At 33.2% G+C, this 121,915-nt stretch overlaps 12 protein-coding genes and 1 long non-coding RNA gene across 29 annotated transcripts; 8 read left to right on the top strand and 5 right to left on the bottom strand.

The window, feature by feature from the left end:
• Positions 1-6,677: 6,677 nt before the first annotated feature.
• On the top strand, positions 6,678-10,321 carry LOC109818043 (histidine-containing phosphotransfer protein 4). Its single transcript, XM_020383436.3, has 6 exons — positions 6,678-6,838; positions 7,846-7,976; positions 8,053-8,121; positions 8,339-8,410; positions 8,616-8,688; positions 8,917-10,321. The coding sequence occupies exons 1-6, from the start codon at positions 6,779-6,781 to the stop codon at positions 8,935-8,937; spliced, it is 426 nt and encodes a 141-aa protein (XP_020239025.1). The 5' UTR covers positions 6,678-6,778; the 3' UTR covers positions 8,938-10,321.
• Positions 10,322-10,913: 592 nt separating this feature from the next.
• LOC114914957 (uncharacterized) lies at positions 10,914-12,476 on the bottom strand. Of its 2 annotated transcripts, XR_003802797.2 has the most exons (3): positions 12,358-12,476; positions 11,790-12,022; positions 10,914-11,030 (listed from the first exon to the last, which is right to left on the bottom strand). It is a non-coding gene; the product is annotated as an uncharacterized LOC114914957 (long non-coding RNA). The 2 variants fall into 2 exon arrangements; XR_014434714.1 differs by lacking the exon at positions 10,914-11,030 and having other exon boundaries at positions 11,608-12,022.
• Positions 12,477-13,748: 1,272 nt separating this feature from the next.
• LOC109796747 (amino acid permease 8) lies at positions 13,749-19,218 on the top strand. Of its 3 annotated transcripts, none has more exons than XM_083077167.1 (8): positions 13,749-13,896; positions 13,957-14,068; positions 16,306-16,539; positions 16,634-16,727; positions 16,805-17,022; positions 17,130-17,269; positions 17,358-17,585; positions 18,398-19,218. In XM_083077167.1, the coding sequence occupies exons 2-8, from the start codon at positions 13,987-13,989 to the stop codon at positions 18,818-18,820; spliced, it is 1,419 nt and encodes a 472-aa protein (XP_082933293.1). In that variant the 5' UTR covers positions 13,749-13,896; positions 13,957-13,986; the 3' UTR covers positions 18,821-19,218. The 3 variants fall into 3 exon arrangements, 2 of the variants coding, with proteins under 2 accessions (XP_082933293.1, XP_082933294.1); XM_083077168.1 differs by having other exon boundaries at positions 13,774-13,896; positions 13,977-14,068; XR_014434713.1 differs by lacking the exon at positions 13,749-13,896 and having other exon boundaries at positions 13,903-14,068; positions 17,358-17,668; positions 18,398-18,536.
• Positions 19,219-23,902: 4,684 nt separating this feature from the next.
• Positions 23,903-30,269, top strand: LOC109796905 (amino acid permease 8). 2 transcript variants are annotated; one of them, XM_020356755.3, is made up of 8 exons: positions 23,903-24,012; positions 24,111-24,259; positions 27,702-27,935; positions 28,046-28,139; positions 28,453-28,670; positions 28,883-29,022; positions 29,127-29,354; positions 29,509-30,269. In XM_020356755.3, exons 2-8 carry the CDS (start codon positions 24,175-24,177, stop codon positions 29,929-29,931), a joined length of 1,422 nt encoding a protein of 473 aa, XP_020212344.1. In that variant the 5' UTR covers positions 23,903-24,012; positions 24,111-24,174; the 3' UTR covers positions 29,932-30,269. The 2 variants fall into 2 exon arrangements, with proteins under 2 accessions (XP_020212344.1, XP_020212343.1); XM_020356754.3 differs by having other exon boundaries at positions 23,963-24,022.
• Positions 30,270-37,929: 7,660 nt separating this feature from the next.
• LOC109795674 (uncharacterized) lies at positions 37,930-41,615 on the top strand. Its single transcript, XM_020355163.3, has 2 exons — positions 37,930-40,834; positions 40,929-41,615. Exons 1-2 carry the CDS (start codon positions 38,224-38,226, stop codon positions 41,354-41,356), a joined length of 3,039 nt encoding a protein of 1,012 aa, XP_020210752.1. The 5' UTR covers positions 37,930-38,223; the 3' UTR covers positions 41,357-41,615.
• Positions 41,616-41,743: 128 nt separating this feature from the next.
• NPAP (nuclear poly(a) polymerase) lies at positions 41,744-48,213 on the bottom strand. 8 transcript variants are annotated; one of them, XR_002239725.3, is made up of 14 exons: positions 47,833-48,212; positions 47,683-47,760; positions 47,282-47,389; positions 46,448-46,510; positions 46,200-46,361; positions 45,408-45,521; positions 45,244-45,306; positions 44,808-45,137; positions 44,571-44,735; positions 43,564-44,277; positions 43,274-43,477; positions 43,078-43,172; positions 42,464-42,510; positions 41,744-42,363 (listed from the first exon to the last, which is right to left on the bottom strand). XR_002239725.3 is itself a non-coding variant. In XM_020357884.3 (13 exons), exons 1-12 carry the CDS (start codon positions 47,968-47,970, stop codon positions 42,481-42,483), a joined length of 2,169 nt encoding a protein of 722 aa, XP_020213473.1. In that variant the 5' UTR covers positions 47,971-48,212; the 3' UTR covers positions 41,744-42,363; positions 42,464-42,480. The 8 variants fall into 8 exon arrangements, 4 of the variants coding, with proteins under 4 accessions (XP_020213473.1, XP_020213470.1, XP_020213469.1 ...); XR_002239726.3 differs by having other exon boundaries at positions 42,464-42,506; XR_002239724.3 differs by having other exon boundaries at positions 42,464-43,172.
• Positions 48,214-52,278: 4,065 nt separating this feature from the next.
• Positions 52,279-59,031, top strand: LOC109796204 (ATP-dependent 6-phosphofructokinase 6). The gene is made up of 13 exons (XM_020355883.3): positions 52,279-52,739; positions 52,840-52,886; positions 52,987-53,026; positions 53,378-53,440; positions 53,542-53,679; positions 54,556-54,714; positions 54,883-54,936; positions 55,719-55,787; positions 55,919-56,048; positions 56,451-56,716; positions 57,561-57,609; positions 57,771-57,925; positions 58,358-59,031. The coding sequence occupies exons 1-13, from the start codon at positions 52,635-52,637 to the stop codon at positions 58,637-58,639; spliced, it is 1,557 nt and encodes a 518-aa protein (XP_020211472.1). The 5' UTR covers positions 52,279-52,634; the 3' UTR covers positions 58,640-59,031.
• Positions 59,032-62,173: 3,142 nt separating this feature from the next.
• LOC109797388 (serine/threonine-protein kinase Aurora-1) lies at positions 62,174-66,158 on the bottom strand. Of its 2 annotated transcripts, none has more exons than XM_083077166.1 (9): positions 65,964-66,158; positions 65,599-65,712; positions 64,311-64,457; positions 64,133-64,228; positions 63,256-63,351; positions 63,069-63,165; positions 62,869-62,986; positions 62,561-62,633; positions 62,174-62,448 (listed from the first exon to the last, which is right to left on the bottom strand). In XM_083077166.1, exons 1-9 carry the CDS (start codon positions 66,066-66,068, stop codon positions 62,347-62,349), a joined length of 948 nt encoding a protein of 315 aa, XP_082933292.1. In that variant the 5' UTR covers positions 66,069-66,158; the 3' UTR covers positions 62,174-62,346. The 2 variants fall into 2 exon arrangements, with proteins under 2 accessions (XP_082933292.1, XP_020213003.1); XM_020357414.2 differs by having other exon boundaries at positions 65,834-65,971.
• A 749-nt stretch (positions 66,159-66,907) lies between these two features.
• On the bottom strand, positions 66,908-69,851 carry LOC109796980 (serine/threonine-protein kinase Aurora-2). Its single transcript, XM_020356859.3, has 9 exons — positions 69,694-69,851; positions 69,478-69,600; positions 68,649-68,795; positions 68,473-68,568; positions 68,147-68,242; positions 67,949-68,045; positions 67,725-67,842; positions 67,391-67,463; positions 66,908-67,270 (listed from the first exon to the last, which is right to left on the bottom strand). The coding sequence occupies exons 1-9, from the start codon at positions 69,736-69,738 to the stop codon at positions 67,169-67,171; spliced, it is 897 nt and encodes a 298-aa protein (XP_020212448.1). The 5' UTR covers positions 69,739-69,851; the 3' UTR covers positions 66,908-67,168.
• Positions 69,852-75,232: 5,381 nt separating this feature from the next.
• LOC109796286 (uncharacterized) lies at positions 75,233-77,761 on the top strand. The gene has a single exon (XM_083076240.1). The coding sequence runs from the start codon at positions 75,233-75,235 to the stop codon at positions 77,759-77,761; it is 2,529 nt and encodes an 842-aa protein (XP_082932366.1).
• A 1,064-nt stretch (positions 77,762-78,825) lies between these two features.
• LOC109788225 (uncharacterized) lies at positions 78,826-87,441 on the top strand. Its single transcript, XM_083077165.1, has 3 exons — positions 78,826-79,012; positions 79,902-81,700; positions 86,540-87,441. Exons 2-3 carry the CDS (start codon positions 80,659-80,661, stop codon positions 86,575-86,577), a joined length of 1,080 nt encoding a protein of 359 aa, XP_082933291.1. The 5' UTR covers positions 78,826-79,012; positions 79,902-80,658; the 3' UTR covers positions 86,578-87,441.
• A 4,836-nt stretch (positions 87,442-92,277) lies between these two features.
• LOC109797025 (Tetratricopeptide repeat (TPR)-like superfamily protein) lies at positions 92,278-105,919 on the top strand. 5 transcript variants are annotated; one of them, XM_020356908.3, is made up of 19 exons: positions 92,279-92,610; positions 92,753-92,827; positions 93,047-93,166; positions 93,250-93,290; positions 93,963-94,174; positions 95,820-97,666; positions 99,124-99,330; positions 99,438-100,067; positions 100,175-100,410; positions 100,565-100,775; positions 100,909-101,064; positions 101,523-101,680; positions 101,759-101,951; positions 102,172-102,554; positions 102,909-103,089; positions 103,801-104,030; positions 104,171-104,834; positions 105,148-105,217; positions 105,323-105,919. In XM_020356908.3, exons 1-19 carry the CDS (start codon positions 92,608-92,610, stop codon positions 105,562-105,564), a joined length of 5,859 nt encoding a protein of 1,952 aa, XP_020212497.2. In that variant the 5' UTR covers positions 92,279-92,607; the 3' UTR covers positions 105,565-105,919. The 5 variants fall into 5 exon arrangements, with proteins under 5 accessions (XP_020212498.2, XP_020212497.2, XP_020212496.2 ...); XM_020356907.3 differs by having other exon boundaries at positions 95,820-97,690; XM_029270892.2 differs by having other exon boundaries at positions 95,820-97,708.
• A 1,542-nt stretch (positions 105,920-107,461) lies between these two features.
• On the bottom strand, positions 107,462-120,992 carry LOC109797100 (uncharacterized). Its single transcript, XM_020357016.3, has 22 exons — positions 119,485-120,992; positions 118,688-118,803; positions 118,243-118,451; positions 117,030-117,149; positions 116,693-116,821; positions 116,491-116,616; positions 115,618-115,673; positions 115,435-115,534; positions 115,228-115,345; positions 114,925-115,137; positions 114,470-114,806; positions 112,915-113,008; positions 111,569-111,677; positions 111,046-111,317; positions 110,781-110,908; positions 110,404-110,638; positions 109,405-109,593; positions 108,999-109,285; positions 108,627-108,837; positions 108,267-108,509; positions 108,048-108,136; positions 107,462-107,965 (listed from the first exon to the last, which is right to left on the bottom strand). The coding sequence occupies exons 1-22, from the start codon at positions 120,309-120,311 to the stop codon at positions 107,818-107,820; spliced, it is 4,356 nt and encodes a 1,451-aa protein (XP_020212605.2). The 5' UTR covers positions 120,312-120,992; the 3' UTR covers positions 107,462-107,817.
• Positions 120,993-121,915: the final 923 nt, after the last annotated feature.

The raw sequence follows: 121,915 nt of genomic DNA, 5'->3' as shown, positions 1-121,915 counted from the left end.
CAATGAAAGTATGAAATTAATATGTATTTTAATTTATTTTATTCTAAACTTGGTTGATAATATTTGAAAAATATAATATTAGTAGAAAAGACTATATAATCTGAAAAAAATTTAAACTAGAAAATATAACTAAAATAATTGATTTACACATAAAAATTACAAGAGTTTAAAATTAATTAAGAAAACTAAAATTATCATTATCTCAATACATTTTTATCAATAAAATATAAAATATCCATATAATTTTATAAATTATGCTATATTTATCAGTCACTTCATCAAATAATGATTTTATTAAACAAATATTCAAAAACCCAATTTAACAGTTTTCAAAGTACCTACTTTCTACTGTTAACAAACCTTCAACATTCAACTAACTTTCTAGTTTTTAACTAGCTTTTCAACTATTTCTACCAAAACGTACGAGATAACCTGTTATGCTATGCACACACATTAAATAAATTTTGATGTGCAATTAGACTCAGAATTTATAGCTTATTTAAAACTGAAATTGATGGAACAGCATGATTGTATCAGTGCCAATGTGTAATCTTGCGGATTTACGATGATGGATATTTATTGTATCTGAATTATTCACCTTATTTCCCCATCTCACCAGATCTATTCTTTGAATAGAACAGAGCAAGGTGCTCTCCATCTTTAGAGAAAAAACAGCTCATAAAGTTCTATTGTGTGTATTCGTGTCATCTTTAGATTAAACAGATAGATAATGCTTCTACAGAAAATGACACAATGCATGACTGTTCGATCGTGTTCTTTTAAAGAAAACAATTTGGTGTAAAAATATGTTTTTAAAACTAACAATAATTAGACAAATTTTCGTTCAAGAAAAACAAAAACTTAAAAGTAAGTGATTTTAATAATTTAAAAAATAAAGAATAAAATGTTCTTAAAAATGTCATTAAAGTTGTTTTTTTTTGTTTTTCAAAAATAATCCAAAGGTGTGGTAAAAAGATTGGATATATTATACAAAGAGTTAATCACCTATATACTGACAACCAATTAGATCTTTTAATTGTGCTATGTCACTGTTAAAAATAAATATGTTTATAGTGACATGACACAATTAAAAAATTAATTAGTTATCAGTATAAATTTATTTTACATTAACAGTATATAGATAATTAACTCTTATACAAATACAAATTGCCGTTCTTGCAATATAATTCTTCCCTGCAAATAAATTTGGAATCATGCTAGAGGAGGATTTCATATGACAGATTATTTGAAATGGAAAGTAAATACATAAATCAACAAGATTGGGGACGGGTGTCGCTGTTTGGATTTTTTAAATAAAAATAAAAATAATATAAAGATAAAAATGATAATAATATGAATCAAATATAAAAATAAAACTAATATGCAATTTCTATTTAATTTAAATACAATACCAAAATCGAATCAAATAAATTTACATATAGCAATCAATTTGATTTGTTTTGGTGGGTCTTTTATTTATTTTTTCATAAATTACATGATTTTAAAATGATTTTTAATTTAATAATCAATAAAATAAAGCAACATTTATTAATAATTTGAGTTAGGATTAGTTCTTAAAAATGATAATTTGCATAATTAAAAGTAAGGATGAAAATATTGTAACCACAGATATTTGCGAATTAATGTTGCAACATAAATAATTAAATGAGTATATATATATATATTAATTTATATTTATATATAAAGAGAATTATCTATTTTTTTGTGTATATTTTATTTGAGACAATTTTAATCTTTTAAATAAAAATAAAAAATTGTTAAATGGAAGTTTTAAAAAGTTACATCAGTTTTGTAGTTTATAATAACGGTACATTATTCTATTGATATGAATAATTAAATGGAGGCATGAAATGTTTTTTCACTCACTAGTTACAATAACAATAATATGGCTAAAATTTATGACTATGTATGTATTAATTCAAACATGAAATTAAAGTATATAATAAACAATTCTTCCTTCAATACTTATTAAATATTCGTTATAATAAGTTACTTAAATGTCTTTATAGTATTATCTGAATACACGTAAAATTTTGTTTATTAATATTTTTTATCCATCAAAATTACAATAACAATATCAAAATTTAAATTTAAAATCTTATACATATTGTTCCAACCTCTCACCGGTTGATCGATCCAAATGAGTCACTTTTGTTTAGACCTATGAAATAAAATTATTGTGTGTATGTTTATTGAATTTTATTTAGACTTATGAAATTAAAATATTTTCTAACTTAAAGTATCTTGATTAGTATAGTTATGTAAAATACTGAATAATTTTACTCTATACTTCTAAACATTTTTTTTACTCGTCAGACTTTGAATTGTTCTCATGTCTAATGGAAAATACAAAATATTAATGAACAAAAAAAATTATTTTTTAAATGTCAAAATAAATAAAAACTATTGTTAAAGTGGTCTAAAGATGCTTTTATTAAATATTTACGGCTATCCACAAGTACTTTTAATATGGATACTTATTTAAAGAGTACTCAGACAAGCACAAGATAAACGTGAAACAAATATTGTCGGTCTCGTGAATGTATAGAAAATGTGTTTGAGAACAATGAGAAGGGAAACTCTCTAAAAATAGATAGTTTGATTATCGATAAAATTATTGGTTAAAAAAAATACGAAATCACATATTATCATTATTGAAAGATCAAAATACTACTATATAGTTGAACAAATCAATACAAGTATAATTTGATAGATTGACAAAGTTGTTAATTTGTATGAAAACAATATATATAAATCTTTTAGACTAATGATATTTACAGTACCGCGCGAGTGATAACCGTGATTGGAAAAATAATCACTCCAAAGATTGAATTGAAAAAAAAGAAGAAAAACCTCCTAAGCTTGAGTGCGTGGGTCAACTACTCTACATTAAATTCTGTTAAATAATTTTGAATTAAAATAATTTTTATTCTTAAAATCACAATTTTTGTTTATAAAAAAATAAGTAAATATTGTATACATTGGTTGTGTTAAGAATTTTTACAGAATCACCGATTACAAACCATCATATGTGATAAATTTGTTGATATGTGATTTCTTGAAAACCAAAGTTAAACTCATAAATATTTGTCATTTTTTTTTATATCACAGTGCCCTGTGAAACTTGATGAAATGACTCAAATTCATAAATTAGGAATTTGAGATATAAAAGAATTTTTAATATATGAAAAATTATGTTAGATTTGCAGGCAAAACTGGAAATGCCATCGTACGTTCGACATGTGAGATAACAAAAAGAAACATAAAACAGTGGGCGCCATCTTCATCCTTTCTTTTATATATTCTTATCAAATGAAAGTGAAGAAGTAAAATATCTCATTTTATATTCTGTACTTAGATTCCACCCTCCCCCCGATTTTTACGACCATATGAAATTGTTGAGATACATGATTTTCATACCAATACAACTGAGGGTGTTAATAAACAGATTGTTAGTTTCGGTAATATGTTTTGTTGGGATTCATCCCAAGTTCCACATCTGTAAAATGAAGGAATATTGACTAGTTTATAAGGGTGTCCACCATTCCATATAGTATGAGGCCTTTTGGGAAGGAGTCCAAAAACAAAATCGCGGTTCGGTTGTGGTGTTCAAGCGGCCTTTATAAGGGTGTGGGCCTAGCCCAAAGCGGACAATATCATACTATGGTGGAGGAACAGGTGGACTATCGGGTCCTACATGTTTTTATTTTTTCTTTGGTATGATAACACGGTTAATTTTATAAATGACTTAAAAGAAGGAAAAAAATTGGATAATAAAGGAAAATGAAAAAATGAAAAATGAGGAACTCTCCCTCTCAATTTATCTCATCACATATTTATCTAAGCATATAGATGAAGTCAATCCAACTCAACTCATTAACTTATTAAAATTTGGATTGGAGTAAAAATCTTAACTCATTTATCACTAAATTTTTTATAAATTATATCTATTTATCTGTCTTAATTTTTTTCTTCAAATTTTATAATTAAATATAATTAAAAAAGAGAAAAAAAAAATATTTTAAATCTAGTAATGAATTAAATGTTTGATGAAACATGTACTTAATATAGTCTAACAACAATATTAAAATAAGTACACAATATAATTACAAATAAGTTTTAATAGGCAAATGAATTACAAATAAAATAAATTAAGTAATGTTAATAAGTAAAAATCAAGAGGAAAATGGATCAACCCAATGACTAACCCAATAGATCAACCAAACCAACTCATCATTAAATCGTTGAATTGGTAGGTTATAGGAGTTGAAAAGTACAACTCAACCTAATATGTTGGGATGGATTATGCGAATTAACTCATTGAGTTGAATCTATTTTGACATTCTTACACCTAACAATTCTCCCTAATTAATATATATATATATATATATATATATATATATATATATATATATATATATAAAAGTAGTTGTTGATTATCTAATTGTCAATAGTTCAAGTGGTTAATTGTCAATAGTTCAAGTGGTTGATGATTGTATTCTTTAATTAAGGATTATGACTTGATTTTTGACTTGAGTATCAAGTTGAGATCAGAAATACTACTTTATTTTTATAGGAACTAATTAATCAAGTGAGAAAGAATTATACATCTTCTTTAGACCAAAAATCACTGTAAACCATAAAAATAATATTAAAAAGAACTCAAGCAATTATGGGCTTGGTCAATCTGTTAATTAAACATACTTAAATTTATTAAGTATATGTCAACATAAGATTGAATTAGTCATTTTACATTACAGTACACCAGAATTGAAATATGACATTTCTTTGTATAATTAACAAATTTGGGTTTAAATTTCAATAGAATTTTGAGTGCTCAAAATATTGAGCTAATGCTAATAATATTACTAAAATTATCCTTTGTTAATAGATAGTTAAATGTATTAAGATCTAAAAAAAATATAAAAGTATTAACCATTATCGACTTTATTAGTAGAGTTATTGTTAGTATACATAAATAGTATGCTGTATTATAATTTATATTAACATTTAATGTATTGATAATATGATAAATTTATACATATATACCAACACAACTAATCTGTTAGCATAATTTATGTTACTTGACAGTTTAGTTTTTGTTATTTTTTGGCAGAAATTTAACTTTTATTAGTTTTTTTTTACAATCAATTTTTGTTAAAGACTACAACAAAAGAAAATTATTAATCCAACAGTATGGAGTATTTTGTACTATAATTACACTTATTTTTCTTACGGGTCGTAATTAATTTATCCCACATATTATAAACACAATTTGGCTAGGTACTTAGACTTTTGTAGCATGGGTCTGGTATATTTAAGACATAGAGAGTATTTTACTGTGTGTTTATAGAGAGGAAATAAATAGGTAAGAAATAGAGAAGAGAGAAATAGGTAAGTGAAAATAGGTAAAAAATAAATAGAGTGCAAATTTGATTGTTTGGTTGAAAGAGAAATAGATAAAAAAATATAGATGAGAAATAATATTATGTATGTTAAGTAAGATATAAAAAAAATAGGTGAAAAATAAAGTATATAAAAAGATAAGAGAAAAATAAATAAGTAAGAGTAAAAAATAAATAAATAAGTTTAAAATTAATTTTTTATTAATTAATTTTTTAATCATTTAAATAAAAAGTTATATAACTAAATAAATCTATTTTGAAATAAAATAAATAAATAACTAAAAGTAAGTAAATAATTGTACAACAATTTTTTGGATTAAAAATTAATTAAAATAATAAAATTTAATTAAGTAAATAAAATAAAAATTTTAAAAAAATAAATAAATAAAATTCTAAACTTTCGTTCAATTCTGCTCGAATGAAAATTATCTTTTCTTTAACAAATTTGAATAATTTTTTTATTTATTCAAATAAATAAAATCTTTTTTTTCGTTTTGAGAGAAAACATATTCAAATGAAAGTTACGTTTTCTTTAACGTGATTGAATAAATTTTTTTATTTATTTAAATAAATAAATAATTCATATTTCAAAAGAAAATATATCTAAATAAAAACTTTTCTCGTAATAAAAGTGTTATTCAAATATGAATATGATTTATTCAAACTAGAGGGATCGATACATTTTGTACTGTTAAATGTAAATAAAAAAAATTATAAGTAATTATTTAAATAGAATGTAAAAAAATTATATTTAAAAAGTATAATGGTCCATTAAAATATAGAAACTAAAAGTGGTCACAATATTATTCAGTATTCCATCTATGTGTTTTGGAAAGAAATAAAAAATGTGCGACAAATCTTTTTTCTTTATTGAAAAATCTCTTTAATATCAAATGATTTTCTTTTTCTTTGCCATTTCTTCACTTTTTAGCCTCTTTCTTCGCTATTTCGTATTAACCAAAGTTAGACAAATTAATTTATATAAAGTGTAAACTGTTGGATGATGATAGGTTGATAGAGTATTATTCCTTGTAATTGCATGTTGCCATCTTGTACTTTGGAGCAGTCAATTTATAAGAGCACAGAAATGAATAAGTAGTTGCTTTCAAAGAGATGAAAGGATGAATGAGAATGATTAGTGAATAACATTCTCTGATTTTTTTGGATTCTTCCCAATGATCAGATATTAGATGTAGTGTACTTGATACTATTACTATCCCATTCCCAATGCTATAAATATTACTTGCCACATCCTCCTAGTTATCCGTCACAACAACTGATATTCAACAAAACATACACTTCTTTACTTCTTTCATTTGATTTTGTGTCCAAACTTTCAAGAAAAAGGAGACATGGACAAGACTAGGTTCAAACAACAGGCACTCTTCATGCGAACTTCACTCTTTGATGAGGTCTTCTATTTCCACTTCTTTTTCTCCTTTCAATTTATTCTTTCTCTTTCTCTTTCTCCTTTTAAATTTGGTAAAGCCAGCAGCTATTTTTTTATTGATTAACTAAACAGAAAAATGGTGTAAAAATAAAACTATACAGAAAAAATAAGTGTAACTTCTGTTCAATAATTTGTTGATAATAATTCGATGATCTTTTTGTTAATAACACTAAATTTAGCCACTTCTTAAATTCTTTCTCTTAAGAAGATAGGAAAAGTTAATACTAGACAGAATAAATAATCACTCTTTTATTAATTTTTGCATATCTCTCATAATTTATAAATTAAAATAAATATATTGAACAAGTGTTTTTAATTTAGTTTTTTTTATAGCGATAATGGTTTCAAGAATTTCTTTTAACTCTTTCTTTCTTTCTTTTAATTTACCGTTCTCATTTTTATTTTTAAATTAAATTTTAGAATTTAAAAATATAATTGTTAAAATTTAAAAATAATCATGTGTTAAGTAATAAATGAACTTTATATTATCCATCAATAAGAAATTGTTATATATAATAAATTTTATAAAATTTATAATAATCACTTAAAAAGATTTTTCTAACGTAATTTTTTATTCACTACTTATGTAAAATAGTTTACATTAACTGTACTTAAATTAATATTACATGCAAACTTAAGTACTGCAAAAATACATTTTTTTTCAAACGAACCGAATGTCGCGTACTGAAAATAGACATGAAAAGGTTTATACAAACCGTACAATAACAGCTTGTATATTTTTTATGCCCTTTGCTTTTAAAAGAGATTTTTTTTTTCCATAAAAAGATATCACTCGTTTTTATTAGGCCAGTTTGTAAGAATAAAATAGAATCTTCAATTTCAACTCTATATTTAAGATAAAAATTAAATTTCAATTTTTTAAATAAAGAACAAAAGTGTCGAATTATTTAAATTAATGATTATTTATTTTCAAAGAGAATTTACCTTTATTAATGGTAATTGTTGTAGGGGTTTCTTGACGAGCAATTCGTTCAGTTAGAGGAATTGCAAGATGATGTTAATCCCAATTTTGTGGAAGAAATTGTGACCCTTTTCTACACTGACTCTGTTAGACTCATCTACAACATAGAACGAGCACTGTAAGTGGAAATCACTAGCAATTATATTACTTTTCTCTTACACATGTTCTCCTACAGACTCTAATGTGTTGCACAGGATGAGTAATCCTCCCAATTTCACCAAGCTAGATGATTACATGCATCAATTCAAGGGTAGTTGCTCAAGGTAAATACCCATGATTAATGATAAATTAATAAATTAATTATGTGAACTATATATATTAATGAAAAAAAATTAAGAATATGTATAATTCTTGTTTTTCCTAAATGAGATTTTCTTAATTAACATAGTGTTTCACTTATTGTTATCACTATTAATTTTTTTTATTAATGGCAATGCGAAAGTTAAGTCACTTACTCAAATGTTTTTAATTTATTGACAGCATCGGAGCAAAGAAGGTGAAAATCGAGTGCACCAAATTCAGTGAATATTGTGCAGCAGAAAACTTTGAGGGGTAACTCATATTTTTACCTCCTGGCTTGAGTTAATTTTATTTACATACTATTGTTTTACATTATTATTGTATTTTTTTAATAATAAAATACACTTATTTGTTTATTGAAATAAAATATAAATATTATATAAAGATATTAACAAATTTGCTCAAACTTCTCTCATAGTTTTGGATTTAACTAATGTAGTAAGATTACCCTTTTCAGATGCTTCAGGACTTTCCAACAAATCAATCTAGAGTATACGACTTTGAAGAAGAAGCTTGAGACCTACTTTCAGGTATCACATGTTTAGTGTCATTTTCTGCTTACAATTGATGATGCTATTGCTATACATGCCTTTCTGTCATGTGTACAACTTATTGTCATATACAAAGCCATTATTCTAGTTATCATTATTATGGTTCGTTTATTTTTGATATCATTTGATGGAATCAATGAACTGATATTATGTTTATTTCCAAGTTTTTAATTATTTGCCCTGTTTCTGTGTCTTAATGTTATTCAGTTAATAAAGGGAAGCTACTGATGAAATGAAAGGATATTCATAATGGGTGCTGATATCCTTTTTGAGGTCGTTCCACCAGACTTAAATATTGGATCATTCAAGCAGAACTATGTGTTATATATATAATGTCAGTAACAAAATAATGAATGATATTTAGACATCATTTTTCTACACCATTATTGCACAATTTTCTTTGAATAAAAAAATACGCATTACATTAAAAAAAAGAGTCATGTTTCAATAGACAAAAATGGTAATTATTAGACTTGTTCTTGTTAATATTATATTTTTATAATACAAATTATTTGTTATTATAAATATTTTAAATTTATATATTAATAATATATATAATGCATTGATTTCTTTTTGTTGAAGAGAAACGACGACAATACAAACTATGCATAAAATTTTTATTCCAATAAAACTATTCATTAATAAAGTATATATATTTTTTCTGTTAATATATAAAATATATGTCTATATCCTTATAATATTATCATATTTGGCATATAATACAATATTTATATTAACATTATATTTTGTATGACGAAAATTATATTAACGGCGGAACAAGTCTAAGTACTATCATATTTTGCCTGTTAAGTAAGACATGGAATTAATTTTTTTAAAATATTTTTTATGGTGTTCTAATGCAACTTTTATCTTAAACAAAGTGTAATGGTGTAATTTATTTTGATGTCCGAATGTCATTTCTCACAATAGAAATTAGAATATGTAAGAGAGTCTAGTCCCTCGTGCTCGTGTCTGTATATGGCTTAGCCGCGCAACTATTGTCTGTTGGTATAACTGGCAAATGTTTATCAGCTTTTTTAATCTATTAGTGTTGATTAAAATAATTGCATCTATTTTTAATTAGGTTTGCTATTGTAACAATGTGGTGATCACATTGAAATATAAACTTTGTATCATGACTTATCAATCTATGAAAATAAACATTTTGTCTTAAAACATTTAGTAATTTTTATTTATCAGAAATTCTCTCAACTATAATTACCAATTAATTTGGTATCTGTTGCTAGTTCTTGATCCAAACCTATGGTCTCAGACTCCAATAACTTCTCCATGAGCACTCACACTCGAGGTTAATTTCTTCAGTCTTTGTCTTCCTTCTGTACCACTAGCTAAGACCATGCAAAGTTGGTATTCGGATTCTCGTGTTTCACATCATGCATGTAAGCTAGATGATGTTCTCAACATTCAAGATCCACATACATATGAATACCTTTGTAGATCATCTCTTAATTAACTGAAACCAGCCAAGGCCCAAGGTATGCTAATCAATGCCACTTATCTTTTCATCCATTAATCCTTTTACTAATTAATCTCATCCTCCATAATCTTCCATTTCTTCAAGTTCCATACATACATATCTTGAGCAAACCCATTCTGAAAGCCTTATTTACATATTACTATCCTTCTCATTAAATTAGAATCAACTTTTATTAATCCAGCTTTGGCAATCCCTTGTGACATTCTGCTATAAATGCAATCTGAATATGAGGTTCTAATAAAAAAAATAAAAATGAATCCATGCTTCAATAAATACAAAAATTGTCTTGGCTAAAGTGTTTCACCATCAACCCGGTTTTGACTATATAGAGCTTTAGCTCCATGATCAAATTAGTTACAGCTCGTACCATTCTGACTTTGGATCTTTCACAAGGCTACTCAGCTTTGGATTTGTCGTAGCAAATGTGATGCCATTTTTAAATATATATCATCTTCTATTAATATATATATATATATATATATATATATATATATATATTATTTTGGTTAACGATGATATTGTTCTCACACTTATTTCTTATTTTAATTCAGCAACTAATCACTCAACTAACTCAGTATTTGTCCCAAAATAGCTTTACAACCTTGATTATTTCTTAGGCATTGAAATAAAGTAACTTCCTAATGGATCTCCACATTTGTACAGTAAATATACTTGTAATCTTCTAGCCAAATCCAATATATATGATCAATGCTAAATAGTATCTCGTCTTTGATGATAAGTGGTTGCAAACTTGGTATATATGTGAATTATGTTTCTGATCTTACGTTGTATCACTTGCTAGTTGACGCCTTACTATATGTAACTGTCACAAAATTAACCAGAAATTAGTTATTCTCTGTTAACAAAGTATGTCGATTTGTGTCTGAACCTTTTGAATCACCCGAGAAGGTAGTTAAAATTAAGGAACATTCATCACATCAAAGTATGTCCTTACATTTCCAATCTACACATACACGCTTCTCTCCAAATTCAGTGTTAATGTGATGCTGATTAGACACTTCTACTTTATTTATTTATTTTTGAAAAAGATAAAGATTTACTAGAACTAAATCGATGGCGAGATATCCCAAGTAGTGACCTCCATCCAAACAACAAATATATAAGTTCATGATTACAATAAAAAATCAACGCAATTTGTTACCAAATTCAATATATAAGATCTGAATTTGATATCAGAAAGCAAAAAATACTTTGAAATCTACTTCAAGTCTTCCATACATAACATAGGCCACACTTATCGGTGGTAAAATATTAGATTTGTGTCTTTAACTTTAGAATTGATCCAATTTCATGAAATAAAAATTGTATTCTCTACAATATTTTCTGCACAAGGGGTTTTATTATTAAATATGCATTAATTTCTTCACGGCCACACTGAATAAACAATAATATAATGCATCATATAATCATGTTCAATTCATGCATTTTTCTATTTTTCATGATTCCCAAAAGTTGAAAGAAATGGGAAGTACAATCACAATCAGTAGGTAAATATAGCTGCACACCTAACCAATAGTAGCATTTTTGCCAAACACGATAAAGACAAATAGAAGATGCTCACACAATCGGTAGTTAAAGGTCACTTCTGCTTTATGAGAACCACAACATTGTTGCCCTTTCTCACAACCATGTGCTAAGCTTCATGCTCACACAAAACACATAGAGGTTGCTAGACCTTTAATTTCATTGTTTGTGAGAAAGTTTTTAACAAATCCCTTCAATTCCAACTCAGATTGCAAATATTATGATCAAGCCTCTATCTCCTATACGCTTGCATTCATTTTTTGTACAACTCTGTTGAATGGTGAAACAGTACAATTATTTAAATCCTTGCTTGAGACATTTTTACAAGTACATAATCATGAAATTAGGATAATAAATAAACTTATTTATCTATCATTTATCCGATTCATATATAAATAAATCTATTCAACTCAGTTATTATAATAAAAATAAATAATAAATCAGATCTAATTCATTTACTCTACCATTTGTGATGCTAGTCACCATCTATATAATATATGTTAAACCGTGTAAAATGAAGTAAAAGAAATAGAAAAGTTTAAAACACATCCACATATCGACATTCCACAGAAGGTGAAAGGTGGATTGTTGGATTTATTTGTTACCTTATGTCGTATGTATGACAATTGACAAACAAAAATGGCCGTTTGGCGCAAGAAGAGTCGGTGTTGATAGGGTGGATTATTGAACATTTTCATTCAACCTTATTAATTATGATCACGACAAAAGGAATCAACGTGATAAACATTCCCACCACCACTACACACCGCATAAATTGCTCCACAAACATCTCAATAATGTTTCTGTCTTTGACCCTGTCAAATAGGTAACTTTTTTTTTTTAAAAGAAAAAATCAGAATGGAGAAGTTGTATTTGTGAAAAATTAAAGTCGTGTTTCACGAATATTACTTTTTATTTTTACAAGCTGGGTTCAATAAAATGACTTTTGCATATTTTTCTTATTAGATTTTTTTAAATGGCTAAGTCGTTAAATTTTTCTCAATAAAAAAAAACGTCGTTAATTTTAAACACTTGTCTTTGTATTATTATTATTTTTTATGTTGAAAACGTATTTTTATATAGAATTAGAAGGAAACAAATCATACTTTAAAACACGGCTTATTTTTCTTTTTTTTTCAAAGTAGAAGTTGTATTTATAAAAGTGGAAATTGTGTTCGACAAACACGACCCATATATTGCAAAAAAAAAAAGTTACCCACGTGGTAAATAGATAAAAAAAACAGCCCCTAATAATAATGTTCCTTCACCTCTACTATAATATATAAATTATACCATTTTTCCATTTGTATGAATGGTGTGAAATGATTGATAAAAAATTATATCTTTAAGTATATGATCCAACATTTGACTTTCAGATTTATATATATAAAACAATATCTTTTGAAATGGATCTATCCTTAAAATAAATTTTAATAAAATGAGAAATTATTCTCTAGCATTAATAAAAAAGTATCGTGTCTAGAAAAAAATATCATACTAATGAAGAGAGTTCAAATAAAAAATAACTTACTACAACATTTTTTAAAAGTGCTCTCGATAAAAATAAAAAAAATCATCTAAATAGATACTACTCGAAGTTAACAAAGGAGAAGTCTAAACAAACTCGTGGAGACTGTTAAATTATGGGCAAGTAGGTTTAATCTTTCAAAAATCAATTGAGTTTGGCAAAAGTAAGAGTTTAATTGAATTACCATGGTAGACGAATGATTCTACCATCATAAAATATTCTTACTTTTAAAAGTAAAAAAGAGAAAGCCCAAATCAAATAAACCGCTTTACTTGCTTTTTATATACATCGTTCTTTCTCACCCCGAATCTTAGTTCTTATTAAGCCAAAACATAAATTGTAATGCGAAATAAGTCACACTTGGAACAGAGTATAGGATAAGAGGAATCATTAGGAGAGAACAGAGACGAGACAAGAAGTGTACGACATTGCCGCGTAGCATTCTTATTTGTAGAAAGAAACTTATTATATATATATATATATATATATATATGTATTAAAAAAATGAATGAGAATAAAAATAATGGCGCAGGGAAGGGCTTAGTTGGCACAAACCTTAACCTTAGGGATAAGAAACAGTGGAATGTGAGAGAGAAGATAAGAAGGTTAAAAACAGGTTTGTATCAATTGAGAGCTCAAAATTTTCGCAGCTTTCTTTACTCTGATGGATGTTTAGGTTGTGACTTGCAAAAGCAGGGATCCCTTGATGGACACTGAAGATAGTAAGAGTGTTTCTAGAAGAGACTCGAGTGTGGAACTGGATGATGATGGCAGAATCAAAAGAACTGGTATGCTTTCATTATCTATAATATATTAATATATCCCTCTCCAACACAATGTTTCCTATGACTTGTGCTGTTTGTGCATAATATACATATTAGAGTGTTTATTTTTATTTGGCTAAGGTTCAAATGTTATGAAATTTTTTTAAGCAAATGCTCCTTATTAGACTTATGGGTCACATATCATGGCTGATGTGTCCGACGAAATCATGTCGTTTGAAAGAATTTTTCTTATTGGAAAGAAAATGAGAACTTGTAAAGTTTTCGGAGAAGACGAAGTCTGATTTCAATTTCTTGAATTTTGTTGAATTTTTAAATTCAATGAAAAGTTGAAAACAACTTTGTTTTTCTGTGACAAATATTGTCACAACATTTTCGAAACATAGGCATGTGATTTATCCGAAGGGCACGGTGGTTTAGGTACCGCTACCGCCTAGGTCATGTCAGAGTGTCTTAAATCCATTGAAAAGGTTTGAAAAGGTGGCCACTAAACATTCAGAGTGAGGATACACGTTTGAAAACCACGTTAACATTATCTCGGACGAACGTAATTAAATGTATGAAAACGTATTTTCAAACACACTATCAACCTTCTTGTGGTGGGTTTTTTTTATAAATTTTTTATTTATAAAAAAGATTACGGAAACCACGATGAATCATTTTAATGTATTGAAATCAATGAATAGAAGAAAAAGAAAATTTAAAGATGAAAAATAATAGATAAAGAAAGTGATAGACCGTATATATGAAAGGAAAATCTTCACCAAAAAAAAATATATATATACGAAAGGAAAATAGGATACATAATAAGAAAATATAGTAAAAATGATATAAAAGAAATAATTGAGTGTACTTTTACAAAAAAATTGCATTTTTTTTATTACATACCAGTATTATATATTTCATCCCACTTATAATAATTACATTTTTAGTATTTAAAAATCGTCTTAAAATAAATAATATTCTCATTTTTAATGTGATATTAATTATTTTTTTTATCTAATTTATTCTTTCATAAATTATTCTACCATCATAATCAAAAGTAGTATATTTATTAAAAAGAAGATTCCTTTAATAAAATTATATCAAAAGGTAATATATTTGTTATTGTACTTAATTGATATATAATAATCTTAAATTATAATCATTGTAATATGAAGGAAATATCCTTGACATTCAATTTTTATTTATTTATTTAAATGTGTAAGTACAAGAATAATAAAAATAAATAAATATATGATTTAAATATGTTTTTAATTTATATAAAATGAATAAATTTTTATTTTTATTTTGCAAAAAAAAAATCTTTATTTTCATCTCTTTAAAATTTGAAACTACTATTTTTATAGTCTCTATCATATGGTTTTTTTAAAATTATTTGTTATCCTTAAATATAAAATAAATTGTTTGAAGGAAAATATTTACTTTTGTGTATTCTTAGTTCTCGACAAAGATTAACCACTGTTTGCTTGTAATACCCAAAATAATAATAATAAAAAATTAAGTGATTACTTCATGTACAACATACCATATCATCAACATGTGACATTTCTATTTTTTTTTTATTATAAATTTTTAAAATAAATATTATTTGTCTGCTATAAAATAAATGTTATAGATAAAAAATAATGATTTTAGATTTTTAAAAGATGAAAAATTAAGAAAAAAGAAATAAAACATTAAAAATTTAACAAAAATAAGAACACGTTATTTTATAGGAACTAAAATTATATTAAATATAAATATATGTATAAAACAACAATTAAATAAATCATGGCATCAGTCAAACTACTCAAATAGTATTAGAATTAGAATAGTCATAGATTCTTGTCATTATAATTTTTACCTATATATATATATATATATATATAATAAAAATAAAAAAAACTGCTCAAACAAATTTCCGAAACCTACAAGGTAGAATTGGAACAAAAATTTGAGTTACATCTTCTACTAAATTTGGCGACATTAATTCAAAATAAACTAGTACATGTGAATCCATATTTCAGTTTGAAATCAATAAACACAGGCTTAATTCCAAAACCATCACTTAAATATGTTAAAAGTGTGTTTAAATAAATAAATAAAAAGTGATAAGAATGAAATTTAAACTCAATCTTAACACTGCGTTTCAGTCAAATGTGTCTTGCACCATTTCTAGCAAGGGAGAATAACAATTGAATAATTTTTTGTTCAAGTAACCACATTGTATTGTACTAACATTTTGTGTGGGTTGGTTGCAGGGAACGTGATGACGGCGACCACGCACATAGTAACGGTGGTGGTGGGCGCCGGAGTGTTGGCTCTGGCTTGGGCCATGGCCCAACTAGGATGGCTAGCTGGCATAACCATCATGATCATCTTTGCATGCATTTCCATTTACACTTACAATCTCATTGCCGACTGCTACAGATACCCTCATCCACTCAATGGCAAGAGAAACTACACTTACATGCAAGCCGTGCATGCATATCTTGGTACTTTGTACAAACTAACTTATTTAATATATTACTAAAGGATTAATATCAAAATTTTACACTCACCATCAATCAAAATTAATTCATCTACAAGGTGGAGCAATGCACGTGTTTTGCGGATTGGTTCAATATGGGAAGCTCGCGGGGATTACAGTGGGCTACACCATAACTACATCTACAAGCTTGGTGTACGTTGTTTTAATAGTGTTGGTCATTGTGTATAATATGTGGAGGGAGAGACTCTGAATTCCTCTTATTGTGACAGGGCTATAAAGAAGGCCATTTGCTTCCACAAGAGAGGTCACGGAGCTTATTGCAAGTTTTCAAATAACCCCTTTATGATAGGTTTTGGGATCTTGCAAATTTTATTGTCTCAAATCCCAAATTTCCACAAGTTAACGTGGCTTTCAACCATTGCTGCTATTACTTCTTTTGGATATGCATTCATTGGAAGTGGCCTTTCTCTGGCAGTGGTGGTCTCAGGTATAGATTTTGGTGGTTTTGGTTTGTACCAATTTCCTTTTAGGAGGTTTCCCCTGAATGGATTTCTTGTGTATTGCTTATTATGGAGGCGTTTTGGGTGTGAACAGGTAAAGGAAAAACAACTCGTATATTTGGAACCAAAGTAGGGCCAGAAGTATCTGAAGCAGATAAAGTTTGGAGGGTTTTCAGTGCTTTGGGAAACATTGCACTTGCTTGCTCTTATGCTACTGTTGTTTATGATATAATGGTAAAAACACATTATTATCTAATTAACTAACCATTGTTGTATTAGTAAGTTATTCAATTCAATTTGATTATGTGCGTGCGTTGTTAAGGACACGTTGAAGTCATATCCACCAGAATGCAAACAGATGAAAAAGGCCAACTTGTTAGGAATCACAGCAATGACAATACTTTTTCTGCTATGTGGTGGCCTTGGCTATGCTGCTTTCGGAGATCACACACCGGGGAACATCCTCACTGGCTTTGGATTTTACGAGCCATTCTGGTTGGTCGCTCTTGGGAATGTTTTCATTGTAACCCACATGGTGGGAGCATATCAGGTTCCAACCTCTTGTTTATGAACTTTAATGCTGGATCCACTTATGTTGTGCTATCTATCTACATACAAGTATTTATGGGTCAGGTAATTCTTCCAGGATTGAGGATCTCCTTTAGAATATCTAACGACTGTTTCTATCCAAAAAAATTCAAAAGAGTAATTTATTACATCTTAACTCTAAACCCCAATTATCTACGCGTGCTAAGCGAATCCATATTGTGGATCTTGCGGCAATAGGTCCCAGAAATTTTGGAATAATAGAATTAATTCCCCCACTTATTATAAATGACCATTGGCTAGTGTTTAACAAGCCACTCAGGGTCAACTAAGTAATTAGTATGTGATCTGCTAATAAAGTCACCGATCAATCTCGTCTATATTAGATAATTATCTTCTAATCTAAGTGAGCTTAATCCAATCAATCTTAGTAAAATCGGTTACAAATTTAGATGTGATACATTGTCTTTAAGAATCAAGCACTAAAATGTGGGGAGTTTTAAAATCTGCGTAACCAATCAACGTTGTCTAGTCATTGAGATGAAGTCGACCTCTCCTAATTGATTTGGAAAAGGTTAGTCACAAGCTCAGTCATTTCAATAATTACTTTTAAAGATTTAAAAGAATTATGAATAATTTTTTTATTAAGTTAGATATTGCACTTTCAATCTATGTTCCTTGTTGTGTTGATATTTCATTATACAAGTAATAATATATTATACATAGATGTTATCAACTCTTGCCTAATATATTTCTTGCGTGTATATGTTAAATTATAATATCTAATGTGAAATATCATTAATATGCATGGGACAGGTGCTTGCTCAACCACTGTTTCGTATAATTGAGATGGGTGCTAACATGGTGTGGCCACGTTCAGATTTCATCAACAGGGAATACCCAACCAAATTGGGTTCCTTAACATTCAGTTTCAATTTGTTTAGGCTAATTTGGAGGACAATATACGTGGTAGTGGCCACAATCATTGCCATGGCGATGCCGTTTTTCAACGAGTTTCTTGCCCTGCTTGGAGCAATCGGGTTTTGGCCTCTCATCGTCTTTTTCCCTATACAAATGCACATTGCACAGAAACAGATCAAAAGATTTTCATTGAAATGGTGTCTGCTCCAGCTATTGAGCTTTGTGTGCTTTCTTGTTTCAGTAGTTGCGGCAGTTGGTTCCATTCGTGGAATTAGTAAGAATATCAAAAAATATAAACTTTTCATGTATAAACAATAGGCTATATTGCGCAATACAAGTTACTCAATTACAAGCTGTGAAGCTCAAAGGAGAGACTGATCACGATCTCGTGTCCTTCAATGGTAGCCTGCCAAGTTTCACAATTATGGAGTGTATCTGGCTGATTTCCACATTAGTTACTAGTGATGACAAGAAGTCATTGGACCCTTAATGTAGCTGAGAAATGGACTCCCCACTTTGCTACAGTTTTGAATACAAGAAATCTAAAGGATTGAAAATGTGTGTACATTAGTCTTGAATGATGTGTCCTTACCGGGTGAGATATTCCAGATTCATGTTCCTAAAAGTGAATAGGTTCCTCCAAATCTCAATAATTGATTACTTGAACACTTTCTTGTTTTCCACAATGTTATTTTTATGATATAGTTGATTTCTGACTTGTGTGCACGTACGTTGAAAGAATCTGTGGTTCACAGCTCCCAAACAATATAGTATATGAGATACGCTTCTTCACGTCTTCGACATCTTCCGAGGAGTAACAACAGTCAACAGTATTCTCCACATGATTGAAGTTAATTAATAACTTGCGGGGACCCACGTGTGAATTCGCTAAAAGCCAAATGCTCCACCTCCAGGTAATAAGAATCCAATAACAAAAAGTTCACAACACATTCGTTTAAACATTGTTGTGACTTTAATTGATGATGAGGTCTAAAGTATTTGGTCGGCAACTTTTCTTTCTGGCACGGCTGAATGTTGTGGACAGAGAGATTGGTATTCTACGTATAACACATGTCACACTTTCTTTTAATGGACAGTCCCACATTAGATCAAAGCCTACGACAAGAATTAATTTGCATTTATAAGATATAATTTCTGTTATTAAATATTATTTTAATATTATCATAAATAAAACCTAAGACATGTCACACACTTCTAATTATTGGATGTCTAATTAAAAAGAATAAAAAAAACTGCACTAATTTTGAAAATATTTTAAGTTCTTTTTTTAGTATTATAATATATTAAATATCTTGATTTTATTTTTAAAAACGAATATATTGCAAGAAGTGCAAACAAAAGATATTTATACTCCACTAAAGATACTAATTCGTATGAAAATAGTACATTCTATCCATTACTTCAAAAATTAGAGTTGACAATACTTGTAATTATTATTGTTGTTGAAAATGTTCATACAATTAAAATTACTCAAATATTAATTAATATTAACTATCTAAAAGATAAATTGGATTAATATGTTATTTTATATTAGGAGTAAAATATTATAAATGCTTAATTATAAAATTTTGATTAATAGAGATGTTTATACAGAAGAGAACTTACTAGCGTGAGACTAACAAGTATTAGTTTTTCTCTAATCACTCTTATTCCATTTGTAGCACATCAATATAAAAAACTAATCATGTTAACATGTTTCACGAGGACAAGCAAAACCCTAAATTAAACATCTATGACAAAAAAAAAGGAAAAGAAAATACTAGCAGCATCATCATTAGCAAATACGAATATTATTTGTTGGTAACAAGCAATTAACCAATTTACTTATTTTCTCAAGCACATAATAATAATAATAATTTTTATTTTTTTTTATAAAAAAAAGGGTCATCGATCGAATGGGACACTGGAATGTAGGAGTCATTGTCCCCGCCAATTTAATTAGTTTGTGCTTCGTTGGTGTTGTTTTATTCGAATCCTTCTCCCACTAATGCAGTTCACAAAATTGTGTGTCAATGAACAAATGTTTCATATGCACCGTTCAAATTGCACGAACATGTTAACATCTCGCGCATTTGCTTCTTCTCTCTACTAATTAATGTTCCTCTGTTCATGCACCATAATATCCATATGAGTGGTCAACGGATTTTCTGTCATGCAAAATTTTGTGTGTTTAAGTAGTTACCAAAACCCAACTTATTGGATCAAGATCAAATGGTTTAAATTTTAAAGGAATGTTTTAATCTTTTCTTTTAATTGAAATATGTCCAATTATGTGATATGTGTGAATGAATATATGAACTACTGAGTGTAGCAAATCTAGATTCCCATTGTTAATTTAATGCCACCACTTGCTACAAATATAATCATTGGATACCGCTCCACTGTGTAAGCTTTAATATTTTAAATTACAAACATAAATATCTAGCTATATCATAATAAATGTTGATAATTCAATAATTTTTCAATAAATTATACAAGATATTGTGTGGACCTTTTAAATTTAATATTTATAACAATACATTGTGATAATATCTTATAACATATACTTCAAATAATCACTTAAAAATTGTAACCGAATTATTCAAAAGCAAATATTTAATTAACTAAATTTTACTAAATAAATCATGATCAAAACATACTAATAATATTATAAAATATTATAGAAGGGTTCATATTTAAAACTTAATAATAATATGACTTAATATTGTGTCCTTTGTATGTATATAATTCATGTTAATTGAATATTTTAAGAAATTGGAAATATTTATCATTATTATTCTTTTTTTATCATTTTTAAATAAAATTTCTAACAAAATTTATAAATTTCGATAACTTTGGGGTTATCCTCTTCCCCCTTTATTTATTATTTGGTCAACAGTTTTTTCATAGGCTGTCTTATTGTGTTTCATTAACTTCAAACTCCGGAGTTCTACAATAAATTGAATTCCTAATCCTCTTCTCTAATATTTAAGGAATATTAAGAGAGATAGTGGTTTCCCTTTCAGAATGATATGTTTCGAGTGAAACGTTATTACAATAAAATTTATTATTAGTGATAATTATTTAACAATAATAAATTAATTATTTTTATTTTATTATTTAATAAATATTAATGACTAATATATAATAGTCATTAAAAATATATATGTATTACACCAAAATTTACTATTAACGATAATTATTTATTGTGAAAAATTTAAGTCCCACATTGACTAAAAATAAAATAATTAAAGAGTATATAAATAGATGTTAACTCTCACCTTACAAGTTTGTTTTATAGAATTTAGTTGGACTATTATTCACCATTACCAAACTCAATAATCCCCAAACTTAAGAGGATGTATTGAGAAAAATTCAAATTTCACATCAATTATTGATAAAATAATTAATTAGGAGATAAAATAATTACAAAAATAAGGAAATTAAAGAATATATAAGTAGAAGACAACCATCATCTTATAAGTCTCACATCGACTAGAGATAAAATAATTAAAGAGTATTTGTACTCATCTTATAAGTCTCATATCGACTAGAAAGTAAAAAATGCCTCAAAAAATTATACATTTTTTTTATTATTATAAGAATTTTTACCAGCATTCAAAATAATTTTTGCTATATGTTTTAGCAACACCGTATACAATGATTATTGTGAAAATGTCGATAAAAGATTTTGTAATCATTTTTATTACCATTAAAAGTTATTAAATATAACTAAAAGTCTATTTTGTTGTAGCTCTATTTTGAAATTGATTATGTTTTTTTTCTATTTAGCGTTAGTGTTAGAGTAGGGTAAATGTAACCCTAAATCCATCTATTATTTCAAAAGTGCAGTCTTAGATTATATATATATATATATAGATAGATTTTATAACTAATAAATAAATAGAATTATCAAATTAACTTCATTATTAATTTTTTTTATAGAGTGATGTAATACAGTAGTAATATTTTTAAAAATTTCATTAAAAGTATAAATAGAAATAAGTGATTAACATTTTATTGAATGACTAGAATAATATTTATTTAAGGACTTATTTTTTTATATGACAGTTATTACGGGATAGAAAGAGTAAAGTTTCTATGTTTAGTTAAACATTAAAGATAATTAGTGTTGACTAAATCAAAAAAGGAAAATAGATAATAAACTTGTGGCTAACAAACATATCCTAAATAAGCTTATTACACTAAAGACTCAGTCACTCAACACAAGTTCACAACAATAAATAAGACATAAACAATTAGTCATTAGAAGATCAAACATGAGTCTAAAGATGACAATGAATAAAATATTATAGTACTCATCTTTATACTTATGTTCATAAAAAAATATGTATACTCATAACATTAATATTTATGCAAGTAACATCTTTAATATCGATAATAATTAATAAGACATTAAATACATCGAATCAACGATCATAGTAATTAATTGCATGATATTCTCTATCAATATTTTACTTCGAAACAATCACAATTCATACATTTATGACAATGAGTTACCCCCTTGCGATGCACATTTCGTTTTCTTATGTAAATGTACACCGAAGGGTATAGAGGAGTTTTAGGTGCAAACCGAAAAATAAGAAAGGTTAAATGCACATCTTATATTTCTATCTGTCTTAAAATATCATTACTAATCACAATTTGAATTTAAATTTTAAGTTTTAAACCTAGACAAATTTCATCAACTTAATAGTATAGAAATAATTTGCCTAAATTTAAGTAATTTATTTTTATAAAATTTTCCTCACTTTAAAGGTTGTTTCTTTATAAATAATAAAAAAAAAGTTTCTTTTTTAACTTATCCCTATATAATGAAATCAAATATTAATTAATAATAATAAAGACATCTTGCATTGTTTTTATCTTTTTTTATAAGACTCAAATCAAAAGAATTATATTTTAATTATGTTATTGGTGTGAAATGTCAATCAATTTTTTGCTGATTAATTTATTTTGAATAATCTCTTAAAAGTATTATTTGATTAAGTATTATTTAATTTTTTTTTAAGAATTAAACTAAAATATTTCTTAAATTAATTTTTTTTACAATAAATGTTTCTAATTAAAGTCATTTCTCTTAACTTAGTAAGTGGTTGTTAGCGTAACTGTCGAGACAGGATCAAAAGTAGTTGGAAAAGAAAAAAAAAATAAATATAAATTAATAAAAAAAATTATTTAATGTTATCAACTTTGACTTTTTAAATCTAAATACTCATGCAATTGAATCTATATTTTTTTTTTATTAATAAAAATCATAATAAACTTAAAAGTTTCTACTATTACTTTACATTGTACTGGTTCAAGTAATAGACAAGAAGTAGTTAGTTAACAATGAGAATTAAAATTTTAAATTTAAAAATATTATTAATTAATTAAAAAAAGAAGTATAAATAGCATTGAGTTCGGAGATGAGCATCTGCAACAGGATATATATTGGATAAGTAGGAAGCAATACTGTAATGTGCATGGAAAACACCTCTCTACAGGTTCGTTTATGTAATCTTCTATTCCTCAATCCTCATCACTGTTTTACTTTCACAGATTCCTATTCTCACACGACTCTGCTCTGTTCACTCTTATTTAGGTGCTGCCGCTATTCTAAGTTCTAAGCTCTAAGTTCTAAGTTCTAAGCAGATATATACAGATCCATGGAGACTGAAGCCGCTAACAAGACTCTTCCAGTAAGAGATCCAGCTACCGAACTCGATGATGATGGCAGAGCCAAAAGAACCGGTACTCTTCCTCCGTTACATCTCATCTTTTCAATTCACACTATTTCTTCATATATACCTGCTGCATCTTTTATCTTCATACATCAATTGCATGTCTCGCATCAAATCGATTCAAAACTCCGCGTTTCATGTTTTAGATCCACTGTATTTTGTGTTTTTAATTAATGATACTGTCGATCACCACATGAGTGGTGATTTGGAGAATTTATCGATCGTTATTTGAGATTCTTAAAATTGAAGGTGATAGATGAGTTTGAAATTAACGCGCCGATTCGAGATTCAGGATAATGCCACTGGTATAGTACTGAGTTGAGCGCAGTTAAATTAGAAGAAGCAGAGAGACTCTGATCTAGTATCATCACTCTTTTGCCTCTCTTACTTTCAGTTATTTTTGTTAGTTAGTTATTTCTCCGAAATATCCGCTAACTTCCTTATTATTCGAATCTGTCCAATTTTTTTAACTAACTTTTCTCCTTCCTACAAGGACTCGGTATTTCTTCCGCTCATTGCTCATCTCTTCTATTCTTCTATTCTAATATTCTAATAATGGCACAACACAATCCTTCTCTCAATAATTCCTCTTCTGCCATTACATATTCAATCATTTTATCTCACCACCTTCATCGTATATCACTCTTGCGCTAAATTTTAAAAAACACTCTAACCCTACACGCGGATCTAAAATTTTGGAATCAAATTTCTTTCTTTTTCTCTCTCTCTTCGTGCTTTTTTTTTTCCATTTAATTAAATAACAACAACATAGCAAAAACTATTAATACCCGAGAGATATCACCTTGTGTGTGAATCAATTACTCCCACTTAATATCAATAGTCATGAGTTTTTTCATAGTATATAACTACATTAAATACTTACGAAAAAGTTTTGTAATATATAATAAAAACTTGAATAAAATTACTTACAATTTCATTAAATTATTTAACTGAGAAAATGGAATAATAATAATAATAGTAATTTATATCTATAACTATAATAATATATTATTTGGTGTTTCAAATATATGAAAAAATAAATTATTTTTCTAAGTCTTAGATATAAGTAAATCTAAATTAGCTTTTCTCTACTTCTTTTGTTAGTCGAAATTACAATGACAATATTATTTTTCAAGTCCAAGACTTCGTACATATTATTTCAACTCTTCTGACTATTAGATAAATTTTAGTAGAATGTAGCTTTACAATTAACACAAATCAAATTATTATTTCTCCTATTAAGTCTACTTTATTTAATGATAATGATATTAATATAAAAAAATACTTTTTATTTAATTGAGATTTCTAATGACTTTTTTCTATCTTTGATATCAAATTTCAATAAAAAATAATTTAGGGAAAATATTATTTTTAACAAAATTAAAAATTAAATTATTTTAATTAATATAAATTATTTTTTTATTTATATTTGAGATTGAAATTTTGGGTTATGGAGCAAATGTATGTGTACTACCAGAATTCGTTAGCATGTTGTTTGGCATTTGTATTTTTAATTATAGATCTAGTTCAATCTTTAAATTAGACATAAAATTATAATTAAATATATTAATTTAACTCTGTAGAGACGGATCTTTATTCTCCTTGTTGAAAAAAAATTGCGTATACGTACTTGGATGCCAACATCCCGATCAGCAAAATAGATTTATTATTTTATTTCAATGATAACTTCATTTAATACAGATACCCTTGCAACTATAAACAGGTGTAAAAAATAACGTGAATAAATACACCTAGAAAAGACAAATAAAATAAAAAAAATTTGTATGCGTGCGATTGGATTTCACTTTTGCGAATTCGGTCTAAGGAATCGTATCAAATCATCTGTATTTGGCAAGCTGGTCCAAGGAGGCAACTAGGTTTCCAACCAACCACGTGCTATGTTTTACCCTTTAGACACCGCAGAGACACTTTTAGCAAAAGGAAGAAAATCTCATGGCCATGAAATTCCGCCTCACACCCACCTTTTCAACTATTCACATGTTTTTTTTTTGTTTTTTTTTAACAGCAAATAGTTAAAACTATTCACATGTTAGAGGCTTGGATTAAGCAATTCCAGCACACTCTTTAGGGAGGCAAATTCATGTGTTAATCTCAACAATTTTCTGTACCTTTAATGCTTCTCCTACCTCTATTCCCTCTGCTTTGTTCACAGATGCTATAGGGCTTGCGGTTGTTAGGCTCTAGTCCTTTTCCTAACCTTCATATTGATCCATAAAAATGTCAAAACAAAAGAAAAATATTTTGGATTATCCTATGAAACATTTAAGTTAAATCATTAATTAAATCTTTTAAAACAAGTATATCACGTTTATAAATTTTAAAGCAAATAAATTAAGTGATTTTAAGGATTGTATTCGGTGTTTACTTTAACACGTAAAAAATAATGGAGTTAGATGTCTGACTGAACCGAAAATTGCTAAACTCTTCATCAAATATTACATCTATTACACTCAAAAAGTTGATTGCATAAATAATTAGTCAAAAATTGTTTAAAACTAGTTTGAAGTGACTTTATTAATAAATTTTTTATATTATATTGTTTTTATTTTTATAAGGCTAGACGATGTCATTTTAAATATTGTTTCATTTTATATTATCAGTACTTTGACTGTGATTCGACTACTAATAAACTAATGAATGTGAATAAATACTTTAAACAATAGAAAGGCCAGTTTAATTTTAAAACAATCACCTTTAAAAGAGACATATCGTTGTCAAGATCTTTGGCAGTCTTATTAATCCAACTCGAATGACAAAACAAAGCCACAAGAAGCCGAAAATTATTCTTTTTACCTGTATATTATGCAATTATTATCCTCTCTTTTTTTTTTTTTTTTTTTTTATAATCGGTGACTCTTTGGAGCTGTTTGATTATTTTTTTTGTAGTATTTTTTTTCTTCCCAAAACAAAATTATTAAATTATTTTCAAAAATATTTTGAAAGTAAATAAAAAAATTCTGCTTAATATAATACTAAAAATTATCCTTATTTTTCAAAAAAAATAATTAGATAACAATTATTTTATTTTTTAATTTAGAATAATTAATAAAAATACATCATTAATATCAACAAAAGTGTGACAAATGGATTAAAAAAAAAAAGATGTAACATGTATGATAGGTAATATTATCTCTTAAATATATGTTTGAATTTGATCCTGATTAGTGTAAATGAAGAAAAATAATATTAAAAGAGATTAAATCAATATTAGTACCTTGAGATTAAATTTTAACTTTAAGTTAAGAAATATCTTTTGAATATCTCCGTCAAAATATGATTTGACAGCATATGAGTGTGCACTTTTGAAAAGTAGCTTAATTAAACAATCAAGTTTCTTTCTTGAAATATTGGTAATAGTTATAATTATTTTTAGATTTCACTAGCACCACAATAAACTGAACATTTTGGTGGATTGGGATGATTGTTTGCAGGGAACGTGTTCACGGCCACAACGCACATAATAACGGTGGTGGTAGGAGCAGGAGTGCTGGCCCTGGCATGGGCCATGGCTCAGCTTGGATGGATAGCTGGCCTTGCTGTTATGATCATTTTTGCATCCATTTCCATGTACACTTACAATCTCATTGCTGATTGCTACAGATATCCTGACCCTGTCAGTGGCAAGAGGAACTACACTTACATGCAAGCCGTCAATGTATACCTTGGTTCGTATCATAAGTTTGTTAAGTCTACTTCCCTACCTATTCTTGTGCACATTTTTTAACACTCTTATTCAAATGTTTGATTAGTTTCATATTTCCATTTAATAAATTAGGTGGAACTATGCACGTGTTTTGCGGAGCGGTCCTATATGGGAAGCTCGCTGGGGTTACAATTGGCTACACTATAACTAGTTCAATAAGCTTGGTGTACGTTATTTTATTACATCATAAACTAACTATGTTGCTGATTGTTTATTTGCATGAGAGAAATGGCAGCATATTCTCTCTAATTGCTATTATTCGATATATTTAAAAATCAAAATTTTAGTAAGATTAAATCATAAGAGACTTATAAAATTTGTAACTTATTATAAATTATGGCCAAACAACGTTAAAGAGAGTGTTAGAAAAAGAGGGTGGATATATAACATTCCTCTTTACATACTAATAAATGATAATGAGATGATGGACTTTGATGAATTTATATTCTTTTGCATAATAATAAATCTGATTGTGTCAGGGCTATAAAGAAAGCCATTTGCTTCCACCAAAAAGGTCATGATGCTTATTGCAAGTTTTCAAATAACCCCTACATGATCGGGTTTGGGATTGGGCAAGTTTTACTGTCTCAAATCCCAAATTTCCATAAGTTAACGTGGCTTTCAACCATTGCTGCCGCTACCTCTTTCGGTTATGCTTTCATTGGAAGTGGGCTTTCTCTAGCAACAGTGATCGCAGGTATAACTTCATTTAACCTATATTTTTTCAGCATTAATTCCGAAATTTTAATGCTACATACTTCCGGAAAATGTCGCTAGCTTGTTAGAGGTTTGCATCAATTTCTTGTTTGAAGGTTAATTTCCCCTTAGAAGGGTGTTTTATAAATAGATTCGTTGACAGTTTTTTCCAACCGTGTGTTGCTTATATGGAGGTATTTCGGGTGTGGACAGGTAAAGGACAACCAACCAGTCTATATGGAAACAAAATAGGGCCTGACCTATCTGAATCAGATAAAGTTTGGAAGGTTTTCAGTGCTTTGGGAAACATTGCGCTTGCTTCCTCTTTTGCTACTGTTATTTATGATATAATGGTAAGTACCAAGTAAGAACACATTGTTATTAAAATAATTATACCAAGAAAATAGAAAGAAGGCATTCCATTAAATTTGATTATATTTGTGCGTGCATTGTTTAGGACACATTGAAGTCATATCCACCAGAATGCAAACAGATGAAAAAGGCGAATGTGTTAGGAATCACGTTAATGACAATACTTTTTCTACTATGTGGTGGCCTTGGCTATGCTGCTTTTGGACATAACACACCGGGGAATATCCTCACTGGCTTTGGATTTTACGAGCCATTCTGGTTGGTGGCCCTTGGGAATGTTTTCATTGTAGTCCACATGGTGGGAGCATATCAGGTTCGATCTTCTAATTTATGAATTTTCCCTCTCCTTCTCCCACCTCACTCTCTCTAGAAGAGAATGTACTTTTACTACTATGAGCGTGACCATTATAAAAAACATATATGCATAATATCTATTATGTAATTTGAGATATAACATTATGTGACAGGTGATGGCTCAACCATTATTTCGTGTAATTGAGATGGGTGCAAACATGGCGTGGCCGCGTTCAGATTTCATAAACAAGGGATACCCACTAAAAATTGGGTCCTTAACATGTAACATCAACTTTTTTAGGCTAATTTGGAGGACAATATATGTGGTAGTGGCCACAGTTATTGCCATGGCGATGCCATTTTTCAACGAGTTTCTTGCCTTGCTTGGAGCTGTTGGGTTTTGGCCACTCATTGTCTTCTTCCCTGTACAAATGCACATTGAACAGAAACAGATTAAGAAAACGTCATTGAAGTGGTTTGTGCTCCAAATATTGAGTTTCGCGTGCTTCCTAGTTACAGTTACCGCTGCAGTTGGATCCGTTCGTGGAATTAGCAAGAATATCAACAAGTACAAAATTTTCATGTATAAACAATAGAGCATTTGGTTGCACATACTCGTGTCTCACATACGAGATATGTGAACGTAGCGATAGCCAGGAAGAAAAAGAAGTGAGACAGACTGAAAATAATTCGATTGTAAAGTTATCTGAGAGAAATATTATCCTAACTCAGGGTGTGTTTCTTTCATGTGACAAGGGCATTTCAAATGTCTATGATTTAAAGGATTTTTTTTTCTTTCGCAAAATGATTGTATCAGATAGTTCCTTGCTACTAGTGAAACTAGATTGAGATCTCAAAATAAGTTCTTAGTTCAAACCTTATAGATAAAATCTTTCCAACAAATGATACTCAATCAATTGATTTTTTTTTTTTCTCTGTGGAAGGCTAAGCCAAAAAGAAAAAGAGAAAACAAAATATACTCTCAAATCTCAATACAATACAAGAGAAGAAATCCCCAACACATCCATGAGAAGCAAGTGAGAACACTTGGAAGGAAATGATAATTAACAAATGAAGATTTATAGTAAGTCATAAAGCTGTACGTTATTTAGTGTGAAAGAGATAATTTATAAATAGTTTTTTCTTTAATTAACACCTAAAGTGTGTTTTAACGATAAATATTGTAGACAGGTATTGATCCAACTATTTTATCGTATAGTAGAAATATTGGCTTGCCCAAGAAGACCAAGCTCAAGTTTTGTAACAGGGGAGAACAAAACCATGCTAGTGACTTGTGAGCATTGTTGACATCTAGATATAGACCGCGTGTTCCGCGATTTATCCAAATTTATAATTTATGTTTTATATTTTAATATATATTTATATCAAAATTTAGTAATATTGTAAATATTATTTTTTAAAATTTTAATTTTTAAGTTTATTAGTTAACTAATTTAAATTACTTCTAAATATCATTTAATTGATATTAAAGTATTTCTATTTGTTGGTGGATTTTTGTTAATTATGAAAAAAAAATATTCTAAAAGCATTTATTTGATGTTTTTGTCCTTAATAACCTTATTTTAGCTAAATTATTTTTCTTTTCTTATTTAAAACATGATCAATTTTTTTGTCATAATCACATATTGGAAGATACGTGGTGAAATATAAATAATTAACATTTGAAGTCTTGATTTAAATCACAGATTTTTATAATCCAAGTTAATAAGGAACCAATAAGAGGTTTAGTTTTGATCTCAGTTAAAATTTATCTCCTTCACCATGGAAGGAGTTTTATGCATGATCTTTTAAATTCTACTCTCCCGAAATGCACTTTGAATGTAAATTTTGTATGTTAATAATTTTTTACAAGCATGTTAAAATAATTCTATAATCAACCTTTTAACAAATTTTTTTGATCAAATCAAACTAATATCAAAGTATTTAAACTAATAACAAATTATTATAAAGAAAGGTTAACAAATGAGTCATTGATTTTACTAAAAAGTATTACAAATATTATTTCAATATTTGATTATTTATTAGTATCATTTGTTAGAACTATTATAGTTAAAATTTCTACTATTTTATATAAAGTATATATAAAATTATAGCCTTATTTGAATCAAATTTTTATAATATATAATTATGATATTATAGTTTACTCTTAGAGCATCAATTAAATTATATTACTATTTTATCTAATGCACAATTAAATTATGTTACTATTTTATATAAATCACATATAAAATTATAGTTTTATTTTAATCAAATTTTTATAAAATATAATTATGATATTGTAATTTATTACAATTCATATTAAGAAATTGATAATGTGATTTTATAATACTTACATATCCTAAACACTATATTAATTCGTAATCAAGAAACATAATTTTTATAAAATATAATTATGATATTATAGTTTATTACAATTCATATTTAGAAAGTGGTAATTTGATTTTATATTTAGTTAATACTTACATTCCTAAACAAAATATTAATTCATAATTAAGAAATATAATTTAATTAAAATAATAATTATAGAAAATAATAAATGATATGAAATTATTATTTATTGATTTGTTATGAAATATAAAGGTGAATATACAATAATAATAACAACTTTTTCCACATGAGTTAAGAATCCCTCTAATAGATGTTATTAGAGTGACTCTTTTTCTTTGTTTTAAAAAAATACAAATAATTAGTATAAAAAATATATTATATAATTATTTAAGTTAGATAATATTAAAATTTATCATAATCAAGTAGCATTAATTATCAATTTAATATCAATTAAAATATATAACTGTCAATTTTGTAATTAATTTTAATAAAGTGTGATTTTATATTTGAAGATGAAGAAAATAGTTAGAATTCGTAGAGAATAGGTAAAATAACAAATTAAGGTAATAAAAAAAGTTATAATTCTAACATACATTTATTACTTTCAATTTCTAATAAAAATTGTCAAAAATTGTGGATATGTACTTAGTGATCTACATGAAAGTTCAATTGTAAAATAATGTTGAATCGAAAATTTTGTGATTAAATAAAAATTCAACACAAAATAGAATGAAACTAAAACAAAACATATTAAATGTTTAAATTAATCCTACCTAAGAAGACTACAATCCCCATTCCAGTATCTTTCTATATATATTGGAGAGTCATCTTCGAGTATTATTGACATTAGAATAGATATAAAAATTTAATATGCTAAAGTGATGGTGAGGATCAATATGAAATTCATTGTATCTAAATTCATATGAATAATCCAATAAAGAGATTCAATTTAGCTAATTTCAATTTGTTATGTTAGTGAATTTTAAATCTTAACTAAAAAGTATTTATTAGAAGAAACCAAACCTACCTCTTTTTTGTGACAATGCCTGCTATACATTGGCTATGAAATGATAGAAGAGATGAGTCATCATAGGTGGAAAAGAACGATAGTTATGGAGCTCCTTAATCCAAATATTTAGGATTTGTAGATATAGATATATAGAATTTGTAATTATGAAGATATATATTAAAATAAAAGAAATAATATAATATGACACATAAACATTTTTATTCACATAACATTTTAAAGATATTTTAAACTAATATAGTTAGTGAATTTTATATCTTAACTAAAAGAGTATTTATTAGAAGAAACCAAACCTACCTCTTTTTGTGACAATGCCTACTATACATTAGCTATGAAATGATGAGTTTTTTACTCAAATAATACTATTTTAAAAAATATTTACCCAAATAGCAACTGTGTAAATTTATTTCCCAAACTAGCATTATTTACTGTTCACGTTCTAGAACGGGCCGTTCTGATTCCAGAATGGGTCGTTCCAGATTAAAAAATAACACATGACGAATGGATCAGAACGGGCCATTCCGGATTCAAAAAATGCACATAAAAAGTGGAACCAGAACGGGTCATTCTGGCCTACAGATTCAGGCTTTTTTTTCTCGATTTTCACTTATCAATTACCAAAACTCAGAGACTACTATCAAGTGATTAAATTTATTGAATATTAACATTATAAATATAACTAAATAAATTTATTAAAATTCATTACAACAATAAAGATCAATGGTGACGTGACTAGGAGTGTGACAATATGAACAATTTTTTACACGATTATGTTATTCTCTAATGTCCATCTCTGCTCTAATCCTGCAGGACTTTGGCCGACTCTTGAAAGTTCTTTTGCGTTCTAGATTTGGCCACAAAGTTGGAAGAAACGCAACATCCGAGATAAGTTTGACCCGCTGAGAAATTTACAATAAGGCTAAATGAAATGTGGTATGATTGCAGCAAGTTTCAGAAAGTTCATATCTCTTGCTCGCATGACTCGCTGGGAGATTTACAGTAAGGTGTGACCAGGAGTGTAACAATAGGAACAATTTTTTACACGATTATGTTATTCTCTAATGTCCATCTCTGTTCTAATCCTGCTGGACTTTGACCGACCCTTGAAAGTTCTTTTACGTTCTAGATTTGGCCACAAAGTTAAAAGAAACGCAACATCCGAGAAAAGTTTGACCCGCTGAGAAATTTACAATAAGGCTAAATGAAATGTGGTATGATTGCAGCAAGTTTCAGAAAGTTCATATCCCTTGCTCGCATGACTTGCTGGGAGATTTACAGTATGGCTAAATGTAATGTGGTGTGATTGCGGCAAGTTCCAAAAAGTTCATATCCCTTGCTCGCATGTACTCGCTTCATGCTTACATGCACATCACGACTATCAAACTTACGTATCTCTCATATATACCTTACAATAAGTTGCAAAAGTATACAAATGACAGTTTGGAGAGCTTCGACATGAAGATTATTGGTCTACTTACACTGGTCCAACTTTGTGGCCAAATCCATAATTCAAGAGAACTTTCAAGGGTGGCCAAAGTCCAGCAGGATTAAAACAGATATGGACATTACAGAACAACATAATCAATTTTTGTCACCATTGATCTTTATTGTTGTATTGAATTTTAATAAATTTATTTAGTTATATTTATAATGTTAATATTCAATAAATTTAATCACTTGATGGTAGTCTCTGAGTTTTGGTAATTGATAAGTGAAAATCGACAACAAAAAAAAGCCTGAATCTGTAGGCTAAAATGGCCCGTTCTGGAACGTGAACAGTAAAAAGTGCTAACTGAGGAAATAAATTTGCACGGTTGCTATTTGGGTAAATATTTTTTAAAATAGTATTATTTGAGTAAAAAACTCATGAAATGAAAGAAGAGATAAGTCATCATAGTTGAAAAAGAACGATAATTATGGAACTCCTTAATCCAAATATTTAAGATTTGTAGATATAGATATATAAAATTTATAATTATGAAGATATATATTAAAATAAAAAATAATATAAAATGACACATAAATATTTTTATTGATATAATATTTTAAAAATATTTTAAACTAATATAATATAGAGTAACTCAACTTTTATATTATAAATAGATGTATTATAAATAGATAGATATGAAATTCAACATTAATTTCTTTAATTTGGAGGTTCATATTCGTGGTGATGGTGACTGTATTGCCCATGGACCAATAACTATGGCTGTCACTTCTTAATGACATGATCTAGTGGAGATGTTCACTGTCAACCAGAAAGCGATCACTTTGATGGTTTGGACTTCAAACTTTGAATTTATGCCAGCCATTCATGGGTTGGGCCATGCTCTTGGGAAAAGCAAGTCCACTAATTGTCTAATAGTATGCAAACAATATTGAATATAGGTTTTCTTATGTTTTATATTTTTCAATGTAAATTTGTATTAAAGATGAGTTAGACAATTTATAATTTTATAGAGAATTTTAAAGAAATTGATTATTAACTATGATTTTGTACAAATAATGTCTTATCTTAATTTAAACATCTTATAAAATAAAAATAAAATAAAAAGTCTTACGTCATTAGAATTGTAGATTGTTATAGTCAGTTTAAGCAATCGATTTTTTCCAGTGTATGTCTTTAGCTGGTTAATTCCACTTGTAATTTGTAAATAAGTCTTAGACAAAGAAAATATCAATATTCATGTCATATGCAGAAGAAACATTCATTCAAGACCGAGACTACTAGTGTGTTTGCTTCCGCGTCAATAACGTGATTTTTCACGTCAAATCAGAAGCAAATAGTTTTTACTTCCGCGTTTCAGGTAGAATGGACGTGAAAATTTGTTGGAAAACGCTAAAACAAACATGTTTGGAAAACCCTAAACCCTAAACCCTAAACTCTAAACCCTAAAACAAACATGCTATACGTAATGGAGTGGAATTGAACAAATTTGGTTTTGCTGTTTCACTTGACTGCAGACATGTTCCAACTTATAACTTTCTACTAATATTGTAATATAGTTGATAGATAATTATGGGATTAGAAATTTGATCCTTGAGTCCTTGTATAGGTATGAAAATATATATGTCGGTAAAAGCCAATTCTTTAAATAATTTTTCATACTTCGAGATTAGTTTCTAAGTCTAAGTTGTAATATATCCTATAAAAAAAATGGCACTGTCTTGACTTATAAGTTGTATGTACGTACTATATAACATAAGAAAAAATTTAAATCACAGTACACCTTCCTACACTTTTCAAATTCGTCTTTGTTTATGTTTATAGTAACATTGCAAAGTATGTTTCCACCGAGTATGGTATGGGTCATTTTCAGTGAAATGTTTTCAAGACTCTTGTTTTTAGTGACAAATCAGCCAATTAATAGTCTGCTTTGGTCTAAGAAATTATATTACATATTATTTCCTAATTTTGTCGTCTAACTTCTTTCCACATACTTAACACTGCATTGTACATAACCACACAAATCGATTGCAGAAATTGTTTGTAATCATGTGCATATATATTTGCATCCTATTGTGTTATGTCTAATTCTAAGTCTAACCTCAGTTGCTTACAATCATGAGGGTATATATGCTCGGTAAATAGAATAAGTTGATTTGCTACTTGCTAGAGGACACAACTAATGAATTCATGAGTTCACCGGGCTTTCTTTGGCTTTAGCAACTATTGGAAATGTATGTTGCTCTGCATTAAACATTAGACTAACTTGAGTGTGTTTGTGTGCATTGCACTTGAATATAAAATATCTACAACTTGCGCCAAGTCATAGGGTTATTTTCCTTCTACATTTTGGAGCACAAATTCTAGTCTGTGACAAGTTGCTACTAAACAAATGAAGCAATTTAGCATCCTCTAAGATAAACATTATTCTAAGAAACAAATAATGAAGTGGGGTTGGTTGGTAATATCAAACCGATCAATGTCAAAATATCTCATCACTTGTGGGGTTTGTATGGTAAGATCAAATCAAATTGTTAAAATGTCAGTCTGACTAGTGACTAGTTAAGATTCATAAGTAATAGAGGTAAATTTAAAATGCAAACCCTCATTGACTTACAATAGTACTTTCAATTTTATTTTATTTTTTGTTCTCTTTTAGCTTAGTAAATATCACAAATTGTAGCGTTCAAATGTAAATTTAATGAATATAATCTCCAATCTCAAAGGCGTAATACACAGTGTAATACACCACAAGGTTGGTTGAAGATCACATTTGAATTTTTATGATGAGTTTTTGATCTTCAGGACTTTCCTCAAAAATCTGCATTTGCAAGAGCACGGATCACAAGTATTTTACCACTTTAAAATGATGGAGGCTTTTGAAAATTTGAGTAAGCAACACCTACTGCTAAGAAAAACGCCAACACTTGGAATATTATACTAATGAAATGGGAACTTTCCTAACCAAACCACTTGTTGACATTTCCATTGTTACTAATTAATCTCAATTAATTTCATGGTTGCCTCGTGATAATTGACCACCGGGAGCGAACTTGGAGATACAAAGTTTGAGTTTGATCCCCAAATTTCACGACACAATCCTATATTAATTTGGTGAATAGTTACTTTAGTACCTTAGCATTGGGCCATATGAGCCCACGGGAATTCGTGGCAGCAATTTGTTTTGATCACACCTCGTATTTACACAACGGTAAGGAAAACCTCGTATTTACACACCTATGGAGATTTTCTTTCTTTTTCGCTTAGAACTAAGAATGTCTCTATTCATAAATGTAAGACAACGTGTGCTGCCACTTTTTTGTTAGCGGAAAAAAAAAAAAAAAGACTGGGTGCATGTGTAGTTGAAATTATATTTGAATAAAAAAATCAAGTATCATAAGTGTTATGTTATTATATGGGTTAGAAAAATAAATGTAATATTAATAAGAGAAAAACGTCAAATATATATGATATTGCGTATAAATTCTGTCCCATCTTCTATAAAATAAAAAAAAGATCGATTATGCTAGAAAGTATAAGGTAGCGTGCTTGAGACTAGCAACAAAAAGATATTCACTTGGGTTTACTAGTTGTCTATTTTTCTCCATACTTTATGACCCAAATCCCCTTAGGAAACCAATGAAACACTTCAAACAAAATCGACTATCCAGAGAATCAACGTGGATGGTGGACGACATAACAAAAATAAAATAAAATAAAAAGAACAATGATGGCATGTCTTACTCCTAACAATTGTGTAGTTTTAACTAACCAAAGATATTATCCACTGCAAAGGCCAAATAGGCATCACAATATCCTCACTAGTCGTGTTTGAACCAAACTCTTCACAAGGAACATAATTTTGTAATGCTTTGCTTCCATCGTTTTCAACCTCACCCGTGCAGTTCAATTTCATTGTTTTGTTTCCTGTGATCATATTCAATATATAATAAACTCACTTCACGAATAGCGCAGACAAACATAGCCCAAACAAAGACACGCTAGACATGTTCGAAATTTAACCCCTCACATTTTCCCGGCAAAATCCCTAACTGAAACGTTGAAATGACCAAAGTACCCCTATTCATGATGAAATTTCCCTTATATTTGTTTCTCTTACTCAGCATCACACTACCCTCTCAAGTAATTTCACAAACCGAACAAACAATCCTACTCAGCCTCAAACGGGAACTGGGGGACCCACCCTCGCTCCAATCATGGAAACCGTCGCCGTCGGCGCCGTGCGACTGGCCGGAGATTCGCTGCGCCGGCGGCGCCGTCACGAAGCTCCTCCTCTCCGGAAAAGGCATCACCGCGCAGAACCTCCCCGCCGCCAGAATCTGCAACCTGAAGCACCTCACCATGCTCGACCTCTCCGACAACTCCATCGCCGGCGAGTTGCCGACGACTTTGTACAACTGCTCCAACCTGCGGCACCTTGACCTGTCGCAGAACTACCTCGCCGGAACAATCCCCGCCGACGTGGACCGCCTCAAAACCCTAACTCACCTCAACCTCGGCGGCAACTCCTTCTCCGGCGAGATTCCGGCGGCGATCGGAAACCTGCCGGAGCTTCAGACACTGCAGCTTTTCACTAACCCCTTCAACGGAACAATCCCAAGGGAAATCGGTAGCTTGTCCAATCTCGAATATTTAGGTTTGGCTTATAACGTTAAACTCTCTCCGGCGAAAATCCCGTTGGAGTTTGCTAAGTTAAGAAAATTGAGGGTTATGTGGATGACGAAGTGTAACTTAATCGGAGAGATTCCGGAATCTTTCGGGAATCTCACGAATCTGGAACGGTTGGATTTGTCGGTAAACAATTTAACAGGGAGAATTCCTAGGAGTTTGTTCTCGCTTAGAAAGTTGAAGTTTTTATACCTGTTTCTTAATGGGTTGTCGGGTGTGATACCTAGTACGATGCAGTGTTTGGATTTAATAGATGTTGATTTGGCTAGGAACAATTTAACAGGTTTTATACCACGAGAGTTTGGGAAGTTGAAGAGTTTGAGCACCTTGCACTTGTATTCGAATCAGTTATCTGGTGAGATTCCCATTAGTATAAGCCTAATTCCTAGTCTTAAGTATTTCAGGGTTTATGGGAATAACTTGAGTGGAACACTGCCTCCGGAGCTAGGCTTGCATTCGAGGCTTATTGCGTTTGAATTTTCTGAGAATCAAATCAGTGGTGGGTTACCGGAACATTTATGTGACGGCGGTGTTCTTATGGGTGTGGTTGCTTTTTCGAACAATCTTAGTGGGGTTTTGCCTGAATGGCTTGGGAATTGTCCTTCTCTGGCTACGGTTCAGGTTTTTGATAACAAGTTTTGGGGGGAGGTTCCTTTGGGCTTGTGGACTTCCAGGAACCTTTCTTCTTTGATTCTGAGCAATAACTCGTTTTCTGGCGAACTTCCGAGGAAACTGTTTCGGAATCTGACGAGGCTTGAGATCGGGAACAACAGGTTTTCGGGAAGGATATCTGTTGGGATTACTTCAGCTTCGAATCTGGTGTTTTTTGATGCAAGAAACAACATGCTCTCGGGTGAAATTCCGAGGGAATTGACGCGTCTTTCTCGGCTTAGTACTCTCAAGCTTGATGGTAATCAACTTTCTGGTGCAATTCCTTCTGAGATTGTTTCGTGGCAATCACTGAGTACTATGACACTCTCCGGAAACAAACTATCTGGAAAGATTCCAACAGCTATGGCTGCTCTTTCTAGCTTGGCTTATTTGGACTTGTCTCAGAATGACTTATCGGGTGAAATCCCACCTCGGTTTGAACAATTGAAGCTTGTTTTTCTCAACTTGTCATCCAACCAACTATCAGGGAGCATACCTGATGAGTTTAATAACCTGGCATTTGAAAACAGTTTCTTGAACAATCCTCATCTGTGTGCTTACAACCCAAATCTCAACCTTCCTAACTGCTTCACCAAAACCGAGCCAGACGCCCGCAAATTGTCTTTCAAGTCACTTGCTCTGATTCTGGTTGGAACCATCGTTGTGTTGTTGTTGGTCACAGCCTCCTTGGTCTTGTATAAGAAGCAATGGCGCAAAAAGCAGTGCGCGCGTAAGGTTTCAACGTGGAGGCTGACCTCTTTCCAGAAGCTTGATCTCGGGGAAATGAACCTCTTCTCAAGTTTGACAGAGAATAACCTCATAGGAAGTGGAGGGTTTGGGAAAGTTTACCGGGTTGCTTCAAACCGTCCCGGGGAATATGTTGCGGTGAAAAAGATTTGGAATCGCAGAGATGTGGATGACAAGTTGATGAAAGAGTTCATGGCCGAGGTTGAGATCTTAGGCAATATTCGGCACTCGAATATAGTGAAGCTTTTGTGCTGTTATTCAAGTGAGAACTCAAAAGTTCTTGTTTATGAATACATGGAAAATCAGAGCCTGGACAAATGGCTTCATGGGAAGTTGAAAACATCACCTAATGGGTTGAGTTGGCCAACGAGGTTGAATATTGCCATTGGGGCTGCACAAGGTCTTTGCTACATGCACCATGAATTCTCACCCCCCATCATTCACCGAGATGTCAAATCTAGCAATATACTGTTGGACTCAGAGTTCAGAGCTAAAATAGCAGATTTTGGTCTGGCCAAGATGTTGACAAAGCCCGGGGAGCCACACACCATGTCTACTTTAGCAGGCTCTTTTGGCTATATTCCACCGGGTAAGTGATGCCAAATTGCCACGTGCAAAACTTGTTTATATTATGCTGGTCCTCTGGCTAAGTAATCTGATTATATGCTTCACTTGCATTGCAGAATATGCGTATTCAACTAAGATTAACGAGAAAGTTGACGTATACAGCTTTGGGGTTGTGCTCTTAGAGCTTGTGACGGGAAAAAAGCCTAATAAAGGAGGCGAGCCTGCATGCAGCCTAGTTGATTGGGCGTGGGATCATTTTAGTGAAGGGAAGAGCCTTGCTGATGCATTCTATGAGGATATCAAAGATCCACGTTACGAGGAAGAGATGGCTAGTGTCTTCAAATTGGGCCTCCTTTGCACAAGAACATTGCCTTCAACTAGGCCTTCCACGAAGGATATTTTGAAAGTTCTTCGTCATTGTCATTCAGGTTCTACACGTACAAGAGTGGGACACGAGTTTGATATTAATCCTCTTCTTAGTGATACAAGGTACATTTATAGTTACAAGGAGAGCAATGCTGCAAGCAATAACTCATCTTGGTGATACAAGTTACTTCTCTAGTTACAAGAAGAGTATGCTGCAAGTAGAATTTAATAAAGCAGCTTGTACGGTTTGTGAAAAGTGTTATTTTGAAAAGGATAAACCTACCTTCACTTTAGTTTTTTTTTTTTTATAACAATTCTTGTGAGATAAGAAAAAAAAATCTAGACAAATAAAATAAGTAATGAAAAAAAAATTATGTAAGTACCACTGTTTTACCATCTTCATTGGTTATATGATTAACAACGAAATTTATTAATTATGTTTTACGCATTACAGCTTTATTTAACCAATACGATTGTCCAAGTGACCAGGGTAATTCAGTATAATCCCTGCTTCATTATGTTTATAACCCATACTCTGAAGCAAAATAAATGAAGTACGCAAGCATAAAAGAAAACCACGAGAACACTTTAAGACAGAAACCATTTTCACATGATAAGTATTCACTAAATTGAAAGACCAACGAAACTCCATGGACAGAATGATCCTCCCCACCGCAAATTCCAGAGTAAGGAAGGCTACCCTATTCTGCCGCCAAAATATTTTGGTTATACCGTTTTCTCTTCTAAATCACCTAGCCGAAATAGCTATTTGCTTACATTTACATAATGTATCGATCACATCCACGTCACAAGCAAACAACAAAGTTCCAACTCCTTTAAAATCCAAGATAAGTAAATATGTTAAGGTTTACGAGACAATTCACAGCTCTGAAGATGAGATGAGCCCATGTTTCACACACAACAGGACCTGACCACATTTTTAAGCGTCTCCATCATGCGGTTCATCTATGTACAGAAACGATCATCGCAACGCCATACCCCAAACCCCAACCTCTTTCATTGCCATCATTTGTAACAGCTCCTCACTGTTCAATTATAGCATTAGTCCCACTCACAGGATCTCAGCACAGCAACAGCCACAACGTAGCACAGTGTAGCAGCGTGAGCAGCAATTTCAACCATTCACCTCCCAAATATCATGTGATTCACTCCAAACTCATCCTCCTACAAGACAAAAGCCAAAATCAAAGAGCACAGTATAAAAATTCTGACCTAGCCAAGAGATGAAAATCATGCTTTTCACAAGCTCCGCAAAGATTCTGACCTAGCCCCGTCTTCAATTTATACGACACTTCTTTGTCTGACGTCTGGCTATACACAATACAGAAAATGGAAAGAATAATAATTAGGAAAAAAATATTAAACAAAAAATTGTAAAATGAAACAAAAGGAAGGTCTGGTCTCTGAGCCTCTCTATACACAAAACAAGTTAGGTTCTTAAGCACAGTTACTGGAAACATAGCACGTATAAGTGGTGCAGGACCTGCGACCACATATTCACCAGTCAGAAAACTCACTCAGAAATTCAATTACCATGAAAACTAATAATCAAATTATCTTGAAAGAAACAGAAAAATATACAAGATAAAAACAGTCGTTCACAGTAAGAAGACCCAGCAAGATGGAAAGAGAAAAGGGACACACCGCATTCTGAATTAGCTATAATATGCAAACAGAGCTATAACAAAAGTAAAAATCAAATCAGTCCAAAAGAAAGACAAGATTAGACTCTTTATTTATTCTGAAAACCCATGAAATATAAAATTTTGGTAGCAGCCATAAAGGCATAAAGCAAAGAAGGATGAGGTAAATAGTATTATTGTAAGATCAGATAATCTTTATTACCCAGAAAAACCAAGAGATTAGAAAATTCAAAACCTTATATTCTTGAGCCCCGATATTTTGAAATACTCTATTTCCAAGAAAACAACCACTCTTCAGAACTGATCTGGATCAGCCACACAAACATCACCCTGCAAAGATCCCTGACTCACTATCTCCCAGACTTGCAGTTTTTTCACTGCCATCCACAACAGTTCCTAATCCAAAAAAGTCCTCAAATGAAATAACTCACCTCGCAATTGAGGTTCTGGGAGCTGGCATTTGATACATAATCTGAACATTCGGCCCTTGTGATGAAATTACATGCTTTATCTAGTCGCTGATCCATATCAATGACACCTTTATAGTTTGACAAGCTGTTGGTCGATTCAGTTTCTGCACTTTCCAAGCAATCTAAAGCCAGATCCCGAGCTTCGTCCCCATTGACGACTCCATTCTGAAACGCATCACCAACTTCCAATTAAGGAACTTCACATGAACCAAACAACTTCCAAAGGTTCCTCCACTGGTTCAGCAGCTTACCTCATTTGGAACTTCTACACTCCTTGATTTCAACATATCATGTCTGGAATCAACAAAGCCCGGTTCACTAATCTGCGTGTTGGCTATCTCAGTACTTAGTCCGCTTCCTGGGAGTGCATCCAATGACTTAATTTCACAATTGCTATTAGCATCCTTGGTAGTTGAACCAGATAATCTAACCCCTTCCATACACTCAATACTCATTTGAGCTGTACCAACTGATTTACCAGTACAATATTCAGGAGAAACACATTCTAACCTCTGCGGGCTAATAGATGCCCGCTTATCTGGTTTGTCTGGCTTCCTATCCACCATTTCAGGGTAGTTTTTCCTCTTGATGCATCTTTCGGATGAACTGGACCCAGAGTAGCACTTTGTGATGTCATCACCTGTTTTTTCAGCCAGCTGGCTTATATGCCTTGGCATTCGAGTGCGCTTGTAACCATCAGGAAAAACAAATGCGGGGAGTTGCTTTCGACGAACATGAGAAACAAAGATTTGCATCCCTGGCTTCCAGTACATGTACATATTTATGTCTTGTCTAAATTCATCAACTGTTCCACGTATATCAAATTGCTGCCCCTCTTGACCTCTTACTCCCTCTTTTCTTTGCAGGCCCATGAAAAATGCAGAATGTGCACAAGGCTTGGATGTGTCTATATATTCATGTGGATAAGGATGGCACTGCAACATCCCATTTGTATCTCGCTCTATCTACTCAGATAATTGAAGAGTATGTGTCAATATTTAATACATGGGGGGAAAAGAATTTACCAAAATGTTCAGAGATTAAATATTTTCAATGAATAAAAAGCAGAATTGGATTAAACCCGGTACAGAGAAGTCTTATACCAAACTATGACAAGACTGTACCTTCAGGGAAAAAAGAATTTACCAAAATGTTCAGAGAATAGAGATTAAATATTTTCAATGAATAAAAAAGAGAATTGGATTAAACCTAAACCCAATAAAGGGAAGTCTTGTACCGAACTATGCCAAGACCATACCTTCAGGGTAAGCAGTCTCAACCGTGATTCTACCCAGCCCCTCCACGCTAGTAAATCATCTGTGTCTGATGCCATTATGTCCACTTGTAAATAGTTTTTATATGCCTCAAAAAAGATATAAGGCTGAAAAAGTGCGCTCCACTGGGCTTTATTAAGATCAATTTCCTAGCAGTAGAACTATGGATCAGATATAGTCACAATTAATAAAAACCAAGGAATACTAGACTTCTCTCTTACATCACAAATCTTATTGCCATAGCGGAACTGTTCCATCATAACACGAAGAGTGCTTGCTGAGACATTGTAGCTTGAATTCATGCAAGGGTATGCAGGAGTAATTATTGGCATGGTGTGAAATCTGTCTCGGGGGTTCCTACGAGGATCCCATATTGGGAATCCCAGTTCATTCTCTTCTATAGAGCATAACATTACAGGGTTTGGCCACCGCCACTGTGTATAGACCCTGAAGAATCGAGAAACCAACATACTGGGGATTGCATTCGGGTAAAGCTGGCAAATTCGAGCAACTAAAATAGCCCAATTTACACCACCAAGGAACCCAGTAACCTAAGCATACCAAAAAACAGCAATTAAGATGATTATAAAAGCAAATGCCATTGGTGTTAAAATAAAAGATAAAAACTTAAGAAGATTGTGTAGGTGCTGCTCTTACATTTGAATAAACACCACGCCTTTTAGCCCAAAACTTTAAACATCTCAGTGTAGTTCGGAAGTGCTATCATTATCAAGGGTTAACGGACTATCATATTAATAAGATGAACAGCCATTAAATCTAATATAACATTTAATCAAACTAAAGAACATATATATATTAACCTCAACATTTGGAACAAGTTTAAGAATTTGATCTGCCACCCGGCAGCCATTAAGACTTCGAACAGTTGGTTCATCAACATCATACAGCACTGAACCATGTGAGATATCTAGGTCCTGTTGATAAGTGTGTTAGAAAACTAAATCAAATGAAGGTCAAGTTTCAATAAAACTATGGATTCTAAGACTGAGAAAGTACAATGGGGAGAAAAATGAAATAAACATGTTTTTTCCCTTAGAATCAAACTAGAATGCAAAAGGCAACAGGAAACAGATAAATGGTAACAAATACAATACTGATTAACAACCTTTTTGAATGAATATAATCTATCAAACTAAACAAACTGCATAATAAATTTAGATCAACAATAAAAAATTAAAAAAAAATTATAAAAATAAAGTGCATTTATCAAAACTTAAGGATGCTATATAAAGGTCAGCAATCAGCATACTAACTTAATATCCTACAGTTCAAATCAAACAATAAAAACATCTACTACTTCCTAATTGCTATACAGTTATACAGAAGGGGATGAAAAGATAAAGATCCCGCACTTCAAATTGAACATGCTAAAAACAGAAAAGAAAGAAAAATAACATAATGATAGCATTACTTGTATAGGATTAAATTCTAAAAGCAATTGGGAACTCAATTTTATGAAGAACAGTATGCTTATGTTAGGGAGGCCCTCAAATTCTAAACCTAAGACAACTGCAGTTTTAATAAAATTGCCCCCCAGAAAAATGTGCTCTCAAAACATACAAAGTCCCTGCTGAATGAAAAACCAAACTTACTTCTGGCACAACCAAAAGTGATATACTTGCATACAGCAAATCTATAGATATCCCCTGGAATTTGAATTTCATTACTGGAACATGTGCATCAGGAACTGGTTGCAGTTCAGTAACTTCTTCCATTTCGGCCAGGATATTGTGCAAAATGATGAAGAAATCTTCCTACAAAAGAGATATATTGGCTAAAATATAACCAAAGCCAAGGATCTTACTAAATAAAGGAAAAGTAAGAAGTGGCAGTGTGTCACCTCTCGGTTCACATAAGAAGGACCAATGCACAAAGTGTCTATGTCAACTCCAGGTCCATGAACCTGCAAAAGATTGAATTGTTACTAGATATCCAAACATTTATGGAACAGCCAGTCACAAAACAAACAAAATGGTAATTGGTATTATTATATACATACATACATACACACACAAACACAATAATTTTGTGACAAAATTTACTTTCTGCTACTATTTTCTTTAGAACCGAACATCATTTCTGCTACAAGAATATATTCAAAAATCAAGACATTTATGATTAGAAATGATATTCAATAGAAGTCAACACCCATCCGTTATTTGTAAACAGCGACTAAATCATGTTTATAATGACAAACAAAAAGCTTATATGAATGAACTTCAACACTCTCTAGGCCAGGAGAATTAAACAATAAGGAGATACTCATCAAAAAACACCTAAAAGACATCAGGTGTCTCTTTCTTGAGGTATCTATAGACTATATTTATAAAGTGTATGGCAAATTAGCATAAAGGGTCCACCAGACTAGTTATTTTCAGACTCTTAAGTGTTTTAGTTATTCCCAATAACGACAAATGCACCTTCATGATAATTTTTTCTCCTACAAATCTTTCCAATATCCAGATTTAATTCCATTACACTACTGTCAACTGACGCCATTGTCAATTTCTACAGTGAACCAAAACAAGACAAGCATACTCAGGAGAAATTAGCAGATTTCAACTCATGGAAGGCAAGCCTTGAATTTAACACCCCCCCCCCGCCCAAAAAATACTCCAAACAATCAAGAGAAATTACAATTTGAATCGGCAAAAGGTAACAATGAAACACTCACCCCTAGTCGGTAAGAACCAAAAGTGAAAATGACAGCATTTGCATCCTCAACCATCTGATCTGTGTACCCACGTTGGCGCGTCAACTGCTTGACCCAGCTTTTCACAATCTACATTGCAGGCTAACTTCATCATTCCAAAATTTAAATTCAAAGGACAGACAAAACACCTCAATCATGACAAGAAAGAAACCAATCCAAAACAGGCATCAATCTATCAAGGCTTCAATCCAAATCACGTTACTCAATATAAAACAAAATCCACAATGCTCCTCTAGAATTGGCATGCATACCGTTCGCGTAAATAGAACAAGCGAAGAAAATAATACAAAGCACGAAAACAGTTGTATTGCAAATGAAACACCACAAATAGCAACACGAGCGAGATCGAAGAAACGTATAACCTGATCGAGGCGGTGGAGAACCTCTTTTCTCGCTGCGGCTTCTTCATTGCTCTCGTAGAGCCCCGAATCGAGCAAGCACTGAAGCGAAACAAGACGAATTAGGTTTTTTCATTTCACAGGAAGCGAGAGCGCGGTTAAATAAACAGTTACCTTCTCCAATTCGAGGTTACGTTGGAGATCAGCGTCGGTGGGACCGGCGAGAGAGAGAGGCTTGGTGAAAGCGTAGTTGTTGGGTTGTTCCTGCTGAGGCGGCGTGGAGGCGCCGCTGGGAGAATCGGAAACCGCCATTTGGAGGAGCGAGATTCCGAAACACACTACGCTGTGCCTTTTTCAGTGTGAATCGCTGGCATCGGATTGTTCCAGTTCAGAGATGCACCTGATTGGAAGCAGGCTTTTGGGATTTGGGGTTTGGGTGGGTTAGGGAGCGTTTGGGGGAAATCGCCAGTCAGACTTTAAAACCGATTTTTATCACGCGGAGCGGACTTGAGTTGGGTTTACGTTCGTTGTACCCACTCGGAACGTCCCACCTGTACTTCTTTTTCATTTTTTTTTTTTAATTCTTCGTTCGCCTCAAATAAATATACGTTGTTTTTGTTTGAGATTTTTTATGGGAAAAAGAGAAGAGAGAGAGAGAGAAAGACAACAAATTTGTCTTGATCTGAACTAGAACTTTCAGTTTCAGATCTCTTATCCATCGTGTTGCTTTCTAGCTCGTTCTTTTCTAGCATATTTTCATTCACAAAACTGATAACTCATATTAAAAGTTATTATGAATAATATAGTATATATTGGGCAGTTTGTTTATTAAAAAAAAATCTTTTTTATTATCTCATTTTTCATCACTAATAAGAAAAATAAAAATTACTAATAAAGAAAAGTCAAAAATTAATTTTTCATTAAAAATTAGTTTAGAGAAAACACATTAAAATTTAGAAAATTTATTTCTTAAAAAAATTAAACAAAATTAACTCTAAAAAAAGTACATGTAATGAAAATCACTCAAGTTAGTTTAGTAGCTGGGAAAAGGATTTCAATAATTATACAAAATTAACTCTAAAAAAAAAGTACATGTAATTAAGTAACTCTATTCAATAATTCATATTTTACATTCAATTTAATAATTTAACCGTTTAATTAAAAAATTTAATTAATAGACCAAGTTTACAAATTCTTACAAAATTTAAAAACAATTTAGTGCTTTATTATATAGATTCAAATTAACATATAATATGTTTTTATGAATAACCGTTAATTTGAATGAATATAACATAGTATTAAATATTTTTAAACTTTGTAAAATTTGTATATTTTATCTATTTATTAGAAACTTTTAATTTAATGATTAAATTTTTAAAAACTAATATAGATTTAAGAGTTATTGAATAAAACAATAATTACTCTTAGAGTAGGTGAACTCCTTTATATATAGGGATGACAAATAAACTCGTACCCATGGGTGATACCGAACTCATTCTAACTTTGACGAGAAATATCTTGTTTGATCGGGTACGGGTACGGGTAAAACCCGATATGTTAAACCGGGGTATGGGTACGCGTACGGGTATATACATACTCGCCCTGTATCGTCCCTGATTGAATTATGTTAAAAAATTTAATATTTTATTATGTGTAATTATTTATTATAATGTGAAACATTTATAGTTGTTTAATTATTAAAAAATCTCTTGATTAAAATATGAGATAGAGAAATAATATAATTATAATTATAATATAATGAAAAAATAATTTAAAAATATTGTTTATTTTTTTATAAAAATAATAATAATAATTTTTTACGAGTACAAGTATACCGGATATCCAACGGGGACGGGGATGAGGACGAAAATCATATACCCGGCAGGTACGATGATGGATTTGAGTTGCGGGGACGGGTATCATGAAACCCATACCCGACCTGTCCTGTTGTCATCCCTATTTATATATATATATGTGTGTTTTCAAATTGTCTAAGGTTCAAATATAATTTTTATGTATGAGATTGACTACATTGAGAACAAAATACTTATTTTGTATATATTTATGATCTTCGACAGAGATTAGTACTTCAAACCAATGTCACAATTACCAATAAAATACTATTAATAAGGTGTATACAAATTTTAAACTTACCTTTATAACTACCTCTAAACCACTTTCTCTTTCATTGTCATTTGTTTATTTTTTTTCTACTTCAACAATATTCAATTTTCAAATATCTCATTCTTTTATTAATCACTTTTTTTTTAAGAGAGACACAAAGTGTCTTTTTTCTTCTAATACCTATGTATAAAGATGGTTATTTATTTTTGTGTATACATTATTTTCTTACAATTTTAACTCTTTAAATAAAAATATTAAATTGCACGATGATATTTAATAAAGGTCACAAAAAAAAGTTTAGTGTAAAAATTTTATTCTTGAAACAATTATTGAATGCAATAGTTGCAAATTATCTCCCTAACATGTATATTCAAATGGAAGTAGGTAGCACATTTTCTCCCATTGGCATATATATTGGATGTGTATATTATGAGAATGACATATTTATATGAGAACGAGAATTAACAATCTCAATTGTCAAATTAAAATAGAATGTTGTGATTAAAACACTCTTTAGTATATATATATATATATATATATATATATATATATATAAAATAAATTATTATTTATAAAAAAATTTCTCACTCACCCTCTTACCATTGTTGTTATTATCAAGGTCACTTTTCCTAAAATTAAATTCATAGAAAAATGTTAGATAAGTTATGCCTCTTCAATTGATCTTAAATAGTATTTTCATTAATATTTTGAAATTAGACATATATTTAAACACGTCTTATTTAATTTATTTAAGGGAAGACAAGACTTGATTGCTTTTAAAAAAATAAAAAATCTTACTTAAGCAAGAGTTAAATCTTACTCAAACAAAAACAAGGTGTAATGTCTTTTTTTAATGTAAGTTTGCTTAACCAAAAATTAGGTTTGGCTTAAGTAAGGATAAACTTTAATAATGTTCCTCCAAGTGGTCACATTTAAGAGCTTGAATGACTTAAAATCTTGAAAATAACTCTTTAACCTTACTTAAGCAACCAATATGATGATTCGCTTAAGTGAAAAAAAACTTTCTAATTATTCATCCTCTTTATATCCCTCCTACTCTCAATTAATATAAAAAGTAGACAAAACAAATTAATAACAACCGGTGAAAATTCAATTAAAAACTGTAAAAATTTTATTTTCTTATTTATGATTTTGATGAATATATTTTAAAAACAAAGTTAGAAAATAAGAAATTACATAATTGCCCATGTATGTCCATAAAAATAAATCATATATGATAATTATCAATATCCTCTCAATTTTAGGCAGTACCGTATGTCAATTACATTATCCCTTTTAAGCCTCATTTACCTTTTTTAATTTGAAATTGAAAAACAATATATTTTTTTATTTTGTGTCAAATCATATACATCTTAAATCGACAATCTTAAATTCACTTATCATCATATATTAGACTTATTTTTCTAATGACCATGTGGACCTCTCTTCCTACGAGAGATACCTCTTAATTTAAATAGCCTCTAATCAACTCAGAGATTTAGGTTAGGACCATACAAAAAGGAGAACTTACTTTTAAATGTTTTAGTCATAACAAAACTATTCTCTAAGGATTTTATATCACTATAGTAACAATAAATGTAAAAAAGAAATTTATTATCAATCAATCAATAATTATGATAAGTATAAATTTTTCATCGATGTGATAATTTGGAGCTAACATTACAGACAACGTGCTCGATTCACAAATAAGGTGGGATTGAACTTTTTAAATTTTAAACACGAAATATATTGTCCTAGTATTTTTAGTCAGTCCTTAACATGAAACACAACTTTAGTCACAACTACAACATTTACAAGCCTAGTATTTTAAACATAAAACATATTGTCTTATATATATCAAGGTTGGTCGATCTAAACAATAACACAGTTGGTAGTGAGGTCTAAAAATTTTGAGTTTATAAAAAGAGATTTTAGGAATGATAATATTAATACAGTCAAAATTTTAAAAGAGACTAATTTATAATTTTTTTTAATGTCTAAAAATCATGATATGAATTATGAAATATATCTGATCGATCATAAATATTTTTATATTATTTAAAAATAAAATATATTTATTATATTAAATGAATAAATAAATAAAACAATGTAACATTTTTAACGTATTAAAACTTTATTTTAATACAAGTTTCCCCTTTCTTGGAAATAATTTGTGGGTATCTAAAAATTAATTTCGAAAAGAATATTTTCTAAAAGTATTATTTTTTAAATCACAAATCAAAATGAGCATTCTCAAAGGCGTATAAAGAGTAATGCAAGTGTGTGGTTCAGCGGTAAAAGTTGATCCATGCTTAAACAAGGTTAAAGATTCAAATCCTATCTTGTATATGTAATAACGTTAAATTTTGAGACTAACTATCCTATTTTTTGAGGTACTTCCAACATAGTTACATTAAAAATATAAAAAAAAAACGTATAAAAAATCCTAAAAGTGAAGTCCATAACAGCGGTAAGCCAGTACTCTAGATTGAACGGTATCTGGTAAAACCGCGCCACCAGTTTTCAGTCACCACCGCATCCTGGTGTCTGGTAAAACCAAGTCCTTAGATTCCGTAAGCACTCTTCGCGCACACACAACTCAACTCTTCAAAACCCTTTCAATCTCTATCGTCCATCTCGAGAACGGATGCACACGGACGGTCCAGATCCATCGTGACCTGTCAGCATTACGATTCTCGTTGAAAGTTGAAACTCTACTAAGCGCTCTTTGTTTTTCCACACTCATTCTACTCTCTCTCTCTCTCTCTCTCGTTCACTCCAGAATCCAAAATCAAAATCTACAAACAAAAACAATAAACAGAGAAATCGCGAAGATTCTGTAGAGGAGAGCAATGGCGTCCAGCGTCTCTGATTCGAAGATGAAAATCGTACACGGCGAGGCCGGTTACATACTCGAAGACGTTCCTCACTTCTCCGACTACGTTCCAAATCTTCATGTATTATTCTCTCTCTCTTGGAGTTCTTCAGTTGCATGTGCGATCTGCATCGCATTCACTTGCGTTTGTTTGTGTCATAGTTTTTTTTTTTTTTTTGCAGACATATCCGAATCCACTGCGATCCAATCCTGCTTACTCGGTTGTTAAGTAAGTGATTCGCTTTATCTAGTGTTGCGATTGTGATCTGAGAATGGAACGTGCTTACTTCGAAACGTTGATTTTCTTTTTCTTTTTTTTTCTTCTCCAGGCAATATTTCGTGCACATGGACGACACTGTTCCTCAGAAGGTTCTATTTATTTATATAAACGACACCGTTTGTACTCTGTGTATTTATTTCGTTTCATCAGTCTCACGCCTTTGTTAGGATTCTTTTGCATTACCTGAGCTATCAAGTATCGACAGCGACTTTGCTATTGAATTAATGTATTATTATGGCTTTGTTCGATGAGCGTGGAACAGGAAACTCTTTCTATTGATTTCTGATAATTAATTATCAGTGACGGAGAGAATAAACTCAATCTCTATTTTATTTTTACACATCCAATGAAAATTAAACTGAAAACTGTGGATTTATTTCTTATATATAAGCATTAACAAGGTGCATTGGTGTTTATACTTTTATTTGGCCTTTCAATAGGTTGTTGTTCACAAGGATAGTCCAAGAGGTGTACATTTTCGACGTGCAGGACCGCGACAAAAGGTCATTTCCCTTGGCTATCTGTGCATATATTATGAAGAATATTTAAGAATATATAATCAATTTTGTTTCAACTCACCGAAACCTAATAATATGCTGTTCAGGTATACTTTAAATCAGATGATGTACATGCGTGCATCGTCACGTGTGGTGGACTCTGCCCTGGCCTCAACACTGTTATAAGGGAAATTGTCTGTGGACTTTCTTACATGTACGGAGTTAACAAAGTCCTTGGCATAGATGTGAGTGAGTAAATTTTCTTTTGATGCAAGTTTATTGCATTATAAGCTCCTCTGGATTATATAATCTGTGATTTATGCATTAGTAAAGAAAGTTTACATTGTTATGATGTGCTTCTCTGTCCCTGACTTCTTTGTGTGTGTATGTATTGTTTCATTATGGTAAATCAAATTGTGTGGATAGTACACCATACACAATCAATCAAACAAAGCTCTGTATGATTTATAAGTGCTCTAGTTTGATTCGTTCCTATTTTCTTCTCTTATTAGTGTTTATTAAAAAGTTTATCCAAACTAGATGTGTTTAGACGCATCTAATTGTCTTTATGAGCATTTTAATGTTTGTTTCAAGCAAGTTATAGTTCTCACAGTGGCTTCGTTTTTCTTTATTACATTAGATCTATAAACTTTGTATTATTGTGAATCAAAATCTGATTACTCTGGTTTGAAATTTCTTGCAACAAAACAATAAATGTTCATTTGGGAATCTTGGTAACCTATGCAACAAATCATGAGCACTTTTTCTTAATTGATTCTTGCCACGATGGTAAACATATGTGAATGAAACATTAATGGTGATGGTAAGCTGACTAGCTGCTTTGATAGCATTCCAATAATGGGGAGGTTAGATGAAACCTACCTTTTTGCATTTACTTTGAAAAGACAGCATCTTTAATACAAAAAGTGTGATATTGTGTTTACATGAGACATGTGTATTTTATTGTTTTGTGAGTTCTAACAATGCTGGTGTTTAATGAGAACTTCCTATGGATACCTATTAAACTGAGCAAACTTTTGGGTTTCATGAAGACAATTTTACTCTTCATTTTATTTTATTTTCATGTTGTTCTTTTAACTATTGTATCCAATATTACACAGGGTGGTTATAGAGGTTTTTATTCCAAGAACACCATTACTTTAACACCTAAGGTGGTCAATGACATCCATAAGCGTGGTGGTACAATTCTTGGGACATCACGAGGGGGGCATGATACTGGCAAGATAGTTGACAGCATCCAGGATCGAGGGATTAATCAGGTTTACCATGTGGCAACTGTATTCTAATTAAGTGTCTAATGATGATGAATGCTGGAATTATAAATTTAGAGTTTTTTTATTTTATTAATTTTTTATATCAATGTACTTAAAACCTAAGTAGGCAATTGTCATGGCATGGGTTTTCATTGTTTGGGTTGTGGTTTACAGGTTTATATTATTGGAGGAGATGGAACACAGAGAGGAGCATCTGTGATTTATGAGGTATAGGCATATAGCAATTCAAACTTAATAATGTAATGTTTCTCAGTTTGGTCTACAATAAGAAAAATAAGAATATCATTCCATTCAAGAAGAAATATGTTTGATAATACCTTTTTAAGATTGCAAATCCACATATTTGTGTAGTTTATTTGTTGAATTTCTTGATTACGTCTAATGAAACTAACTAATCAGATGCTCCAAATTTAGTTTGCCTTCTGCATCTCAGTTAAAATTTCATAAATTTCCATATGTTCACTCTGAATGCTAATCCCCAAAGAGAAGTAATTTCGAATGATAAATTATAGTTTATTAATAATTACTGACAAGTATTGTATTCATGCCTTCTATTTTCCAAGTTTGGGTAAAATTGTTAATCAGTATCTTTTGGGAACTATATTTTTTATTATGTATGCATATTTCTGCTCTCTTACGTTTGCTAGCCCTTTTCTTTCCAAAATTAATGCAAATGATGAATAGTTTATACCTTAAGTGTAAATGTGGTTTCTGTGACAAAGTTGACCCATGTCTTCAAGAACAATTTCAATAATGTGTCAAACTATGTTGATTAACTTGATTTCCAAATGTAGTTTTCGTGGTGCATGCTGCCGTTTACAGTTTGGTCAAGATTGATGGTAGTTTCAAGGGTTGGCTAGAAGCAAGTTTTTTCTAAAAGAAATTTTGTTGCATAACTTTTATATCTGCCTGATCAACCTGTTATCATTCTTGGCATCTTTTGATATATATGAAGTAAGCATTCTGAATAGATTTTGGTTATTATACAGGAAGTTAGACGGCGGGGTCTGAAAGTAGCAATTGCTGGAATTCCTAAAACCATAGACAATGACATCCCGGTATGCCTGTTCACAATGTCATGATTTTTTGTTCCTCTAGAACTCTAATCTTATCATTAAAATACTTCTGAAATGTTGGTTATATATCTATGATAGAAGAAATTTCATGTGGGGATTGTCTTCTTATTTAGGTTATTGATAAATCCTTTGGTTTTGATACTGCGGTCGAGGAGGCTCAACGTGCCATTAATGCAGCACATGTTGAAGCTGAAAGTGTTGAGAATGGCATTGGTGTTGTAAAGCTAATGGGACGATATAGTGGTATGTATACTTTGCTTTTGTTTGATATCTTTCAGGAATCTAATTTGGACGATTCAAACCCTATTTTGTCTGTCAATTCAAATGTCAATGACCAAAATCAGTAAAATGTTTCACTGTCAACTCTCTTTAACTAGACTTGTTTATTTTGGAGTTGGCTCCCAAGAGTGAGGGAAGTGCAATTTAGAGGATAAAGTGCACTAATAACTATTTATTAGAAAATTGATGAACGAGATTGTAAGTAACTTAATTTTTTTAATATATTTATTCGATTTTATCATAATCCTCAAATGTTGATTGTTTAATCAACAATTGTTAGTTCATTTTATTCTCTTAAGTGCACCAGTTGCTTTAGAGGAGCTGGATCTATTTTCTTTTTCTGTTATGATGATCCTGTGACTGCAGGTTTTATTGCAATGTATGCTACTCTTGCTAGCAGAGATGTGGACTGTTGCTTGATTCCAGAGTCACCTTTCTACCTTGAAGGTAAGGGTGGACTTTTTGAATTTGTTGACAAAAGGCTGAAAGAAAATGGGCATATGGTCATAGTCATAGCAGAGGGAGCAGGACAAGATCTTCTTACAGAAAGTATGCAGGCCATGGACCAGAAAGATGCTTCTGGAAACAAACTACTTCAAGATGTTGGTTTATGGATATCTCATAAGATCAAGGTGACTTGTACATGAGATGGTTCTTAAAACCTTTTCATCAGAAATTTGTGCAGCATAATTCTACTTGCCTAGTTATACATCTCTATGAGGAATTAAGCACTTGGGGAGCTTGCTTTCCCAATTATATCTTAATTTCTTTGATAGAAACTGGATCAGCATTATACAAAAAGAAATGAATTTGTATGGAATTCTCAAGGTATTCAAGAGACCCTGTTCGCTCCCCATTCTCTAAGAGTACAATCCTTTCTCAAATGACAGGATATCCCTCCCATTTAGTCCCCTATTCTTATTTAGAGGCCACTGGCATTGTTACTTCTGGTTATTCCCACTCAACTAACTTATTCAGGCTCACTGCCTGATATATTGTAATTAACTACTAATGTGGGTTACCTAACAATATTCTTTTGATTAATTTAAACCTTAACGGGGCCTGTATCAACTCCCTTAAGATAGATGCCATAACAATATAAACTTTGCCTGTGGCTTAGCACTAAAAACAATTTTGAATTAGTGAACTATTAGAGAATATGAAAATAGTTGAGAAATTTTTTGTAAGTGTCATTTGATGAAACATTTTGAGTAGAGTTTCTCCTGATTTTGTTTCCTATGGACTATCATTAGTGCACATATCCTTGCCTATCAGGAAAAACCACACCATTTATCATACTCCTCCCCATCTTTGCCAGTTGCTAGATGGCATGTATATAGTTATGTACTTTTTTTTTTTTTTTTTTGTATTTACAAGTCTTGCATGTTATTGTTAAGATCTTTCTAGCCACAAAAATCAATCTGTGCAATTCTCTCTCTCTGTCACTTTTAATAAACATTTGCCATGCTGTAATAGGATCACTTTGCAAAGAAGGATACGATTGACATCAATCTTAAATATATAGGTCAGTTTCTCTAGCAGCGTTCTCTTCCTTTTGACCTATTTATATCTTTGTCTTCCATTTTTATTTTAAGGTTTTCTAAAAATTTGACTTTATTATGTAATTTTAACTTGGTTATCTGCCTAGTGGGATAATGTTTTGTTGTTTGTTGTTGTATCTGCTAGATCCAACTTACATGATCCGGGCAATTCCAAGCAATGCATCAGATAATGTCTACTGCACACTTCTTGCTCAGAGTGCAGTCCATGGTGCAATGGCAGGGTATACTGGGTTTACAAGTGGACTGGTCAATGGTAGACATACTTATATTCCATTCAATGTAAGTTACTGCATATCCTTAACCCATAATGTGTTGCTCTTTCTTGGTTTGGGTACAATAATTTTTCACTCTTGTTTAATACCAACTGGTGATTGGTGTAAGTGATACATGCTTGATTCCCCCCACACCCCAGCAATTAAGATCTCTAGTTTGATCCTTGTGTATGGAACTTTTTTTAACTGGACTTGAATAGGATTGCATTCTATGAAGAATACCTGTAGTTAGGAAAACAAAATGCAGAGATATTTGCAACTGAGCTACTCATTATATGGAAGAATGATATACATAAGTTTGTTTTATGTTTTCACTACACCCTGCGCATAAGAACGTGCCTATTTGTTTTCTATTGCATCTCCAATTTTATATTGATGTTAGTATTTTCCCAAGATCAGAAATGTTCTTTACAATAGTATGTTTGAATTTTATACCCAGAGAATCACCGAGAAGCAGAACAAGGTGGTGATTACTGACAGAATGTGGGCAAGACTCCTTTCTTCAACCAACCAGCCAAGCTTTTTGAGCCCTAAAGATTTAGATGAAGCCAAGAAAGCCAAAGAACCTCCAACCCAATTGTTAGAAGGGAACAATTGCAATGATGTTGATGAAGCCGATGAAAAAGAACAACCTCCCACTCAGTTGTTCGAAGGGGACAATTTTAAATATGAACAAGAATCAGGAAACCACGCAGACAATAGTATCAAGACAGAAAATTAGATATAGGCTTGTTTATCTACAACTGTATCTGGTAACATGTTTTTAGCATTTGACCCTCTAGCCCTACATCCTCCAAATCCCTGGAGTATTGGGAGCTGTTCTTTTTGTCCGTTTCCATGTTTTGCAAGTTGGTACGTCTTTCTTTATAAAGACCGCCTTCTTGTGTGATCTTTGTACTCGGAAGATTTTGTCATTGAATTTTTAACCTAGCTCATTAAGAATCGAACGGAATTATATAATGAGGGGATTAGGGGACTAATTTATCTGGTTGTTGTTCTCTGTTTTTGGTTGTGACTTGAGTTTTTTTATATTCAGTTTTGCTGGAACGAAGCTGAAAAGAGTGTTATGTTTATGTATGCAATAAAGTTTCTTAAATGATTAGACTTGTGCAATGTGTGCTTTTTGTGATATGCCTCACCTGAGCTCAATCTCACATTCCTTATAGGGTGTTTGGTTCCAAGTTTAACGTGTACGGAAACAATTTCATTGCTTTCAAGATGATCATAATCACTTTTATTATGTTTAGTTATTAGCATAATTAATTTTAAGATGTACAAATTCACATGTAATTGGGAGCAATTATTACTAGTTTTTTTATTAAATAAAATCAATTTTGAGGTTTTATATATCCCGATTTATAATTATAACAAGCTTTTGAATAATATTCAATATAAAAATCACTTCATATCTTTTGTTATCCTAACGTTATTTTTTTTCTCATATGTTTACTCAAAATTAATTATGCAAATTCACATTGATATATAATGAATTATATCAATGTATATCCAAATATACATAAAAAAAATATACACAATTTTCTAACACCTATTTTATTTTCAAATTGTCTATATTATGCAGCGTTTGGTCATATGTCCAACATATCCGTCCCATCTGAGTTTACATCCATATTCATACTATAAATTCTTTTTTACCTCATTTTACACTTAATTTTTTTTAACTAAATTCTTTTTCACCTTCTTTTACACTTAAATAATTTATATTTTAAACTAATACTCATTTATTGCTTTTATATGTGTGTGCACAAGCATAAAATATGCACTCACATAGATTGGACTCCACTAGTCATCCATTGCAATGGTTACTTGGACCTACCTTTAGATAGCATACACATTATAAAAGGATTTCTCAAATAGTTTGTTATGTAGCGTGTTTTCTCATCCTTGTATATCAAACTTAGGCTGAGATTCATGTTCTTGTTAAAAAAAACCATTTTTGTTCTTCTACCTCTCACTGTTATTCATAAGCATTTCTGAAACAATTTGTTATACGATGTAAATTTTCTATTCCTTGTATCTTTTTAATCATTGAGTTGAGACCCACGTTCAGGGTCAAAGTACTTTTCTTTAACACCTACCTATTTTATATTTTAAAATAGTAAAATATTATTAATCAATTATTGCCTAAACGTATGTACTTTTTTTGTATTAAATATATACAAAACTTTTTAGTTTAGGATACGCGTTCTGAAAGATAAGAGGGTGCTTTTACAAAAAAAAAAAAATGTTAATCACCTAAGTAATCCATTACGGTTATTTGAACCCACCTTTAGATATTATGCACATTGTTTAGTAAAAGGATTAATGGATCAATTTATCTTATACAGTGTAAGTTTTCTATTCCTTGTATCTTTTTCATCATTGAGTTGAGACCCTTATTTGTGGGATAAGTACTTTTCATTAGTACCTACCTATTTCTTATTTTAAAATAGTAAAATATTAATCGATTATTGCTCAATGGTGTGTTTGGATAATGAATTTTACAAATTCAAGAAATTTTAAATTCTTGGTATTTGAATTACTTTGATTTCAATTTTTATCATTCTGAAAATATTTTGTTTGGATAAATCAATTCAAATTTCTCAAATTTTAAATTGTTGGGTTAGATATGATAATTTGATTTTACCATGGTAAATTTGATTTTAAAAATATATTTATATATTGAGATTCTTAAATTAAATTTTATAAAAATAAATATTAGCTAATTTTTAAATATTTAATAAATTTAAAAATTAATATTAAATAATATTTAATAATTTTAAAAATTAATATTAGATAATATTTAATAATTTTAAAAATATTTTTAAATATTTAATAATTAAAATTATGAAGAGATAAGAGATAAGATAAAATATATAAGTGAAATAATAAGAAGAAAAATATGAGGAATTTCAAATTCTTACTTTTTTGGGAGAATTTGAAATTCTACTATTTCAAGAAATTTCACAAATGCTTGAATTTCAAATTCTTTATAAATTCTTCATCCAAACAAGGTATTTCACTTCAAAGAATTTAAAATTCTTCAAATAAATGAATTACTCCATTTAAATTCTCCATCTAAACACACTATAAATGTATTTTAAGTTTAGGATATACACTCTGAAAGATAAATCTGGTCTCATTCTACCATGGGATAGAATATTTGATCACCCACCAAGAAAAATATTTGATAGTCAAAGTGCATAAGAATTCAACATTTCATTATAAAACAATTGAACTTTTTTATTATTATGATTATTGTTATTATTATTATTTCGTTAGATCTCTCTACTTGAGATTGAAGTGCTAAAAATTGTTTATAAAAAAAACTCAAGTATCCAACAAATATGCTACCAAAGGCACTAAAAATAATAGAATCATTAGTATCAGTATGGAGGTTGGAATAATATACTCAAAGTTTTAAGTTTAAATTTGATATTGTTAATGTAATTCCAACGGATAAAAAATAGAGTAAATTACATTTGCATTCCCTATATTTTTTTAAGATTACGGTCAATATTTCTTCATAATTTAAACATATAGTAAGACTCCTTAAAAGTTAAACAAATGTTACACTAACCTCCCCTAATCCCAAAGATGATGCCACATGACTTGCACATAACTTTTAATGAATTTTTGTCTTCCTAAAATCCCCTCATCTTCTCTAAGTGCTCCATTCACCTCTTTCTCTCTTTTGCCTCTCTCAACAAGTCATGGAACAGTTGAAGAAGATGAGAGCATTTTAGAAAGCAAAAAATTCACTAAAAATTATATGTAGGTCACATGACATTATCTTTGAAGTTAGGAGAGGTCAATGTAGGATTTGTTTAATTATTAATGAATCTTACTGTGGGTCTAAAGTATGAAGAAATATCGGCCACAATCTTAAAAATAAAATATAGGGAGTACAAATATAATTTCCTAAAAAATAAAACAAACTTGAAACTATGTTTAACTTTCAGATGATGTGATAGAGCATCAAACCAATAAATATTGCTGCATTAATTAAAGTGTGATGACAGATTAGATTTAATTTTAATACGTGAGATTGTTGGCTAACATGAGGTTGTTGTTAAGCCAAACAAAATTGAGTGAACTCTGTTGTTTATTTGTTGAGAAAAAAAAAATAAGGAAGATCAATTAAGAATTGATTGACAAAAAAAAAAAAAAAACAGAAGATGCTTAACTTAATTCTAAGTACGATAAGGACTTAGAAAGAAAATCTCAATTTTCGGCTGTAATTTGGATGTGGATTGAATAACGTATAAATACTTTTGAACATTTTTTTTAGTAGAAGATTTGTAGCATGCCGGAGACTATGCATAATTGATCGAACTCTATATTTTTGCATTTATTTCACTTTTCACAAATTAGATCATAAGAAAATTTGCAATTTTTTTTCCAACAAATAAAAAAAAATGATGAGGTACTCTAGCCCCTATATACACCGGACGGCTCCGCATTCTGAACAATCCAAGGGTGTTCAAGGAGTTTGTGCAATGGTAGACGTTGAGAGGAATCCTTGACCAGCATCTGTTTTAATAAGAAATAGAGAAATTAGTTACCAAGGCAAATTGCCTCAAACAGTATCCTTGAGATAGAGACTTTGACAAAAAAAATAAAGTAGTGCTACAAGACGCAAAACCTGACGAATGAGATCCTTTGCGGTGGAAGACACAATTGGTTTAGGAGGGAACTTGAGATCCACTCGTACTATTCTGCAAAATCGAAGGTTTACAAATAGCTTAAAAGGGGAAATTGAGATCTACTTGCACTACAATTTATATTGAATGTTTACAGATTGTATTTGTAGTTTATAAAAAGAACACCAGACACGGAACGTAGCATGAAGCACAGTAGAGTCGGTAGCACTAGCACCCTAGCTTTAGGGTGGGATAATAAAAAAACAGTCTGCCCATGATACTAATGCTAATTCAAAGGCTTAGTACTTACTTCCTGTAAGTTTCAGAATGCTCTTTAGCATCAAAAGGAGGGACTCCATAGAGAAACTCATAGCACATGACACCAAGGCTCCATATATCCACACTCGCATCATGTTCTACATTCTCCACTGTTGAAACCTCAAAAATGTTTAGAAGAAATATAGCGGGGCGTCATATATAGTGAGAGTGATTCATTTGACGTAAGCATACCCATCTCGGGAGGAAGATAATCCAGTGTGCCACACATGGTCCTCCTGCGATTGAATGCATGCACCGACCATCCAAAGTCTGCTATTTTCAGTTCACCCTGACAATAACAATGAAAAGATGATGATTTAATAATGAATACAAGGTGAGGACATCAAAAAGATCATGCAAGAAACAGAAGCCTAGGTACCTGAGCACCAATAAGAATGTTCTCTGGTTTTATATCCCTATGTATTACATGTTTTCCATGGCAATATATAAGGGCTCTGGCCAATGATGCAAGATACTGCATCAATCACAAAATAAACATCATTTTGTCAATCTCAGAAGAATGTTCAAGTAGAACACATGCATGTAGCCTGACATGTAAGAAATATTGAACCTTAATTTATAACTTATAATACTATAAAATTAAGTTATTTAGAAATCTTTAGTCTATAATTTATAATACAGTACAATTAAGTTATTTAAAAGCAGAAGCATACCTCCAGTAGCCATTGATACAAAAATCTATTCCAAAGAATTTCTCACAAATTAAATACTCAATACCTAATAGAAGGCTTAGTATTTAGAGAAAGGGAAGGAATTCTTCTAGTCTTAAGCCCTTCTAGTTTTAGGCTTTTCTAAAGTGTGTGAATCAATGGGACATCATAAGCTTAAGCAAGCAAGGGATCCCTCATAAATTGCAAAAAATGTAAGTGACCCCATATTAACTCCTCCATAAAGAGTAAATAATACAAAATTGTTAAAGTTATTCCTTAATTATATTCTGATTATTGACAATAATTGAGCCACTTTAATTTTTATACATTATTATTATTATTATTATATTCCAACATGGCAAACACATTATAACTTCTACCCCGACCAACACATGACTTGTCAACTACACATTCTATTTTACTCAAGTCAGATGTTTCAGACTTTTCATTATTTACTTGATCTTAGTATCTCGATACAATTGTGTAGGAAAAAATTACATCAGCCAATATGGATTTTAGTAATCCACAAACAACAGTACATAGGTAGAGGCAAGAACCAGCTTTGCTGTATGATATATTACTTACAGTAGCTGCACGCCTTTCACTGAAATATTTACATTTCTGCAATTCCTTGTAAAGTTCACCTTTGAGTGCATACTCTAAAATCAAATAAACTCGTTTCTGCGACGAAGTTATTTCACAGAAAATGTTAATATTAGTGAATTTAACCCTCTTCAGCAATCAGCATAAACAAGAAATATACCTGATCATAAAAGTATCCATAAAGGCGCAAGATGTTGGGATGTCGGAGATGACTTTGTATTTCAACTTCTCGTCGAAGTTGATGCACAACTTCGGAGTGTTGCAATTGACTCTTAAAGAGTACCTTCAAAGCAACAATATGATTACTCTGCACCAAAATCACATTTCAGTTTCACAATAAATTTAACATGTGAAAACAAGGTGAAGAGAAACCATATGCACAAATCAACAACAATAATAAATAGAGTATAGTAAATTACACGACATTTCCTGAAGTTTGGTCAAACTGCATGTACATTCAGTTCTTTTTTTATCCCTACACTAACCCCTTAATTGTTTGAAAAATATTACACAAACTTTCATTAAATATTTGAAAAACATTACATCATGTTCCCCTTTCAAAAAGGTCGTTATAAACATTAGAAAACATGCTTAGGAAGTGTTAATGTAATTTATTCTAATAAATACTCCCCATTCATTTTTAATAGTTTTTTTTAGTAAAATTTTGTTTTTTTTTTTCCCAAAGTTCAAGACAATTTCTTTTTTGAAGGGAAGGTCAAGACAAAATTAATTATTTGTTTGTCAATTATATCTTTACCGTAATTTTTAATAAATTTACAATTTAACAACTAATACACATTTATTATGGAGTAAAGTCATAGAGGATATAATATGAAACATAAAAATTATTGCGTTTCTTGGTGAAAAACCTCAAACGACTATTAAAGAGAACAGAGGTAGTATATCATAACCATATAAGATAAAACATATACAAATCAACAGTGGTCCTGTGTAATGCAATCAATGGCTTTTATCTTAAACCAACAATTCCAGACGCCATAGGTGAAGACACATTGAATACATTGCATTTCTAACACACTCGCCCAAGCAAGAGCCTTTTGGGCTCTAACTGCACAATGCACAGCAGCACATGCCTCTACCTACTTTGTGTTGAAATGTTAGTTTTTTAGGCAAAGATGAGAAAACCTTGTTGTGACAAACCCCAACAATGCCAAAAACTTGACTCTAAACAGATTCACATTCAAACCCTCAATGAGAAATTTGAAGAGAAAATGTGAATCCCGTACAAACTTGCCAAAGCAATCCAAAATAGTGGGAACTTCCCCCCAAACAAATGTAAAGATATGGCAAATCAATAAGGAAATGAAATAATCCATAGAACTATTCATGATGAGAATAATAACCCCTTACATGACCAAAAACATGAACAACAGAATTGGTAACATAAAAAATAGTGTTAGTTGAGGCAGGAGAAGAGAAAAGCTCACACTCTTTTCTCTAACCAAATAGACTTGGCCGAATTTTCCCTTTCCAAGAGGTTTTCCAATGTCAAAATCATTAAGCGTCCACCTTCTTTGCTCCATACCCGAACCCCAAAAAAACTGGCAAAACGAAGCGCAGACCAATCAGAAGCAAACCTTGTTGCCGATTAATTCCACACACACACAAACAAAAAGTTCATTCCGAGCAACAACGCAAGAAAAATGCAAATTTGGTTCACACTTGGTCAATATCTGGAAATCCACGAATCTCAACAATGACAAATTCAAATTTCAAAGAAGGCAATGGCTACAATACAAATAAATCAGAGAAAGTTGAGAGGGGAAATGAAAACCCTAAACCCTATAGAGACCTTGTGTTGTTCTGTTGTGATTATTAGGGCGTGTTGTGTTGTGCTGTATTTTGTTATGTTTTGGTTTACACAACACATAACAACGGTCGAATAATAGCGCGCCATCCCGCTTTATACGTGTTGACAATCTTTCCTTTCTTTTTTAACATGATGATTAAAAACTAAATATTTATTGATTCAAAAATTATTATCATATAAATGATTAAAAACATTTAATGAAAAGTAAGTATTAAAAATTTTAATTATTTTTTATATCTGTTTAATAACATGTTTTTAAAGTTGAGTCGTTTAAATAAATAATTTCATTTTTTATGACTTTATCTAATTCTTTTTATTTAATAATTTTTTTATAAAAATAAGAAAAATTATAAAGATGGTCGTAATGAGAATTCAATTTAGGTACCCCAACCACCAAATTAATCCTAATATTTTTTAATAAAAACTTTTAATTTAATAATTAAAATAAAAAATTTAAATTCTTAGAATTTAGTTAAAATTGGTATTAATTCTTATATTTTAATAAAATTAATGATTTTAACAAAATTTTGTCTTAATTCGATCTCAAACACAAGACATGTTTGAATGTACATCCGAGATCCACGTTTTAGATTCAATTTCAAACACTTATTAACAAAGTTGACTTAAGCTTGCTTGAAAGAAATTAGTATTATTATTTTTTATATATTTTAATAAAAATGATGGTTTTCAAAAAAGTTTTGACATATTGAGGTTTGATCTTATTATTCATTTTGAGTCGATTTTAACCTAATAACAAATTGATCTAAGCACACAACATACAAAGCATGGTAATTTTGACCTAATAACAAAACAAGGTATTATTTGAATTCCTGTTGAATCAACCGAGATTTAACAAAGAGATTGCTTTATGCACTCAATTTCTTTTGTGCGAATTCGCCAGCAGAGTTTTAGAATGAACCCCAAAATGCTCTGCCCCTGAACAAATCAGTTATATTTATAGCCTTGTAGGGGTAGGGTTTACAATAAAATAATAAGGTGACATCAGTTATTCTAATCAAATAGTAACATCTCTCAACCAAAATGGTTGCATCATCTCTAAACGTAGCAACTTCTTCAAATAGTTGCACCGTCTCTAAACCAGCGGTTGTTTCAAATACCTTCAAAGCAGCTTCTATTCTGATGGTTTCCACGATTAAGGAAAATACAAAAAAAAATGATGAGGTGCACTAGCCCCTGTATACACCGGATGGCTCTGCATTCTGAACAATCCAAGGGTGTTCAAGGAGTTTGTGCAATGGTAGACGCTGAGAGGAATCCTTGACCAGCATCTGTAAATTAAAAAAAAAAATTAACAGAGGAAAGAGCTACTCAGGGGATGCTCACAAATTTCTTATCAAAGGCAATCCTCGAGATCCACTTGACAAAAAATAAATCATAGTGCTACAAACCTGACTAATGAGATCCTTTGCAGCGGAAGACACTATTGGCTTAGGAGGGAACTTGAGATCCACTTGTACTATCCTGCCAATTTGAAGGTTTACAAATAGTTTAAGATGGGATGTTTTGACATATTAAATATATTAAATGTTTACAAATAGTTCATAAAAAAGACACCAGACTCGGAAAGTAACATGAAGCACAGTAGCATTAGCACCTAGTCCGTTCGAACTGTTTTGTCCATATACAGCTTTACAATTATAGCCCCTTTAGCTTTTGGATAAAAAAATACATAGTCTGTGCATGATACTAATGCTAATTTATATTCAACAACTTGGTACTTACCTCCTGTAAGTATCAGAATGTTCTTTAGCCTCAAAAGGAGGGACTCCATAAAGAAACTCATAGCACAGGACACCAAGGCTCCATATATCCACACTCGCATCATGTTCTACACTCTCCACTGTTAAAACCTCAAAAGTGTTTAGAAGAAATATAGTGGTGCATCATCTATGGAGAGAATAACACCTAAAATATTTGAAAGAGTGAGTCATGTAACATAAGCATACCCATCTCAGGAGGAAGGTAATCCAGTGTGCCACACATGGTCCGCCTGCGATTGAATGTATGCACTGACCACCCAAAGTCTGCTATTTTCAGCTCACCCTAACAATGCAAAGATGTTAACATAATAATAGTCAACACAAAATGAGGACAACAAGCAAAAGGACCACATAAGAAACAGCAGTTTGGGTATAGGAGATCACCTGTGCACCAATAAGAAGGTTCTCTGGTTTAATGTCCCTATGTATTACATGCTTTCCATGACAATATATAAGGGCTCGGGCCAATGATGCAACATACTGCCTCAATCGCAAAATAAACATTAACTTGTCAGTCTCAGAAGCAATTCAAGTATACATCAGTCAATATCTTAAATGTCCTATCTCCTATGTATTACATGAATAAATGCTTCTTAATATCTTAATAAAATTGTGTAGAAAAAAAATAATCAGTCAATATGGAACTTGTAATCCACAAACAATAGCATATGGGGAAAGGAAAAGATCGAACTCTGCTGAAAAGAACTTACAGTAGCTGCACGCCTTTCACTGAAATATTTGCATCTTTGCAATTCCTTGTAAAGTTCACCTTTGGGTGCATACTCTAAAATCAAATAAACTCGCTTCTGCAATGAAGTTATTTCACAGAAATGTAAATAGCATTGAATTTAACCCTCTTCCACATTATCAGCATAAACAAACATACCTGATCATAGAAGTATCCATAGAGGCGCAAGATGTGGGGATGTCGGAGATGACTCTGGATTTCAACTTCTCTTCTAAGTTGATGCACAACTTGGGATTGTTGCAACTGGCTCTTAAAGAGTACTTTCAAAGCAACAATATGATTACTCTGTATCAAAACCAAATTTCAGTTTCACAATAAAATTAACATGTGAAAACAAGAAGGTGAAGAGCAACCATCTGTACAAATCAACATCGATAATACAATCTTAATTCCTAACTACTCCAGTTCAGATACGCACAAATCAACAATGATCATGTGTAATGCAATAGCTCTTATTTTAAACCAACAATTCCAGTATCTAGTTAGGTGAAGGCACGTTACATGCTTTATATTCCATCCCAAACACACCACGCAAGAGCCCTTTGGGCTTCAACAACGGAAAAAATACATAGCAGCACCCGCCTTGCTTGAATGCAAATTGATATTAGAAGAAAGAAACAGGGGTGAGATGAAACCCTAGACCTTGTCAAAAACCAACAATACCAAAAACTTCAGCTGGCGACTACACCTCTAATCAGTTTCTCATTCAAACCCTCGATGTGAAATTTATGAGACAAGAAAAGTGCTAAAACCCTATAGGCCCATAAATTTAATCTTGCCAAAGCAACCGAGAATAACACGAACTTTTCCCCAAACAAATGAAAAAACAAGGCAAACGACATAATCCATAGAAATTAGTATAATCAAAAACTATCCACGGTCATAAAAATACGAAATGAACAGAAATCCGTAACATAAAAATTAGGGTTAGTCTAGAGAGAAAACGCGGGAGCAATTGAAAGCTCACAGTCTTTTCTCTGGCCAAATAGACATGGCCAAATTTCCCCCTTCCAAGAGGCTTTCCAATATCAAAATCATTGAGCGTCCACCTTCTCTGATCCATATCTGAACCCGAATCCTCCGAAGAAGCCTTGCGAAACCAAAAACGAAACAATCAGAAAATTCACCAAATAGTGTTTATTCAAAAACAAGAAAAAAGAGTTTAATTTGAAGGATTAGATACCTTGTGTTGTTGAGGTTGAAGTTGGGTCTCCGTTGCAATGGCCATTGGTATTGGTATTCAGCAATGGATGAATGCAGAGAGAGAAAATTGAAAGAGTGATTTTAATGTGTTTGTGTTTTGCATTTGCACCCTTTCTTTCTATAACGGTCGAATAACGGATAGTGGGCCACGTGTCCTCATCCCGCTTTCTACGCTTTTCAAATCTTTCTTTTCCTTTTTGTCTTTTTCTACGCCATCAGGAGCGTCTTCTTTATCAACGCGTTACGTGTTGTAAATATAAATAAAAATTAGTATGAAGTTTTAAAAAAATAATTTAATTAAATATTTATTTAATTATTCTTTATTTAACCCAGGCTTTACACCTCCTTTCTCTATAAAATATAAAACAATCTTCTCAAATGAAACAGATTAAAAATAACAACAACAAAAAAAATAAAGAAAGATATTAAAGGAAAAATGTATAAAAATATTTAAATAAATCTATTTTTTAAATATTTCATATATTTTTATTATTAACTTCTCAAAATAGGATTTAACTTCTCTAAAAATAAAAAAGTGAGAAAATAAGATGTATTTATTATTGATTTAGAATTTAAAATTTAAAATTAGTTAAGCTTACAGTGTACTTTTATTAAAATTAAATGATTGATGCGCTTTCACTTTCTTGGTTTAATTTTACACATTTGTTCTGTAAGAAACATTAAACGTGTATCGGTGGATGCATGCTTTTTTCTTTTGTTCTCTACATATAGGCGTCTTTCATTAGAAAAAAAAAAAGGATATAAATATAGAGTTCTATTTTCTCTGACATTGCCAGCTACCAAAATAAATATAGAGAGGCTTTTCTCTCTTTAGGAATTTGAATTGTAGTTCAAATCCAAACTCCATTAGTAGACGTTTGTTCTCTATTTTAATAGGATATTTTTAATTTAGACTAATCAGAGTAAAACATGAGGCATTATTTAATTTTTTTTAGGGTAGTTCACCGCCGACAGCATACACAAGGCAGGATTCGAACCTCTGACCTTGCTTAAGCGTGGATCAACCCTTACCGCTGAACCACACACTTGGGGTTAGGCATTATTTAATTTGATAGTTTAATAAAAATAATAAAATAAATTTAATAAAAAATTGTACTTTGAAATATAATATATAAGGAAAAATACATTATGAGATATATAATAAACCCATATACCTAAGTTCTGACATCGACGTAATAATTTAATGAAGAATTTTTCAATGAAATTTTTTCATAAATTTAACTATTAATTTTGAAAATATCTATGATATTGTATAGTCAATAAAACTTTTAATTAAGTAATTGAAATTATAAAATAAAATTTAATACATAAAAAAAATTATTGAAAAGACCAATACTTACACTTAAAATAAAATGATTTATATATTTGAGAAATAAAATTACTCAAACACATACTTTTAAAGTTATTCTTTTTAAATATCTTTTTGTTTTATTAATGTATTAACTCAACTATTAAATATTTTCATATTAATTCAATCATCACTTGCACTAAATTTTAAATAAATTGAATATATCTAATTATGCAATCTTATAATTATTAATTTGAATATATAAAATGATATATTATATAATTTTTAAATTTTATAAACTTGATCAATTTATTAATTTAAAAATTGAATTATTAAAATTTAATATAGACTATAACTTATTAAGTAGAGTAATTATATCAAAACTTATGAAATAAATGAATCATTTTTCTTATATTTTAAATGACGCAAGAAAAAACATAACTATTTACTTAAATTATTAATTAACAATTTAATTGCCATATCAATAGTTTGACACCTAACAATACTAATATGAACATTTTTTGTAAAAGAAATATTTTGATTTTATTAGTACTAACCATTTATCTTGAGTAGAGGAAGAATATACAATAAAAATAATAAAAAAAATTCACCCAATGAGGTTATAAGATACATCGAGTATCGTAAGTGACATAAAGTGTAACATTTTGAGTATTAGAATATCATGTTAGTCCTTTTGTTGGTCAAAAGTGTGATAAGAATTTTAACCATGTATGTTACTCCATCTTAGGACTTGAAATGGTCTAGATGGTGTTTTTGAGGCATGTGGTTGAGTTGGTGTGACTCAACGTGAGATGTTGGACATTACAAAACATATAAAGCTATGATGAACTGCTAGGTGATAAGCTCTACATTTCATGTGCATGTAACAATTGTTAGGTGATGTGATGAGCTTTGCACCCTAACAATTTATGAGTGGAGGGAAGGCTAATGGAAGTTGCTTGATAAAAGTACAAGCATAATTTTATAGAGGTGAATAAGATTATTGATGAATGCATGGAATATATGAATTTATTTTATAATTAACATTTTTATGAATTAATTAAGTATATTTAATGTGAAATTCTTCTCAAGTTTTCTTAATAATTCAAAAGAGAAGTGTTAGGAGATGTTTGGTAAAGTATGAAATAAACTTTCTCAATTTTGTGCAAAAAGAATCGACGAAAAATTGAAGTTACAATACCTCAGCTTCCAACAGTGAAGGATTGAAAAGAGCATAAGGAGCTAAAGACTTAGCACTGTAGGGCTCATCCTAGCGCTTTAACACTGAGATTTGGGGACTAGAACAAAAGTCCAAAGATCCAATGCGGTAATAGTAATTTTGGAGTTGTGGCGTTGAATCTTTGTAGGATAGAGGACCAGAGGCTAACCAAGAATCCTAGCGCTCAACCTGGCAACAAGAGCTTCCTTCGCCATAAAGAACCCCTCAACACTACAATGGTGAGATGGAGCTGTAGTGGTGGAGCTTAAATTTATAATTTTTCCCTATTCCACACATAACATATAAATAAGGGATTGTAAAGAAAGAAAGACGACTTCAAAATGACGGAGAAAGAAAGACTTGCGAGAAAAATAGAGCATCCAAGGAGGCTTTGGAAGATCAAGATCCATTGGGAACAAGGATCTTCACCATACCCATTCCTTCTTTCTCCATCTTGTAATTTCTTATTATATCAGTTGAAACCCTCATCATGAGTAATCGATTTCTCTTGGGTTAGAATTAAATGTAATTGTCAAACACTTATGTAATCCTTTGGATCTCATCTATGTAATTCAATTTTTCATATTGTGTTTTGGTTTTGCTTTTATTGCTTAAGTCGATTTGATCACTCATCTTTTGGTAACTCCAGATGTTATAAATAGATTTGGAGTTGTTAACTATTTACATCATCATTCTTAATGCAAGAATCCAACTTTGATCATTGAAGAATCATAAATCAAAGTTAAATTCTTAGAGAATCAAGTTTGAGGAATCAACTTGAATAATTATAATGGATGGGGATTATGAGAAATTGAATCCATATGTGAGAATCATTAGAAAACATAAATTGTGTGCAAGTGCATTTCAATCCCAATCTCTCTTATATTGGTCTTATTAATTTGAATCTACAAAATATTCTCTTAAATCAATTTGATCATTAATCATCTATTTTAATTACATAATCATCGCATTATATAAATATGTATATATTTATTATTACAAGTCGAACTAAAAAAGAAATTACAAATATTTACAAATCTACGTAGACAATATCTTCAAATATTACACTTCTTGGTCCATTTGTCAAGTGAAAAATATATTCACCAATTATACATCATGTGACATGGTAAGTGACCACCCTTGCATGTATATCCTAACAAATTGGAGTTTACTTCCACTATTAAATTTCAAAGTGTCTATCAAATAATTTTGGCACGTATCATATTGTTGACAAAATTATCATATTGGTTTTTACTATGTTAGGAATACAACCAACTAATTGGTCAATATGGTGTTTGAATTCCATGGAGTGGTGCCTATCTCATCTATGAGTATTGAATTTGTTGTGCATTTACAATGTATATTTGTTTGTCGTCCTATTTGCTCATTGTTGTATATTAGATGAAATGAGCATGCTAAGTTATATGGTGTTTTATTTGGATTATTTGTTCGTATGATTTCGATGCTTGTTTGTTTGTATGTTAATTGCAGCTACTCATGCAATGTTTGTGTTCAGGTGACCACTTTGTTATTTTTATGTTTCATTTTCCCTATATAGGCATGCATCTAGATAAGCTTTGACTTGAGTTTGTTAAGGAGATCAAAAGGGTTCATAAGCAATGGTGATTTAATCTTTAAAGGTTGGCATGTTATGAATGAAAGTGACATCATATATATTAACCTTTAGCACCCATTAGCCTCTTGATATTTTTGTAGTTAGTTTGTATGATGTTGAATTTTAGATTGTTTATGAAGAGAATGTACAGAACACCTACATGCCTCACAAAAGATCAATGACCTTATCATCATATGGGCCTAAGTCAAATCCCAAGTTCCATTGTTTAGTTTTAAGGAAGATCCTGAAAAGACACTTAATTACAATGGAATAGTATTCTTTGGCTAGGTTAAGTAGTATGAGGTCTTATAGTTTTGAGGATATATTGTGTTGATTTTATGACGTGTATTCATTATCTTTTTCGAATGTGTATATTTTGATATTGGTTTAAGGAATGTCCATTTACTATTTCAATATGTATTTGATATTATGACTAAGGTTTGTAATTCCTCTCTAATGTATGACATATTTCTATTTCTCTTTATGGATGATTTATCATTCAATCACTCTTATCATTGTGTTTTATGTCTATATCTATTTTTTTCTGGTAATGTGTCTATATCTATTTGTTCCGTATTTTCCTCTACATGTTGATTTCATTTATTCATTCCAACGAGGAAAACAATTAGTCGCATTTTGTTTATCGTAAACGTTTGTATTTTTTTGTAAATATTATTTATTTTCACTTAGAGCCAATATAATTTATTTGTTTGTTGTACCGGGAGGACCCTATCGGTCACGTTGACCAACACGTGCCGTTCCGTCAAACACCCATGCGAACTGGACCATACCCAAGGCTGACGTTAGCATCGGCTCGGCTGAAGGCCGATGCAAACAGCATGATGCATCCCCGCATCCTACATATCGGCTCGGCCCAATGTCGATCCGATAAGATTACCAAGTAAACGTTTACCGGCCCGGTCAACAGTCGAAGACATGCAACCTCCCAAGCATTAGCCTGTCGGCTCGGCAATGTGCCGATAGGTTAAACGGGTTATAGTACAAATCACAGTTAACAAGGACAAGTGCATAATTAAGACATGATTAGCTGATTAGCATCATATTACCTAATTTGGTAAAGATTAGAATAGGCTCACCACGTTCAGGCCCATGTCAGGTATTATAAATAGGTCACACGTAACGAGGTACGTCACTGTTCATTAATTATCCTAGAATATCGTGCTTGTCCTGACTTGAGCGTCGGAGTGCCTTTTGCAGGTACCTCCCCCCTCTGAAGAGTCCGTTTGAAGTATCCGTTCGGCCCTTCTTACCAAGAAGACTACGAGTGTACCCTCAAGTAGGTACATTTTGGCGCCCACTGTGGGGCCGAACCGAAAGCATTGCAGAAGCATCGAAAGTTTACGAGTAAAAGAATCATGGTAAAGACAAGGAATACTAATTTTGAAGGGCAACAGTCCGAAGAGGAGCACCAGTCCGGGGCCGAGACGGTTGAGGAGACAAACTTGACCGATATGGTACGCCAAATGAAGGAGGAAATGATCGCCATGAAACAGCAGCGAGAGAGAGATGCCGTCGAGATGGCCGCATTGAAAGAAGAGAATGCTGCTCTAAAAAACCAATACCGAGACCCCACATGGAAACCATCTGAGACGACCCACACTCAGGGATCGTTCCACTCGCACGGTCATCACACCTCTATTCCTCATACCTCTGTCGCGCCCCCAGACATCCATGCTTCGATCGAAAGACCGGCACAACCAATGCCGGCCGGGGCACATCGACATCCATTTACGCCGAACATCATGCAATCGGCACTTCTTGACCACTGGAAGTCCCTGCCCCTTGACAAATACGATGGTACAACCGACCCAGATGAACACGTGGATGTGTTTTTGACACAGGTTACCTTGAGCACCACCGATGATGTCGCGCTATGCCGAATCTTTCTGACATCCTTGAAGGGGCGAGCGCTGAGTTGGTTCACCCGACTCCCAGCCAATTCTGTCGACTCATTTGGCACGCTGGCCTCCCAGTTCACAATCCAGTTCACCACCAGCCGCCCTCATCAGTTAACCTTGTTGGCATTAGTTAGCATTCGTCAAGATAGAAAGGAGTCTCTTCGGACGTTCATGAGCCGATTCAACAAAGCGGCTCTCGAAATCCGAGACCTAAACCCTGTTGTGGCTCTACATCATCTCACAACCGCTCTAAAACCGGGTCCCTTTGCCAACAGCATCTGCAAAAAACCGCCGACCGATATGGATGACTTGCGGCGACGAGCTGATAAATACATGCAAATGGAAGAATTAGCAGAGTTCCGCAATCAAGCCAGAACGGAGACAGCCGCTAAGCCGGAAAAGCCGACTAAAAACAATTTTCGGAGCCGTCCGAAAGAATTAGCATCCCGCGAGAGGCCCCCTCGTGGCCCAAGGTATTCACAATACACACCGCTCAATACCAGTCGGTTGGCAGCGATAGAGCAAGCGTTGACCTCGGAGGTCCTGGCCGTCCCGAAACGAGCTTCGACCCCTCCTAGGGTCGATACAACGAAGTCTTGCAGGTATCACCGCAATCGAGGGCATTCAACAGAAGAATGTGCGGCCTTAAAGGATAAGATTGAAGATCTGATCAAACAGGGACATTTGCAAGGTTTCGTCGACCGCTCGAACTCACCCCGAAACACCCACCGGTCGCGACGGGACGATCGGGCTGAACGAAGAACAGAAAGTCGTTCGTATCGAGAATGCAGTCGGTCTAGAGAAAGGCGAGAAGAGCCTTCAACACAGCCTCGCCGGGTCATCAACACCATTGCCGGCGGCTTCGCTGGCGGCGGTTCGTCTTCGTCCGCGCAGCGTAGACACTTACGGGCCGTTCGACATGTGCATGCCGTCGAAACTGTTCGTCGCCGCCTACCCACCATAACTTTCACTGAAGCCGACTTCAAAGGTATCGACCCATACCAGGATGATCCTATGATAATTAGCGTTGAAATTCACAACTGCATTGTGCGCAAGACATTGGTAGATCAGGGGAGCTCCGCCGATATCCTTTATTGGAACACGTTCAAACAGTTGGGTATCCCAGAAGCCGAATTAATTCCCTACGATGAACCTTTGGTAGGATTTTCAGGGGAAAGAGTCAAAACAAAGGGTTATATCAAGTTGTCAACCCGGTTTGGGTTTGAAGGAACCGAATACAGAGACGTTTCGGTCAAATATGTGGTGGTACATGCCAACACGTCCTATAACATTTTGCTCGGTCGGTCGTCCTTAAATCGGCTCGGTGCAATCGTCTCCACTCCGCACCTGGCTATGAAGTTCCCAGCCGACTCAGGACGAGTAATCACGGTTCACGCTGATCAAAAAACCGCGCGAGAGTGCTACTTTGCTAGTTTGCGATTACCGAAAATGAAGCCCGAAGCAGCAAAACCAGCAGGGGTACATTCGGTATCACAGCAGTCAGCCTTAGACCTCGACCCCCGGATTGATCAAGATGAGAGGGTCGAGCCTATTGAAGACAAGCAACCCATCCAGGTGGGGGTGTCCAGGGCTCAAGTCACCTACCTCGGGACCAATTTATCCGAACAAGAGCGCCTGGCCCTTAAGCAAGTGGTCCTTGAAAATAGTGACTTATTCGCCTGGTACCCGTCTGATATGCCCGGCATTGACCCCAACTTTATTTGCCACAAGTTATCAGTGAGCAAGCAGGCAAGACCGATCGCTCAACGGCGCCAGAAGGCCGGAGAGGAAAGGAAGGCAGCGATCAAAGCTGAGGTGGGAAAGCTATTAGATGCTCGGTTCATCCGAGAAGTACATTATACAACATGGTTGGCCAATGTAGTCATGGTCAAGAAACCGAATGGGAAGTGGCGCACGTGCACCGACTACACCAACTTGAACAAGGCATGCCCTAAGGACGCATATCCATTGCCCAACATTGACTGACTTGTTGATGGGGCATCCGGCCACAGATTTTTATCCTTCCTTGATGCATACTCAGGATATAATCAGATCCGTATGCACCCTCAAGACGAAGAGAAGACAGCGTTCATTACTGAAACGACAAACTACTGCTACCGAGTAATGTCGTTCGGCTTAAAAAACGCCGGAGCCAAAAACTTGTTGAGATTTCCGTTGAAGTACTTTTGTTATAATTGTAAATCAGTTTAATTCTATCAACGGTCTCAAACACGACAAGTATAACGGCCGTTCAAGTAGTAAAAATATCGTATCCACAGGGATTAGAAGGTAATATAAACATTTATTGACTATTCGTGACTAAAGAATAATTCCAATTTCATAGTTTGTGCAGTGAATTCAAAGTTGTGACTATTGGAATGAAAGCTGTAAATAAATATTGTTTTGTGAGTGGAAAAGGTAAGGAATGGTATTGTGGTATTGTGAGGTTGTGGGGGTCAGATTTCACCAAACGTAACACTAATGTATCCTTAATCTCTTGTTGAATTCATTGCTTAGTCAACCCAAGAGTTTACTCAAACCTAATCCCTTAGAGAAAGAGCCTAGGTGCGGATATTGAATATCAATCCCTTGAGTACCCAATATCTACACCCGCATTACGGGCTAGGGTTTAAGACTACTAATTGTAACACCCAAATTTTTATTATTATTATTTTTGTTAATGGCATTTTCGTAATTTTAATAAAGTTATAGGGATATTTTGGGTTTCGGAACGGGCCGTTCCAAAAGTGGAACGGGTCGTTCCAAAAGTGGAACGGGCCGTTCCAAATGTTGAAAATGTGAGGTTTTTGTAGTCCCAGAACGGCCTTGGAACGGGCCGTTCCGGTATGGAGAACGGGCCGTTCCGGAAGGAGAACGGGCCGTTCTTCTGAGATTGAGAACGGGCCGTTCTGGTTTCAGAACGGGCCGTTCTGGTTTTTTGGGAACGGGCCGTTTCGATTTTGGAACGGGCCGTTCCAGTTACAAATTTTGCCCAGATTTGAAGGATCCGGAACGGGCCGTTCTGGAATCAGTACGGGCCGTTTCGGGTGCGTCAGATTGCCTATAAATAGGGGCAGGGGGGTGAAATTTTTTATACAGAGGAAGAAAGTGAAATTTTAGAGAGAGAAAGAGAAGAGAGAGAGAGAGAGAGAGAAAGAAAGAGAAAGAAAGAGAGAGAGAAAGGAAGAGGGAATCCAGAGGAGGAGGCTCTGCCTAAGTTCAGCTCCGCTTATCCAGGTAAGGGGGGGAGTGAGAACCTCGCTCAGGGGTGTAGGGATAATTGTTGGATAGTTGTTTGTCGGATTGGCCCCAATCTTTTGTCGTTATTCTGTTTAATTTCTATTTACTCTACTTTGCTTTTTTGTTGAAAGTGTCGTTGTTCTGTCTGATTTTCTATTTACTCTACCTTGTTCTTTGTTGAAAGTAATAAATGAATATGAAATTAATGTTAATAATAAATGAGTTTTAATATGAATAAGAATGCTCTCTGGATCTCTGTGAATACCTATGCGGACCTTAAGAGGAGTATTGATGACATGACCATGTGAAATATGGACAAATGACATGAGACCTAAGAATTGACTATTGAGACAAACTATGATTATGAGACTATGACAAATGAGGACATGATGTACTAAATGAAATCATGTAAAAAGTTAAATATTGAGTCAATGAGATTATGATGGTATGACATGCATCATATGCATATATTATTCCAGGTGTGCCGCTGAGGCCGCATACCAGTGATGTAACATGCTAACAAGGTGTATCTTAGGGTCACCAGTGATGTAACTTGTAACCAGGTGTACCTTAGGGTCACCAGTGATGTAACCAGGTGTACCTTTGGGTCACCAGTGATGTAACCAGGTGTGCCTTAGGGTCACCAGTGATGATATGTGAAACTTCCTTATGGCGCCACATGCATGCATTTATAAGTCAAGATCATGACATCATTGCATGATAAATGAATATATATGTGATATTGATGATGTATGTGTATTATTTATAAGTGACTTATATTTGTTGTGTGTGTGAGTGCTATCTAGCCTTTATTTCTGCACCTGAAACTGAGTGAGATGTTTCTCACTCCCTTGTTGTTTTTGTATATGTTTAAATTATGTTGCAGGTGATCAGCATCATGAGGATGTTGGTGATGAGGCTTAAAGGCTTCAATTGGGCATGCTCTGATAGGATGTAACATCGGGGCATAGTTATTTTAGTTTAATATGTTATTGTTTTAATAACTTTAGTTTCTCTTCTTTGTAATTTGTAACGAAGAGATAACGTAGATAAAGTTTATAATTTAAGGAAAATGTATGTTAAGAATTGTAATTTGAACGTTCTTGATAAAAGACCAGAATGAATATCTTTATTTATATTTTATTACATGATTTGGAAAATATAAATTGATTCCTAACCAGGAGGCACTGCCACCTTTACTGGAGTTAATTTATATTTCTTTTATTATTATTTGTATATATATGATTTCTTGTTTTTCACTAAATTGTATTGAAAATCTTAACTTCTTTTCTTTTATAATTCTTTTACACTGTAGTTATGATTTATGAGTTACGAATGTGAATCTTCTACCTTGTGATATTTGAAATATTTGTCAACTATGAAAGATTTTATTTACCCAAAAAGAAGAAAAGAAATATTTTATTGTTACATTTGTTGTATATTAATAACGGGGTAGAGGGTGTCACATTTAGTGGTATCAGAGCAGGTCGATCTAATCGACCGTGAGTTATGAGTTTACTATGCTTATTTGGTTTACTATGTTTATTTGGTACATGAATGATGGACTGAATTGATTGTAAAACTTGTTGGTATGATAGTATGATGATTGATTATGTTTATTGATTGTATTATTTTCTTAGACTATGGCTGGTAGAAATGATCGTGCGATTGCCGATGCTCTTCAAGCATTAGCACAAGCTATGAATAATAACAATAGGACTGAGGTCGCTCCTAACTGGTTGGAGCAATTTCAACGAAATCACCCACCTACCTTTAAAGGAGGATATGACCCAGATGCTGCTATGAATTGGCTAACAGAAATAGAAAAAATTTTCAATGTTATGGATTGTCCCATCGCTCAGAAGGTGAAGTTGGCCACATTCATGTTGACTGCTGATGCTCATTTTTGGTGGGAAGGAGCACTTCGGAGGATGATTGATGGAGGGGTGCACTTGAATTGGGACAACTTCAAGAAGGTCTTTCTTGAGAAGTATTTCCCGGATGATGTGAGAAGTCGGAAAGAAATGGAATTCCTTGAGCTGAATCAAGGGAACGACACAGTGGCTGTGTATGCTGCCAAATTTGATGCTTTGGTTCGTTATTGCACACACTACCATGGTGAGGGTGGTGAAAGAGCTAAATGCATAAAATTTGTAAATGGTCTGCGTCCTGAAGTGAAAACTGCAATTAACTATCAGGAGATATATCACTTTCCCACTCTGGTCAATAAGTGCAGCATTTATGATCATGACAACCGTGCTCGTGCTGCTTTTTATAAAGGAGTTGGAGGTCCTATCCGTGCTGTGAGTTCTAGTACTTCGGGAAGGAGTAAGCCTTACTTCGCTTCTAATAGATTTCAAGGGAGTAAAGCTGCTGCTAATAAAAGTAAGTTGCTTACTAGAGGATCCACTGTTAGTGCTACTGGAAGTGTTGGAGGGTCTGTGTCCACTCCTTCAGTAAGATGCTGGAAGTGTGGACTTGTTGGTCATAATCAGTCTGAGTGTCGTGACAGGGAAGTTACCTGCTTCAACTGCAATGGTAAAGGTCACATCAGTACCCAATGTCCTGAATCACAAAGAACATGTGTTATGGGATCGGGTTCGCAAACTGAGCGTCCAAAGACTGTGGGGAGAGTATTTGCTCTTAGTGGTGCTGAAGCTTCTCGGTCAGAAAATTTGATACAAGGTACTTGTTTCATAGCTGAGACTCCTTTTGTTGTACTATTTGATTCTGGTGCAACTCATTCCTTTATTTCTGTCTCTTGTGTCCAAAAATTGAATTTGCCTGTGTCTTTGTTAGATTTTGATCTAGTTGTTGAAACCCCTACTAATGGTCCTGTGACTACATCCCTAGTGTGTTTGAAATGTCCTTTGACAGTTTCTGATAAGCAGTTTCTAGTTGACTTAATTTGTTTGCCTCTTAGTCAATTAGATGTAATTCTTGGTATGGATTGGTTATCTTCTCACCATGTCCTTTTAAACTGCTTTGAGAAATCTATTTCCTTTGGTGAATGTAAGAGTACGGAATTTCTTAGTGCTGCTGACATTAAAACTTGTTTAAAAGACAATGAAAAAGTGTACATGATCTTAGCTTCTTTAACACTTGAGACTGATAGTAAGCTAGATGAGATTCCCTTAGTGAGAGAATTTCCAGAAGTATTTCCTAAGGATATGTCTAGTTTACCACCTGAGAGAGAGATTGAGTTTAGCATAGACTTAGTACCAGGTACCCCACCTATATCTATAGCACCCTATAGGATGTCCCCTACAGAGTTAGTTGAGCTTAAGAAACAAATAGAGGAATTACAAGGAAAACAATTCATTAGGCCTAGTGTTTCACCTTGGGGAGCGCCTGTTTTGTTGGTTAAGAAGAAAGATGGGAGCATGAGGTTGTGCGTAGACTATAGGCAACTGAATAAAGTGACCATTAAGAATAAGTATCCTTTGCCTAGGATAGATGACCTTATGGATCAACTAGTTGGAGCTTATGTGTTCAGTAAGATAGATTTAAGGTCAGGATACCATCAGATTAGAGTGAGAGCTGAGGATGTTCCTAAGACTGCCTTTAGAACCCGCTATGGGCACTATGAGTATTTAGTTATGCCTTTTGGTGTGACTAATGCACCTGGTGTTTTTATGGACTACATGAATATGATCTTTCACCCTTACTTGGATAGATTTGTAGTGGTCTTCATAGATGATATCCTAGTGTATTCCAAGACTAGGGAAGAGCATGTTGAGCACCTTAGGATCGTTCTTCAAACCCTTAAGGAGAAACAGTTGTATGCTAAATTGTCAAAATGTGAATTTTGGTTGGATAGTGTGAACTTTCTAGGACATGTGATATCCAAGGGTGGAATAGCTGTAGATCCTGCTAAGGTAGAAGCTGTGTTAGAGTGGAGAACACCTAAATCAGTATTTGAGATTAGGAGTTTTCTAGGACTAGCTGGTTATTACAGAAGGTTTATAGAGAATTTCTCTAGGCTAGCTCTTCCTTTGACTAAGCTGACGAAGAAAGACCAACCTTTTGTGTGGGATTCTAGGTGTCAGGAGAGTTTTCAAGAGCTTAAGAGGAGATTAACTAGTGCTCCTGTGTTAGTATTACCTGATCCTAGTAAGACTTTTGAGGTATTTTGTGATGCTTCTAAATTGGGTTTAGGAGGAGTGCTTATGCAGGAGGGTAAGGTAGTAGCCTATGCTTCAAGACAACTTAAAATTCATGAGCAAAACTATCCTACCCATGACCTTGAGTTAGCTGCAATAGTTTTTGTGCTCAAGTTGTGGAGACATTACTTGTTTGGGTCTAGATTTGAGGTTTTTAGTGACCATAAAAGCCTTAAGTACTTGTTTGACCAAAAGGAATTGAATATGAGGCAGAGGAGATGGTTAGAGTTTCTTAAGGATTATGACTTTCAATTAAATTATCACCCTGGCAAGGCTAATGTTGTAGCTGATGCTTTGAGTAGAAAATCTTTGAGAATGTCTTCCTTGATGATTAGGGAAATGCAAATGATTGAGGAGTTTAGGGATATGAGCTTAGGGTGTGAGTTGACCTCTAAGAGTATTAAGTTGGGAGCTTTAAGAGTGACTAATAGCTTGATAGATGAGATTAGAGAAGGTCAGAAGATGGATCCTTTCTTATTGAGTCGGGTAGAGAAGTTGAATCAAGCTGTGAAAAGTGAGTTTAGAATTGGAGTGGATGGAGTTTTAAGATTTAAGGATAGGTTGTGCATTCCTAGTGTGCCAGAACTTAAGAGAGCAATCCTGGAAGAAGGTCATAAGAGTATCCTTAGTATCCATCCAGGAGCCACTAAGATGTACCAAGACCTTAAGAAGATGTTTTGGTGGCCTAAGATGAAGAGGGAAGTGGAGGAATTTGTGTATGCTTGCTTAGTATGTCAGAAAGCTAAGGTAGAACACCAAAAACCTTCAGGTTTGATGCAACCTTTAGATGTGCCTGTGTGGAAGTGGGATAGCATCTCTATGGATTTTGTAGTTGGGTTACCTAAGACTGTGAAGAACTTGGATGCTATATGGGTCATTGTGGATAGATTGACTAAGTCTGCCCATTTTATTCCCATTAATATTAGGTACTCTTTGGAGAGGTTAACCAAGTTGTACATCAGTGAGATCGTGAGGTTGCATGGAGTTCCTACTAGTATTGTGTCTGATAGAGATCCTAGGTTCACCTCTAGATTTTGGGAGAGTTTGCATAAGGCTTTAGGCACTAAGCTTAGATTGAGTTCAGCTTACCATCCCCAAACAGATGGCCAAACTGAGAGAACCATACAATCTTTGGAAGACTTGTTGAGGGCTTGCATCTTAGAACGTGGGGGTAGTTGGGATAGTTTCCTACCTTTGATAGAATTTACCTACAATAATAGCTACCATTCTAGTATTGGGATGGCACCATATGAGGCTCTGTATGGTAGGAGATGTAGAACACCTTTATGTTGGGTAGAACCTGGAGAGAATGTCATGTTAGGACCTGAGATAGTTCAACAAACTACTGAACAGGTTAAGATGATCCAAGAGAAGATGAGAGCAACTCAGAGTAGGCAAAAGAGTTATAATGACAAGAGGAGAAAAGACCTTAAGTTTAAAGAAGGTGATCATGTATTCCTTAAAGTCACTCCTTGGACAGGAGTAGGCAGAGCACTGAAATCCCGTAAGCTTACTCCACGTTTCATTGGTCCTTATCAAATTCTTAAAAGAATCGGTGAAGTGGCCTATCAAATTGCTTTGCCTCCATCTCTTTCAAATCTCCATAGTGTCTTTCATGTTTCCCAACTCAGAAAGTATGTCCATGATCCTTCCCATATCATTGAGTCTGACAACATTCAGTTGAAGGATAATCTTACTTATGAAACGGTTCCTCTAAGGATTGATGACACGAGAGTGAAACAACTAAGAGGAAAGGAAATCCCTTTGGTTAAGGTCGTTTGGGGAGGAAATATTGAAGAAAGTGCTACATGGGAATTAGAAAGCAAGATGCGAGAAGCTCATCCATTTCTGTTTTCAGGTAAATTTCGGGGACGAAATTTCTAAAAGGAGGGGAGAATTGTAACACCCAAATTTTTATTATTATTATTTTTGTTAATGGCATTTTCGTAATTTTAATAAAGTTATAGGGATATTTTGGGTTTCGGAACGGGCCGTTCCAAAAGTGGAACGGGCCGTTCCAAATGTTGAAAATGTGAGGTTTTTGTAGTCCCAGAACGGCCTTGGAACGGGCCGTTCCGGTATGGAGAACGGGCCGTTCCGGAAGGAGAACGGGCCGTTCTTCTGAGATTGAGAACGGGCCGTTCTGGTTTCAGAACGGGCCGTTCTGGTTTTTTGGGAACGGGCCGTTTCGATTTTGGAACGGGCCGTTCCAGTTACAAATTTTGCCCAGATTTGAAGGATCCGGAACGGGCCGTTCCGGAATCAGTACGGGCCGTTCCGGGTGCGTCAGATTGCCTATAAATAGGGGCAGGGGGGGTGAAATTTTTTATACAGAGGAAGAAAGTGAAATTTTAGAGAGAGAAAGAGAAAAGAGAGAGAGAGAGAGAGAAAGAAAGAGAAAGAAAGAGAGAGAGAAAGGAAGAGGGAATCCAGAGGAGGAGGCTCTGCCTAAGTTCAGCTCCGCTTATCCAGGTAAGGGGGGGAGTGAGAACCTCGCTCAGGGGTGTAGGGATAATTGTTGGATAGTTGTTTGTCGGATTGGCCCCAATCTTTTGTCGTTATTCTGTTTAATTTCTATTTACTCTACTTTGCTTTTTTGTTGAAAGTGTCGTTGTTCTGTCTGATTTTCTATTTATTCTACCTTGTTCTTTGTTGAAAGTAATAAATGAATATGAAATTAATGTTAATAATAAATGAGTTTTAATATGAATAAGAATGCTCTCTGGATCTCTGTGAATACCTATGCGGACCTTAAGAGGAGTATTGATGACATGACCATGTGAAATATGGACAAATGACATGAGACCTAAGAATTGACTATTGAGACAAACTATGATTATGAGACTATGACAAATGAGGACATGATGTACTAAATGAAATCATGTAAAAAGTTAAATATTGAGTCAATGAGATTATGATGGTATGACATGCATCATATGCATATATTATTCCAGGTGTGCCGCTGAGGCCGCATACCAGTGATGTAACATGCTAACAAGGTGTATCTTAGGGTCACCAGTGATGTAACTTGTAACCAGGTGTACCTTAGGGTCACCAGTGATGTAACCAGGTGTACCTTTGGGTCACCAGTGATGTAACCAGGTGTGCCTTAGGGTCACCAGTGATGATATGTGAAACTTCCTTATGGCGCCACATGCATGCATTTATAAGTCAAGATCATGACATCATTGCATGATAAATGAATATATATGTGATATTGATGATGTATGTGTATTATTTATAAGTGACTTATATTTGTTGTGTGTGTGAGTGCTATCTAGCCTTTATTTCTGCACCTGAAACTGAGTGAGATGTTTCTCACTCCCTTGTTGTTTTTGTATATGTTTAAATTATGTTGCAGGTGATCAGCATCATGAGGATGTTGGTGATGAGGCTTAAAGGCTTCAATTGGGCATGCTCTGATAGGATGTGACATCGGGGCATAGTTATTTTAGTTTAATATGTTATTGTTTTAATAACTTTAGTTTCTCTTCTTTGTAATTTGTAACGAAGAGATAACGTAGATAAAGTTTATAATTTAAGGAAAATGTATGTTAAGAATTGTAATTTGAACGTTCTTGATAAAAGACCAGAATGAATATCTTTATTTATATTTTATTACATAATTTGGAAAATATAAATTGATTCCTAACCAGGAGGCACTGCCACCTTTACTGGAGTTAATTTATATTTCCTTTATTATTATTTGTATATATATGATTTCTTGTTTTTCACTAAATTGTATTGAAAATCTTAACTTCTTTTCTTTTATAATTCTTTTACACTGTAGTTATGATTTATGAGTTACGAATGTGAATCTTCTACCTTGTGATATTTGAAATATTTGTCAACTATGAAAGATTTTATTTACCCAAAAAGAAGAAAAGAAATATTTTATTGTTACATTTGTTGTATATTAATAACGGGGTAGAGGGTGTCACACTAATGGGTGAAGCTCTATCCCTAGATACAATCACCACTAGGCATATGTTTCAGAACTAGTTTCAAAGGTTATTTTCCAATACCCATGGAACCTTAAAATCATGTAAAGGGTGATCAATCCAAAGCAAGCATTACGAATAGAAACAAACACAACAAAGAATAAAACAACATGTATATATATCATTAAAACCGTAAAGATTACAATAGAGTACGTTGGTTACATCTAACCCCACAAAATGGGTGAAACCACTCACAACAATGAGGGCAAATACAAAATAGAGATGGAAGAGGAAGTGAAGAACCGAAGGGAGATCAGATTAGGGTTCCGCGCCCGACGCACAATTCTTCGCGCCCGGCGCAAGTTCTTCCAGAGAAGTCAAGCACTCTCTGTCTCAACACAAGCCCGACGTAATTCCTTTTGCGCCCGGCTTAATTCCTTTTGCGCCCGACTCAATTCCTTTTGCGCCCGGCGCAATATAACTGGCAGAGATGAAATACTCTGTTTTTGTCACGCCCAGCGCGGGTTATATTGAGCCCGGCGCAGAACCTCTTCTCTGCTCCTTAGCTTCTTAGGTTTCCAATCCTAAGAGTCTTCAACTTTCCACTCTTCCTCAATACCTGCACAAAAAATGAGGTGGATTAAGGTATTGTTAGATGAATTTGGGTTAGTTATATCTGCACACAAAATGAACCAAAAAGAGAACAATTATATTGCAATGGTTCAGAGGATGACCGGAATTTGTTTAATAAGTCTCATCCAAAAAGAGGTAAAATTGAGACTTAACAACTCCCCCAAACTTAGAACCTTGCTTGTCCTCAAGCAAAAGGTCATTAATCTAGCAGATAACAAGCAGTGCAAGTGTGTCAAATTCTACATCCCAGTTCACTTGTATTTTGTTTTCGCAAGCATGAACCTAAGATGGATCTCCAGTCACAATTATTGCAAAAGAACATGACAAGGTGCAAACAAAGGTTTCAAAAGAGATCAAAGAGCTGAGAAGAGTAATGACTATCTGTGTATACATCCTCACTAGGAAAGTGTTTCTCTCTATGCACACTAGTGTATTAGGGTGAGTGTTTCTCTCATATCTACTACTCACGCCACATGATTCAACTTTGTTCTTCGTTTCCAAATGAAACCAGTGGTAAAACAAATGCAGGCACTTATCACAAGGTCTTTATTAGGGCAATTCTGGGTCAAGCAGGGTCAAGCATGAGCAGTTTTATGGTTTTTCAAGGATTGAAGGTGCTATAGCTTAAGAGAGCAAATAAGATTTTACAATGATGTCCCTCTCCATACCCCATTACACATTTTTGGCACATGCCCTTTACCGGATCCAAGCCATTAGCCTTTTTGTTTTTGTTTTGTTTTTTGTTTTTCTCTTTTTTTTTTATTATTCTGTAATGGCTGACCACATACTTTCTTCTTCCCAAATTTCCTCATTCTTCAACTCCCCCAAACTTATTTGATGTCATCAATTTTCTCTCTTAACCAAGACAAAGGTTATGGTTAATTTTTCATGGTTTTGGGACAAGTGGAAGGTGTGGTGTTTAGGCTTAAGAAGGTATGGGTCAAGTGGAAAGTGTATATGACTTTTTGGCTTAGATGGTTAACAAAAGATGGAAATGTGAATGCCTTGATCATATAAGTGCACAACATAAGCAAACCACCAAGGAAACTCAAGCAAAGTCTATCATGCAACCTAAGTGTAGTTCTCTCATAGGTATTTAGGCTCAAACCTCACCCGGCTATGCATCCACAAACTATCAAACTCAGCTCAGTTTTATGATCAACATTGAAACCCGTATGCAACTAGTCATGAACTAAAGATCTAATGTGACTTGAAAATGTCTAAGGTACACACACCATAAACATCAAGAAAACTATAATCCAGAATCGACCACAAGCAAAACAAGTATCAACAAGATTAAAAAATCATGCTAAGGCAGACTATTCAAAAAAAAAAAAAACCAACAGAGTAATCATCAAAAAGACTATATATAAAAATAGTTAAATACTGAAAATAAAAGACAGAAGAATAAATTGTAATAGACAAAGGTAAACTAAGGTAGGCTCCATCTGCTTCCATCTATGGGGTCTGGTCATCATCATCTCCAAGAGCTGCTCTACCATCATCAACTCCATCAGCATCAGCAGCTCCACTCCCCCAAACTTAGGAGCCTGGTCCCCAGGCCAACCAGTATATGTCTGAAAGTTTTGGTAACCAGAAGTGATTGCGGAGTATAATCATGAAAGAACATGGTAAGCACAAAAATTATACACATTGATGACCAAGCAAATATAGCAAAAAATGGAGAATATCCTTAGACCAAAATTAAGCACAACATGCATGCACACGGAATTGGACGATAACAATGCAACATAAAGCACACAAACATACAACATACAACAGAACATAAAGAAACATGATTGAAAACAGATACATATTGGGTGTCAGGGATGTGGTGCGCCGGGCTTAACACAGATGCGCCGGGCTTCATATCAGTAAAAATCAACGAGGTTTCAAAATCTGATATCTCGCCGGGCGTGCGTTAAACGCGCCCGGCGTAGTGGTTCCAGAGACCAAAAATTGAGTACTAGGTCGGGCGCAAAAGAGTCACGCCCGGCGCGTAGCCACTTAAAAGGTCAATTTGCCCAGGTTTTCTTTAGGATCAGGCCTTATTTCCACCTAGATACAAAATTCCCTCATTCCTCACATTCCAAACAAAATGTACCCTATATTTACCTACTCAAGCATGATCCTAACAAACAACACATACCACAAAACAATACATACACACAATAACATATAACACAAAACAACTATACATAACAAACATTAACACTGAAATCTACAACAGAATGAGATGACAAAAACATAAACAAAGTCAGATCTCTGGGTTGCCTCCCAGGACGCGCTTGTTTACTGTCCCGAGCTTGACGGTGACCAACTTGAAGTGTTCTGATTCTCCTTCTCCTCTTGTTGCTCTTGTTCCCCTTTGCCCTGTGTTCAACCTCATGATTGCTCAACAACGGCTCAGAAGGATTGGTCAATTTGGTTCATAGTACCTTGCATACAAGAGAAAGCTGAAGACTAGAGTACACAGGTTAGTTCCAACACTTCATTGCCAGCACACAAATAAAGATAACAATAAAAACAAAAGAATAAGTCACAAATAGCTACAAATACTAAATCGTCATTCTAATCCCCGGCAACGGCGCCAAAAACTTGTTGAGATTTCCGTTGAAGTACTTTTGTTATAATTGTAAATCAGTTTAATTCTATCAACGGTCTCAAACACGGCAAGTATACCGGCCGTTCAAGTAGTAAAAATATCGTATCCACAGGGATTAGAAGGTAATATAAGCATTTATTGACTATTCGTGACTAAAGAATAATTCCAATTTCATAGTTTGTGCAGTGAATTCAAAGTTGTGACTATTGGAATGAAAGCTGTAAATAAATATTGTTTTGTGAGTGGAAAAGGTAAGGAATGGTATTGTGGTATTGTGAGGTTGTGGGGGTCAGATTTCACCAAACGTAACACTAATGTATCCTTAATCTCTTATTGAATTCATTGCTTAGTCAACCCAAGAGTTTACTTAAACCTAATCCCTTAGAGAAAGAGCCTAGGTGCGGATATTGAATATCAATCCCTTGAGTACCCAATATCTACACCCGCATTACGGGCTAGGGTTTAAGACTACTAATGGGTCAAGCTCTATCCCTAGATACAATCACCACTAGGCATATGTTTCAGAACTAGTTTCAAAGGTTATTTTCCAATACCCATGGAACCTTAAAATCATGCAAAGGGTGATCAATCCAAAGCAAGCATTACGAATAGAAACAAACACAACAAAGAATAAAACAACATGTATATATATTATTAAAACCGTAAAGATTACAATAGAGTACATTGGTTACATCTAACCCCACAAAATGGGTGAAACCACTCACAACAATGAGGGCAAATACAAAATAGAGATGGAAGAGGAAGTGAAGAACCGAAGGAAAGATCCGCACACGGACGATCCCAAGCCCTGGGAATCCCTTCCGCAGCTCCTGGAGGCGCCCAATGTGAGAATGGGGGAGAAGTCCCTGAAAATGCCTTCAAATACGAGCCAGGGAGATCAGATTAGGGTTCCGCGCCCGACGCACAATTCTTCGCGCCCGGCGCAAGTTCTTCCAGAGAAGTCAAGCACTCTCTGTCTCAACACAAGCCCGGCGTAATTCCTTTTGCGCCCGGCTTAATTCCTTTTGCGCCCGGCTCAATTCCTTTTGCGCCCGGCGCAATATAACTGGCAGAGATGAAATACTCTATTTTTGTCACGCCCAGCGCGGGTTATATTGAGCCCGGCGCAGAACCTCTTCTTTGCTCCTTAGCTTCTTAGGTTTCCAATCCTAAGAGTCTTCAACTTTCCACTCTTCCTCAATACCTGCACAAAAAATGAGGTGAATTAAGGTATTGTTAGATGAATTTGGGTTAGTTATATCTGCACACAAAATGAACCAAAAAGAGAACAATTATATTGCAATGGTTCAGAGGATGACCGAAATTTGTTTAATAAGTCTCATCCAAAAAGAGGTAAAATTGAGACTTAACAAGTCACATATCAGCGATTAATGAATAAAAATTTTTCATGATCAAATTGGCCGAAGCATGGAGGTGTACGTTGATGACATGGTGGTGAAGTCAAGTACAGTGTCGGCACATGCACAAGATTTGACCGAGGTGTTTCAGGCGCTTCGGCACCACCAAATGAGACTCAACTCCGAGAAGTGTGTGTTCGGAGTCTCAGGTACATTTGTCATTTAATGTTTCGGGTTACAAAAGAAATAAATACTTTTCAGCTTTTATTTTGTTTATAAATTCAAAATTTTCTATTACGTTTCAATATTTGAGAAAATAAAGTATAACACAAAATAACCTAACGAGAAACGAAGATTTAAACTAAACATTTTTTTTCTTAAATTTCTTCTTCGTTAATAATTTAACTCTAATTTAACAGAATCTGTTCATATTTTTTTTAAGAATCCATCAAAATAAAAATTAAAACTTAAGATTCCTATTTATAATTAATCAAAACAAAATTAAAAATTATAATTAATTTAAAATAGAAATAAAGTGTACTTTTCTTTGTTTTCTAAGTTGTAACACAAAACATAGCCGTATCGTGTGCGAGGTTATCGCGGAAACATACTTTCCTTGAATTGTAACATCGGATACCGAACCACAGTTCTGGTAGACAGTTCGTTAAATTTATATGTTCAAACACAGCAGAGAAGCGACGTCGTTTGTGGAATGGTTCAATTCAAGGGCGGTTCTCAGAGCGCGCTCGCTCCGTCGTTTATAAGTCAAGTGGCTAACACTTTTTCACAACTGAATTTTGGAAGCCAAAATCGAAGATTGAAACCCTAAATTGCTGAGTCTGCAAGGAAGCGATACTAACAGCGTGATCACTTAGCTTGCTGAAGATCAAATATGGTATGAGACTAAATTTGAGGTTCTATGCATCTTTGTCTTATGGTCATTACCGGCACAGTTTCATCGTTCTCGTTGGTAGCTACTTGAATTCGCAGTGTTGAATTATTTATTCTGATAAATGGCTCTGGTTTTGCCTTTTCAGTTCTCAATTGCAGCTATCAATGACACTGACTCCAAAAGTCAGTGGGAACCACTAGCCCCCACGAAAGAAGCCCAGGCACGTTTCGTCCTCTCTTTCATTCTCTTTGTTGTTAATAAATGATAATGTTAAGCACTTCTGAGAGTTTTGTTTAGGCTGCAACGCTTAGGATTCCTGATACTCTAAATAGCTCTGTTTTTTCATGTATGTGCTGTTGATTTTTTTGTAATCCAAATTCAAGTGCGGCGTTATTTACCGTTATTCACTCAATATGATTTTTGTTTTATGTTATTTCAGGAATTTCATCTTTCTCAAACTTACCATGAAGGGCTTCTCAAGTTACAAACAAAAGAATACGAGAAGGCTCGCGAGCTCTTAGAATCTGTCCTTAAAGACCCTCTTATTGCTAATGCTCAGGTTTTGGTTTTTGCATAACGTATATTTTGTTCAATCTTAAATTCCATTTTAGATTGGTGGTATGATGTGTTTTCTGCTATCAGGTGGATAGCAGTGCCAGTGATGGTCATCTATTGCAACTCAGGTTTGATCTGTACTATACTACATATTCTATATCAAGATATCCACAGTTCTGTCACCGTTGTTTACTCATATAGTCTCCTATTTCAATTGAGCAATTCTTGCATGAGTGTAGTACCTGTAGGCACGGCCAATTAAAAGCTGAGAATGCATTAAAATAACATTTAAGTATGTGTTAAATTTTGTGCTAGAGTTAAGGTACTGTGCTCATGAAAGAATTACTCGTTTCAATTTGTAGTCTATTGAAGTAACACTTGACATGAATATATTGCAATAAATTCCTTTCACTTTAAGTTCTGGGACACTTGATTCTCATATCCTGATAATTCTGTCACTATTTTGAATTTTCACAAAGCACATAACTGGTGAGCTTAGTTTTAAAAACTACCCTTCTGTGGGTGGGATCATAGCTTATTTGGTATCATGTAGGTAAAACCTATTTACACTTGTTGAACTTTTCCATTTTTCTAGACTGGCTCAGTTCAATATCATCTCAGCATTGTTGAAAGCTTTATGGTTAGGACTTAGGATAAATTAGGATTTTGTAACTAGTGTCTTATTACTTGACCAATGGATACAAAAGTCCCTCTAATGTATTGTGAATTTGATATATGCTTGAATATATATATAAATATTATTTATGAGTTTTACTTGGTACTTACAAATGTTTCTACAGATTTTTGGCATTGAAAAACCTTGCTGCTGTTTTTCTTCAGCAAGGCTCTACATATTATGAGAATGCTCTACGATGTTATCTTCAAGCTGTGGAAATCGATTCTAAAGACTCTGTTGTCTGGAACCGGCTGGGAACTTTGTCGTGCTCAATGGGCTCGTTGAGTATTTCACGTTGGGCATTTGAGCAAGGCCTCTTGTGTAGCCCTAATAATTGTAAGCACCGAATACTCTTTTATCAAGTCATATTTTTTCTCCTAATGGCTACTTAATAGAGTGCTCATTACTATTTCTTTTATGTGAAATTCAGTTTTTTTGTTGGGGTTATCTTTACCCTTCATGTAATACAGTTGGGTGTCTTTTGAACCGTGACAGCCATCCATCAATCTCTTTATGTTTGTATTTATGAACATTTGTCAGACACACCTTGGATATGTGTTTGACACCCCTCCACCGTGTCACAATTATTTATTTATTTATTTTGTGGCTCTAACACCTTTCCTACATGACTTGGACACAGCCAAGAAAGTGAGCCTATACTTCCCGAAACTCCTATTATTTTTTTTAAAAAGTCAACTTATTTTATAAATAGGCTTAAATATGTTTAGTCCCTCAAATTTAAAATTGTTCTTTTTAGTCTTTGTAATTTCTAAAAATCTTATTTTAGTCTTTATACTCAAATTTTGTTAGAAAATCTGTCAAATATTGTTGCATAAAATCTACCTATTAGTGTTTCTATTAATGAAAACATCACATTAAATTTAGCTGATACCGCATAACTGTCTCAATTTTTTCGTTTTAGATATGTTATTGGTGACCTAAGAGATTAAAATAAGATTTTTGAAAATTATAGAAACGAAAAAAGACAATTTTAAATTTAAGGGACTAAAACATATTTAAACCTTATAAATATTACAATGCTAATAGCATATTTTTTTGTGAGATCATTTTCATAGGATGTATAGTTGTTTTAACTTTTAAGAGATATGATTCATCTTCTTATCTTGTTTTATTCATTTATTTATTTATAAAGGCTGCATTATGAAATAATCCATCTAATTATTCTATCTATAAGGGTCATTATATTGTGAAAATTGTAAAACTTAACAAGTTTGTTTCTACAAGGTGAATACATAAATCTTAATTTCAATTTCAATTTCAATTTCAATATCCCAGTGTTCATGCTGGAGTTGGTGCTTCATAGAAAGTGAGGAATGACAGTTGCACTGTACCAATTCACTTTGGATTGTAGATTACTTTGCATTTTTTTTAAATTTCATTTAGCTTCAAAAGTAAATTTTTCATCTTGAGAAGAGTGAACTGCCATTCTGCCAGATGTAATATTTTGTTGATTCTGGCTGAATGTGGGCAGTGGGCTGAATGGACATTCAGCAAGAACTAATTCTGGTTCTGGTATATTTGGCTCATAGTTTTACAAATATGTCCTCATTCATTGCATTTAAATGTCAATTTAAATTTGTTGTCAATTTTTTTTAATGTAATTTTCATCCAACACCATCCACGCACAACTAAAAAAAAGCCATCCCAATGTATGAGGCTCCCACAATTATGAGGTATGGGGAAGTTCAGACACGTGTAGCTGTAAACCCATGTGAGCATTGGGTCTCAAGGTTGAGATCTTATCGTTGTGATGCAACTGTGACAAAACTCACCCATATCCACACAAAATTAGTCTTTCAAAATCACTTCAAACAATCATTTTCAACAATAAATTCCATCCTTTGAATGTTATTTTCAAGACATATTCTTCTCACTATTAGTTCTATGTCAATTATGCAAACATGCTCAGTGTATACAGGCATGCCTATTTATGTATATTTGATCCCTGTGGTGTCCACAGGGAATTGCATGGAGAAGCTTTTGGAAGTTCTTATTGCAATTGGTGATGAGGTTGCTTGCCTTTCTGTCGCTGAGTTGATTTTGAGGCACTGGCCATCACATTCTCGTGCTTTGCATGTTAGAAATACCATCGAAGATTCAGAGCCTTTGCCATTTGCTCCAAGAGGCATAGACAAATTGGAACCTAAACATGTGCGGCTCAAATTTCCTGACAAGAGAAAAGCTACAAATGAGAATGTAGGTGAGGATGTTGCATTCAAAAAGCTGAACCGGAATAAAGAACTGCATCTGACAGAAGTTTCCTGGGTGGCTTTTGCTGATGCACTTATAAAAATCTTATCACCAGAAAGTTCTGAGATGGATCCTGAAAAAACATGTAGTTCTCCTGATATTAGGCTAAGCATAATTTTACCTTGTAGCTCAGAAGCTGTTATGAACACCGTGGAAATGAAAGGGTCCAATGTTGAAAATAGTGTTTTTGGTGATGGTAACATAGATCGATCAAGTGCTTTTAAAGAGAAAGAAGCAATTATACAAGAAGAACAACCACATGAAAGGCGAAGTTCTCGACTTGAAAGGCTACGGAGTCGCAAACCAGGAAAAGAAGAATCTGATTCTTCTTATGGCAAGGACCCTGCCAAGGTTGTCATTCAGTATCTAGAGCCATTTATTGCTGGTGAATTGGGGGGTCAAGATACAATTGATAGAGATACCTCGGCACTATCCAGTTTAGGAAATTCTGAATATCATAATGTTTCTGCATTTTTAAGAGAAACTTCAAGCAATTATGGTGCTTATCATATGGGGCACTTGCTTTTAGAAGAGGTTGCAAGACAAGGTCTCAAATATCAGGATGCTTTTGTCAAATTTCTGGAGTTGGAAAAGTTGACAAGGCATTGGGGGAAGGAGAGAACTGCTGAATGCAATATTTTTCTTGCTGAGCTGCATTATGACTTTGGATCATGCTCCTCCTCCAGTTCTAAACAGTTAGAATTTATTTCTGAGACATCTTATCATCTTTGTAAGATCATTGAATCAGTAGCTTTAGATTATCCTTTGCACTTGACTCATGCCTTGAATGAAGGTTGTTCTTTGATAGATAGTGTCCAAGAGACCAGTGGAAAAACAATAAATACCTCCACTGAGAGAAATTCAAATATAGACAACTCACTTCTGATGAAAAATAGTTCCCTCTGGGCTCGATTCTTCTGGCTAAGTGGGAGATTGTCTATTGTTGATGGCAACAGGGCAAAAGCTTGTGAAGAGTTTTGTATTGCTTTGTCACTTTTGGGAAAGAGAGAAAATATGGAAGATTCTCTATGTTCGGTCCCCCGCCCACATTGCAAGGCTGTAAAAGAGCTAAATTTTGATAGAGTTCTTGATGAAATTAATATATTAAAGGTCAATTTCTTGATGGAAAAATCTGTCATTAAGATGATGGAACAAGAGAAGTTTTTGGAGTGTGTATCCCTCCTTTCTCCACTTCTGTTATCCACACATGATGTCTACCCTGATTCATTCTCTTTGTCCATGACAGATAAAAAAGATGAAAAGACAACTTCCACTGAACTCATGGCTGTAGATGTTCTAATAGAAGCATGTCAAAAGACAAGACCAATGAATGTAGAGATGTATTTCAATTGTCATTACAGAAAGCTGAAAATACTTATGGGAATGATGGGTTTGAGTACATGTATTACATCATTTAAATCTTCTGATCATGCACCTGGTTTAAGTGCATCTCCTAATTTTGATATTGATTCAAAGGAAAGTTCTAGCAAGCACTGTAGTCACTTGGTTGTGGAGGAAGTGAAGGCACTCTCTGACTGCATCTCACAAGTCAAAAAGGTTATTGACCATCATGGAGATTCTGTAAGCAATGCCATTCTGGTAGTCTTGGAGTCTAAGGTGTTATAGCCATGAGTCATATATCTTAAAAATTACTTTCCTGTTCATCCATGAAGTTCATGAACTATATATGTCCTTCTCCTTCCTGAATGCAACAATTGAACCGGTTAATTAAAATATACCTACTAGTTATCTGTTATTAGTAAATAATTTACCTTAGTAATGAACATTGAGATATAGTTATTACTCCTTTTGAATATTTTAAACTTGATGTGTCATTGCATGATAAGATAAAAAAAAATTCCATTACAATTAAAATTGAAAAGGCTCATCCTCCTATCATTACTTGTGCATGCTTATGGATAGTGTAGGCTCTCAGATTTCTCATATAAATCAAGGAAATCGGTGGGTTCTATGTTTTTGATGAGTTGTTTTGGGCTTTTCTTTCACATGTTTTAGACATGGTGTTTTCCCTCTGAAGTTCTTTTTCTGCCAAACCAGAAAAAGGAAAAGAACCAAATTTATTGTATTTGGAACTTTGTTCTCATAACTTTTTTTCCCTCCTTACTGTTTTTCATTGATTATATTAAAAATAATTGTTTGATATCTTTGATCTGGAGAGATTTACTGGAATCTTTTACCATAAATAATTGGGAAGGCCTGTTAAACTTAAATTAGCCTGCATGATTATCAATTATCCAAACTGTAAACTTATTTTCATTCAATGTATATGGAATTGGTAGGAAATTTATACTAAGGTGATATTTTCAAACTGGTTTTCTTTTAATGATAATAAGCTTTACAGTTAACTTAATTTTTATTTTGGACCTGGTATAGTTAAGATGGAAACCCACTTGTTGCACTCTGTTCTTTAAAGTGAAGCTTATATATATGCATGTGATGTGTAATTTGAGTTTGGAGACAATTGCCCAATTGTTTGATACACTGGGTCAATCTTGAGTGTGCATTTTCACTTCGAAACAACTTTATGTGATTCATTTTAAAGCTTTTGAAAGAATAAGGACTTAGGAGTGATGACAGTAAGCAATTTTTGCTGTCCAACTATGTATTTGGGAGGGGTGGAATGCACAATTTTTGAAGGACCTTTGGTTGCTGCTTGATATGCTTTGAATTGGGTTGCAGTTGTGGCTTCTCTCTAGTGTGCTCATGGTTGTTTTAAGGGAATTTTCATTCTGATATATAAGAGAGGTTGGGTTGCTCTGCTTCATTCTTGATTTTCTCTTGTTCTATGATATATATATATATATATATATATATAGTCTTCCTTGGTGTACTTTTCTCTCTAATAAATTTTTTTTTCAATATAAATGGACATAATCTGTTTGATTGCTAACATGGGACCATGTAACTTGTTTTACTTACAGCACCTTTTGCTTCCTCAATATTTTATTATTGAATGTTATTTTTGGTGAAAGCACATGTTCTTATACTTGCAGGATAGCCTTAACGTTCCAACAAGCAGCATTTGTCAAATGCAGTCTCTGCTATTGTTAATCATGAGTTATGTTGCGAACATACTTGTCTGCAACAATGCCTCAGCACAATTAATTTCTGATCAAGTTGAAAGCAGCTGTTTTATTGATGCAGCCATTGTTTTCTGCAAACTCCAGCATCTTATCCCGACTACACCTATCAAAACCCAAGTTAGCTATCTCCTTCTTGGAAGAATTTTACTTTTAAGTGATTTGGTTTTTTAGTTATTCCTGTTTTTAATTCAAAACCTCTACTATTTCTTTCATTTTTAACTCAGGTTGATTTAATTGTTGCAACACATGACTTGCTTGCTGAATATGGGCTTTGCTGTGTGGGGGGAGGTGGCAAAGGTGAAGAAGGAACATTTCTTAGATTTGCGATAAAGCATCTCTTGGCCTTGGATATGAAGCTTAAATCCAGCTCTAACCATAAAGAGTCAATGCGATCTGAAGAAGTGTCCAAAAACAGTATTGTCAATGTGTCTGTTGAAGAATCAAAATCAGATACATTAGACATCCAGATGGATTGGACCAAAATTGATGAAATTAATTCACTTAAAAATGATGTTTCTGAAGGAATAATATCCAAAGGCATTTCATCTTATAGAGTTCATGATAAAGACAGTAAGGAAGTAGAGTGTGAAACTCATGGAGGTGCTGTCACTGATAGTAAGTTCATTGAAGGTGGAAATGAACTATCTGAAGATGAATGGGAGGAACTTGAGTCTAAAATTGATTGTGCCTTAGATCAGTGCTTTTTCTGCTTATATGGATTACATCTAAGATCTGATTCATCTTATGAGGATGATCTAGTGATGCACAAAAACACAAGCCGAGGAGATTATCAAACTAAGGAACAATGTGCTGATGTTTTCAAGTATGTTCTTCCCTATGCAAAGTCATCTTCTGTGAGTTCTCTCTATCCCTAATTTATATAGTTCAGCTTGTCTATGGAATATTGTACAGAAATTTCATTAGTGATTTTATTTTGCTTAAAAAAAATTGTATGTATCAGAGAACTGGACTGGTCAAACTTCGTAGAGTTTTAAGGGCTATTAGGAAGCACTTTCTGCAACCACCAGAGGATCTCTTGCCAGGAAACCCTATAGATAAGTTCCTAGATGATCCTAATCTATGTGAAGATAAACTCTCAGAGGAGGCTGGGTCTGATGAATTTTTCAAATCTATTACTAAGATCATGTTTCCTGATGTGGGTGGCCTTGCTCAGTTTAATGCAACATTATTGAGGAGGTATACATTGCCAGTACTATAGGTGCTTCTTTTTAATTTATTTTAATTTATTCTTAGCTGTTTCTTCTGATTTAAATTTAATGGCTACAATGTATCCATAATATTCCTTGTTTTTAGTTTCTTAAGGTTATCTCAAAGTGTATTTGACTTTCAGGTCTGAGCCATATTTGGAGGTCTACTGTAACTTGTATTATTTCTCGGCTCTGTCTGAAGAGATGAGTGCAACAGATAAGTGGCCTGGATTTGTGCTAACCAAGGAAGGGGAAGAATTTGTTGAACAAAATGCGAAGCTCTTCAAATATGATCTCATGTACAATCCTCTGCGCTTTGAAAGCTGGCAGAGACTTGGAAATATTTATGATGAGGTAAGTTCAAAATGTTATTTGGCTTTTTAATCCATGAATGCCATGAAATTTACTAATAAACAATGATGTCTTAATTTCTGAAAATATATTGCCTTATACAATTTTATAAATGATTCTTTGTTGCACTGAGCAGGAAGTAGATTTGTTGCTAAATGATGGCAGCAAGCACGTTAATGTAGTAGGGTGGAGGAAGAATGCTACTTTATCTGAGAGAGTGGAAACAAGCCGAAGGAGGAGTAGACGGTGCCTACTAATGAGTTTAGCGCTGGCAAAGACATCTGCTCAGCAGGTTTTGACCTCTATTTATATATTTACTCCTCCTTTTAAAGTTTCCCTTTCTTTAGTCACTAATCACTACCATCTGGTTGTGGTGGTTAACTTCAGTTGGGTTCAACCAAAATGAGAATTTAACTAGATAAACAGTGCTTATACCCCCAAAAGTCCCCTACAATGTTATCTGCAATGTAAATTATTAAGACAGTGCCATTCATTGATTATGCTAGCTACTTGGTCACATTAAATATGTGATAATTTATTTTAAGGCTAATAAAGTGTGCAGTAAAAATGTATATACTGTAACGTTCAAGATTTATGTTGTTATGGATTTGCAACTTTATATTCTTACAACATTTAGTTGAATACATACACTTTAAGACACTTGATGCATGCCATCATTGCCTTGGTAAAAGTATCAGTTATTTATGTATTTAATACTTAATTTATTTCTTGCATCTGTTGTATTTCCAGTGTGAGATACATGAGTTATTGGCATTGGTGTACTACGACAGTCTTCAAAATGTAGTCCCATTTTATGATCAGAGATCTGTTTTGCCCTTAAAGGATGCGGCGTGGATGATGTTTTGTGAGAACTCAATGAAACATTTTAAGAAAGCCTTCACACTTAAGTATATCCTTTCTTTTTGTGTATTCTTATTTTATGCACTTAATATGATGTTTATGAACTACTTTGATTCTTTGTACAGGCAAGATTGGTTGCATGCCTTTTACTTGGGTAAACTCAGTGAAAAACTTGGATATTCACTTGAAATTGCATTATCATATTACAATAAAGCTATTGCTTTGAACACATGTGCTGTTGATCCAGTCTATAGGATGCATGCCTCACGCTTGAAATTATTATTTAAGTGTGGAAAGCAGAATTTGGAGATTTTGAAGGTTTTGCCCTCCTTTTCTGATCACTAAACTCTATTTTGGTATTATTTTATTTACTTGTCTTCGACATTGTCAGTTTATTCTGATTGCATTAACTGTCATATGTCTTGTTTTTCTGACCTTTACTGTTGTACTTAATTCAAACGTTAACCTCCAATTTTTAATTGACTAGATAATTTGGGCACTTGATCTATATTTTTGACTATTGTTTCGTCTTTAACAGGTTCTCTCAGCAAACTCCTTTAATCAATCTGTAAATGAAGCTGTCACAAGTATCCTTGGTGGTATAGATAGTTCATATTTAGATATAAAGGAGAGAGGTATTCATGCCAATTTTGTTGAAACAAAGCATGAAGAGTTGCTCAAATTGGATACAGTATGGTCTATGCTTTACAATGATTGCCTTTCTGCTCTTGAAACTTGTGTTGAGGGTGATCTCAAACATTTTCATAAGGCCAGATACATGCTGGCTCAAGGGCTGTACAAAAGAGGTGAGAGTGGTGATATAGAGAGGGCAAAAGATCATCTATCTTTCTGCTTCAAATCTTCACGCTCATCATTTACAATAAATATGTGGGAAATTGATAGCATGGTAAAAAAAGGAAGGTACAATTTTGTTCTTATCTTTTCATTTTTTACTGTGTTACTTTGATTGAACTCGATTATTTTGTCACTTACAATTGATGGCTCATACCATGGCAATTTCCAAGAATGCATGGCTAATACTTTGGTAATATTAATTATTGTCCTAACAAAAACTTTGAAGATTTGAAAGATATATTCTCTTGGAGTTGGAACCTTTTCTTTTCTCCAAATGAATTTTTTTTTTTGCTCAAATTGCCTTGTGTAACTTGAGGAAGTAATATTTCATGGATTTGTTATCCATACTATATAGTATAGGAGGAAGAAAACAAAAATGTCACCCAACTTAGAACTCACCTATTTTGCATTTACTATCAGGCGCAAGACACCAGGTTCTGCTGGGATCAAAAAAGCCCTTGAGGTTAACTTGCCAGAAAGTTCTCGAAAATTTATTACATGCATACGAAAGTATTTGCTGTTTTATCTCAAACTATTGGAGGAGACTGGAGATAGATGTATTCTTGAACGTTCGTATGTTTCTCTTCGGGCAGATAAACGGGTAAATCCTAGAGTCTGATTTAGTGCTTATGTTACACATCAGTAAATTATAATTGCTAGAGTTATGTTTAATTTGTTTTAATGGAAGCATTTTTTGTAACTGTTTTCTGCACTTGATTAATGTGGATCATTTGATGATTGACTTGTTGCCTTTTTACATAGCAAGACTAAGATAACTTTAGAGATATGGATTTTTAGTTTATGTAGGAAAAAAGGGATTGAGGCCTCTTTACCAGAACAAAATCTGCTATTGAATTGAAGGATTTACCATCAGATTTATCCAAGAAAAGAAAAATACTAATCCAAGACTAATCTAATCCTTTGATTTTTTTTCTTCTTTGTTTTGTTTTTTTGTACTTTTACTTGGGTGGACAATTTTTTTATTCCTTTTATATTAAAATAACTATGTACTCGTCATTGTTGAGAACAATAATAGAATGAATTGCATTAATTATTTTCTCCTTCCTCTCCTAGACACTTCAAATGGGTTTCTTAAGCAGCCCTTGAGGCTTTATTATTTCTCTCTCTCTCTCTCTCTCTGTCTCTCTCTCTCTCTCTTATTTTAAATTTCCTCAGTAATTTGGTAAAGCATTGCTCTTTTGTCTAGAATCCAGTAATGTTATATGCTATCAATCACACCTGTCAACTATGACCTGCATTTCTCTTTTGTAAACTTAATTTGTTTTGTCTTTCACTTCCACCACAAATGCAGTTTTCATTATGCATTGAAGATCTTATACCGGTGGCTATCGGAAGGTATCTAAAGGTCCTGATATCAACTATGTGCCATTCTCAGACTGCTGCCTCTAATTCAATGAGCAGTTCTGACAATGTGCTGGAGAGAATGTTTACATTGTTCATGGAGCAAGGGAGCTTATGGCCAGAAATATGCAGCTTGCCTGAAATTGAAAGCCCAGACATGTCAGAGAATATGATATATGGGTAATACGATTGAGATTTAAACAAATGACATCTTTTACAAATTTGTACACTGAACTTCTTTAGATTGAAATGTAATTATATAATGTATGTCATCTGTTTTTCAATGGTAAAACCTAATTCAGATCCTCAAATCTTTGCAGTTATCTTCATGAATATATTGTATTATTGGAGAAAAATGGAAAACTGGAAACTCTTGAAGCAATAAATGAGAAGATACGGAAGCGTTCTAAGAATCCGAAGTTCTCAGATAGTAATTGTGCAAAAGTTGGCAGGCATGCTTCTGCTGCTTGGTGCCGATCTCTTGTATACAATTTGGCACAAATAACTCCGTTATCATGCGGATTCTCAAATGGGATTCAGCTCCTTAATTTGACTGATGGTGGGATAGATAATAGCCAGTTGCTCTGTATTGATTTGCAGCCAAATGAATTATGGAGTACAGCTTTTGAAGATCCAACTCATTTGGAAAAGATTGAAACAAAATGGAGCCCCGTGTTAGAAAAAATAAAAAATATAATAATCAAGAAAGCTTCTGATGAGAATTTGGAAACTGCAAACACTTTGCTCAGAGCTTGCTACAATTTTTACCGGGAGAGTTCTTCTGTTATGCTTACCTCTGGACTCAACTTTTATTTGATTCAATCTCAATTAGTAACACAGACACCATTCAACCCAAATACAGCTGGGACTGAAGCACTTGAGCTGAGCATACCAAGGAAGCTTCTCTTGTGGGCCTATGTACTATCGCATGGACGTTGTGCAAATATCTCAATTGTTGTAAAGCATTGTGAAGAAATTTCAAAGGTATGCTAAATGCTTACTGAAGTTCTTGGCTGTACCAGGACATCTTTTTGCAAAAAAAACCCTGATAGCATGTTTGGGAAATGTGCTTGATATTCAAATCTGTATTCATTTGACTTGAGCTTTTCAAATCATCACATGACAATTGAATTGCGAGCTATAAGTCAGGAGCACTTCTCCACAGGAAAAGTGAAGCATTAGGGACTAATTGACATTGCAACATTTATACAATTTTTGTTAACTAGTTAAATGAGGATGAATAATGTCTTCCTTTTATCAGCTATGAGGGACTAATCCTTACCTTTCTGCTATGCAGTCAAAGATGAAAAGAGGAAGTGGAGCATCACCTGGGTTATCAAACACGTCTCCTGCCCCTAGTCTTATAGGTTATTTGTCTTCCTAAATAATTACTATTTACTAGGTCTTATTTTGATAGGCGAAGTCTATACAAAAAGGAAAGGGCAATGTTTAACAATGTTTGCTGGTTGTAGGTAGCGGTAAAAACGGACCAAATTCTGCTGGAGGCATTGACGTTGATTCTACCCATGTCACAACAGTGGGGTGTGGTTCATTTTCTAGCAGCGGCAATACCTCTAATCTTGTGAATTCACTTCCCTCCGATGACATTCAAAAGAATCTCTTTGCTTCTCCCCAGTTGCATCAATGCACCACTAACGATGCAGAAAGAAGCAATTTGATGGCACATGAAAGAGATACTACAGAAGGAGATTGACTATTTGATTATTCAAGTGCCGCTTCACAGTATATCTTGAAGATGGAATATGATATACGTGCACTACTAGTAAATTCCATTTTAGTGATGAAAAATGTAAATAGTAGGGTTCTCTTTTAGACCAATAAGACATTTATTGGTTTCACCGCATGATGGCTACGCATAGTACCTTGAAATTGTAATCTCTTGTCCGTCTTTTCATTTCGAGAGGTGATCAATTTAAACACAATTTAACGCTGATATTTTTTTGAATTAGAACTATTCCAGATTGGTCGGATATGCTCTTAAAACTTTCAAAAATTATTTCACAATTGCAACATTTGAAGTTCATAGTAATATTATTAGTTTATGTATACTTCTATAACATTATTTCTAAATCACTTTATCTTTCATTATTTATTTATTTATTATCTATTTTTCTACTTTAATGATATTCAGTTTTTAATTTTTTTAAATAATTATCCTTTGATTTTTTAATTTTATTTTAAATAAAGGCATAAAGCGTCTCTCTCTTTTTTTTCCTAGTTATAATAAGAGAAATGATAGTTGGACAATTAAATAGTACAATGTATAATATCATTTTTTTGTGTCTATTTCTCCATCACTTCGTATCTGTTTTTTTTTTTTATCACTTTGTTCATTAATGAAATAAGGGAAGTGAAATGATACTTAAACAACAAATATGTACAAAATTATTGTGTCTCTCTTTTCCATTACTTCACTGATTACATTTATTTGTGGAAAGAAGAGATGGACACGATAATGTGAATTAATGTACGTGCATTATTCTAATTTAAAATAGTTCCAGAAAATGACACTGTGCACAACAATAAAATGAATTTCTGGATTAGTTTGATACCAAAATATATCCAAACCGTTGTTTCTATAGCAAGGTAAATTAATAATAGGGATAAAAAATTTAATAAACCATCATTTTAAAGATTAGATTTGATAATTCCTGAGAAGAGAATTCCAATATCAACTGGAAGCTTTAATTTTATGCTAAATTATTAAATTGTATGTCAAACCACGTTAAGATAATAGTTGTCGCTAAAAAAAAAAATATTAAGTCTTAATAAAATGAACGCGTTTAATTTTAGTTCGTGTAAAAGAAATTAAATAAAAGCTGTTTTTTATTTTTTATTTTTTAAAATTATTGTTTAATTCCTTTAAAATAAGGGAATTTAGTGTCATCTCAAATTTTCTTATTCATTCTAAAAATTTAGTCCCAGACATTAGTTTCAAGCTAGATAAAAATAAACAAATCTCCTAAAGTACTTTTTATTAAAAAATAAAAATAATTAATTATTGAAAATACAATCCCAATTACATTCAATTAAGAATGATTTTAAAAATATTTTATTTAAATAGAATAAATTTAATTAAATTTACTAAATTTAAAAGACCAACAAATAATCTTTATTTTTCTTAGAAGCATAATTTAACCTAAACAGCAATTGAATCAAAATCTTATTTTAGTAATACGCAGCAACATTTAATGAAATCATTTATAAATTATCAAATCATCCACTTAATAAGTCAGTTATTATAATCTTAATGAAAACATTTGACTATTAAACTAAAATTACAAATTATAAATTTTATAAATTAACTAACAAACTACAAAATTCAAAATTCAAAATCTTGTATAAAAAATTAGCCGGCACAAATTCCCTAGCCTACCACCAACTACTATAATCGTTTAAATATTATTTCATCGAGGTGCGAAAACGTTAGGAAAAATTTAGAATGGAATTTTACGTAGTCTGATTGAAACAATATAAACCTATAACACGAACAAACCTACTAATTTGATACCAGAAAAAAAATATAAAAAAATACAACCGTTTTGGGGGGCGCGGGGGAAAAAACGCAACAAGCACAAGCCGATTGCCAATTGAACATAATAAAAAGGTAGGCATGAATTAAGATTTGTCAACAACTAGAACATATTTAAAATGTGCCTAGTTTACTTGATATATACAAAGTAGGGAAATTGAGGGTGAAAATGATTTTTTGATTTTTTTAAAAAGAACTATTGAACATTAGGTGTTACAGTAATGAATGACTCTACAACTTCTAGTTTGGATTTGTGTAGTTGTATTTCTCCCCACCTCGAGTTATCCTACCATCTCTATGTCAATGTTTGAGTTTGACCTATTCTAGATGACCGAACGAACATGTGATGGATCGAGAGAAGAGGAGGAAAAGGGCCAAAAAGTTAATGTTGAATATATGCTGTGAACATACCCATCATGACTGCCAGAACAGCTCAAAATCGTTACTATACAAGGAACGGTCTTGGATTTCCAGATTGGCAACATGCCAATTAATGAGTTGAGACTGGAATAATTTACACAAAACCAATCCGGCTGGGAAAATCCACCATTCACTTTCGTCCCTGCACATGCACACAGTTATAAATAGTCAGACTTTCCCATATAAGCCAAGCACCCTCTTAATGCAGCTAAGAATCCCCTTACATGATACTCCACGGCTGAAAGCTGGGGTGTTTTTTACTGGAAGACGATTGAGAGTTGTAATGTATATATCCACAAAGAAATGCAACAACCTAGTGAAAAATAACATAAGATCCCCAATTAAAACCAAAAAAATATAATCAATATGACTATATTCCACCCCAATAAATAAATAAAAGGATCAAATATCCCCAATCAACTGAAATTCGATAGATAACTCACAACATTTATGAAGGATGTAAGATTCCACAGAGCATAAAGACGTGCAAGGCCTGCAGAACGCCTTGGGCCATGACTAAAGAGAGCATTAATTCCGACAGGAAATGGGAGAATAATGCCGAAAGGTAATATAAACAACACGAGGAAGACGTCCATCAAAGAAATTGAATACAACTGAAGCAGGGTAAGTAATACTAAACTAAAATCTCCTAGAAGCAACATTGAGATTACTAATCCAACCAGATCCTGCAGTCAACACAAAGGAAAAGATAAAATTAAAAATCAGATATCAACTGATGCAAACACAAGAACTAGCAACTCTGTCCAGCAAATCAGTAAACTATCAATAGAAGAGAGATATACCTGATGCCCAACAGGTTTTGTATTCTGAAGTATAAAAGAGAGAAGATAAAAGATATCCCTCTTCTCGTCAAGCATATGCAAATTGTTTACATCTAAAGCAGCTCCATGCATTTGTCGCCTCATATAATTGTCCTCAATTCTTCCACTAGGGCTTGAATGAGTTCTGTTTCTTGGGAGCCCCAAAGGAAGTTCCTTTTTAACACTCTGGACCCTGGAAACCAAAAATTATATAAACAAACATAAAAGTATCAAGAATCATACATCAAAAAACATTCCACATTTCTCAAGAGCATAATCAGAACATCATTTTTTCAATTTTCTCATGGAGATGACATGACAATATTGTAGCATGCCATGAGTATAAACGATTACCGTGATCTGTCTTCAGTTCTTAAAGCTCCATCAGCACTTTCTCCAGTGCCTTGATAACCTTCCTCAACAGCATAAACCATAAGCCCATAGTGGCAGTAGCCACTACTTGTAGCCTGAAACCAGGCAAGATCGACGCGCACACCATGGACACTCAATGCAGGATTGGCATGAGTTTCAAGCCATCTGAGGACAGTTCGAAATGTTACTCTTAGTCGTCCACGGCGAACTAACCGCAATTGCGCATTCAACCCAGCAACCAATCTATACCAGGTTGTAGGTTGCACTGTCTGCAAATAACATTAAAAGTATGCATATGATTAAATTCCCCAAGAATAGAAAGAAAAAAAAAGGCATTTGTCTAAGTGCATGCATATAAAATTGAGTCCCCCAAAATCAAGAAACAAACCTGACTCATGAGGCTGGTAAGAATATTATCATTGTGAAGGGTGAATGGAGCCATATAACTTCCATCACCTCCAAAAGGCAATGACATTGGGAACCTTTCATGTAATCGAGGAGGAAGATCTATCCTCTTTTCATCCCCGCCAAGAAAGAAGTCCACATATGCCAGCATCAAGTCAGAAGTTGCATTTACCTACATTATTTTACAGGTCGATTAACATTATAACATATACTTACATCTGTTCTGATTTCAATTAATGAAAAGTTGAAAAGCTACCTTATAAATATTTGTTTTAATTACCATTTTAGTCCGTGTAGTTTCATCAACTTTACCTTTTAATCCTTATTAAAAATATTTCATTTTAGTTCATATACATACCATTTGTTTCCCATCAGTTCCTATAAAATGGTATGTATAGGAACTAAAATGAAATGCTTTTAGCTATAAGGACTAAAAAAGTAAAGATGAAACTATGGGAACAAAAAGGGTAACTAAACCTTTTATTCTTAAAGAACCAACTTTCATTCAAAATTACAATAAATATATGAAGCCTATACATGACCCTGACCATCAGGCAGGAAAGGGAAATATGAAGAAAATTTCATCTCCCACCAGCTATCAACATGCCTAATAGTTTTGAATTAATGATATCATCCTGTAACCAGTCTATTTATGAAAATGTAACCCGTCTATTTTATGAAACATAAGTGAATGATATAACCAGCAGTAATGAAATAAATTAACTGGCATCTGATGAAGATCACTGTTGGTTAACTAGAGAAATACAACAAACCAGGTCAGAAATTGAAATAAAAACATACCATTCAGTCATGTATCCAGTTATACATATTTAATGAACTCAACATTTACATTGGACCATATGAATGCAAATTAGAACAAGATCAAGATATGCACCTAAGCCAACACAATTCAGTAGCAAATCAATCCTACATCAAATATTTCATTGTTCACGGGTTTGACAAGTATATGAACAAGACAAACCTTGATCCCTTCATAGAGAGCTCGTGATCGGCAAGAACGAAGGCAAGCATGATCATATTCTGATCGAACAAACTCGCGTAAGCGTTGCAACTTCAATCTCCTGCGCCATTGTTGCCAGGACCATGCAAGCGGATAAGCAAGAACAGAAAGAATGCTATATATTGCTCCCTCCCACCATTGATAAGCAGCTATAGCATTAATCTCATCCACAAATGTATTGAACTCAGTCTCATAACTGCCATGTCAAATGTTGGAAGATCTCCATCTCAATATCATAACCAATTAAGTAATAACATAATTAACAAAATTAAAGACCTGACAACCTCAAATTTCAACCATGGGAACTATAATGATCAAACAGAAAATGTTTTGCTTACACAACATCCTGTATTTGCTCTGAAGGTGTATGTGGCAGATGCCAGGGCTCACTGAAAGTATTAGGTCCCATAAAATACATTCTGTGAACATGACTCTGGGACTCCTCAACTCTGTTAGTTTCCAACACCTAGGTAACACGTCATCATCATGCCATTAGTAAAAATTTCTATGAAAAAAATAATAGCTACTGTTAAGGGCATACTAATCTTAATTCACAAATATCAGAGTAAAGAAACAAAAAAGGAACCACATGGTGAGAAAAACCTCATTTAGTGACTCTAGGAAAGGGAAGGAGTGATCTATTTGAGAACCATGTTGGGTGGGTGCTGGGCCTGGTAATTCATCAACCCCAACAAATTTCATTCTTGCAACACTAAGCACCAATGCCAACAGGATCAAGAGACCCGTAAGAAAAAGGCCAAATAACCAAGGCCCACCAAATGTGTAAATTAATTCTTCAAGAGCTGTATAACAGTCAGGCATGTGATATCTATCCGAAACACATTGGTAGGGGCAAGGGGTTTCAGTAATACCACCTGCACAAAAGCACAGGACAGAAAATAATGCATCGATGCACCATATATTAAAATAAGATGGGTATCATATCATTTAGAAAATAATATGAATCAGGAAGATGTCACGTTATAAAATGTAGTCCCATGAATAAATAAATGAATGATAAATATACAAATCCTACAGCTTCCAAAATTTAATACGTCAAACTACATAAGAATAAAACCTCTTGCAAGCCTTTTTACACAATGATGCATTAAATTGTAAATTCTACCTCGGACTGAAATATAAACAGCACGATGAGGAAGCTCATTAACTGGACAATGATGACAAAGTTCTTTATCAGATCCAGTAACATTTTTGTAAGTCCCAGCTGGACATTCCTGGAGACAAGCAAGAAGTATAAAAGCCTATGAGTAGAAAATCAGAAGTAGAAGCATCAGTTAAACATCAAAAAATGGAAAGCAAAAAAGTAACATGAGAATATGAGGCAAATAGGGAAAAAGAAAGCTCCTATTGATTTGAGCAAGCCTCCTCTAATCCAGTGTTGTCAAAGCAATTGTCAGTCTAGGTGCAGAGAAAGGTGAGATTCCCATTCAGGTTTTTCACCAGTACCAAGACAGAGTAGCCTCACCAAGTTTGATGTAGCCACATCAGAATAGGCTCAGGCAAAGCCTAATGTACCAAAAGCTTGCAACTATGACATTACAACAAAAACAAAAACTGCTTTCGTATTTAAAACACTTCTAGCCAATGCATATGCAACTAAAGGGCGCACTGGATCCCACTAAGGCATGCTTAAGCTATAAAACTAAAGGTTTGTTATCAGTGTAAAAGACAGGAGGGGGTAACAAGCTCTAGGCTAATAACAGACTGCTGACATGGACTTTGGTGCAACTGTGTTTATGCATTTCGGGCCTTTTCATCCATTCCTCCATCTCCTGTCTGGCACAAAAGTTGATAACTACCATGTGCATTCTCCCTATTGTCACACTTAACAAACTTAAAATTGTGGCCTACTTCATGTTTCTAGCATGGCATGCTTCTTTGGGTTAGTTCATGTTTTTGCAACTTTGACATGACTTATAAATTGACCTTGTATAGTGGCACTCAGCTCCTTTGGAAAACACCTATTGCTGGGTCATGTCCATCAAGTCTCAATGCCCATGTTTAGTCTACCTTTCCCTGTTCTCTTACTCATTTAACCATTAGATGTTGCTTTCATGTCTGTTTGAACTTGATATATTAACATCCTTTCAAGAATAATCCCCCCAAAAAATATAAGTAAACTATCCTTGGATATACCAGTACATCACTGACAGAAATTTAATCAACATGCCAGACTCTCAAGTCTCATCAACCAACCACCATATTGAGGCTGAAATAAAAATAATGCATAACCTAAATAGTGATGATGAGCATTATAATCATACAATTATCCATCAAACATAAATTTAGCCATTAAAAGTAACAGATTTAGACAAACTACCAGGACATGTAGAATAAGGTCACACATTCAACAAATATGGAAATTCAAGATCAAAAGGGTAGCTAGAGCACATAAATATGGAAATAATATAACAGAAATGAGGGGAGTAGAAAGAAAAGTAGAAAACATACCTCACAAAAGGTACCGTACAACCCTTTGGGGCAAGCCTTCCCAGTTATTGTCCCATTTGCTCCAGAGCCACCCTTGCCCTTACCCTTTCCTCCCCTATCATAATCAGATAAAATAATGAAGTAATTGCCATTATAACATGAATACAAAAGGAAGGGCAGAAATGAAAATGAAATACAGAGCTTAAATAGAAAAAACTTCGATGGAAAAAATGATAAATTCATACAAAAGAAGAAATTTTCAAGTTTTCAGAAGTTTGGGACTGCAACCCACTGCAATCCCCTCCAACCCCAAGAGAAGCATGTCGCATCCTATCATTACCGATAGCATATACAAGGTAAAGACTATTTTGGGATTAAAAAGTGAGTTTAATTTTTATACACTGGCAGAGTAAAGATTTTTACATTACAATCAATAAGAACTCATCCTAGATATGATTTTTAAAGCAAATTATTACAAAAGTCAACAATATTATAATACATGGCAATTCATGATTGGAAATCCTTAGATTGTCAGTGTTTTCCAACTAAATTCCTAAAAGATACAAGCAAAAAGTTACCAGTTTATAACACCAAAGCAAAAAAAATGAAAATAAACAAGTTCTCTTCTAATTACAAACCCCACACTGAAGAAAAAGAAATACATTAGCCTAAATTTCATAACAGAAAAAGTTTGCTACAGATTCACAGACTTAAAACATTTCAGGATCTGAAGTGAGTGATGAACACTGGGTGTACCCTTCCACACAAGAGCAGTGTTTTAGGATCCAGTTTAAAGGGTTTGACAAGAGCAGAATGACCAAAAGTGCTAACTTGGCAACTATCAATACATCTCGCTGCAGCAGGGTGCACAAATCTTTAAGGGTGTTTTATTAAATTTGGTCTGGTATAGGTCATGTTCTTACTCTCTCTTGTTTGAGTTCTTCCCAAGGCTGTTTTAAGGAGCATCCATCTCTTATATGCAAAAGTATTGGGCAGCCTTGCCACTTCCCAAGTTTCCTTTATTTATTTTTGCTACTTTTTTAATTTTTAAACCTTTTCCAGCTCCTGAGGATGCCTTATACTTGTTCCAGATGAACCTATCTCTTTAATCATACTTCATTTCTAACAAAGAAAAACAAAAAACATAGTTAACTGTCTTCTCATAAAATTATTATTTTGCAAGGGGGCCTATCTAAGAAACTGTTACCGTGATGACAAGGAAGGAAATAATAAAAAAATATATATTCCTTCAGAGATACAAAGAAAAGATAAATAAAAAACAGAAAATAAAATGCAACTAACATCAATGGCAACATCAGCTATTTAAAAATAGCAAAGATAACATCAGTCATCAGACACAGGTTACAATTTATTTTTGGGATAAAAAGGCAGCTATATTGACTGAAAAAATGCATACTACAAACTCATATAGCTTAGCAACATTCTTCAACAGATAGACACTATAAGACACAACACCAAATGCTTTCTTGCATACTTAATTGCAGCCAGAGATATTATGCTAACTCAGAATTAGAACATATAGTAGAATTGCAGCAAAAGCTTGCAATAGACATACCAGGTCTGAATGTCTCCTTCCACACTAGCTATTGGCTGATACACATCACCAGTAGGAATGTCAGACCAATGAAAATGAATTCTTCCACCACCTCCACCACCACCTCCATCAGAACTGCTATATCCCCCCATACTAGAAAGCACAGCTGATTGCCCAATGGCAAGCGTATGGAGAAACAATAGTATAGTGCCACCAGATCCACCCCCAGGACCACCGGTTAAATTGTCAAAAATTGCAAAATTTTCATTTTTAATTGTCGGTTTAAAATTCTCTCCATCAGCATTTACAGAACCTTGAATGGACAAGCTCGACAAAGGATGCTCTAATGATCCAACAACTGCTCAACAGATAATACAACATAAGAAAATAAATTGAAGACGAAATCTTGTGGTAATCAACATCTTCCATTATTCATGAAGAAACATTAACTGACCCAAAAATAAGCTTAGGCTTACCTATGATACCACCCCCAGCTGTGGTACCAATAGAGCTGCCATTTCCACTTCCACTACCAAGTTCACAGGGCAGGTTTGGATTCCCATAAGAAATGCCACCTTCAATACAATTATCATCATCATAACATGCATCCCCACCATTACCACCATACCCACCGCCACTGCCAATACCATTACTTAGAATTTTTCCACGGCCCAAACCACCAGTACAGCCTGAAATTTATTTTTTCCACACAATCAATAAAGAAAATGCAGCTATTTGAATCAAAAAGTGACGACTACACAGACGATAAAGAAGCATACCCATTCCAGAAGCAGATATTATTCCAGAAGATTCAACAGTTATGGTTCTTGCCCTGTGGAAATGAACAACAGAACCTTTTATAATGCCTTCAACAAGTATGTCCTCAACTCTGCAGATCTAAAAAGGCAACATACAAATTTTCAAGTTTCAACATTAGATATGCAGTATAACCAAATGTATTACACCATCAATACTTTAAAAAGTACCTGAAGTGTGAATGCTAAGGATGCATTCACATTGCAATCTTCAGGTGGATGAAGTAATTCATTGGGGCAATCTTTGTTGTCACAGTAAAGCTTTGGAGTACTGTCAATCATAAGGTTATGGAAATTTAGCAGAACTAGAAACAACAAATCAACTAATAATGATTTGACAAGAAGCAAACATACACATCATCAGTTGTTGCATTCTCCAAAGGACCACGCAACACAGATCCAGGCCCAACCTACAAAAAATGTCAAAAGCAATCTTAAGTTGCAGAAGTAGGAATAAATAATGCTTAACAAAACACAAGCACATAATTATTATCACCAAGTTACCACAATGGTTTGATTTAAAAATATGGAATTAACAAGCACCAGACCCAAAGTGCAGGGAGAACCAAGAACATCAGAAGAGTGCAACTAAACCAACAAAATGGCAATAAGTGACAAAAACAGTTCATTGCACACCAAAAAAGCAAGCAGAAAATTGATTAGACATCAAATAAAGCACAAGATCCTGACTGTATATAGAGCTAATATCCATGCCCAGTAGTCATTATGATATTTTCCTTAGATAGTTCCTGTTATCATCATTTTTTTTAGCATAGACACAAAAGAACAGGTTCTTTGGTTTAGTTATAGAAATTTTGGAAGGCATAACAAGGGAGAAATATGTAGGTATGAGCTTTATATATGTATTGCATTGGGATATTGTGTTGAAGAAGAATGGTTAAAATTAGGAGTTCTCATTGACTTTAGATCTGCACTTAATAGATGTCTGTCTGATAAATGTTAACTGAAGAGCTTGATCATAATGTTTTGTTCAAAAGAATTATGTCTTTTGCCCAGAAGGAAAACTTCTTATCATTTCATTGTACTAATAATAACTAAAAGGTATTCACACAATTGACAAGTATTAGGTAGGATATACAATACTGTACTGTACTATATTGTTTTCTAAATAAACAAAAGATAAAATGAACATAAATCAAGCATTTAAAAGATTACAAAATCACAAAGACCAGTGGTCAAAATAAAAGTTAATAAACAATATCTCACATGAATACTATAAAATAGGGATAAAACCAAACGCTGTGCTTCAATCCAATCTCCTGGCCCTGATAAATTAAGAAGACCTTGTCCATGAACTCCAAGGTTTGCATTAGAATGTATCACAGAGGACCCCTGTCATGAAACTCAATGAGTCAAATGTGAAGACAACACATGCAACAATATGTCCAGTCAAGGAGTTGTTAAATACCCTGAGAACAATCAAATTACTAGCTTCAAGTAAAGAGGTTGCCACAGTTATATCTTCCCCACCATCTATGAGCATTTTTGAGTTCCACATCAAGAACATTTTTACAGACATGCGTAGAGCTCCATATACCTTTGTCATTCAAATCAAGTGTAAAGCATCAGAAAATGGCATTGTATCGTGACTAATAGCACAGTAAAAAATTAGTGTGGCCTATATCTGATATGCACATTATGTACAGTAAAGAACAATTCAAAGATGTAACAGATACTGGAAATAGGAGTCAACAATGTATCAAGACAAGAAATCAAGTAAATAAACACTAATGGAATCCAACTACCTTCATCACAGAATCACTCATCAACAGTTCTTCAGCCAATAACTCAAACTCTGACGTAGCATAGTGTCGAAGCCCAAAGCTCAACACCCCACCCTGCAAGATACTTATCTGTCCTTGCACCTATATAATGAATAAGAAAAGGAAAATACATTTGAGCAGATGCCCTCAGATGTGAATGCCAAATATTTTTTTTCAGAACAGATTAAAAATAAAACAGACCATGGAACACAATGTGAAGGGGGACAGGGAGCAAACTTTCCATTTTTCTATGGATGAAAGAATTCATTAGAAAGAAAAGCAAATATAGTCATAAAGTCTTCTAACAAAAATTAATCCAGACTCCAGAGACAGAAATGCATCCTCTAAGAAGCAGCCAACCCAGAATACTAAAAGGTAGCCAACTTCCCTATTGCATTGCTATCTAATCAAGACATTTTCCATTCACCCCTCCCCCTAAATACATCAAGAATACACACATATATAACTTGCATTAATATTAAGAGAGCCCCCTGAACTATAAAAAGAATGGAAGTCAAGATCAAGGGGAACAGCAAATATGGATTTAAAATGACAAATAGTTAGCTTAGAAGACAATATCAAGCAAAATGATTAAAGGCATATGAAAACACACACCAAAAAGTTATTGTCTTTGTCTTTGGTTCTTCATTGCTTTAACCTTCAATAGTTTTGACAGTGGGAGTAACTCATTTTGGCTCAACAGTTAATTAAAAAATATTTAGAAGTCCAAATTAATAATTGGAGTGTTGCTTTTCAGCACTTGGCTTCTTTGAGAGAATCAACTTTGGCAAGAACAATAATGACAATATAAAATACTAAACCTATGCATCATTCAGTACATCAAATGAAAGAGAGACGATTGGAAATTAGCAGGTACCCAACTGATCAATCTGGGTAGTGGATAGAAGTAGAACAACAGTAAATTCTGTTTTCAAAAATGTTCCTGGTTCAATCGGGACTAATTCTTTTCCTTTCATTAGAGGTACCCGAAAGTGTTTGTAAGCTTGTGTTTCGGGTTTACTAGTGAATTTCAAAGTTGATTAAAAAAATATTGACAATAGAAGCAAAAGAAAAATCAGAAAAGGAGAAGAAAAAAAAGGCCATCAGCAAACAAGGAAGAAAGGAAAAGGAGTTGAGTAACAGAGAATCGCCATTGGGATTATCCAACTAATTTATAAATCTGCATTTGACAAACCTGTACACGACTCCAAAGCAATGGAACTGTGGCCCTAGCCTTATTTCGAACATAAACATTAGTCCAAAGGGGTTGATTGGGAAACTCCAAGAGAAGTGTCTCTGTATCAGTTGTCATGTTATAGTTATCAACTATAAGGCTCCGAGGGACCGCATCATAAAGAGTCCCAGCTGCACCTGCATTTTCAGGACAGCCAAGGCTACTACCGCCTGAAATAAGAAATCAAGTGCACACTGCAGTCAGCATAATTGATGATAAGTTTGGAGTGACAACAAGCTAAACACAACAATAAAGTCATATGAGAATTTCAGGCCATCTAACTATAGGCCAATGCTATGGACTCATTCAACTAATTAATGACCTCTTGCCCTCCCTACCAGAGCTGTGCAAAAAAATAGGATACAGGTTGCTGAATAGCCTGGAGAGTAGAACATCAAATTCTCACCATGAACATAAATTTTGGGTTCATCATGCCTGCTGAACACCTCAACTGAAACTCTGCCACCTCCACCACCAGCAAAACCATTACCTCCACAAGCACTTATCATCCCATTCCCAGTCCTGCTCTTTTAATGAAAAAGACAGATCAATGAAAAAGCATAAAAACTAGATTCATGAAATGTACATTATGTTTCAATTGCAACCAAGAACGAGACTAACTTATAACATTCCATTATCAGCATTTAGCTAACATGTCAAGACATACGAACATAGGGATTAGGAAGAAAAGACCTTTCAACTATATATTTTATTTTATTTTATTTTTACATATACATTCATCAACTGACCATCGGTTCAGACATCTATAGCAGTTTCCTAATATGGGTTTATTGCTGGGAGTTTGAACAAATACCATCGCATTCATTGTGAAGATAATGAACATGTTCAGCCACATCTCAAATACAACAACATGGAAACACATAAACAGTAAACAAAGAACCTCAGATACAAGATTCCAAAGACAATAAATGCAGTAACTAGTAAGTTGTCATATCAGTCCTGTCCCTCCTTATATAACCAGCGAACATATAATGTTGATTTACAAAAGTTAACAAAAATCACCTCCATCATAAGTGTCCTAACAACTTCATATAAAACAGCCTAATACAGCAAGAATGAAGATTCCTAGATGCAAAGAACGGTGACAACAATCGAAAACAATTCTAATTCAACATTATTGTCAATTTTTTATGTTAACTAAAAGAAGGAAAAAATAAATAAATAAAAAGACAAAACTATTACATTCTGTAAGCCTTGATGTAGATGCTGCCTCCAGAGCCACCTCCACCTTTGGTTCCTCCATCAGCCCCATCGGCCAAAACAGTGGCATTCATCTCGACAACTTTATGAACAACCATCCTCACAAGCCCACCTCCCAATCCACCATAGTCAATCTCCTTGCTCGTCGACCCTCCACGGCTCCCGAAGCTAAAAGGGTTCTGCAGCGAAGCCCAGGAATACGCATCCCCTCCCCAAACGTCCTCCGGAAGCTTGGAGGTGTCGACGAGACAGCTGGCACCCCTCCCGCCGTGACCCCCGCCACCGCCCTCAACCCCCTGCGGAGTGCCACTGGTCTGAGGCGGAGGCTGCCCCGCCATACCCGTGGTGTTCACCACCGACTCGTTCCCAAAACCAGCATTCTCCGACTCTAACTCAAAAGCCCCGGTCACAATCGACGAGTTGCTACCTAAACTAAAATTACCAGTGACATTAACCGTTACCATGCACCCGGGAATCTCGCAGTGGAACTTCACCCCAGGGAGGATGTTAAAATTGCCCTTCCCTGCTATGTACACGTCGCGGGTGAGGTTCACGTCGTTCACAATCTTGCACGTCGAGTCCAGAGTCCCGACCCCGCCGAGATCGTCCACGCATGACACCGACGGAGGATGCGGCGGCGGCGGCGGCGGAGCCGGAGGCGAGTAGTCCTGATGGAAGAGGTTCCAATCCAAATCGGTCACCGAAGAATCGCCCTCCGACTCGTCGCTCGTGGACTCGCCGTACCTCGCGAAGACAAGGACGACGAAGATGGCGAGGAATCGGAGGCGCCGGAAACGAAATCGAGCCATTCACCGGCGGCGACAGAAGTCATCACATTGAAGGAACTGAGATTCGGATTTGCCAAGTGGAATATGATTCAAATAGCAATGCAATGACTCATCGCGGTTACCATAAAAAATAAAAATAAACATTAATAATAATAATAATAATAATAATAATTAAAATAAAACCCTAGCCTCTGCGTGTGTACGGAAATTCAATCTGGCTGAAAACCCTAGAAATCTCTGGGACGGAAGAAAGATCGAAAGGAATTGGAGAGAAGAAGCAGGATGGGGAAGAGCGAGCTTTATTTAATTATGGTGGTAAAGGAAAAGGGGGTGTTAGAATACGGTGAAGTTCATGTGAAGCCGCGTGATCTTTTATGGGAGAAGTTTGTTGGAGGAATCTGATTAGGCGAGTGCAGGGGGAGTATCTAGAAGGTGAGAGTTGGTGATAATTTCTCTGCTTACCGAACCTCACGCCGCTTTAAAGGAGCGTCAGAGACACAGCCCTAATTAATGAAAATAATTAACGGAGGAAACCCATGTGGAAATTGGAATGCGAAAGTGAAAAGCGACAAGGAGTGGAGGACACGCGCGTGGGAGAGCGGCGGCGCCACCGTGGAGGGGAAGGCGAATGAGGTTCCGCCAGCGGTGTCAGTGTGGGATTGTTTTGCGGGGGGTTTAGCTCACACGCATCACTTGAAAACTACTGGTGATGCTTATTCAAGATACACGCGTACGCATTTTGGAATTTGGATGTGCCCAACAAGCTTCCTCAGCCACCTGCTTCAAATTTCCTCTTGCATTTTTTGCATGGACTCTGCTACCAACAATGCCAGCATTTTTTTTCTAACAACTTCTACTCAAATTATTTTTAAATACATTTTTTTTTTATTTAAACAATAAATAAATACTTAAATAATAATAATAATAATAATACATTTATGTATAATAAAACATAGTTTACCACATAATTGGGGTTCCTCAAGTTTTAACTAATTTTTTACTAAAACCAAAAGTGGTTTGTTATTTCTTTTTGGAAAGCTGCAAGTACAAAAATATTTGAAAGGTTAAGCATTTGTCTTCATATTTACAAACCCATTTATTACATTTTATAATTAGATAACAAAATCGTTAAAATCAGAGATATTTCAAATGATTTTTTCTTCTTCTATCCAAGAGTTTTCATATTATAAAAAAATGGTGTGTTATCCTTGTCATTGATTATTGGATTCTTTTGTCTTTATCTTTAATGCACATTTTAGGTTTTACATGAGGAAAAAAATCATCTATTCTAAAAAAATATTGGTTTAGGGATGCTTTAGTCTATACGATTCGTGATGGAAGAAGCAAATTTTATTTTGCATGATGGAGATATGTCTAGTTTTTTTTTTGTTTTAAGTAAAAATAGGGACCAGAAGCCTAAACTACAAAGGAACAAATTGGAGTGTATCAATCTCCATTACATCTTTCATAAGATATTGCTTGCACCTTAAATGAAAATGGTCTAACCATTGAATACCAAAACTCTTATTATGAGCAACCAAAGTTAAGTAATCAATTACAATATTATACTCTTGAAATACATGCATTAGATTTAGGGACACACTATAGTCCCTTCGAAATCAATC

Source organism: Cajanus cajan, chromosome 6, assembly GCF_000230855.2.
Source record: "Cajanus cajan strain Asha chromosome 6, NIPB_CcT2T_4, whole genome shotgun sequence".
Classification (NCBI taxonomy): Eukaryota; Viridiplantae; Streptophyta; class Magnoliopsida; order Fabales; family Fabaceae; genus Cajanus; species Cajanus cajan.
Note: the sequence above shows the minus strand (reverse complement) of the source record. Positions and strands in the feature narration are given on the sequence as shown.

Bases quoted from the DNA above. Each gene is read 5' to 3' on its own strand.
- LOC109818043 (XM_020383436.3), top strand. From the start codon at position 6,779: ATGGACAAGACTAGGTTCAAACAACAGGCACTCTTCATGCGAACTTCA. The intron at 8,122-8,338 runs GTAAATACCCAT...ATTTATTGACAG, and splicing joins TTCAAGGGTAGTTGCTCAAG to CATCGGAGCAAAGAAGGTGA. The intron at 8,689-8,916 runs GTATCACATGTT...AATGTTATTCAG, and splicing joins AGCTTGAGACCTACTTTCAG to TTAATAAAGGGAAGCTACTG.
- LOC109796747 (XM_083077167.1), top strand. From the start codon at position 13,987: ATGGACACTGAAGATAGTAAGAGTGTTTCTAGAAGAGACTCGAGTGTG. The intron at 14,069-16,305 runs GTATGCTTTCAT...GGTTGGTTGCAG, and splicing joins TGGCAGAATCAAAAGAACTG to GGAACGTGATGACGGCGACC. The intron at 17,586-18,397 runs GTTCCAACCTCT...TGCATGGGACAG, and splicing joins ACATGGTGGGAGCATATCAG to GTGCTTGCTCAACCACTGTT.
- LOC109796905 (XM_020356755.3), top strand. From the start codon at position 24,175: ATGGAGACTGAAGCCGCTAACAAGACTCTTCCAGTAAGAGATCCAGCT. The intron at 27,936-28,045 runs GTTCGTATCATA...TTAATAAATTAG, and splicing joins AGCCGTCAATGTATACCTTG to GTGGAACTATGCACGTGTTT. The intron at 29,355-29,508 runs GTTCGATCTTCT...ATTATGTGACAG, and splicing joins ACATGGTGGGAGCATATCAG to GTGATGGCTCAACCATTATT.
- LOC109795674 (XM_020355163.3), top strand. From the start codon at position 38,224: ATGACCAAAGTACCCCTATTCATGATGAAATTTCCCTTATATTTGTTT. The intron at 40,835-40,928 runs GTAAGTGATGCC...CTTGCATTGCAG, and splicing joins TTTTGGCTATATTCCACCGG to AATATGCGTATTCAACTAAG.
- NPAP (XM_020357880.3), bottom strand. From the start codon at position 47,970: ATGGCGGTTTCCGATTCTCCCAGCGGCGCCTCCACGCCGCCTCAGCAG. The intron at 45,307-45,407 runs GTTAATATATAT...TGATAATGATAG, and splicing joins AACTTGTTCCAAATGTTGAG to CACTTCCGAACTACACTGAG. The intron at 43,478-43,563 runs GTAAGCTGCTGA...GATGCGTTTCAG, and splicing joins GTGTAGAAGTTCCAAATGAG to AATGGAGTCGTCAATGGGGA.
- LOC109796204 (XM_020355883.3), top strand. From the start codon at position 52,635: ATGGCGTCCAGCGTCTCTGATTCGAAGATGAAAATCGTACACGGCGAG. The intron at 52,740-52,839 runs GTATTATTCTCT...TTTTTTTTGCAG, and splicing joins ACTACGTTCCAAATCTTCAT to ACATATCCGAATCCACTGCG. The intron at 53,027-53,377 runs GTTCTATTTATT...GCCTTTCAATAG, and splicing joins ACGACACTGTTCCTCAGAAG to GTTGTTGTTCACAAGGATAG.
- LOC109797388 (XM_083077166.1), bottom strand. From the start codon at position 66,068: ATGGCGCGCTATTATTCGACCGTTGTTATGTGTTGTGTAAACCAAAAC. The intron at 64,458-65,598 runs GTGAGCTTTTCT...ATTTTGGTGCAG, and splicing joins ATTTGGTTAGAGAAAAGAGT to AGTAATCATATTGTTGCTTT. The intron at 64,229-64,310 runs GTATATTTCTTG...ACTTCGTCGCAG, and splicing joins ATGGATACTTTTATGATCAG to AAACGAGTTTATTTGATTTT.
- LOC109796980 (XM_020356859.3), bottom strand. From the start codon at position 69,738: ATGGCCATTGCAACGGAGACCCAACTTCAACCTCAACAACACAAG. The intron at 68,243-68,472 runs GTAAGTTCTTTT...CGATTGAGGCAG, and splicing joins GTGAAAGGCGTGCAGCTACT to TATGTTGCATCATTGGCCCG. The intron at 67,464-67,724 runs GTAAGTACCAAG...TCAAATTGGCAG, and splicing joins CATTCTGATACTTACAGGAG to GATAGTACAAGTGGATCTCA.
- LOC109796286 (XM_083076240.1), top strand. From the start codon at position 75,233: ATGGTAAAGACAAGGAATACTAATTTTGAAGGGCAACAGTCCGAAGAG.
- LOC109788225 (XM_083077165.1), top strand. From the start codon at position 80,659: ATGGCTGGTAGAAATGATCGTGCGATTGCCGATGCTCTTCAAGCATTA. The intron at 81,701-86,539 runs GTACTTGTTTCA...ATTATGTTGCAG, and splicing joins GTCAGAAAATTTGATACAAG to GTGATCAGCATCATGAGGAT.
- LOC109797025 (XM_020356906.3), top strand. The intron at 101,681-101,758 runs GTATATCCTTTC...TTCTTTGTACAG, and splicing joins AAGAAAGCCTTCACACTTAA to GCAAGATTGGTTGCATGCCT. The intron at 102,555-102,908 runs GTACAATTTTGT...ATTTACTATCAG, and splicing joins AGCATGGTAAAAAAAGGAAG to GCGCAAGACACCAGGTTCTG.
- LOC109797100 (XM_020357016.3), bottom strand. From the start codon at position 120,311: ATGGCTCGATTTCGTTTCCGGCGCCTCCGATTCCTCGCCATCTTCGTC. The intron at 118,452-118,687 runs GTGAGAATTTGA...TTCTTATTTCAG, and splicing joins ACCCAAAATTTATGTTCATG to GCGGTAGTAGCCTTGGCTGT. The intron at 114,807-114,924 runs GTAAGCCTAAGC...TCTGTTGAGCAG, and splicing joins AGCTGGGGGTGGTATCATAG to TTGTTGGATCATTAGAGCAT.